The 108,028-nt window shown below is 31.7% G+C and overlaps 15 protein-coding genes and 1 non-coding gene across 22 annotated transcripts in view; 10 read left to right on the forward strand and 6 right to left on the reverse strand.

The window, feature by feature from the left end:
• LOC137835867 (inorganic pyrophosphatase 2-like) overlaps positions 1–1,234 on the reverse strand; it is a 2,440-nt gene extending 1,206 nt beyond the window's left edge. The window contains exons 1-3 of the mRNA XM_068644604.1: positions 1,052–1,234; positions 841–962; positions 111–312 (exon numbers count right to left, since the gene is read on the reverse strand). Coding sequence (XP_068500705.1) covers positions 111–312; positions 841–962; positions 1,052–1,189 — 462 coding nt within the window. The 5' untranslated portion in view covers positions 1,190–1,234. The remainder of the gene's footprint in view (positions 1–110; positions 313–840; positions 963–1,051) is intronic.
• Positions 1,235–3,818: 2,584 nt separating this feature from the next.
• On the reverse strand, positions 3,819–6,335 carry LOC137835866 (inorganic pyrophosphatase 2-like). The gene is made up of 4 exons (XM_068644603.1): positions 6,088–6,335; positions 5,677–5,798; positions 4,746–4,944; positions 3,819–4,234 (listed from the first exon to the last, which is right to left on the reverse strand). Exons 1-4 carry the CDS (start codon positions 6,223–6,225, stop codon positions 3,914–3,916), a joined length of 780 nt encoding a protein of 259 aa, XP_068500704.1. The 5' UTR covers positions 6,226–6,335; the 3' UTR covers positions 3,819–3,913.
• A 6,911-nt stretch (positions 6,336–13,246) lies between these two features.
• LOC137835868 (serine/threonine protein phosphatase 2A 55 kDa regulatory subunit B beta isoform-like) lies at positions 13,247–21,793 on the forward strand. Of its 4 annotated transcripts, none has more exons than XM_068644605.1 (14): positions 13,247–13,762; positions 14,264–14,367; positions 14,506–14,604; positions 14,690–14,809; positions 16,190–16,399; positions 17,442–17,533; positions 17,821–17,939; positions 19,011–19,134; positions 19,408–19,531; positions 20,442–20,510; positions 20,606–20,697; positions 20,784–20,861; positions 20,950–21,020; positions 21,114–21,793. In XM_068644605.1, the coding sequence occupies exons 1-14, from the start codon at positions 13,651–13,653 to the stop codon at positions 21,248–21,250; spliced, it is 1,551 nt and encodes a 516-aa protein (XP_068500706.1). In that variant the 5' UTR covers positions 13,247–13,650; the 3' UTR covers positions 21,251–21,793. The 4 variants fall into 4 exon arrangements, with proteins under 4 accessions (XP_068500706.1, XP_068500708.1, XP_068500707.1 ...); XM_068644607.1 differs by having other exon boundaries at positions 21,120–21,793; XM_068644606.1 differs by having other exon boundaries at positions 13,319–13,762; positions 16,190–16,396.
• A 2,634-nt stretch (positions 21,794–24,427) lies between these two features.
• LOC137835870 (uncharacterized) lies at positions 24,428–26,610 on the forward strand. Of its 2 annotated transcripts, none has more exons than XM_068644609.1 (3): positions 24,428–24,514; positions 25,122–25,317; positions 26,285–26,610. In XM_068644609.1, the coding sequence occupies exons 2-3, from the start codon at positions 25,136–25,138 to the stop codon at positions 26,469–26,471; spliced, it is 369 nt and encodes a 122-aa protein (XP_068500710.1). In that variant the 5' UTR covers positions 24,428–24,514; positions 25,122–25,135; the 3' UTR covers positions 26,472–26,610. The 2 variants fall into 2 exon arrangements, with proteins under 2 accessions (XP_068500710.1, XP_068500711.1); XM_068644610.1 differs by lacking the exon at positions 24,428–24,514 and adding an exon at positions 24,628–24,756.
• A 3,703-nt stretch (positions 26,611–30,313) lies between these two features.
• On the forward strand, positions 30,314–32,170 carry LOC137835872 (dof zinc finger protein DOF1.7-like). The gene has a single exon (XM_068644613.1). It carries the CDS (start codon positions 31,160–31,162, stop codon positions 31,775–31,777), a length of 618 nt encoding a protein of 205 aa, XP_068500714.1. The 5' UTR covers positions 30,314–31,159; the 3' UTR covers positions 31,778–32,170.
• Positions 32,171–36,916: 4,746 nt separating this feature from the next.
• On the forward strand, positions 36,917–38,780 carry LOC137835874 (large ribosomal subunit protein eL28y-like). Its single transcript, XM_068644616.1, has 3 exons — positions 36,917–37,247; positions 37,407–37,570; positions 38,428–38,780. The coding sequence occupies exons 1-3, from the start codon at positions 37,100–37,102 to the stop codon at positions 38,566–38,568; spliced, it is 453 nt and encodes a 150-aa protein (XP_068500717.1). The 5' UTR covers positions 36,917–37,099; the 3' UTR covers positions 38,569–38,780.
• On the forward strand, positions 38,172–38,263 carry LOC137836289 (small nucleolar RNA R24). Its single transcript, XR_011085240.1, has one exon. It is a non-coding gene; the product is annotated as a small nucleolar RNA R24 (small nucleolar RNA).
• A 2,339-nt stretch (positions 38,781–41,119) lies between the features above and the next one.
• LOC137835875 (ESCRT-related protein CHMP1B) lies at positions 41,120–42,090 on the forward strand. The gene has a single exon (XM_068644617.1). The coding sequence runs from the start codon at positions 41,252–41,254 to the stop codon at positions 41,861–41,863; it is 612 nt and encodes a 203-aa protein (XP_068500718.1). The 5' UTR covers positions 41,120–41,251; the 3' UTR covers positions 41,864–42,090.
• Positions 42,091–45,886: 3,796 nt separating this feature from the next.
• On the reverse strand, positions 45,887–50,616 carry LOC137835879 (uncharacterized). Its single transcript, XM_068644621.1, has 9 exons — positions 50,281–50,616; positions 49,276–49,445; positions 48,919–48,980; positions 47,902–48,014; positions 47,719–47,821; positions 47,386–47,613; positions 47,077–47,295; positions 46,597–46,857; positions 45,887–46,444 (listed from the first exon to the last, which is right to left on the reverse strand). Exons 2-9 carry the CDS (start codon positions 49,379–49,381, stop codon positions 46,136–46,138), a joined length of 1,401 nt encoding a protein of 466 aa, XP_068500722.1. The 5' UTR covers positions 49,382–49,445; positions 50,281–50,616; the 3' UTR covers positions 45,887–46,135.
• A 1,486-nt stretch (positions 50,617–52,102) lies between these two features.
• Positions 52,103–56,099, forward strand: LOC137835878 (eukaryotic translation initiation factor 2 subunit gamma-like). Its single transcript, XM_068644620.1, has 9 exons — positions 52,103–52,328; positions 53,165–53,334; positions 53,572–53,633; positions 53,902–54,014; positions 54,095–54,197; positions 54,303–54,530; positions 54,621–54,839; positions 55,072–55,332; positions 55,489–56,099. Exons 2-9 carry the CDS (start codon positions 53,229–53,231, stop codon positions 55,795–55,797), a joined length of 1,401 nt encoding a protein of 466 aa, XP_068500721.1. The 5' UTR covers positions 52,103–52,328; positions 53,165–53,228; the 3' UTR covers positions 55,798–56,099.
• A 2,513-nt stretch (positions 56,100–58,612) lies between these two features.
• Positions 58,613–62,685, forward strand: LOC137835880 (IAA-amino acid hydrolase ILR1-like 4). Its single transcript, XM_068644622.1, has 5 exons — positions 58,613–59,223; positions 59,499–59,624; positions 60,446–60,760; positions 61,419–61,547; positions 61,983–62,685. Exons 1-5 carry the CDS (start codon positions 58,867–58,869, stop codon positions 62,388–62,390), a joined length of 1,335 nt encoding a protein of 444 aa, XP_068500723.1. The 5' UTR covers positions 58,613–58,866; the 3' UTR covers positions 62,391–62,685.
• A 1,130-nt stretch (positions 62,686–63,815) lies between these two features.
• Positions 63,816–70,450, forward strand: LOC137835876 (uncharacterized). 2 transcript variants are annotated; one of them, XM_068644619.1, is made up of 12 exons: positions 63,876–64,329; positions 64,395–64,637; positions 64,736–64,912; positions 65,546–65,655; positions 66,044–66,152; positions 67,224–67,379; positions 67,496–67,611; positions 67,700–67,866; positions 68,267–68,397; positions 68,470–68,607; positions 69,016–69,095; positions 70,221–70,450. In XM_068644619.1, exons 1-10 carry the CDS (start codon positions 64,012–64,014, stop codon positions 68,575–68,577), a joined length of 1,635 nt encoding a protein of 544 aa, XP_068500720.1. In that variant the 5' UTR covers positions 63,876–64,011; the 3' UTR covers positions 68,578–68,607; positions 69,016–69,095; positions 70,221–70,450. The 2 variants fall into 2 exon arrangements, with proteins under 2 accessions (XP_068500719.1, XP_068500720.1); XM_068644618.1 differs by lacking the exon at positions 70,221–70,450 and having other exon boundaries at positions 63,816–64,329; positions 69,016–69,693.
• Positions 70,451–77,802: 7,352 nt separating this feature from the next.
• LOC137835873 (transcription factor bHLH87-like) lies at positions 77,803–80,392 on the forward strand. Of its 2 annotated transcripts, XM_068644614.1 has the most exons (3): positions 77,803–78,391; positions 78,491–78,665; positions 78,850–80,392. In XM_068644614.1, exon 3 carries the CDS (start codon positions 78,943–78,945, stop codon positions 80,227–80,229), a length of 1,287 nt encoding a protein of 428 aa, XP_068500715.1. In that variant the 5' UTR covers positions 77,803–78,391; positions 78,491–78,665; positions 78,850–78,942; the 3' UTR covers positions 80,230–80,392. The 2 variants fall into 2 exon arrangements, with proteins under 2 accessions (XP_068500715.1, XP_068500716.1); XM_068644615.1 differs by lacking the exon at positions 78,491–78,665 and having other exon boundaries at positions 78,235–78,391; positions 78,850–80,353.
• A 3,727-nt stretch (positions 80,393–84,119) lies between these two features.
• On the reverse strand, positions 84,120–89,398 carry LOC137835881 (probable LRR receptor-like serine/threonine-protein kinase At1g05700). The gene is made up of 13 exons (XM_068644624.1): positions 89,200–89,398; positions 88,328–88,862; positions 87,600–88,078; positions 87,338–87,473; positions 87,166–87,237; positions 86,988–87,059; positions 86,643–86,723; positions 86,306–86,460; positions 85,764–85,987; positions 85,523–85,649; positions 85,122–85,184; positions 84,844–85,033; positions 84,120–84,748 (listed from the first exon to the last, which is right to left on the reverse strand). Exons 1-13 carry the CDS (start codon positions 89,396–89,398, stop codon positions 84,334–84,336), a joined length of 2,748 nt encoding a protein of 915 aa, XP_068500725.1. The 3' UTR covers positions 84,120–84,333.
• A 1,449-nt stretch (positions 89,399–90,847) lies between these two features.
• LOC137835882 (LRR receptor-like serine/threonine-protein kinase IOS1) lies at positions 90,848–95,964 on the reverse strand. The gene is made up of 13 exons (XM_068644625.1): positions 95,432–95,964; positions 94,794–95,325; positions 94,133–94,611; positions 93,873–94,011; positions 93,702–93,773; positions 93,389–93,460; positions 93,198–93,278; positions 92,803–92,987; positions 92,468–92,715; positions 92,255–92,381; positions 92,032–92,100; positions 91,751–91,940; positions 90,848–91,525 (listed from the first exon to the last, which is right to left on the reverse strand). The coding sequence occupies exons 1-13, from the start codon at positions 95,511–95,513 to the stop codon at positions 91,123–91,125; spliced, it is 2,679 nt and encodes an 892-aa protein (XP_068500726.1). The 5' UTR covers positions 95,514–95,964; the 3' UTR covers positions 90,848–91,122.
• A 2,005-nt stretch (positions 95,965–97,969) lies between these two features.
• On the reverse strand, positions 97,970–102,791 carry LOC137835883 (LRR receptor-like serine/threonine-protein kinase IOS1). Its single transcript, XM_068644626.1, has 13 exons — positions 102,712–102,791; positions 102,071–102,605; positions 101,510–101,988; positions 101,279–101,417; positions 100,508–100,579; positions 100,270–100,341; positions 100,122–100,190; positions 99,601–99,758; positions 99,247–99,494; positions 99,012–99,138; positions 98,769–98,837; positions 98,508–98,697; positions 97,970–98,384 (listed from the first exon to the last, which is right to left on the reverse strand). The coding sequence occupies exons 1-13, from the start codon at positions 102,779–102,781 to the stop codon at positions 97,970–97,972; spliced, it is 2,643 nt and encodes an 880-aa protein (XP_068500727.1). The 5' UTR covers positions 102,782–102,791.
• Between the last annotated feature and the right edge of the window lie 5,237 nt (positions 102,792–108,028).

Consider the following 108,028-nt stretch of genomic DNA (forward strand, 5'->3'; position numbering starts at 1 on the left):
GAAATTAGAAATTATTTTGCATATAGGAGTAGAAGTGATAGAATAAATGTGAGGAATAATGAGTGTGCCATAAATAAAGAAACAGAAAGAGATGGAGTTAGTGGAGTTGCCTTGCACATGTTTGGTGGACAGAGATTACAACCATGAGAAGATTTGACATAGTCATGGTAGGGGCAAATTCTGAGTCTCCCTTCTTCATTAACATAGCTGGGATTTGCAGTGATGTCAGAGAAACAATTCCAAACCCCATGATGCTTCAAAATTCTTTCAATAAAGAAACTGTTTGCATCGCTCACAATCTTCAGCTCACACCTCAACACAATAATGTCATCTTAGGGTTAGCATCACTACTATCAAGCAAGATAAAGTACAAAGAATCAAAGATGCCACATGTTGGTTAACCCTTTCATCACATGTGAAATTTCATGCAAAGCATTTCCACCATGATGGTTTTTTTTTTGAAATATTCAAAAGCATGTTCATGAAATATCAAACCTAAGAGTTATTTAATGTATTGGAGTTTTTTTTATCAACAATAAAAAATAGATAAATATGAAACAATAAAAAATAGATAAATATGAATTACTTCAGGAATGATCTAACTCTTATACATACTGGACAGAAAGCTCACAACAGTCGAAACAACTACAACAACCTCTCACAAATAGCAGAAGGAATCACTTATTCAACCTAACACAAATCATTTGTTTTTAATTGAAAACATACAAACTAAAAGATCAAGACATCAATCTGAAAAGGAACTTTGAAAGTAATCCAAGATCACACTTTCAATTTTCAATTGGTTATAAAGAAAATTTCAAAAAAAGTATATATATATACCCAAGGGAATATGCTGCTTGTATGGCTGGGACAATGGAGGGATGCATTGGAGTCCTGTTCAGAACTTGTACAATGTCTTCAATTGTTTTTCCTTGTGAGTGAAGTTCATCCATCATCTTATCCTGTGAAGTTTTAGGACGATTAGAAAAATGATTTGTTTATCTATGAGGAAAGAAATTACAGCAAGAAAATGAAGAAAAATAGAGAAAACCATGAGAGGGTTCCAAAGAGTGTTGGGAAGAAGCTCATAGAACTTTTGAGTGAGACCAAACTCATCAAGAACCCAATTGTCACTATCACACTCAATGATCGTTGAGTCGAAGTCAAAAACCACCACAATCCCAGCCATTATTAAGTGTGCAAAAGCTTATCTTTGTGAGTGTGAATGTGATCCTCTAGACTCAGAAATGAGTGTATTTATAGGCAAAGAAAAGGGTAGCTTGCACATAAGCATGCATGATAGATGGAATTTTTTTTTATTCCAAGGAATCTTATGGAGTTATACATTCAATAAAGATTATATTTTATATGATTCGAAGGCCTGTAGCATATATAACACAGTGCAGTTTACATAGAAAATTATTTGACGATTTACCATTTCACAATAATTACTTTTTCAATAGTTTTTTTATTAACAAGAAAGAATCAATAAATAGAACCATTTTAGGATGATTAAACCCTTATATAGAATATGAAAATAAAACACACATCCAATAAACTCACGCCCAAAAAGATGCCAACATCTAAATGAAGAAACTAAAAGAAGCTGACACATGTTAAAAACACATCTAAACTAATAAGTCAGACAAACAAATTAAAGAGTACCAACATAAAAAAATAAAATCAAGACTTAAATTCCTACATTGTCTCACAGATAATCCTCACACAATCCAAACAAAACACTCAAACTTAAATTTCTCTATTATATCAATCACATACACTGTTATTATTTTTTCTCATTTTAACATTTTTCTCTCTGTAATATATAATATTACTTTATATTGGATTGACAAGGCAGGATGAACCATGCAGAGTGGTCTCACTATTTTAGTTTTCTGATCCGTTTAGTTTCGTCCCGCATAACCTGCAACTTGCGCGGGTCAAGGACGGGACAGACGAACCAGTTCGCAAGTCCTCATAATAATAAAAAAGGTGTTTCTTCTTACACTTACTCAGAAAAAAATTGTTGTACCCCATCAATTCCAAATGTTAAAATAATTATTCTAGATTTCGAAAGGTAAAATAGTTGTTTTGGAAAGGTTGTTTTAGAATTTAGATTTTTCTTCTAAATTTTCATTTTCATAATTGACTTTTATGTTATGAGAAGTAAATTTCAAAATTGATGAGGTACATGAAGAAATTTAATGGGTGCATGAAGAAACATCTTAATAAAAAAATACAAAATTACTTCCTCCAATTTTTATTTTTTATATCTATTATAAGTGAATTGATATTTTTTTATTTTAAAACAAAATTAATTTTTTATGTGAATTTATATGAATCATTCTTTATACAAGATACATCAATAGATTGAGATCGCATTACTTAAACGAAAAGGATCAATACATGACGAACTAAATTGAAATGGACCAATACACGGATGACCTCATTGACACTCCTCCTTTATACTCTCTTTACATTCCTTTCTCTCTCTTTTTCACTCTCATTAATAATTAAAAAAACACATTTTTTCCATGTTTATAATATAAACACTTCATCTTTTAACTTAACTTTTTAGAATGCACCATAAATGTCTTTTCGTATTTGGGCATTCGTTTAGAAATTATAATTCTTAAAAATAGCTAAATTCAATTTGATTGATAAAAATATTGCTAAAAGTATTTGTACATAATTTTTTTAGAAATCGAGCAGTAATATATTTCTTATTTTATTAAAAAAATTAACTTATTATCATGTTGAGTAATTTAATTGCAGTAACTTACTATTTTTGTCTTGATAGAACTTTTCTTTTAACTTGAAAAGGCTAGATTTCCACTTCCATTTATTTTAAATATGACTAAAGACTATTCATGAGAAATATTGTTTCCTAAAAAATGTTATTTTTAAAACCAAAATAAACAATATATTTTCTTATTTTCATATTCGCAATAAACTATTTTTTTTCCTACAAAATGTCTTCGTAAGCTAACATTTTAGTTAATCGTATCAAATAGGCATTGTTCTCAAAATACTACACTCAAATTAAATGCTAAAGCTTGCGTTTAGCCAAACATATCTCGAAAGTTGTTTAAGTAATTTATTCAACCATAGATGCTTGATAAAATTATTTGTTAAGTATATGACAATGTTGAAAAATGTACATGTCTAAATATAATTTTATATTAAAAATAATTTTATTGATAAAAATACATTTTGAAATATGTAAAATTTAGTTTTTAAATTATTTTTAAACTATTGATGTTTTATTCAAAATCATTATTTTATTTTTATATTATATTATCACTACAAGAAAATTATTAAATAGAAATCAATTTTAGATAACAAAAATAATTAGTTGTTATAGTGATTAAATTAGAGACTATTTTAAAGACTAAAAAATTATTGGTTTCTAAATTAATTTATGTCATTGATAAATAGTTTCTAAATTGTTATCTAATTAGCTACCAAAGTTTTAACTACCAATTATCTAAATTATAAATTTGATGGCAAAAACCTTTGGAGTTAATTAGATAACAATTTAGAAACTATTTTTTTTAAATAAAAGCTTTTATGTTAGAAACTATGCTGACACCTCAAGTAACCATCATCATTTTCCATCACATGAAAAAATATTATTAAAAAAATACAAAAATATGGAAGGATTAGAACAAAACACATAGGTTAACAAAAACGATACATTAGACTATTTTATAAGCCGATTTAATAAGGTTGAATTAAGATTAAAATTTGTTTCTTAATATGATATTAAAATCATTTAGAGTCTATCACAATTACCATAAAATATATAATCTTACAGAGAGTCTCAACCATATTAGTTATACTCAAAGTCTACTTTTTAATAAAATTGACAAAAAAAAAATATCAATAACTTGTTTTTATAATAACTTGTTTTTTAATGCGAACCAAACACGCACATAATATGCAGCTTGCAATTGGATGAAATGAACTCATCACTTTCTCCAGAACAAATTTTGTTGATTAGCTGCAATGAAATTCTTTCAAGCTCTTCTCCATTGGTCCATTCATGAATTTGAGCTTTAACAAGTAAAGGGTCTTTGCATATCAATTCCCACACAGGAAAATTCTTTCTGGGCATCATAAAGTCTTGTTCTTTCAGCCTCAAGCTTGGGCAATAGTCTCCACTACCATCCCCAAGATAGATCAATCTCTTCTTTTCTCCTAATGACTCTTGGATTTTCTCTATGATTCCACCCTGCAAGGGAAACTCTTATATCATTTTCTCAATCTCTTTCAAAAACCCAATTTGAAGACAATGTTAACTTTCCATTATGGCAAAATACTAAAAATTAGTTTCATTACTTTTCAAAATTTGTTTCATTAGGAGAGAGTTGTTTCAAATATGATCAACCATTTAGTTCACAACTTACCAATAAATTAATTGGTTAAAGGGGAACCATGTTCTTAGTGTTATACGGTTGCCAAATCAATTAATTTTTTTTCTTTCAGATTATTGGTCAGTCTGTCCCGCTTCACTGTTGATCCGTACGGGTTAGGGGTTATGCAGGACGAATTACAACGGATCAACGGACTAAAGAAATGAGTCTGTCTCACGTTTTTTTACTACTGGGTTGTGAACCGGCCCACACGACCCACTTGCCTGCTTTACCATCTTAGTTGTCTAGATTGAAGTTTGGTACAATATTATGATGAAACTAAGTGGTACTTGTAATATATTATAAGTAAAGGGTTTATGAAATATAGACCTTGCACATGGGAGGGCACAAAGTGCATCCATGGGAAAAGTTGTTGAAGTCATGGTAAGGCAAAATTTGTAGCCTTCCATCTTCATTAATATAACTTGGATTAGTGTTGATATCTGAGAAGCATTCTCTTATTTTTAAGTGTTTTAAAATTGTCTCGATGAAGAAGGTGTTTGCATCACTTACAATCCTCAAATCACACCTGAAAATCACAAATGTTACCACACATCTTTCACTTTCAATGATATAATAATATTACTATTACAGGAAAATCGAAGAAAAATGTTAAGTGATTTTTTTTCAGTAAAAATAATAAATAAATGTAAATTATTTCAAGAATGATTCAACTTTTATATAAATCGAAGGTGAAATTTTTAGTCTTTTTCTAATAAAAACTTTAACTTCCTACCAACAACTAACAAAACTTTTGCAAATCCCCTAAAACAATACACTACAAGAAAATTATGAAATAAAAACCAATTTTTAGAAAAAAAAATAATTAGTTGCTATAGTGACTAAATTAAAGACTAAAAAAAATTTGGTTTCTAAATTAGTTTATATTATTGTTAAATAGTTTTTAAATTTGTATCTAATTAACTACTAAAGTTTTAACTACCAATTATTTAGATTCTAAACTTGGTAGCAAAAACATTGGTTGCTAATTAGATACCAAATTTTTTTAATATCTAAAATAATATCTAATTTAATCATTATAGCAACTAATTATTATTTTTTCTAAAAATTGATTTTTATTTTATAATTTTCTTATGGTGATAAAGGGATAAACCAACAACTCAAAACATTATTTAACCAACGTATTATAAATTAAAAGATCAAAACAACAATCAAAATAAGAAAAAAAAAAAAAAAGATGAAGATGGTTGAAAGTAATTAAAGACGAAACCAAAAAAAAGTTAAGTGGTACATAACATACCCTAAAGAATGAACTGCTTTAATGGCAGGGATTATTCTGGGGTGTATAGGAATCCTCTGAAGAACTTGCACAATGTCATCAATGGTTTTTCCATGGGAATGAAGCTCCATCATCATCCTATCCTGTTAAAGTCAAAACCAAACCACAATGCAAATAGTAAGAGACCAAAGAGGGTGAAATGTACTTTCAGCACGCTTTTTAACATATCATTTAATATATTTTCCATTACTATATAAATCACAGGTTTGTATAATTTTATAAGTTTAAAAAGAACTCAACTAGGAAGACAAAAACTTATCTACAAGAGTTTGACAAAGAATGTGTTTGAAGATGATTTGTTGAAAAGATATGAAATAATTGAATCCATTTTTAATGAAAAACAAAATTGCATATCAAATGAAAAGCTTATACCATGAGAGTGTTCCAAGGCATGGTAGGAAGAAGACGATTGAACAGAACATTGAAACCCAACTCATCAACAACCCAGTTATCACTGTCACAGTCGACAATGGTCTTGTCAAAGTCAAAAACCACTACAATTCCAGCCATTGTAAGTGTGCAAGACAAAAATGGCAATGTCCCAGAAGAACAAATCTCCTTTCTCTGGAATCAGATTCCTATTGGGTGTCTGCAACTGCTCTCAAAATCGTGTCTTGCTTGGATCCAAACTTGAAAATCAAAGGGTATTTATAGTGAACGTAAACCCTAAGGAACCCAAAAGTCATAGATTTTCATGGAACATTTGTTGTTATTCCTAATGGGAATAAAGTTCCATTGTTAGAGCCATTGGATGGGATGAACATTTGATTGGTCAAACAATCTAAGGGCTGAGAAAAGAAGGTGTGGTATATGGGTTAAAGTCATGTGACATGTGATGAAAAAAATATGAAATGAAAGGGAATATTAGTGGGGAATTAAATGGTGTTAGTTGGCCAGATATGAAATCCACTGTGTTGGCTAAAAGAATATGTCTTTTGCTATTTTGGTTTGGTTCATTATTTTGTTAAGTTGCTAAATTGTGAATTTGGCATGTCAGCATCTATACTCGGATCTCATCACGTTACAAAATCTCACCTGCAATTAGAGATTGTGCTTCTTTGTTGTTTTGAAGACACCAACTTCCCTTTTTTTTTTAACAATAAAAATTGAATAACAAGAACCACTTAAGACTTAAGACACTAATCTAAGAAGCTACATCGCATAGATAATGTTTTTATTCACTAACTATCTTTATATTATACACTTTATGTTTTTCACTCTTGTTCCTATACACTAACTCATATTTATTTATTATTTTTTTTATAAAAAATATTATAAATTTTGAGGATTTTACGAATTCTAATCACTTTGTTAGTAAGTAAAAGTTGTCTTCTATTAAGTATGAAGTATTTTATGATTGTGCTTACATATTTAAAATTAGTTCATACTAATTTGAGTTTTAGATTTTGAAAACGACACATTAATCAGAATAAACAAACCAGTCTTCTTGATCTAAAAAATATATTTATATATAACTATTTTAAAAGTTGTTTCTCTAGGTTCCTGTTGCCATCATGGCTTCTAGTAATATTATTTTTATCTCTTACATCATGTAAGAACAACAACACTGCTCTCACTTGACTTCAAATCAATATATATATATATATATATATAATATAGTTTAAATACTTATCTTATCATATAAAGTAAATTATAAGTCTGGATAACACTATAAATCTAATCATTTTTGTTAATATAAATTTTAACTAATTTTTATATTATTTTAAAAAATAAAATTCTTAAATAATATTATTCTGATATCAACAATATAATTTCACATCACACTTAAGAGTTGAAATCAAAAATAATTTATATACTTACTTTTTTTCAATTCATCTTCATCGAGATATCTTTTAAAGACAAACTGTAGCATAATATTAACGTTCAAAATGTACATTACTTTATATATGAAACAACACTTTGAAAATAATAAGAATAATGGACATTAAACACATGAGGCATTTACACATACATAAATTTTGGCGTTTTGTGTGTTGTAAGGAATGAGGTGTGTTTAGTAATAAAAATTGTAAGTTTGAGTGTTTATTTTTTGTCTAGAAGCCTTTGCATAGACACACGTAACATATTCCTTTAATATGAGATAAGGTTAAATATTAGAGAAGAGGAATATCACCATTTTCCCTTCACATACCTCAAAACCATCAATCAATTCAAACCATCTTCTTTATATTATCTCTCATGCTTATGCATTTTATTTATATTTTCTTATCACACTTTCTTAAACATACTTTATTATTACTTAATTTGTGTTCAAAACATAATAATAAGAATCAAACATATGAACACTACCACCAACAAATATGAATAGGGCAAAGATCTTAGGAAGAACTTATTTAATAGTAAGATTACCCTGAATTAAGTCCTGGATACATAAACTTGAAAAAATTGTGAAATCTAAATTTGTTTTTCTGAAAAAAAAAAGGTAATAGAAAGATCATAAACTAACTTATCTTTTAAAAAATAACAAAAATATTATTTTTATAAAATTATATATATATATATATATATATATATATATTAAATTGTATTATTTATAAAATTATTCAATTATATATATTTTAATTGAATAAAAAATTGGCGTAAGTGTATCATATTCATTAGTATATATAATAAATCCATTTTTATTTATATAAATTGAATTATTAAATATTTTTTGTTTTACCTAAATTTTTGAATAAATTATATATAAGAAAACAAACTTTCATGTGGATAAAAATAATTTTCACTACAAGACAATCATGAAATAAAAATTAATTTTAGAAAGAAAAAAAAAATAGTTGCTATAGTGACTAAATTATAGACCATTTTAGGGAGACTACAAAAAATTTTAGTTTCTAAATTATTATTATTAAATAGTTCTTAAATTGGTATCTAATTAGCTACCAAGGTTTTAACTACAAATTATTTATATTCTAAAATTGGTAGCAAAAACTTTGGTAGCTAATTATATACCACTTTAGAAATAATTTAACCATAATAAAAACTAATTTAGAAACCAACTTTTTTTTTTCTAAAATGATTTCTAATTTAGTTTTTATAGTAACTAATTATTTTTTTATCAATATTAATTTTTATTTTATGATTTTGTTGTAGTGTTTGAAAAAATATATAATAATAAAATACTTAGGTAACTTTTATATATATATATATATAATTAGTTTGATTAATTGTTGCTAGTGAAAGAATCTTGCTAAGGTTGTTGGACAGAAACAATTGATGGATTGTTTTGTAGTTATTTGAAGAAAGTAATTAAAACCAAATGATTGGTATTATGAGGCTAATTAATTGTTTGATGACCTTTCTAAACAGAGTTTTGATGATTCTAGAGAATTACATGATGATTGAATCAGGACCTTCCAATGTTGCAGTCTGAGTAGATGAAGATGGTGTCAGTGATGAAGCTTATTTACTTAGCATTATGACGATGAGGACAAAATAAAAATGAGATACATAAGTACTGCAATTTTCTCCTTCTAACTAAAGAACAAGTTGAAGAAGAAGTAGATAAACATGAACTACAAGGAGAAACAGACAATTTATTGCTTAACAAAACTCATATCACAATTAATAGGACAGCAGAAGAAAAAGTACAGGTACAATTGTTGGGACTGGATTAGGAAAAATGTCACCAATTTATATTAACTTTTATTCTTTTGGAAGAAATATTAAACAATTTATAAATTTACTTTTTCTTCTATGTTACTTGATTTTTTTATTTTTTTATTTACATAGTAGAATCAAAGAAAGTAATTAAATGCTTGATTATTATCAATTATTATCTTGAAATCTGAGATGAAAATAATTCAAAAACTTTTCTTGCATCATTTTCATCTCCACCATAAAGACTAGGTCACTGACCCAATGATTCAGGGTTAGGTTAATTAGTTTGTATTTTCTATAATCTCAATAATTAACTATTTTTTACTGTGAAAATTGCATCCACCAACAACTCCATTGTGGCATACCCTTTTTAAGATTTTTTATTTTATTTTAAATGAATCTCAAGTATTTTACTACTTTCTAAATAATACAAAAAAATCATAAAATAAAAATCAATTTTTAGCTATCAAAATAATTAGTTACAAAAATAATTAAATTAGAGACCATTTTAGAAACTAAAAAAGAATAGTTTCTAAATTAGTTTTTATTATTGTTAAACAGTTTCTAAATTGGTATATAATTAGTAACCAAAGTTTTTGTTACCAAATTTAGAAACTAAATAATTGGTAGTTAAAACTTGGTGGTTGCTAATTAGATACCAATTTATAAACTATTTAACAATAATATAAACTAATTTTTTCTTAGTTTCTAAAATGGTTTCTAATTTAGTTACTATTACAACTAATTATTTTTTTCTCTAAAAATTTGTTTCTATTTCATGATTTTCTTCTTGTAGTGAAAATATTATTATAAGTTTTAATTTTATATATTTAATCTAAATGATTTACAATATTTGTTATTAGATCTTTTATAATTTAATTATTGTATGAAGATTAAAATAAAATTTATCATTCTTAAAATCCATATCCTTAAATTTAAGATTTTTATTTTACATCACGTCTTCTTAACAATATTTCGTGTAAGATTTTACATCTTAAATTTAATACGTTAAATATATTTATAGAGAGGTTAAATAGTTTTAATAAATATATTCAAAAAAGGTAATATGAAGAAGGTTTAAATTTAAATAAACTATTGTGTTTTTTATAAAATTTTATTTTTCATTTTATAATTAAGTTAACAAATTTTAAGTGATAAAAAAGTCAAGGTATAAATAAAAAATTGGGAAAAGTGTAATAGTTAAATTCAGTCTATTACACATTTATTATTAATATTTTGTTAAAACAAAATTTTGTCATATAATTTTTAATCACTACACTAACAAGATTAGTGTATAATACACACATTATATTATAATTTTAACTTTCTTTTCATTATTCTATATTGCCCAATATCTTTTTTGAAAAATAATTTGCAAAATAATAGAAGAAGAGTCTTATCAAATTTAAAATTTTATAATAAATATAATGTTTTATCAAATTTTCTATTCATACGATTGTATAGACAAAATAATATTTCTACTTGTTAAGATACAAGAGTAGAAGTATGAAATTTAGTTTTTTATATTCATATCTTTCCTTCCACCAATTTTACATGTTATTTATCCTGATCATTGAAATGTGTTAACATTATAATTTAATATTGTTCAACACTTAATTTATGACTCTAATTCATCACTTTTTATTATTTATTGCTTGACATGTTTTATCAATAACATTATTTTTTTTTCTCTTAATTTTTTGTTATTTATTGCAATTTTTTGGTCAAAAATTTATGTAATAGTTATTAAATTAAATTCGTTAATCAATTGTTTATTTTAAATTTATTGATTAAATAATATAATGTACTTTAGAATAGTATTGTTTCAGATATACATGTCTATATGACTATACTGGTAATTACATTTCTACAACTATATATATTTTTCTATAACAATGAGTATTATTTTTACTTTACATTTATAATAATTTTTAAATTTTACGTGTTATCTTATTTAAAATATGTTGACTTTATCCTATAATGTGATTAACACTTTAAATTTGACAGGTATATTAAATTAGTATAATTTATAACTATGTTTTGAATTACTATTATAACGTATATTTTTATTTTTTATTTATTCTTACATCTAACTTTTAATTTTATTTTTGATTGATTAGACATGTACATATAACTTGCATTATCTATTTAATTTTTTAATATTATAATTTTTTAATATTGTAATTTGTTATTATTGTAATTTAACACATTTAGTTAACAAACACATTATATTATAATTTTAACTTTCTTTTTATTATCCCATATTGCACAGCAGGTTTATGGAAAATAATTTGCACAAAATTATTCATTATTACATTGGGATAAAACATTATTACATTTAAAGCTTTTTAATGTTTTGACATTTAAAACTTTTTACTTTTGTAGTCATTCATTCATATACATAAGATAAGAAGCTAGCTATGATGCAGGAATAGTTATCCAAAACAATTAATTACTTTTATGTTGTCGGTTTTAGTTTTCTATCCTTAATTTAAGATTTATTCTTAACCTGAATTTAAATGATAAGAGTGTCTAAAACAAATTTTTCCAATTAGTGACTCATTGTGCATATTATTTTCTAAAGCTTTTCTTAACATAACTTTCTAATTATTCATTAAAAATTATTTTTGACAAAAAATAGTTGCCTTAGAATTCAGATAACAAAAATTCACTTTTAATAAAATTTAGTCAATAATAATAAATATGTTTAAGAGAGTTTTATAAATTATGTTGTTAATATTTTTTATTGAAAGATTTAGATAAATGAATGAGATTATTTAGCAATTTAATATAACATTTATTTACTTATTGACTTTCACTGCACTTGTACCTAACCTACACACAATTTGTTCCAAGAAAAAAAAATGTCTTATTCCCCTTCATCATGGTGCCATGTCAATTTCAAGGCTTATAATAATTTTTTTTAATCTATTTTAAAATAATATCTAATTTAATTCATATAACAATTAATTATTTTTTTAAAAAAATTGATTTTTATTTAGTAATTTTTTTAATGATATATTAGAATAGGAGTTTTCAATACTGAAATTAAACATGAGCTTCTTGGCAAGATAAAATTGTTTAAAATAAATGTCTAATTAATATGTTAACTTATAAGATTGAATTAATTATCAATTAATAATATTGATTATTTAACTTTTGAAAAGATGGCATGGTGTCTTGATAATGAAGTTTGAGTTAATTATTAAGTTTGGAAGGTCTTGTTTGGTAGATAAAGTTTGAAAGATTGACAAAACATTTGAATTTTATATTAGAAAGAAAAGAAGAGAATGAGTGGTGAAATATACACAAATAGTATATTTTACAGAACACTAACATCATTTGAGAACAAAACTCCAAACAGTTAGTGAAACTGTGGTAATGTACTTGTGAGTAAGCTTCCATCTCCATGTCAAAATCAAGTTATTGCTCACACAATTTTGGAATGGAAACAAAGTTAAGGTATCATCACACACTTTTGCTTGCATTGCATGTGTGTTTTCTCTGTTCACCATTGTCACAACATGCAACACAATGTTATTTTCCATGACCCAATTTTTGTCTTTTTTTTTTTTCAACTCATTGATTTAAAATATTTCCTAAAAATTCTTCCTTTATATTAGGGTATTGCTCTAGTGATAAAAAAATGCAAGGACATTGAAGTCATTTCCTATGATGTGATTTGTTTAATTCAACTATCCAAACAAACCCTTAATTAATTAACTAAGTTGAATTGAATCATCTTGGAAAATATTCTTAACCTCACCTGACTGTACCACACAGTCCAGCCACACATGTGTACTCTCGGTAGTATCATAGTCCAATCAAACGAGGTTCTCCACTTCGATGTGGAACAACGAATGAGGATATCATATCACACAACAAAAGTTTTAAAATTATATATTTTTTTACAGTGTGTAAAAAACAAACAAAACCCTATTGTGGAGGGAGAACTAAACACAGTGAGTTAGTGTGTACGTGTGATTATGTCTTTGTTTTTTTTTTTTTTTTCATGTTGGAGGCCAAAGAACGGTTTGCTGAGTAATATTTTAATACAGAGAATTCCGAATTTGTCCTTGTAGAGAGAGAATAACTTAGATAGAGAAGGGGTGCAGGAGAGAGAGAAATTTTGGTCTTTTTTGTGTTCCAATGGTTCAACTGGGAACCCGAAGAGAAGAGAAAAGAAATTTTATTTCTTTTTTAGACGGGTCTTTGTGAACCTATGATCTTGTGAAAACCCAGAAAGCGATCTTTGATGCACTCATAGGATTGGCCGATTCAGTCGCGTGTTCGGTGACCGTTGATTTCGGGACAATGAACGCTGGCGATGAGGTCGTGGCAGCTCCGGCGGGTCCACCGCACCCTCTGGACTGGAAATTCTCGCAGGTCTTCGGGGAACGCACGGCAGGGGAAGAGGTTCAGGAAGGTAATTGTCGTACCTCCTATTTCTGCGTGGAAAAAGGGACATGCTTTTCGTCTCTTTGTCGGATCCAATTCCTGGTTTGGGATTAGGGTTTGATTCGATCCGTTTCGGATCGTGGTTCATTACTCCCTTGTTTGTTTTGTCGAGTAATGCTTGTTTTGGCTTTTGGGCCAGTGTTTTGATTCTTGTTTGATTGTGGGTCTTGTTTGGTTTTGGTGTTCTCTGTGCTGTAGCCACTTCTGTTGTGGAGGATTGACTGCTTTAGTTTGTCAATCAATGTGTGAGTTTGTTCAAGTACGATGGGTTAGATCTTGGTGTTGCTTAGTATGGGAGTGGTGTTGAAGATTGACTGCTGGGTCTGGTCTTAATACAGACCTTTGACAATGTAAAAGAAAACAATGTAAAAGAAAGAGGAATTTGGTTGATGTTTTTGTATACGAATTAACTTTTGTTGCATGGTAATGTGACCATTTCATGATTATTGCCCTTTGTGTCTTTCTACAGTGGACATAATTTCTGCAATTGAATTTGACAAGTCTGGTGATCACCTTGCTACTGGTGATCGGGGTGGTCGAGTGGTTCTCTTTGAGAGAACAGATACGAAAGATGTAAGACTCTTTTTTCTTGTGCAAGTGATTTTTCCTTTTACTTAAGGAAAATAGAAGCTAAACTTTGTTTTGACAGATTCCATGTTATGAACTTAGTATTTTGTAATTTGTAATATGTATGCATGCTGAAACATGCAGCATGGTGCCTCAAGAAGGGATTTGGAGAGGATGGACTATTCTATTAGTAGGCATCCCGAGTTTCGTTACAAAACAGAGTTTCAGAGTCACGAACCTGAGGTAATCATCATCTTCCTACTAATGTTACCCCAACATCATATGGCTTAGAAGTGTCGATATTTATCTTGTATGATGTTCCTTTCAGTTTGACTATCTTAAGAGCTTGGAGATTGAAGAAAAGATCAACAAAATCAGATGGTGCCTAACAGCTAATGGTGCCCTCTTCCTTCTCTCCACAAATGATAAAACGATCAAATTTTGGAAGGTATACTTAGTGCTTTCATTTACCAATTCATTGACAAATTGTGAACAAGGTTGTATGTCTGATGAACTAACTTTGGTCACTTGTTTCAAATGTTGACAGTTGTTTTTTGTTTCCAGAGATGTATTAATGCTTGAGCTCGTATATCTTTCTAATTGTATTCAATTGGCAAGGCTTAGCCTTCTGAAGTTACCAATTATATCTTGAGCTGTACTTATTAATAGCATGCAGTATCTCAAATCAGTCTGTCATGGTGCTTAGTCTTTTATGTCACTGCACTAATTTTGTTGTGTTATATTTTCTCTGCAGCTCTCTCGCCCACTAATGTCACAGAAACCTTGGTAATTCATGGCTGTAACTATAAAACCTGCCATTAACCCTTTTTTTGGGAGTTATTTCATGATTTCTCCTTTTTTAAGAGCAGAGGGTTTGAAATCCGTTTACTTTTCTGTGCAAACATCCTCTAGATCGCCCTACTGCTTGCTGGCATAGTTCCAGCCTAGCCTTGTAACTCATTGTCCTTTTTTGTATGTCAACCATAGGTCAGCTCTGTTGTCACCCAAGTCCTTTTCATCTCTCACAGGTCTTGCCTTTGGTCTACCTCTATCCTGTTTCAGTGTTGTTCACTCTTCTTTTTTCATACTGAGTTGACTTTTAGCCTTATGATTTCTTGAGTTCTTTTGTTATTGCTTTGTGTGTTTATCTTGTGACTACGTACGACTCTTGAAAATTAAGAACTTTGAAGTTGGAATATATCTTCAATTTTTCCCCTAAAATTTCTAGTCATTGCTAATGTGTAGTATAAATTACATAACTTATATTGACAATCTTCAGTATGGTGGCAACCCTGCTATAGTGGTGTTAGGACTGGCACTGTGTTTCTATCTAAGATCAATAACTGATTTTTGATTTGTTGATCATTAATTGAACTAATTCTAAATTAATAGTATACCTTTGCATGTAGAGGAATGACTTTTGTGGGTGCATGCATGTATAGGTTGTAGTTTTTCCCGTGCATGATATCATAATTGCCTTTCTGAACACTTCTGTCTTTCAGGAGGCCTAAGCTAACATCTTTTTCTTGTTAAGTTAACATCCAAACTTTTATTATGCTTTGTGGTGTCTTAATAGCTATTTTGATTCAATGCATTGAGATGATTGAACGTTGTGAGAGAAGTAGATATAAAAGAGGATCTTGCTATTAAAAAATCCTAAAGGAGAATTATTTTGAATAAACATTTAAACATTGGCTGTTTTGCTTGTGATGTTTACAAAATGAATGTTGTTGCAATCATATTTGCATATTCTTCATATGAATAATTTGATCAATCCATCATCCTGTACTCACTCATTCATATTTTTCCTCATCTGAGAATTGAACAGGTTCAAGAAAAGAGGGTCAAAAAAATTTCGGAGATGAATATTGACCTTTCAAAATCTATGGGGAATGGATGTATTGCTAGTTCAAGCAATTCAAGTAGCTCTAGGCCATATCTTGCAAATGGAGGATCTCCGGAAAGATCATACAATTATATAAGCAACGACTTTTCATTTCCACCAGGAGGCGTGCCTTCACTGAGATTACCCATGGTAGTTGTATCCAACCCTTCCACTTGCAATTCTGTTTTGTTTTTTTTAGTCGGATAAAATTTTCCATGATATGACTTTTACTATAAACAACCAAAAAATTATCAGATAAACATGAAAGGGTCAAAGTTCTGCAATGCTTGCTTTTCCTTCTTCAAAATTTAATGCAGTTAGTGTTTTGAAGGTAAAACAGCCTGGAAAAAATAGGTTGAACTTGCAACACTTGGTACCTCAAACATATATATAATCATGATGCTGATTAAGTTTGCATAATCCATTTTAGGATATAATATAGCAACTTGAAAATTTTCTATTTAAATACATAAAACCATACTGGTGCCTATATTTGATTCAGATTTTTTCCTTTCTTTTTTTTGTTTCAAAATACTCTAAAGTTAAACTCGAAATAAGAGCTATGAAGTAAAGTAGAAGCTGTTTGGTTGTTTTCCCTTTTTTTAGCTTAAAGGAGACAGCCTGTGAGAAAGACAAGAGAGTTGGTAGTGAGAGGACAAGCAGGGACAGGGAGAATGTGATGAGAGGCTAGTTTTCTTTTTTTTCTCTCTCTAAAAGCTCCTTCACCTAACTCTTTTGAAAGCTATCTGCTCTTCCTTTTCTTTTTATAAAAAATTAAGATGATTAATTTTTAATAGCTTTTCAGAAAATGTTTTTGGTCATTTTCCCCTTAAAGGAGAAGAGAACTTTAAAAGAGTTGTTCCAAAGAATCACACGGACCCATAACTATTAAAACTTAGTGTTGACTCTGACTGTGCATTAAGAAGTTTTAGCTGTCCTGCGTAGTCCCCTTTCTGAAGAAAAGAAATCAGTGGAAGAAGTTAAAAGAGAAATAGTAGAGTTTAATATTGTTTTTGATTATTTCCATTGTTTTATTTTTGCAGTTTTTACTAGTTTTTATTTTATTAAGTACCGTGACCTTGGTACTTTGAAAGAGAAGAAAGATTTGGAAATGGTTGAATTTCATTATTTTTCAAACTTCAACAATTGCTCGTTTGAGAATTTGTAGTACTAACTTGTGTTGTAAAATATGTAGGTAAGTAGCCATGAAAGCAGCCTAGTTGCTCGATGTCGTAGAGTGTATGCACACGCTCATGATTATCATATCAACTCTATTTCAAATAACAGGTAATTTTAGTTTTCTTAATATGTACCGTATTTTGTGGTACTCTAGCAAATTTTGGTTGAAATTGAAAACTCAGGATCCACATTATAATTAAATGCTATGCAGTGTCAATCATGCTTTCATTAGTTTTGTTTCTATACTGTGGCGATGTTTCTGGAAAGGATGACAAGTTGTTTTCTTTCATTGCTTTATGTCTGCATGATTTTGTGCACTTTATTTTTATTTTTAATGCTATAGTTTCTAGATACTGATCAAATTTTGATGGTCTTATGTTGCTCATATCTTCTAGTGATGGCGAAACTTTCATATCTGCCGATGATTTGCGAATAAACCTTTGGAACCTGGAAATTAGCTCTCAAAGTTTTAATATTGTTGATGTAAAGCCTGCAAATATGGAGGATCTGACAGGTAAGATTGACAATAAAATATCCTTTAGTGTAAACATTATAGCTAACTTGGTAATACACTAAAATTACTCAATTTATATACTTAAAGAAATAACTACAATGTATAAGTTGTAGTTGACTGGCAGTGGGTTGTCATGGGCCATGGCCTACCCTGTTCATTAATCAAACCTAGCTTGGTGACTTATTAAAAATTGGGACAGGTATGGGCTCAAATTTCTTAACCAGGCTTTAAGCAATCAAGTTGGGTTGGACCTGGGTTCATACTAAAAATTGGGTGTGGCCCAAAGAAAATATTTTCCCAGACTGTGTTGCCATTTAGTATAATCACACTTGCCTGATTTTATATATTTAAAACAATTGTTACTTTATGGTGGTTGAAAGAATCACGCTGTCTTTTAATTATTTGGCCTATAACATTTGACAAGATAGATAAATATTATGTGTGTGTTCAACTCTGTTTGTATTGTGTAATTTTATAATTGATACTATATTTTTCCTTTGATAAAATTGGTTGTTATTGAACGTGTGCAACTTACATTAGATGCAATTTTGTGCAACCAGTCCATTCTCCCTTTTCTCTTTATATTTGCAGTTCGGATTAGGTCTTGTCTAAACTTTGGGCTGGTGTGGCTGGCACATCCCCACCTAGACTCAATCTTGATCTGCTCAACTAGGGTCTAAAGTTGGGAAACATAGTCAAAAAAATTGCCCAGGTCAAACTCAACCATCCATCCCTTGAGAACCTTTTGCTTGTGTAAATCTTTCTAGTCTCACTTTGTTTGATGTAGTACACTGTAAGGACTAGAATTTAGCATATCAGAGTCCTGGTTCTGTAATCAAGTGTAAAAGTAAGTGGTTGAAGGTTGGTTGGGTGTTTCAGAGTGAGAGGGGATTTGCTAATGATTGATGAGGTTTTAAGGTTGTATTGATGTCTGTTTTAGTGCTGTCAACGTAGTAATTGGTCATTCATGGGTTTTAGGGCAAACATGAAGGAAGAATAGCATGCTTCTATTTTTTATCCGACTCAAGTATTGGTTTGGTTGAGCCTTGAACCTAGATGTTATTTTTGCAGAGGTTATAACATCAGCAGAATTTCACCCTACACATTGTAATATGTTGGCCTATAGCAGTTCAAAGGGTTCAATCCGACTTGTTGACTTGAGACAATCAGCATTATGCGATTCTCATTCCAAACTGTAAGTACATATTGTTTAAATTCTTTGTGGTAATCTTGCTGGTTGCTGATAAACAAGTATCCCATTCCTCCCATTAGGCTCAGTTTTTAGCAAATGTCAATACAGTTGGTAAAATTTCTGGGAAGGTCATTTATTTCTTCTTCTTCTTCTTCTTCTTCATCTTGACTTTGATACAGGATATTTTTGAAGCTATATGCATGAATTTATGTATTTTTTAAATACCTGGTAGACTCTCTAATAAACAATACCAATACCCTTGGCCATTCGGTGCAGATTTGAGGAACAGGAGGCCCCAGGGTCCAGATCATTTTTCACCGAGATTATTGCTTCTATATCAGACATAAAATTTGGGAAGGATGGAAGATACATACTTAGTCGTGATTACATGACTTTAAAGGTTTGAAATTTTCTAGTTTCAAAATATTCTGTTAAATCTTTCATAAACTCTTGAACTATACCCTTTGACTTTAGTTTTGGTAGTCAAACTCCTTTAACTTTAAAACATCTCAATAACTAATTTATGCTAAAAAAAGAATATTTTGGAAACTTATTTTCTAACTAATGATAAATGCAGAAAAATGTATTGCTATTGAAATAGTTTTCAAAATTTGAGGGGGGAAATTGCCAAATTGAAAGTTCATGAACTTATTTGCCAAAGATGCAACATCTATTTTTGAGCCAGCATCTTTTTGTTTAAACTATTACTCATTTAATTTCCCACTATATGCACTATTTAACAATTTATTAAATATTTGTAGAAATAAATATTGAAAAAAACACTGTCGGGAAATTTCTTTTAGCACGATTTTGACAGGAGTTTAACCTCGTAACTTACTCTGTATGTTAAAATTTACACCAAATTCATGTGCACATATTAATCAATCATACAAATAAAATAAACTAGGAAAAAAACATATTCACACAAAATTCTTCATAAATAACATTTACTTGTACCTCATGCAATCCCAATTCAACTATCTACGCATATGCATACATAATCATCACCAAAACGGAAACACTAAAAATCCATGTAAAGAGGCATGAAAAAATCATTCAAATGGGTGGGGAAAAAGGGCAGAGAAAGAAACCACTCAAATGTATTTGAAATTGATTGAGATGGAGATGAACCTTCACTTCTAGTAAATGCAGAATATAGATTATTCATTTAGATCTCAGTTCCTTTTGAATTCAATTGTGTAGATTAAGAGACAATTATTTTCATTTCTGACTATGGAGGATTTCTGCCTGTGTTTTATAAATTCTTAAAGATGCATGATCCCATTTGACCAATTGATTTGTTTTGTCAGTTATGGGACATTAATATGGATTCAGGCCCCGTTGCAACTTTCCAAGTTCACGAGTATTTAAGACCCAAGGTTAGATTAATCTGTTTGAATAATGATGAACCTGGAATTTCTTTGTGCAACTCTGCTGCGTTATAACTAGCTAAACTTTTGTTTGAACATGCCAGCTTTGTGATTTATATGAAAATGATTCAATTTTTGACAAGTTCGAGTGTTGTCTGAGTGGTGATGGATTGCGTGTAGCAACTGGTTCTTACAGGTCTCTTATACAAACTTAATCCATGCTTCGATCACCACTGGAATTCTTTATCTTGCATCTTACAATTTTGTTTCACTTGATGCCAGCAATCTCTTCCGTGTGTTTGGTTGTGCCCCTGGAAGTGCTGAGGCGACAACTCTAGAAGCCAGTAAAAACCCAATGAGGTAATTTTATGGAGCTATGACAACATCAAGTATAATTTTTAGCTAGGGATTGCTGTAGCATTACATATTAACTTTTGCATTCCTTCAGACGACAAGTTCCAACCCCTTCAAGGCCTTCTAGATCACTGGGAAATAGTTTAACACGTGTAGTAAGACGGGGTCAGTATTCTATTTCATTTGCCCTAGTCAGATTTTTGAGCAAAGATTCCATAAATATTTGTACAAGTTCCAATATCTGATATTGTTGGACAGGAGCAGAAGCCCCTGGGGTGGATGCTAATGGGAATTCGTTTGACTTCACAACAAAGTTGCTGCACTTAGCATGGCATCCGACTGAGAATTCAATTGCTTGTGCTGCTGCAAATAGCTTGTACATGTACTATGCGTAAAGAGAGATGATTGAAGACAAGAACATGTATCTGCATGGTCATATTGCTGTGGAGAAGGCTGCTTCTTTTCCATCTTACCAACCAACCACACTGGTTTGGAGGCTACATATACATTATTAACTCACACTACAAGTGCCCTTCAGAGAGCTTTTAGAAAAAGATCCAGAAGTGGCTGTTTCCAAATTCCTGGCTAGGAAGGAGACCATATTTTGTTACTGGATGGGCAGCATCTTTCTCTCTCTTCTTTTTTTCCCCTTCTCTTCTCCTTTCAATCCTACTATTCTTTCCCTCTATTTCTGTATCTTCTTCTGAAAGAGAAGGTGCAACCAATGTTTCAAATTGTGTTTGGCTTGCAAGTGAAGAAGAAAATGTGATTGTAGCTCTCCTACAACAGATTCTAAACGATGTTCAATATCTGCCACTAGGATTCAGATTAAAAATGTAGTTTTTCTTTTTTGCCCAGATATATATCTCTGTGGGATGGAGCAGTTGAAACCTGCAGTGCATCATTTTTTTATTGATTAATTTTGTGTTGGAATTTAATTTGACATGTTTCAAAGTCTATTATTTCTGTAGTAGTAGTAGTACCTGTTAATTTCAAAGTCTAATAACTTTAGGCTGCAACTTAGGATAAACAGAACTATCTTTGCAACGTTTAATCCTGATGGATAAGCCCCTAATTTTGTATGAATTTCATGTTAAAATCATAAGTTTACGTGCATTGATTCTGCTAGTATGTATGTAATATTCTTTGGATACATGATATGTAAAATGCATGTGCGTTGCGTGTGTCCAAGGTAGATATAGCTCTACTAATGCAAGACGTCTGAGACGTAAAAATGAAAAGGTAAGCATATGTACTGTGAAGTTGATTTAAAATATTAAATAAGCTTAACTTTGTGGAGTAACTGATAGACAAAATGGTAGTGATTCTTTAAATGTACATGCTTTAAGGAAATTTTCCCACCTTCTTCATTCAGTTGAATTAAATGCACTTGAATATAGTTTCTCTCTTTCAAGCAATGGTTGAATTACTCTGCATTTCTATATAAATTGCAGGCCTCCAAATCATGTATCTTGCGAAAGGTAATGAATGATGAATGCAAATTATTTCTTAGTATTTTTTTTCAAAACTTAACTATAACTTATCCTTTTAAGGATATATAAGAATATTTGAGGAATGTTTCAACCTCTAAATAAAATAAAATAGAGTTTGAGACAAATATGCTTGAATAGACTCACTTACAAAAAATACACGCACTTATAAAGTTCATTATGTTACAATCACTCCCCAACCAACAAAATAACCAAACATTGTACATAATCTACCAATACATGGCTCTAACACGATTCCTCTAAATTGTTGTGCATATATGTATTGATCTTATTGATCTGATCCTGAAGTTGAAGAAAGTTGCAGATTTATTGTTGTGAGTGATGCTCATTTACTGCTTGTAGATTCATGATTTTGTACAATGTCACGGTATGAGCCTGTAACCGCAGCTACCAGCAGTGTGCAGGCTGCTTCTTCCTGCACCTCCATACCTTCTTCTCTCACCTCCATAGATTTTTGTATTTCCAAAAATGCCCCTTTGTAATATTCTGGATTACATAATCCGGAAGTCATTTTTCAAATTTGTAATTAGCTTCCGGATTATATAATCCGGAAGTCTTTTTTCAGATGCATGATTACTTTATGAATTACATAATCCGGAAGTCTTTTTTAACTTCCGGATTATGTAATCCGGAAGTCTTTTTTCAAATGCGTTTCCGGATTACATAATCTGGAAGTTATTCTATGGGGGTGGCACAAGAGGATAAAAATGTATTTTCATGTTGTGTATGGAGGTGCCAGAAGAAGATATGGAGGTGCAGGAAGAAACAGTCCAGTGTGCATCTGCATGTGGACTTTTGCAAAAAAAACAGTGAATATATTGGCCCCTACTTTGTCACCCCTATTTGCTCCTTTACACTTTTCTTCCCCTTGATTACTTCTATACCCTCCCTAACTTATATTTCTCTCGACACTACTACTCCTCCTGATTCTATCACAACAACTTTAGATACAACACAGGATTGAAATCCCAATAAGAAAAATTGACTTTGGGTGCAAATTCCTTGTCCATGCTCAAGTCTTAAGTTGGACAACACAAAAGATTTGTTCTGCATCAGGTTTACCACTTTGAATACTACCCTGTCCCTATAATTCCATAAAGTTCAAATTACCACTACCAACACCCCTTTCCAAATCAAGTTTTCTTTTGGAGTTGAGTACTGGTTTGTGGAATTGTTTAAGGTATTCTTTAGGCTTATTAGGTAAAACACCTTGCCCAGCTAATACATGAATTTTATACTTTTGTGACCACTCTTTCTTTGAGGACTCTCCATGCAAAAAATATTGCACTAGGTAGTGCTTTGGTTTTCCACAACATTTCATATGATTCCTCAGTGTCCACCTGACCAAGCTCCCTCAACACTTCATATGGTAACTTGACTTAAGGTTTATGATTGTCAGTTAATTTTCCGGACCACCTGTCCACATAATCCTTATTCAACTGCACCAGTTTCAATTCTTCCATCAGCATATCAACCATGGTCTTCTCCCACTCAAACCATCCTCTTCTCTATGGTATTTTCCACTACCATATTCTATCATCCCAAAAACTTAATTTCACTTACCTTTCTGGATTTCACTATTCTATTTTTTTTATAAAAGTTTTCATATTAGGGATTATGTGTTTCTGTACATTCATTCTAAGCATATCTTCTTTGATTGATTTTTCCCCAAACCACCTATCTTCCCAAAATAATATATTCTTCCCATTTTCTAGTGTCCACCTAATATTCTCATGAACCAATTTCTACTTATATTATGACATATCTTTTTTATATATTTCTACCATCTAGACTCATTGCCTCATTTGGATTGGCTATATCTCAGTGTCCACTTCTTACCTTATATAATTAGTTTGATATGAGAATCTTATTACCTTCTTATTACACTTAAGTGATTAGTGCAAATATTATTTTATAGTTTATTTTTTAGAATATGTATGCACGTATTATTGTTTATTATAAGCACAGTTCTTTTTATTAATTGTATAATAACACGTAAGGAAATATATATATATATATATATATATATATAAACGAAGTGAGCAGTTAAAGTACAGAAGTAGAAGGCGACATAGCGGGTGGAAACGGTAATAGCTGAGTGGAGGCTGCATTCTCTATTTTCCTCGTATCAACAAACTACCCTTTCTGGTACTAACCAAAACCAGTGTTCCAATGATAATGTTCTTCTCTCTCTCTGTTCTGCCATCACAATTTTTATTCAAAGTTCTTTACTTTTTGTCTTTTAATGAAGATCCATATATTTCGTAGTTACTCACCAAACAAAGGACACTCTGTCTTTAACCACTGAAATTATGAGCCCTTCATGATTCCCAATTTCACAATCTAGGATTTCTCTAACACAAACCTACACTTTTCACAATACAACTTAGGTAGGTGCAATATGGCTGCTTTTTCCTATGATGTTTGAATGATACAGAATAACTGCTTGTCTATATAATGTAACTGTAGACATTCTTGTTTAATTTTGTTTCTTGAAAACTCATCTGTCTGTTCGTCTGACTATGAAGATCTAAGTTAGAATCTCAGATTTTTATTTTTTGAATTTGCACAAGTTAAATTGTATGATAAAATTTCATATATCCTTCTAATTACTTCAAGAACTTATTGAATTTGATTTTTTTTTATGTTCTCCATAAATGGATTTGTTTTGGGAGTTTTAGGATGATCTAGTTATGAGATTTCAATATATATGTTCCACCTTTCCCAACAACATGGATATTGATACATTGTGTAGAAAATCAGAGATCCATGGCATCAAAGATTCCCCAGTTACAATCAAAGGTGAACCAGGCCTCACAAATAGTGGCAAAAAATGGAGCTTCATACTACAAGTTATTGTTGGAGCAGAACAAACACTACATCCAGGATCCACCCACCATTGAAAAATGCCAATCATTGGCCAACCAGTTGTTTTATACTCGCCTTGCCAGGTCTCTACCTTAATCCTTGCTTCTTCACTTTCTGTGTTCTGTTAACTACTCTGTATTCACATAACAATTAGTCTCATGTCTTCTGCTTCATTTTGTTGTGAACATCGCAGTTTTCTCTGGTAAGATTTGGTCCCTGATCAACTAATGTTATGTCCTATTTGCTCATTTTGTTATAGTGTTTTTTCTAAAATCAACTGTTCTCAAATTTCAAAACTATGAAAATAAAATAAAAACTAGGAAATAACCTTCTATTTGGCAATTTCATTTCCCTTAAACATATTAATCCATTAACAGGTTCTCTAAAAATGTAAAGCCAACAGGACCTACCTTTCAGGATGTTAGATTAAAGGCATGTAGTTGATTTCAGAGGCATAAGAGGTGAAATGTTTGCATTGCATTGCAGCTATTCTAATTGGAATTTAGAAGTACTTTCTAAATATAAGTAGAGTGCGACAGAATAAGCAAAAAACATTATTCATGAACTGAAAAACTTGGGCATTATAAAAACATTAGATGCCAGGATAGCATGATATGAAAATATGGACTGAAAAATAAGCCATGAATCATCCTACCAACTTTCATATAATAAATAGTTATGAAGGGTATATATAAGCTACTTCACAATACAGAATCGGTGAACTTGTGGTAGAGGCTGCTGCTGAATACGATAGTATGGTATAGTTTGATCAGAATTAAGTTACTCTTGCTATATCCTTAAGTTGCCAAAGTGAAACATCAGTTGTAATGTCTTTGTGCTGTTTCACTGTTATGTCTAAATTTATACTTCTTCTTTCTTAGATTTATATGAAATGTTCTTATTTTTAGTCAATCTTTATCTCTAATCATGTGGTATGAGAAATCACTATTGAGACATAAGGGGAAAGTAAATTGGGATGAGGGGCTACTATCACAAATGGTATGTACTTTGGTTTTTTCAGGTATTGAACTTTTTGCCTATTTTCTGCAGCATTCCTCTTCGTTACAATTCATTCTGGAAGGAATTGGATCATGCAAAGAACATGGTGAAGAACTGGCAGGACCTAAACAGGGAGAATGTTGGTTTTGCTGCTTTGTTTGGACTAGAATGTTTTGCATGGTTTTGGGGAGGTGAGATTGTGGGCAGAGGATTTACATTCACGGGCTACCATGTTTAAATAGAACTGCACGGTTTAAGTACCATACAACCATTAGTTTTACTGTTGAAAACAGCATAGCATAAGGCTTTGATCCATTTTACACATTATGTTTTAATTCAGATAATTTGATCTATGAAATTAACAGGTCCAGTCAAAATAGCAAGCATAATAATTTGTGAAATCCTTAGTAGAGATTTATTTATGTTGCTTCTAAGCTGATTTAAATTATGAGTAATTTTTTTTACTTGTTGGTACTTGTGTACACATTGAATTGTGGATAGTTATTATTTTGATAGGATAGAGGAATGAAAGAATATCTGAAAGCTTCAAAAGACAAATCATGTTTCCATTTTAAGTATCATCAATTATCACATTCGAGTTATTATTTGTTTTAGAGTTTGATGTTTCGTTACGATTTGTCATTAAAATACGTATTAGATGCGATGATTAACTTAATGATAATATCTCTCGAAGTTGATGTCGAAACAAATATTTTTTTAAATTCAATTGGAAGTATACACAGGCTTAGTGGATTAAGGAATGTGTTTGCTGTAATATATAACTGAGAATCTTAGGAAGAACCATATTCTTAGGAAGCACAATATCCATGTTGTGGTTATCATAATTGTTCCTCTTTCCAATTAAAAGGAATATATTGAACATGGCCCCAACACATGTGCTATAAGAATTTGTTCACGGGTTCTTATCTCCAACACATGCTTTTATAAGTTGTAACTCATTCAAATGGAAAAAAACCAATTTGCATGACAAAATACTATCCATTCGAAAATAAAAGCGCACACTCAACTTATTTATTTCAAATGATTTAAAAAAAAGTGCCCATAAAAATGAAATTATCCTTGCATAATTAAAAGGAGTCAACGTGAAAAATGATCAATTATATATTTACTTATAATGTAATTGATTATGTTAAATAATAAAATTATAAAAAAATTTAAAATAAATAATAATAAATTTATAAAACAATAACAATAATAAATTATAAAACAATAATAGTAGTAAAACATAAAATTTAAAACAATCTCAAAATTTCACTTTCTTCCTCTTCATTTTCTTCCTTTTCCATTATGTGAAATCCACCTCATAATCTAAACAGACCATCGTTTTGAATAACGTAAAAAATCTAACTGGTTTTCTTTTTTCTGATTCAACAGGGATTTTAGTCATGTTGACGAACACAGCCAACATAAACAGTGTATATATAAACTCATTAGTTTATCCAAATATTGCAAGTTTTATGGAGTCACGTCACTTCCAAATTTGCAATCATCTCTTACTTATCTGTGAAAAAGAGAAGATTGAATACGTCTGAGTTGAAGCAGGAGGAAATTTACGAAGAAACTTGTAGATGGAAACAGAGGTGATGAGAGTGAGGAGTGGATGGGGACCAGTCAACTAGCGTTGACTTGATGCATGATGATGTAATTCATTTTGATGCATGCATAACATGAAAATGTCATTAGATATTTGTGGAGTTTTATTATATGAATAGGAAATGAGTGTGTTTGAGGCGTAGGTGTAGGTATAGGTAAATAGGATCAGAAAAGGGGGCTTTGGTTTGGTTTGGACGATGATGTTTTGGTGGCGTGTTGCACGGGAAAAAGACACCGACATGACACCACCATGCTCCTCTTTAAACACCATTAGTAAATTTATAATTAATGCTAATTAAGTTAATTTATTTGTAAATTGTTATTAAGGTAGGATTGAGTTCTCTTTTAAATTTTCGATACACTCATGATAATTGAGACTCATTTAAAAGATAGGCGTATGAAGTTATTTTTTTCTTTCAACTTACATGTATATTATACTTTGAATAACTTAATCGTCGGAATGTCTTTGCAAGTATTAAAGAAATAATGAATTATCAAATTATACGTAATTATTGTATGCAATATTGTATGATATTGTATCCAATTATATGCAATTATATATTATGGGTGGTCCAATAACGGTTCGATAGCAGTGACTTGATAAGTCGAACAAACATTCGCTAAGATAGACTTTAAGTGATATTAAAAAATTGTATGTAAGAAGAAAAAATAGGCTTTTATTCTCTTATGTGTGTATATATATCATTTTATGTATAGGAAATATATATTAATGTAAGGATTCACTCGAAAAAAAAAAAAACTAATTAAAAATCAATGCATTTGGAAAGAATAAAAACCGAAAATAAAAGACAAAACGAGTTAGAACCGACGACCTTGTAGAAGAATATGGATTTAAATATCATTAATGAAAGTTTAATGTAAAATTGAATATCTTTAAAATCTGAAAATGTTTAATAATTAGAAACTATGTGAAAAAAGCTACCTGATCCTAACAGTGTTGGAGTCTGTTTGAGTATAGCATAGCTTAATGGGTTACATACAAACATGTTTCATTATCTCTTGGTATTGGGGTAAGGTGAGGGGGTCCCACTGCCCACCACACACCATTTTGTTTTTATAAAGTAACACACTATTTTTATTTATTTATTAAATAGCACATATTATTTATATATTATTATATAAATGTTAGAATTCGATTTCCCCTTGATCACAATAATGAAGCTGTCTTAGCTGACAAAAAAATAATAGAATCTTTTTAAGTTTGTTTTATTGGATCTTTTTGTTAAGAATAAAAAATAAAATAAATATGTCTACTTCTAATTAAAAGTAAAAGTGGCAATTTTTAATAAAAAATAAAAAAGTAATTTTCAATAGTTGATTTCTCCAAATTTATTTATTCTGACAAAAGTTAACTAATATTTGACAAAATAAAAAAGTAATTTCTCTAATGTAAAATTATATATAATCTAGAGAAAATAGTTGTAAATGGGACCCACTTAATCATGCAACTATGCGGTGTGCGCACGAGGACGGTGCCTCTCTTCAATTCTAATCCATCCACCGTATCAAATCATGGCCGTCCAAATAATTCGTTACACCGCGGGACCCACATGTTTCCTTAGCCTCACCCTCCGTGCCACAATTTTCACATCACAGTCAAAACACCCAATGGGAATACAAACCCTGAAACCCACCTTCTCCCACATCTCACAGGCGTGTTGCTTTAGCATTTCCCCACACTCAATTTACCACTATAGCCCCATCACTCCAGCACTTCCACTCACTACTAGTGCGTGTGCCACTTATGGGGTTCCGCCACGTGTCGTGGGTGACACTGGTGGTGGCTATGTTGGGTGGCGATAACTCAACGCAAACCCGTTCCCACTCTTATCTCTGGGATCAACGGTCCTGATTCGCTGGTGAAAGCCGCATCATGATGGTGCAGCACTTGCTTTGTTCACGCGCAAGCCTGTGGTGGACTCAGTGGGCCACACTCATCAAGCTTTGTGATTATGTTCTATGTTTCATAGACATATACACCGATAGATACGTATAATTTTTTAAAGATAGAATATGGAGCCACAGATCTATATATTATATAAATTAACAATAAAGATTTATGTTTATAAGTATGTTTCAGATTATTTTTTAAGCAAAAATATGTTTTTTATTATAATTGTAATAAAAATTTATACAATAAGTTTGAGTTTCTAGAAAATTAATGTATTTTTTCTTTTTAAAATTGTGTTAGAAACGCACTAGAATTGTAAGAAATCAACAAATACTTTTTGAATTAGACACTTCACGAATACATGTCTTACGAGTGTCGGTGTCCGATACGAGTATTCAACACCGACATGTCATTTAAGAGGAGTATACGAGTTTCATATATTATGCTCCTTTCTTAAAATATATATTTATATTATTATTTTTAAGAAAATAAAATAGTGATGAAGTCATTAATTTTCTCTCTTTGTGTTTATTAGTTTATGACCATGGGAATATGTGTTGTAAGGTTAATTCTCTCTTTCGATATTCTTATTTGTCTCTTTACCAATTTTTTTATTACATCATTGTTGTACTTGTGTTTAATTATCTGTACAGTTTCGGCACAGGATGTTGAATCAAATGAACTGATAATTTATTGTTTGTCGTTCGTTGGTTTTGAACTTTGACCAACCACACTTGTGTGGTTATTTACTTTTACAATAAGTCATTTTGTATGTTGTTCTAGGATGTTTTTTGCCTAGATTAATGAAAGTGTGAAGTATGAAAAAAGAGCAGTTATTTAACTTGGAAGATAGCAGAAGATTGAAGAGAAGAGAGGATGCACTTTCCCTTTCTATCTGAAGGCTGCGAAGTGAGGTAGTTATCATTCACGCGTCACATTCACGTTAGGTCATCTCATTGCAACATTTTCAAAATCACTCTTCAAATACCACTTAATCAAGTAAAATCAAAATCCTCACTTTCCCTAATTTCTCGAATCTTGTTTGCAATCTATCAGTGCCCATTTTCTCAGCCAACTTCCAAGCTCAATCATCAATCAATCTCTCTGCCTTTCCACTCATCCATCACACCCTGTAACTTTCTTCCCCTTTGAGCTTTTCTTTTCTTTATCTTCAAACACACAACAACTTTCTGGATTTCGTTCGCTTCTGCACACAAAACTTTGTTTCTTCTGCTTCATTTATTACCATTTTGGTCGCTTCTGTGCTTCCACACAAACCAACCCCTCTCGCCCTCTCTACAAAAACTCCACCTTTTTGTCTTCTTTCTACTTTCCCCTCACTTCTCGTGAGATCTTTCCAAAGGGTGCTTCCAAAGTGAAATCTTTTTAGGAATAGGAGAATGCAGGATCCAGCGTTGTTCCAACCCTTGAAACCCCACTTTCCCGAACAAGAGCAGCTCAAGTGCCCGCGCTGCGATTCCATCAACACCAAGTTCTGTTACTACAACAACTACAACCTCTCGCAGCCTCGCCATTTCTGCAAAAATTGCAGAAGGTATTGGACCAAAGGAGGCGCATTGAGAAACATCCCCGTTGGGGGTGGAAGCAGAAAGAACGCTAAACGGTCTTCCTCATCCACCGCCAACACCAAACGCGCCTCCCCGTCACCTGCTCTAGAACCCGGCCCGACCCGTATTTGCCCTGACCCGGTTGCTGGGGGTGGGAGTTTGGGTTCTCTTCTGGCATCAGGTGGTCATTTGGGGAACCTCTTGGAGGGTCTGAAATCAAGTGGGGCGAGTCTAAAAGCTGTGCAGATGGAGGAATTTGGGGAGAATGTTAGATCGGGTCAAATGGCGGATCCGGGTTCTGGTCGGAACCCTGTGGTGGAGATTGAAAGAAATGGGAATGCAGAGAGTTTTCTGAGTATGCAAAACGGTGATTCAAGCTGTTGGAATGGTACTAATGGGTGGTCTAACCTTGCAATTTTCACTCCTGGGTCTAGCTATGAAAATTTATGAATATGAATATTCTGATCTGTATATTTAGACATGTTGTGAAAAGAGTTATATATATATTACTAGCTTAAGTTCAATCCTTTAGGATATTGATATTGATATTGATATATCATATATATGGTTCTATGATGGGTCAGAAACGAGTTAGCCACTGCAATAGGATCGGTTTTAAGGTTTCACTGTGTTGCATTTTTATGTTTGTGGATGGTGGTGGTGTTCTTCACTTTTACCAATGATGGAAGAGAGAAGGAAAACAGGTGATTTTTCAGAGAGATATGAATGTTGTTGTTGTTGTAGTGTTGCCATGGCTTGGAGATTCTAATTTATTTACTCTATCTGTGTATTTTACATGCGCAATTTATTGTTTGCTGTTTTTAATAATAGCTTTTTGGAGAACCTATGGCTGTTTGTATGGTCGTGTCCTACTTGGCAAGCTACTTACTCATTAAATTAATGAAGGTTTATTTCGTTGAATCTGGTTGGAAAACCAGAACTGCACAATATATAATTATATACCTTTTCAATGGAGGTTCAAAGGAAATAATCTTTAATGCATTTTGTTATTGTTTTATTTGAGAGTTTCTGACTTGGCAATTGGTTTTCCACTTTGCATCCACATTCTAGCAAATTTAGTTTCTGTAGGTGGATTTCTACCACAAAAATGTTGGATATGTTTGTGTTGGTTCTATATATGCATTATCGCTAGAAGGAAAGCATCACATAGCTAATTTCAATTTCAACTTTGATTTCTGATTCCTCGATAAAGTTGTTGTTCTTGGAGAGGTCCAATAATTCTACATCGTTTAATCTACTGAGGTGTCTTTCATCGAGAATTAGGGTACGAGAATTCGTGTTTGTAACCATCGTTTTTCAAGTCTGTTCAGATTGTATTGTTAAGATCAATTATTATATTATATTTGAGACATTATCTGTTTTGAATTTCGGATTTCGATGACTATTTTTTTTTAAAGGATAAAAAAAAAGGTATATATAGATTTACCTTAAATAATTGTGTTGTTCTACTTGTGTGGTCATCTTAAGTTGACTTCCAAGTTAACTATTGTGGACCACTCTGTTATCAAATTTCAATATAAGTTTGCTGAATACACAAGTTGTTCTGCTGGTTCGTTGACTGAAATTTCAATAGAGAATACTATTGGAAGTACTTACAAAACTGCATATAAATTTGATATATTTTTGTTGAACTTAACCATTGTTCCGAATGAGATATGGTGGAAGTGACTTAGATAAAAGTATTTAAGATTATGACTCTCTTTTTGTTGTTGATAGTGAGATGTGTGTACTTGTTCCAATGGATATATAGTTACCTCTTTCAAGGGTTGGTTGTGGTCTCAATTTTGAGATTAGAGTGGGTAGGTGTACAAGTAGGAAATTTGGAAGGATATCATAATAGATTTCCAACCATATCACTATTTGGATAGGGTTGATTAGTATGAGATATTTATGGAAAGGTATATAATTCTATAAGGTAGTGTTTGGATTTTAGGGAAGATGTACAATGGTACCTCCTTCTTTATTCATCTTCTTTTCTTTTTCTTATTTTTACTTTTCTTTTAATCCAAACAATAATGCATAAGTTTCGATAATTGAAAAAAAAAGAAAAGTGTTTCAATTAGTAGTATATTGATTCTTATGAGAGATCTTAATCAATAAGCAAAAGTATTTTCAAATTAAGGTTGGATTAAAATTTAACAAATGTGATTTTGTTGGATTGTAAATTATATATAAAAATGTCATATTTGTTTTCATTATGTATGTTTAATATTATTGTAATAACTCGAATCCTATATTTAAATATGCATTTTCTCTTAAATTTGGAAGTACACGTCACTTTTAGATATCATATTTATCTATCACATATATTTAATATTATGATTTGTTATTTTCGGTTTGATCACACGATTAATTATGTGATTTTGTTTAAATCATCAAGTACACGTATATATTGATGTGTTTTATTTGTCTATCATGTATACTTAATACTGTGATGATTGTTTTACACATTTAAATATGTGATTTTTCTTAATAATAAAATGCATGTATAATTTCATTAATCATGTTTGTTTATCACAAATATTTAATATCATGATAACTTATTTTTTGTCGGAATGTATATCTAAAGATGTAGTTTTCGTTGAAGTTACGAAGTACATGTACAATTTGATATGTCATATTTGTCTATAATATATAGATAATATAATGATAACTCATTTTGGTCACATTACACATTTGAAGATGAGGTTATATTTAATTTTAATTGAATAAGTGATTATACATTCATGTGCTTTGTCATTTCTATTAAAAATAACGTGTTGTAAGACTTTTTTGGTTTATTCATGTTGTAAGATTTTTTTTCAAAATGGTGTAATTCGCTTTGGTATTTTTTGGAATGGGTAAAAAAAACTTTATTTATGAAATGGATAAGTTGTGTTCCACTTGCACGAATTAATACAACATAAGTTATTAATCAAAATAGTAATAGTTAGTTAGGCACTCTTATCGTCTAATGTGTTTTATGACTGTACAAATTTCTATTAAGAAAATATGTGCATTTTATTTGATTTTGTCATAAAGTTATACAATTCTAAAATACAAGGAACCATTTAATGAATCTCAATCATAAAATAAAAGAATAAATATCAACCCCTAGAGTTGACTATTAACTCTGATTATATGATCAAACTTTGATTAAACGGTCAAACTTAGATTGGAATGTCACATTGGATGATCAATCTTAGACTAGACGGTCAACAATCATAGAAATAAAGGATTAGATGATCAATGAGACACTAGACGGTCCGGTTGAAAGAGATTAGATTATATATTCATTAGATATAAGTGAAAACATTAGAAACGTGAAGGGGTAACAATAACTTATCCTTTTTTTTGAAGGGGAGATAAGCTCTCGAAAGGAATTATCTTCCTCCATCTAATCCTTTAGATAACGTAATATTAAAGTGAGCCCCATTTTACCATGGCACCTAATCCTCCATACTTGAAACTAATCATATTAAATAAAATGATTTATACTTATTTATTTTAAACCAAACTTCTTACACTAAATTGTGTAATTTTATTCATAATCATGATGTACCTAGTTGGAATTTTGTCTGTAGGATTGAGTCATTGGAAATTATGAATATAAATTATTATATTATTGATCGAATGTAATTATGTTTTAATTACTTATTTGACTAGTCACTCCATTTACGATCTTACGATCTTATTTATTATCTTCAATTGATTGTTACAAGTCTTCTAACAAAATATGATTTTTTTCATTTACTATTTTTATACAAATCTTATTTATTGTTGCGTAAGTTATATTGCTACAATTACTTATTGCATCAGATTAAATTTAAATATGAAGCTTAATCCGATTTTTATATAAAATGATAAAAATGATTTTAAATAAAAGAGAGTATTTTGTGAATTTCTTATTGGGATAAGTTTTTTAGTTTGAAATTTTGGAATAGTTTTTTAATTCTTAGAATTCTTTTGTTGGAATACATTTTTGGGTTTTGTTTTCTACCAATTTATTTTTCAAGATATATATTTTTATTCTAGATTTACTTTTTAGATTTTGATTTTTCAATTCTATTTCAGAATACAAAAGTTTATTCTGAATTTATTTTTTCAGAATATATTTTTTTATTCTTAATTTTCAGTTACAGAATGAAAGACAATTTTGGAAGTTTAATTTAAAAGGTGGAGTAAGAATTTGCCTTTATATGGTTTAAGAAGGTTTTGATTAACTTATGGTCCTAAATTGTCACACAATGAAATGGACGAATATTAATTGCGGCTTAGAAAAGTTAAAATGGTTTTAAAAAAAGCAAAATCTTGTTGAATTTCAATTATGTATTCAAACATAAGTGCTTTTGAGTTAAGTCTTTTGTGTGGACCACTCACTATTTATTTTCCATCCAAAATGATAAAGAAAGGAATCACTCTATACATCTTTTATACCAAAAGAAGAAAAAACACAATATTCATATTTATTTCATCAATTTTCAATTTTCAAACCAATATTAAATAACACTTGAACAATGCTGTTATCATCAATTTTCAATTGAATTAAATGATACATTTTTATTTTCAATATCAAATTATATATAATTTATAAATCATTCAGATATTGTATTGATTCTAATTTTTTAATCTAAACTATCTTTTTCAAAAAAAATACCGACTCTTACAATTTTGAGTAGTTTATAACAAAATTATGAAAAACTTTTAAATCCTTTAAATCTATAAAGTTCTCCAAATCTTTTTTTTTACGATATAGTTTTATTAAAATCTAAATTACAGAATTTTATAACTCTTTTGCATAATTTCTTCTTAAGCGCTTCTATACAAGAAAATAAAAAATAATATTTTTTTGTATAAAACTAAAATTAACGTGTATATGAATTAAATGTTTAATTTTAAAGAACCTATTTATTTTTTTTCAAATTAATTCATGCCTAAGTTGATTTTAACTTCAAATGTATAAGTATTAAAATTAAAATAATATTAAAATTAAAATAATATTAAAATTAAAATAATATAATTTGCATAAAGTTATTTATTTTTATCAGATTTGTTGATTTATTCAATTAATTTCCCCCTTTGTTTTTTTCTTTCTAAATAGAATCTTTTGTGCGTGGGTATCTTACAGTTTTGGGCTTTGGCCTTCTTATTCCTTTAACGTTAGGCAATTGCTTTTTGCAACCTACAAATGGAACATGCACCCTATTTTTGATGTAAAATAACCAAAATGTTTTCTATAGTTTTTAAATAAATAGGGTGCTTATCAAATTGTATTTTGATATATATTTTGGATTCTAGAATTTTTTTTCTTCAGTTTGCTTTCAATAATGTATCTTTTGTAGTTTAGAATTATTTTCTCGGAATCAGATTTTGATTTTCCAATTTTATTCTTAAATTTAATTTATAGAAGAGAATAAAATTAAATTTTCAATTTTCTTTTTCAAAAATTATTTTTAATTCAAATAATGAAAGACAATTTAGAATTTTTAAAAGTTGATTGGGTGCAGATTTAAATTTATTAGGTGGAGGAAGCAATGGCGTAACGTTATATAGATGGGTTGTAGCCCAGTAATAATAAGGAATTGGGCCGGGTCCATTCGAAGGCGTTCAATTAGGGTTTTCCATTTTATTCGCTATAAATTGTGACAGAAAGAAAACCCTGGTCTTCTTCTTCACCCTCTCCTGCACAACGAGCGAAGGTTCTTGTTGTGATTCTGAATTTAGATCTCGTGTTGTGCGTATAAGGTGTGAAGGTAGCAGAAGAAAAAGAAAATGACGACAGTGCCAGGGCAATTGATTTGGGAGATCGTAAAGAAGAACAACTCTTTTTTGGTGAAAGAGTTCGGAAATGGCACTCAGAGCGTGCAGTTCAGCAGAGAACCCAACAATCTCTACAATCTCAACACTTACAAGTACTCTGGTAACCATATTCTTAATGTAGTGAAAATTATTTAAAATGTGTTGTTGATTTTTAGATTTTAGTTGCTATAGAGTTTTTAAGCTTTTGATTAGGTGTTGACGCTTTTTTTTAGGCCAGGTGATTTTAGGTAATCAATGTTTGTTTGTGAATATATGGTAGGTTTGGCGAACAAGAAAACTGTCACTATTCAGGCTGCTGGTAAAGACCAATCTGTGGTATTGGCCACAACTAAGACTAAGAAACAGAATAAGCCTGCTTCCTTGCTTCACAAATCTGTTATGAAAAAAGAGTTCCGAAGAATGGCGAAGGCAGTGCAAAATCAGGTAATTTTGGAGAGAACTGAATCGGTCAATCTGTGTTTTGTGGGGTGTTTTCCCTGTTTCATTTTAATGACATGGAGTAAATGGTTTATAGTTCTAGACAGCTGATTATATTCCTATTTGAAAATATTTGTTTTATGTGATTAATTGCCTGCATTTATATTTGACATCGATCAAGAGAAAATGTTGATGGTTGTTAATTGCCTTTCTCTACACATGTACTGGGTTAGCTATTTTTTCTACATATGTTTTCTTCAGTTGAATTGCGAAATAGTTCAATGTATCGGTCTTTACAATGTTAGTTAATGTTATTTAAAGATATATTGTTTACCCAAAATATTGGTGCTTGTTGTAGATCACTTGTTAGACTTAAAGGCATTTTGGCACACTTAAGTGGGGTCTTTGTCTTGTGTTTTGGTACTAGCTTAACATTTTGAACGCATTTCGTTGCAACTTAAGTTGAATTTTTGCGACATAAAGTTGTAAATTCCTCGTATATCTGCTTTTGTTGGATTGTTGAGAAATTTTCCGGTTGTAAAAATGGTTTTGGTGCGTCAAGTTTTACAATAGAGGCCTTTTAAATCTGTAAGGAGTGATTTTTTACCCAGCGGTGATGAGCCTCTAACATGTAAGAAGAAATCCGTAGTTGGGTTTCCTTCAATGAAATTTACTTGTTACGCTTGGCTTCTGAGCTTTTTATCATCCGGAAGTTCTTTCATGGATGCAGTAATGCCATTGTTAATGGTCTCTTTCCTTTGTCAATTATTTCTCGTTGACTGTTAGCTGCTTTGTGCCATACTTCCTGTTAATTCATTGGAACCACGCAACTAATTTTATCTGCTTTGTGATTGGCGTTGTAGGTAGCTGATAACTACTACAGGCCTGATCTGAAAAAGGCAGCTCTGGCTAGGTTGAGCGCTGTCAATAGGAGCCTGAAAGTTGCAAAGTCTGGTGTGAAGAAGAGGAACAGACAGGCTGTGAAGGTTGTTGGCAGGAAGTGAATTGAGAAGCGTTAAATTTGCATTCTACATTTTCTACCATCCTTTTGTAGTTTTTGTTTTGTAGAACTCAATTCTAGATTTGTGTTTTGTCTGGAGAGCCAGTTATTGCGTTTTCAATATACAACCGACACTACTATGCCATAGCTTTTCTACCTGAGCTGGATTTTTTGTTCAAGAAGTTGTTTAATTATGAAGGTTTGATGTTCATATTATATTATCTGTAATGGGTCGGTAATATGTATAACTGCACAGAAGCATTGTTCTTTGAGCATAAAACTGGGAAACTGTGAAATTTTTCAGATGTAAAACTAGGTCAAACAAGCCAATGCTGAGTAACATCGGTGCTTGATAGAAAAGATAAAATCAAGGAAAAATATTATCTGAAAGATAATTATAATATTTTTTTAAGTAGTTAGTGTGTGTATCTATATATATATATATATATATATATATATATATCATATTTGATTAAAGGTTGGAGATAACATTGAGGTGTGAGATAATTGACTACGCGAATTGTTCATCAATTACTCCCTATAATATAAGAATTAAGAATTGTGTATTGTTAGTAAACTAAAATAACAGAAGATACATCAAAACATGACTTGTTATAGAATAATTTTATAAGTTGAATTAGAGTCTCTATATTCCATCAACATGATTGTGAATTGGTTATGCTACACCAGAAACTCCTGCAAGATAAACAATCATAAATGTGAATCATCTATCAGTGATCAAATTAACAACCAATGTCATTTGGTCTAGTAAACAATTATCTTTAAATGATACATGAACCTTATTCTTGTTAATATTTATTACACCGGTAACAAAAGTTTTACCCACCCTTTAAAAAAAAAAATCCAACAAAATGTTGTTGAAGAAGTTTGGGGCTTTAGACACCCCTCACGTTGAGATTGACGGCTCATGCGTGGAAAAAAATATTATGGGTGGTTCGATAACGGTTGACTTGATAAGTCCATATTGGAAAGTGAACTTTAAGCCTAACTCAATCTCATAAAATCGACTCATGAGGTGAGGTTTGCACTCACTTATATACAATGAAATATCCTAATCTCTAGTCAATGTGGGATCTTGAATGACTGAAAAGAGGAGTGACTCTTGCTTGCTTACTCTTTTAAGTGGAGAGAGGTGATAAAAATATGACTCTTTCAAAAATGCTCCGTGAATCAAGAATCAAATTCAAAGTCGTTCCTGATCGGTTCAGGATTCCTCAAATCAGTGCGGGCTTCCTCACATCGATGCTTTTATGCTCTTGGCAGAACTCCTCGACTTGCTTTTGTGCCTCTTCATAGTCCTGCTGAAGAGCTTTCATTGTCTTCCATGATATGTTGTAGGGTGGGTGTGTCGTCTTTGTCTTGCATTTTTTGTTTCGTCTTCCTCATGTCGTCAGACTCTTAGGATTTGTGTTTTGAGCAACCCGTCCTATAGTGGGCGCCAAATGTTCTCGCCAAACTGGAGGTTGAGAGTTCAGAGGCAGTATCCAAGGTGATCCCTTCATAGTATGTATTGCATAAAATAATACTTTTTTTAGGGTCATCTTCTATTTATAGAGTTTTTTCTCATAATAATATTACAACAGATTTAAATAATAACAATCATATATTTTATCTTCATAATAATATCACAACATATTTATTCATGCTTCAATTTATGAGTTTATAAGAAATAAAAACCATCTAAAAAAAAATCTATATCAATTAATAATTCATTAGTTTTTCTCTATCTCCATGTAACTAAAAGATGAAGAATATATGATATCTTGCTAAAATGTAACATCCATTCTCCCAATTATTTCACATCATGTTTTTATCCGATTAAGATTATATCGATCATTTTAACAATATAACGCGGTCGATATTGTTGTCAATATAGTTAATACACTATGTAAGTATACATATGGTAAAGATATTAAAATAAACTATAAATTTATGCTAACCATATAAATATACTAATAACATCGTTTATTATTTTTTTAACATAAAACATATTTATATATAAATAATAAAAATAAAAGATGCAGATAAAAAACAACAATTCTGCCGCTAGTTGATATAAAATGTGTATCATTTTCATGGTTGACAAATTACACAAACTGAAACATCAATATCACAAATATTCAGTGTACCATCTTTACTTTTCGAAAAATTATTTAAGTTATTCATATTTTTAAGCTATTATATTTTAAATTTATTTTTAATATATTTACAGTTACTTTTCAATGTTTAGAGCAATACCATAATTTGAAAAATAAATATTTTATTTAATTTTTTCACACCCCTTAACATAATTAACTATAATTTTTTTTTCCTAAATATTAATAATATAATTTGTTTCATTTATTTTTTTTACATGTGACCAATAATACTTACAAATTGTTTATATAAATAATTTTGATGCAAGTTAGTTGAAATATCTTTTAATAGTAGTTACAGAGTTTGGGCCGTGTGAAAAGGGTAACGCGGAGAGAGAGAACTTTCGTGGAAGAAGCCCAACCCAATAAATTCCTTTACAAATAAAAAAAAAAACGTAAGCCGAAAAGAGGAACGTAAGAAAGGTCTCATTTCAATTCAACTCAAAATTCGAAATTCCGTTCCTCTTTTCTTTCTCGTTCTGAATTTTGGGAATCGAAAAACCCTAAGCTAAGCGAAGCGAAGCGGTGACGATGGGGAACACGGAGAAGCTGATGAACCAGATCATGGAGTTGAAATTCACGTCGAAGTCGCTGCAGCGTCAATCGCGCAAGTGCGAGAAGGAGGAGAAGGCGGAGAAGCTCAAGGTGAAGAAGGCGATCGAGAAAGGCAACATGGATGGCGCGCGGATCTACGCGGAGAACGCGATCCGTAAGCGTACGGAGCAGATGAACTACCTTCGCTTGGCCTCACGCCTCGACGCCGTGGTGGCGCGGCTTGATACGCAGGCGAAGATGGCGACGATCAGCAAGTCGATGGGAAACATCGTGAAATCGCTGGAGTCGTCGCTGGCGACGGGGAACTTGCAGAAGATGTCGGAGACGATGGACCAGTTCGAGAAGCAGTTCGTGAACATGGAGGTCCAGGCGGAGTTCATGGAGAGCGCCATGGCCGGATCGACCTCTCTCTCCACTCCCGAAGGAGAGGTCAACAGCCTCATGCAGCAGGTCGCCGACGACTACGGTCTCGAGGTTTCCGTCGGCCTCCCTCAGCCCGCCGCTCACGCCGTTCCGACCAAGGAAGCCGACAAGGTCGACGAGGACGACTTGTCTCGCCGCCTCGCCGAACTCAAGGCTAGAGGTTAACTTAATTAATTAATCAATTAATACTATCACATCATCATCACCATCATCATCACTATCACTATCCTTTTCCATCGCATATGCAGCAGTGTTATGTTTTCTGTATATTAATCCGAATTCAGTTGTTATATGGGTTTTGCTTGAGAGGTTTTATGACCTTCTCTTTATGTTAGTGTCATCGTGTGAATAATTTATACGTTAATACAGTGCTTATATTTGTCTTTTCACTACGTTTTGGAGTGATGCTTTGGGTTTGGTCTGCATTCGGCTTGTGTTGGAGGTAGTTGTGTATTCTTGTGCTGAAAATGTATTAAACCTAACTCGCCCATTATCTGCATGGGGCAAATACATCTGCTCATGCTTAATCTCTATATGAGTGCTTAAAACTGCCTTTTGTGAGGTTAGGCTTCTCGTCATAAGAAGAATCATTGGAGATGTCACGCGGGCTTCTTGGCATTAGAGGTGGGGTACAACCAGAACATTTATAAGCTATGTTCAATGTCTGTTTAAGAATATAAAGGATTTTTTTTTACTGATCAGACCTTGCTAAGTTGTGACTTAAGTAGTTTTGTTGCCCTTCTTCCGGCTATGTTACCTTCCAACCTTTTGTTTCTTTCCATAAAACTGTTCTATAGACCGGATCTCCCTTGTCAAAAAAGAGTCTGGCGTGGCTTTATTTCCCAATTTGGAGGCAACTTAGACGGAACAAAAACTGTGCATATAGCAGTAGAACTAAGGATGGTGGAGAGAATTATGAATACAAGTGATACTCTGCAATTTTGCATAAAATTTGAATATTCAAACTGTCGAAATAAGTTCTAGTGATACTATGCTTGTTTATATAAAATGTAGCCCAGATTACCTCAAATTTTGGTTTGGAATCCAAAAGTTATAAATAGGAAATACCTTATTTATGATCCTTTGCATGATTCAATATGGATATTAGATAGCATGTCATGTTCTTCAAATTGGAGGCGCACATAGAAATAGATTTGTTATAAATCCTAGAAATATGGTGGCATATGTGGACTATAAATACCGGAGCAGAAACCATAAACCATAGGGTACACACACAATTTATGTTACCTCATTTACATGCACAATTTAACATCTTGATGGTGGAGTGGAAGCTAGTTCTTCGAAGAAAGGATTCATAGCTATTAGTATAGAAGGCATGCACCAGTAAGTAGAGAAACAATCCAGAACCAGCAACAGGAGCATGTACATCCTTAATGCCAATAGAAGCTGCTTAAGTTTATGTCTGGTACCGCGTTTAAGACTCTTCAACGTGTGTCAAATGGAACTATTAGGTTGTAGGTTTTGCATCTTTTTTTACCTATATTAAACTTGATTTCGTAAGTATCGTGCGTTCCTTAAGGAAATCTATTTACACGGTAAGTTGAAGCTTTGTTCTAAAACTTGTTTTCTTTACTTTGACGTGCGTATGCATCGTCTTTGTGAATCATATATTTGTTATATTAGCGCAGACGTTTGAATATTTAATTTGTTTTACTTTTCGATAAATATCATATCAACATAAGGTGTTGCATTTACAAAACCATCATACATTTAATTTTTATCTTATTTTTACAAATTAACCCACGCTCTATTTTATTTATCTTTAATTGTAGGTTCTTTCTAAATTTTTTCTAGTAAAGTCGCTTATAACTTTTCATTTTTTTAAACTTAATTTATTGCAAGAAATTGAATGTCAATTTGTTACAATATTTTTCATTCTTAATTTTTTGGGAAAAGTAAAAAGACGAGATGATGTCGGGTAGACGTGAAAAAAATTAAATAACCATAGCCAAAAAAAGAAAAAAAAAGTGAAATTAGTAAGAAAAAAATAAAGATTAAGAAAAAATGTGAAAAATAAAATTACTTAAATGAAATGAATGAAAATTAGGTGAAAGTTAAATATAATTATAGTAAAAAGTGTAAATATTAGTATAATATTAACGATAAAAACGTAACGAAGTAGATTATAGTAAATATTCATACATAAAAGTACTTGTTTTATTTTCTTTATCTTTTGGGTCTCAGTTTTTCCTTAGTTGGAAGTAAAGATAATCTAAGAGTTTGAACATAAATTAGACGATTGAGTAAAATTTTAACTTCTTTTAACTTGACTCATTATAGCTCGTGATGTGGATTGAGCTCACCCGCAATGGGTAGAAGAGTTTCTTTTTCACCTTGTTTGGGTGAACTCTTTAATTTTATAAAACAAAAACAAAATTAAAACATATAATAAATTGAAATTTAGAGATTTAAATTATCCGATTTAAAGTAAAGATGACAAGATGATTTTAAATTACATAAAGTTTAAAATTAGTGCTAAATTTATTGAATATTGTTGGATGTTACTCTAGATTGTCTAGAATCTCAGCCAAACAAGAAAAATACTTTATAAGAATAAGTTGAATTCAATTATTTGCTAAATATAAATTGGTACACGAGATCCTTTCTTTATTAGAAAATTAATTATTATTTCACCAAACCAAGACAGGCTTCTTATTCTAAACACAGTGTATGATTTATTAAGTATAGTCAAAATGAATTCAATCAAATTAAGTGTGTTTAGAATTGCATTTGTAGAAATGATTTTGAATGGTAACTTCAGAATTTCCTTACAGAATTAACATAAAGACATTTCCCGCTATGACACTCTTCTTCCTACTAGATGTATTACACTACGGCTTTGTTTGGATTAGGAAGTTGGATTAGGAAGTGGAAATGAGGGAGTGAATTTGTGATGATTTGAAGGGAAAATGTAAAGAAAGTTAGGGTGTTTGGATTAAGGTAAATAGAGTGGAAAGTGTGAGAAAAGTTTATGAAAGTTTCTAAGTGATATGATAGGTGTGATTGAAATTGTATTTTTTTTAATTGATAAAATTGTAACTTTACATATTTGTCCTTACATTTAAAAATTGTTGAAAAATTAATTTTATTTATAATATTATTTAAATATTTATAATTATAAATATTTGATAAAAAATATTTTTATGTTAAATAACATTATTATTATTATTTTTATTTTTAATTTTTTTTTAATTAATATAATTATTATATAAATTTATTTTTTTATTATTAAAAAGTATTAATTATGTTATTTTAGAATATATATTTTTTTATAATCTTAATTATATTTTTTATATTTAAATTATAATTCTATTTTAAATAAAATAATAATATTTTATTTAAAATAAAAAAGGGTAAAATAGTAAATTGTAATTAATTAATTAAAAATATATATGTATATTCAACTTTCTTTGCAACTCAGCGAAGAAAGTTTAGAGCCTGAATTTTTTTTGAATTCCGTGCCATTTTACATTGGTTTTTGAGCTTTCCATTGGCACAGTGAAACTTTGCTTTTCTTTGTCCAAAAACAAAGTAGTGAGTGTATAAATAAAATTAATTTTTCAACAATTTTTAAATGTAAGGACAAATATGTAAAGTTACAATTTTATCAAGTAAAAAAAATACAATTTCAATCACACCTATCATATCACTTACAAACTTTCATAAACTTTCCTCACACTTTCCACTCTATTTACCTTAATCCAAACACCATAACTTTCTTTACACTTTCCCTTCAAATCATCACAAATCCACTCCCTCATTTCCACTTCCTAATCCAAACAAAGCTTAACAAAGCCTACAAGCCTCGTACTTCACATACCAAAAAGGGTCTCTCATCAATTTAAAGTTCATTTTGTTTCACTAACAAGAAACATGAATAGGCAATTGTTTGAGATTAATCCGACAGCCATTAACAAGTCCTTACTCAAAAACACATTGAAGCAAAAATACAAGAGAAATAATTCCATGCAGGGCTAGACATACAAAAATTCCATTAAAATATCTTATTAGATTTATCTAATATATTCATGGCATTGAGTATATTAGAGGTCATTCTTCTTACTACGCATATACCCTTATTCGTTCAAACTAAACTCCTTTAACTCCAAAACATGAGTTTGAAGTTAATTCTTCAATCTAAATTATAACATTTACTAAGAACATACATTTAAAGATGAATTTTGTGCTCCTGATAAGCACATCCCAGGACCAACAACTCATATTGAACTTTAATAAGTTACATGGGCAAAATAAAACAATAACGATGTGAAAACAAAAATAGACAACAATCAAAACGTTTTCTTCGCCACCTCACAAAAATGGTTCCCAACAACTGTCTCCCTTCCCACATATCTAAATTGTTCTAGGGTTTTTATAGCCGCAGCAGGTATTTTCTGTGGTTTGCCTTGTCTGCGTTCAACTGAACTGGGGAGCAGGAGGGACGTCAAGGGTGATTCCTGCTTGGATTTGGCCCCACCCAATAAGACGCCAATGCTTCTCAACACGTCGACTAAGTGCTATCTTCTCACCCTTGCTAGTGCACACAGGGGATGTAAGTTGCAACTTTGCCAAGTCATTCCTCACAGCAATTACTCTAGCCCCCGTTGACATTGATCCTATGTTCAACATTAGCATCTCTGCTTTCGTCAGCTTCGATACCTTCCCCTGTCTCTCAGACCCTTTTGTTCGGACGCCAAGAAGCCGTCTAAGTAGGAAAAAGTTTACCTGCAAGACCAATACAGAATAAGGTTGAGAAGAAATGAATGTGTTACAAAGATCTGTCTCTGATTAACTCATCTTATGAATTACAAAACTCAAACATGATTGATAACTCATTACTGGTAGCAAGCACAAATGGATAATTAAGAATAACTTACCTCGAGTTCAACAAAAACCTCAGGTAGGGATCCAACCTCTCCTAGAACTTGACCTACCAACCTATCAGCACGTGTCAGCGTGGGATCCATTGTTGTCCCAACACCAATTAGGCCTCCAGGTACAGCAAATTGAAGCTCATTTTGTTCAGCATACAATGAAACTATTCTTGAGTATATTGGTGTGCATCGGATATTTCCACTCTCATCTTTAACAACAATCCCTGGTCGAACTTCAATGAATTGATTCACCTTCAAAACACCCTGTAAAGAAATATTGGTCAAGCTTCTTTTAAGCCACCCCACACTAATACCAGACAAGGTTTATTTCATTCCTTTATTTCGGTTTAGAAACAAAAATAGCAGGTATTAAACATTATATAAATTATGCATTCCAGACATCATCAGTGATTTTAATATCTTTAACTCATGACAACAGTGCAAATCAAGCTTGACTTACAGGAAATTGACCAAAAGACTTACCCTCAGAATGCTTCCACCAGCTACACCTCCTTTAATTTCATCAACCTCAAAACCAGGTTTATTGACATCAAATGACCGGATCACAATCATATTAGGTGGAGAAATAAAATTCCTCTCAGGGATTGGGATCTTCTTCACAATATACTCACACACAACATCAATATTATACTTTAACTGTGCTGAAATGGGTACTACTGGTGCACCATCAGCAACAGTTCCCTGGTAAGTCACAAAAAAAGGGGATAATTGCTATGTAGGTTATTGAAAGGAATCCACTTGTGTTAAAGAAATCTCTTAAAAGAAAATTACCTGTATAAACTTTGAAATTGCTTCATGCTGATTGATAGCAACATTTTCCTGAATCAAATCAACCTTGTTCTGAAGGATTATTATATGCTGTAGACGCATGATTTCCACAGCAGCCAAGTGCTCAGAGGTTTGTGGTTGTGGGCAGCTTTCATTAGCAGCTATTAGTAGTAAAGCTCCATCCATGATTGCTGCTCCATTAAGCATAGTAGCCATGAGAATATCATGTCCCTACAGAAATTGGTAATGTAAAAAGAATTATCACACTTGTGAAAACAAACTATGCATTATACATAAAAAGCAGCCCTAAATAATAATGCAAGTCCAGGACTTTACCGGACAATCCACAAATGAAACATGCCTCAGCAATTTCATCTTGCTGTTTTCAAACCCTGGCACATCACACATAGGGCTATCTTCTTTCCCACTTCCATAAGCCCTGAAAGAAAAAATTGATCAGCTCACCAAAAGTTAAAATAACCTGATATCATAATGGCAAATGTAAAAATATACACCCACTTGTAGCACATAGGCCTTGAACACCGTTCGTCTTCACACTTGTATATTTTTGCATTTGCATAGCCAAGCTTGATTGTAATGTTACGCTCCAACTCATTTTTGAAACGCACAGTCTGCACAACATTCGTGGAAACAATAGGTCAACCGTTTAAATATCCAAAGATAAAGGAAATGTGTGTTAAGAATAAAATATGGTATGTTTATGTGTAATCCTGCTTTTTCAAACTGAAGATGAACAAAAAGGTAACAAATAAAATTGATCCAAATGCTGCCAAACAACCCCATAGCCTCTACATAGAGATAACCACTTCCTATAGGAAGGCTTCCATCAAACAGAATAAATCAAGATAACCCAAGTCAGGCTTCCATATACAAATAAAATTTATCCTTGACAAACTAAAATATAGATATTGAAACAAACCCACTAACCAGGTTTTACAAGCTGCAAGTACCCACGTACAAGTTAACTCAAATATAGAAATCATCAGCAATAAGGTGATGAGGAAATCACACTTGTGTTCATACTGAAAAAATTACATAAATAATCTATGCTTAAATGGATTCCTGATAAAAAAAATCATTCCTCCTGAACATCATGTTGCATGGATTGTATAAATCTATTATCCATATATAGTTACACACTAAGCTTCAACCCTACTACCCAACAAAAGCAGAGTATTAGGAAAAACCTAGGTCCCACATCAATTACAGATAGTGTCAAAATGCATTATATAAGTGGAGACAATCTTCACTTTATAAGCTGTTTTTATAGGATTGATTTAGAATTAAATCACTTTGTTAGATGACATCAGAGTCTATCGTAAATCCATTAAAAGGTCAATCACCAAGTTACACACGTACCAAGCCCAATAATGCTAGACATGAAGGAGTGTATTGAGAAAAACACAAGCCTCACATTGATTAAGGATATGAGGCAATCCTCACCATATAAACAACCGTTCAGTTAAGCCTAAATCACTTTGTAAGAAAGAGAAACATTCCAAGACAAAGGAATACCTGGACACCTGATATTGCTTTCACAACTGTTGACTTGCCATGTGCCACATGACCGATAGTGCCTATCAGGGTGCAATTAATTCAATACATCAATATCAACCATCAAGATGGAAAATAAGCTTACACAATTTAAGTTGTACTCTTTACTTTTTCATGTGGCATCATTGTAAAGATTTCTACACTGCCAACAAATTAGAAATCACCGTGTATGACTTTTAAAATATTCTTTTACAAAAGTCAACAGTTTTAACATACATGGCATGCTATGATTGGAGAATAATATTAAAAACTTTTACATCATCAGTGCATTTTAATTACATTCTACGTGCTAAATCACAAAATGTGAGAAAATATTACCAATATTAATAGTAGCTTGCCGAGATATGACTTCTGGAGAAAGTGGATGCAACTTTGTCACATCCAACTTACTCAAGTCTTGTTCCATCAAACCCTTCCGCGACATTTTGACAAGCTTCCAATGGGATCTTAAGTGGTGAAATCAATTTATGACTTGAGAACTAAACTATCTGCATGCATATATAATACGAGACAACAAAAACCAGTATCAGAATCTACAATTTATTTTCTTTTTATCAAAGTATGTATATAATATGTTGGACAGAATCTCTATAATGTCATATCCTACCACAACCCCTCATCAGGTAAAAATATGTATGCTACACGCAGATTCATTATTTTCTCAACAAATAAAATTATATATTTAAAGTGTGTCAAAAAATAATATTGTTCTACAATTGTTGGCATAATTTTCTAATATAACAAAATGGTGCAGAGAAACCCCTTCAGATTTGTGGCATTCATGAATAGGTTATTCAACTTTAAGATCAGGAGCAAAGCCGCACAAGTATAGCTTTCAACATAAAAAAATCTTTTCTGCAAGAAACATGAGTAGATTGCCGATTGAAAAACTTAAGCTTGATAAATGAGTGTAAAGGTTAATTTACTAAAACAAAAATTTATAAACACTATATGTTATAAAGACCAATTGCATCGTTAATAATATTCATACCATCATTTCCTCACAGAGTATCAAAATCCCAAAAAATTAGAGGCATAATTAGCCCTAACAATAGAACAATAAGCATAGAGCACTCCTCTTGACACATACACCGATAAACATGAAAAAAAAAAGCAAAATATAGTATTTGACATGGATATCAAACTCCCGTGTAAACTCGTAAACTTTACGTTCCCACACCCATTGCCCGAGTTGACTCGGAAGCAAACTCATTTATGGGGCAGGCGAGTTTGCAAGCGAGTTGGCGAGTCCAGAGGGGCTTTCTTTTTAACCCAAAACGACGCCATTGATTGTCGTTTCTTGTGCGGAAATAAAAAACTCACCGCGATTAGTGTCGTTCTTCACTTCCACCTCGCCAATTAGGGTTCGCTGCTCTGGTCTCTATTCACCGCGCCGTGTCGTTCTTTTCTCCGGCCACGCCAAACTTATCGACGTTTGGCTGCGTGGTGGTGCGTCGTGCTCTGTTCTGTCGTCGTGCTCTCCAGTCGCGGTTCTCTCTGCTCGCCGCCGTTCTCTACGCTGGCGGTTGCAGTGCTCTCCACTCGCAGTTCTTCTCTGCTCGCGTAATAAACTTGTGTCAATTTTAATTTCTCTAGCATTGGTGTTTTGCAATTTCAGAAAATTTAATAATTAAATAATATGTTTTTTATTTTGTAATTGAAATTTGAAATCAGGGAGCAATTAAATATATAAAAGAGCAAAATAAATTTGTATTTCAAATTTTAAAAATCAAATTAATAATTGATTCAATCTTTGTTTGATGATTATATAGCGATTAAATTGAATGATATTTTAATTTGAATCGTATAACTATTTTAATTGTTTAATTAAATCAGTTAATTATTCAAACTTTAACCTACATCTAAGATTTTTTTTGTTAATTAATAAAAAATTAATAATTGAATTGTGTAATTAAAAAATCATGTAGAATAGTACATAATTGAATTGTGTAATTAAAAATTTCTCCTAATAATTTTTTATTTTTTCACGGAAATTAAACATATCTGATTTTGAAAAAAATTAATGTAATAATATTCATTGAATTAACTCACTTTCTAGTAATAACTTTTAAAAAAATAAAATAAAAAGTGGAACTGATTTTTTATTTGTTCGTCCAGTTAAATATCTACAAATTTTGTGTCTGCAGTGTGACATTTTGCTAATGAAATCCCTAAAACGAATCAACGTTCACGTTACATCGTATTAACATAATAATTTACGTAACATTAATAATCTGAAATCTAAAAATATAAAATTAATTTAAAAAAATTAAAATTGACTTTAACATAAATTAAAACTGTCTATTCTATAAGGTATATTTTTTTTTACAAATTAGATTAATTTTAGTTTATAAAAGAATTTTTTTTTCTATTCAAAATGTTTTAAATAAGAGGCACCTACTTAAGCTGTATGTAGAGTCTATCTAGGAAATTAATTAAAAACAAAGTGATGAATTCAATTCCAACACTTGGTGCGAAAAAAAAAAACATTTTCAAATAATAATTATAATATTAAAAACTATATTTTATATTTTTAAATTAACAAAAGTGACATTGTAATTATTATGTAAAATATAAATATTAAGTATTATATTTTAATAGGAATTTAATATTATATTTCTTATAAAGTGATATAATATATGATTATATTTATACTATCATTTAAATAAAAGTAATTGAAAATGTAAATTTTAATATAATATTTTAAAAGCATTGAGTTTCCGAATTTCAACATATACAATAAAGGTGTTTCTAACTGCATCCTAACAAATGCATTTCATTATTTTTTTAAAAGACTATTTTACACCTTTTAAAAACTATTTTCAAATTATTTTTTGGAATATTTTTGAAAGATACTTTTTAGAACAAATTCTATGAAAATTCTCAATTTATTATTTTGGAAATTAAAAAATATATATTTTAGAATGATTTTTTGATTTTCTATTCTCGAAACACACTTTGGTTACGCAAGACATCTTTAGTTTATGAAATTTCTATTATGGAATCACTCAAATTTATTAAAGATAATTCTGGTATTTCAAACAATTTGAGGGTGCAGGAAGAGAATTTAGGGTTGTAGGAAGAAATATCCTACAATAAAAAGTTGCAGCCCACATTGAAAGTCCAAAACAATTTCTAAGCCCAAGACCCAATGGCTCACGTGTTTCTGAACGTCAAGGAAAACCTAGCCACCCTCGTCAAGCTCGAATCAGAGAGAACCGCGAACAGAAAGCACCACGACAGAACAGAGCACGACGCACCACCACGCAGCGACGCGTGACCGGAGAAGAGAACAATAGGGTGCGGCGAATAGATATCAGACCAGTGAACCCTAATCCGCGAGGTGGAGGAGAAAAACGAACCTAATCGCGGTGAGTTTTTATATTTACGCACAAGAAACGATGATCAAGGGCGTCGTTTTGGGTTTACAAGAAAGACCCTCTGGACTCGCCAACTCGATTGCAAGCTCGCGAGTTTGGTCCAGCTCACCTAGTTCATAGCGAGCCTACCGATCCTGCTCCAAAAACGAGTTTGCTTCCGAGTCGACTCGGGCAATGGGTGTGGGAACGTAAACTCGAACTCGTTTACGAGTTAACTGGCGAGTTTGATAACCATTCCAAATACTATTTTTTGCTGTGCTTTTCATGGTTATAGGTGTATGTGTCATGAGAGGAGTGCTCTATGCTTATTTCTATTGTTAGGGTTAATTATGCCTCTGATTGAATACTATTACTTATGCAATTGGTCTTTATAACATACATTGTGTATAAATTTTTTGTTTTAGTAAATTAACCTTTACATTCGCTATCAAGCTTTAAGTTATTTCAATCAGCAATCTACTCATGTTTCTTGCAAAAAAGATTTTTTTTATGTAGAAAAGCTGTAATTGCGGGGCTTTGCTCCTGAACTTAAAGTTGGAAAATCTATTCATAAATGCCGCAAATCTGAAGGGGTTTCTGTGCACCATTTTGGTATATTAGAAAATTATGCGAACAATCGTAGAACAGTATTATTTTGGATTTCAGTTTATTTGCTGAGAAAATAATGAATCTGCGTGTAGCATACATATTTTGCCTGATGAGGGGTTATTGTAGGATGTGACATTAGAGAATTAGATTCTGTCCTATATACATACTTTGAGAAAAAGAAAAGAAATTATAGATTCTTATACTGGTTTTTTGTTGCCCCGTGTTATATATGCATGCAGATAGTTTACTTGTCAAGTCATAAATTAGTTTCAACACTTAAGATCCCATTGGAAGCTTGCCAAAATGTCGCGGAAGGGTTTGATGGAACAAGACCTGAGTAAGTTGGATGTGGCAAAGCTGCATCCACTTTCTCCAGAAGTCATATCTCGGCAAGCTACTATTAATATTGGTAATATTTCCTCACATTTTGTGGTTTAGCACTTATAATGTAATTAAAATGCACTGATGGTGTAAAAGTTTTTAATATTATTGTCCATTCATAGCATGCCGCTGTGTATGTTAAAAACTGTTGACTTTTGTAAAAAATTATTTTAAAGTCATACACGGTAATTTGTAATTTGTTGGAAGTGTACAAATCTCTACACTGATGCCACATGGACTGATGTATTGAATTGCATCCTGATAGGCACTATTGGTCATGTGGCACATGGCAAGTCAACAGTTGTGAAAGCAATTTCAGGTGTCCAGGTATTTTTTTGTCTGAATGTATCTCTTACTTACAAAGTGATTTAGGCCTAACTGAACAGTATAAATCTAATTTATAGGGTGAGGATTGCCGCCACATCTTTCTTCAATATGAGAATTGAGTTTTTCTCAATACACTCTTTCATGTCTAGCATTGTTTGGCTTGGTATGCGTATAACATGGAGAGTGACCCTTTTAATGGATTTAGGATAGACTCTGATGTCATCTAACAAAGTGATTTAAATCTATTGTTTCAACGAATGCTGTGCAGACTGTGCGTTTCAAAAATGAGTTGGAGCGTAACATTACAATCAAGCTTGGCTATGCAAATGCAAAAATATATAAGTGCGAAGATGAACGGTGTTCAAGGCCTATGTGCTACAAGTGGGTGTATATTTTTACATTTGCCATTATGATATCAGGTTATTTTAACTTTTGGTGAGCTGATCAATTTTTTCTTTCAGGGCTTATGGAAGTGGGAAAGAAGATAGCCCTATGTGTGATGTGCCAGGGTTTGAAAACAGCAAGATGAAATTGCTGAGGCATGTTTCATTTGTGGATTGTCCGGTAAAGTCCTGGACTTGCATTATTATTTAGGGCTGCTTTTTATGCATAATGCATAGTTTGTTTTCACAAGTGTGATAATTCTTTTTACATTACCAATTTCTGTAGGGACATGATATTCTCATGGCTACTATGCTTAATGGAGCAGCAATCATGGATGGAGCTTTACTACTCATAGCTGCTAATGAAAGCTGCCCACAACCACAAACCTCTGAGCACTTGGCTGCTGTGGAAATCATGCGTCTACAGCATATAATAATCCTTCAGAACAAGGTTGATTTGATTCAGGAAAATGTTGCTATCAATCAGCATGAAGCAATTTCAAAGTTTATACAGGTAATTTTCTTTTAAGAGATTTCTTTAACACAAGTGGATTCCTTTCAATAACCTACATGGCAATTATCCCCTTTTTTTGTGACTTACCAGGGAACTGTTGCTGATGGTGCACCAGTAGTACCCATTTCAGCACAGTTAAAGTATAATATTGATGTTGTGTGTGAGTATATTGTGAAGAAGATCCCAATCCCTGAGAGGAATTTTATTTCTCCACCTAATATGATTGTGATCCGGTCATTTGATGTCAATAAACCTGGTTTTGAGGTTGATGAAATTAAAGGAGGTGTAGCTGGTGGAAGCATTCTGAGGGTAAGTCTTTTGGTCAATTTCCTGCAAGTCAAGCTTGATTTGCACTGTTGTCATGAGTTAAAGATATTAAAATCACTGATGATGTCTGGAATGCATAATTTATATAATGTTTAATACATGCTATTTTTGTTTCTAAACCGAAATCAAGGAATGAAATAAACCTTGTCTGGTATTTGTGGGGCGTGGCTTAAACGACCAAGGTCAGATTCGCTTGACCAATATTTCTTTACAGGGTGTTTTGAAGGTGAATCAATTCATTGAAGTTCGACCTGGGATTGTTGTTAAAGATGAGAGTGGAAATATCCGGTGCACACCAATATACTCAAGAATAGTTTCATTGTATGCTGAACAGAATGAGCTTCAATTTGCTGTACCTGGAGGCCTAATTGGTGTTGGGACAACAATGGATCCCACGCTGACACGTGCTGATAGGTTGGTAGGTCAAGTTCTAGGAGAGGTTGGATCCCTACCTGAGGTTTTTGTTGAACTCGAGGTAAGTTATTCTCAATTATCCATTTGTGCTTGCTGCCAGTAATGAGTTATCAATCATGTTTGAGTTTTGTAATTCATAAGATGAGTTAATCAGAGACAGATCTTTGTAACACCCACCTTCATTTCTTCTCAACCTTATTTTGTATTGGTCTTGCAGGTAAACTTTTTCCTGCTTAGACGACTTCTTGGCGTCCGAACAAAAGGGTCTGAGAGACAGGGGAAGGTATCGAAGCTGGCTAAAGGAGAGATGCTAATGTTGAACATAGGATCAATGTCAACGGGGGCTAGAGTAATTGCTGTGAGGAATGACTTGGCAAAGTTGCAACTTACATCCCCTGTTTGCACTAGCAAGGGTGAGAAGATAGCACTTAGTCGACGTGTTGAGAAGCATTGGCGTCTTATTGGGTGGGGCCAAATCCAAGCAGGAATCACCCTTGACGTCCCTCCTGCTCCCCAGTTCAGTTGAACGCAGACAAGACAAACCACAGGAAACACCCGCTGCGTCTATAAAAACCCTAGAACAATTTAGATATGTGGGAAGGGAGACAGTTGTTGGGAACCATTTTTGTGAGGTGGCGAAGAAAACGTTTTGATTGTTGTCTATTTTTGTTTTCACATCGTTATTGTTTTATTTTGTCCATGTAACTTATTAAAGTTCAATATGAGTTGTTGGTCCTGGGATGTGCTTATTAGGAGCACAAAATTCATCTTTAAATGTATGTTCTTAGTAAATGTTATTATTTAAAGGAGTTTAGTTTGAACGAATAAGGGTATATGCGTAGTAATTTTTAATTACGAGATATTAGATAAATCTGATAAGATATTTTAATTGGAATTTTTTATGTCTACCCCTGAATGGAATTATTTCTTGTGTTTTTCTCCGTTGTGTCTTGAGTAAGGACCTTTTAATGATTGTCGAATTAATCTCAAACAATTGCGTATTCATGTTTCTTGTTAGTGAACAAAATGAACTTTAAACTGATGAGACCCTTTTTGGTATGTGTATTATGAAACTTGTGGTGAGTTTGTTTCTTTTCCTAATTATGATTGTCAGGTATATAAAAAATCTGCTCTGTTAAGTTGTCTCTAGTGGAGGGCATCTGCATGAGTTGGGGATTAAAAGGAAATGCAGTGAAGAGGATAATCTCGACTGTGTTTTAGAAGATGCTAGAATGAAAGAAACTCAAGTCCGAAAAGATTGAAACCTGAAGGACACAGAGTGTTGATGCAATGGATCATAACTCTTAGTTAGCTGATCATATAATGCATCACGCCTGCGTGAAAGATGCAATTCGAACCAGTATTTTGTCCAAGAAATGGAGAGTATTCTGTTATTCTTTTTCCGTTTTGATATTTGATGAACCAAAATTTGCTGCAGAAATTGGAAATGTGTATGCAGTATTATGGAGTTGATGTTTAGACATTATGTATCCCATCTCTACTTAATCACCAAGCAAAAATACAGACATGGAAATTGGTGGTGTGCACTTGACCCACTTCGACTTATTACAAGATACCAATCATCAACATCAAAGAACTAGATCTCCATGTTGGCTTCGATAATAAAGAAGGGCTATTGATAATGTGACACTTCCTTATCTGCAATTGCGCAAAATTCCCTTGGTTCAGCACTTCATTCAAAATATAAAGTGCTCAGGTTTTCAGCATTTGCAAGTTTCAAATCTATCTAAACTCAAAAGGGCTGAAATCCACCATCAACTGAAGAATGTTGAGATCAATGCATGGAATTTTGAAAGCAAAGAAACACAGGGTGTCATAAAATTGAAGAGGTTTTTGAAGATTAAAACACTTGAATTAGTTTGTTTGAGGGTAACGATGAAGCGTTGAACACGATGATGATGCATAAATTACACAAATTGATTGCTGGGTTTACGATTTGGAAGAGACAGCCAGAAAGAAAAAAAATGAGAATCTAAGGAAATGAACAAACATATTTTGGATGAACAAACAATACTTTTAAAAATCTTTGATACATTTAAAAGATTTTATTTTAAAAAAAGTTATAGACTATAAAATTATACATACAAATGTATATATAACGATATAAATAATGTTAAGTCAAAACCATCCCAAACATATTTTGGAATATCTTTTGAAATATGATTACATGAAATGATAATTTCGAAATACTACTAAAAATGATTATAAATTATGAAAAGAGAATTATTTAAATAATTTGGGTTAAGTTTTTCAGAAAAACACGAAATATATAATTCAAAACAATATTTTTACTGTTTTAAGTATGCTAAAATAAAGAAAAGCGCCGGAAATTCCTAAAGAAGGATGGAAGCAAAATATTTCAAATTATTATCTTTTCATGATTTGGTTAGTTACTCAAGTATTTTTTAATTTAAAATATTTTTATTATATTGATTAACATATTTATTTTATTAATTACGTCAACACTGAACTAATTAATGATAAAAAATATAAAAATAACTATAAAGACATAAAAGCAAAATAGATTATAAAAATTAAACATATTCTCTTTTCTTTAACTACAACACTATTTACTTCATCAAAATAAAGTGCTTAACCTAATTATTTGATAAAGCAAACTCATATTTTTCTGCATCTTAAAAATGACAGCCATGGTAACAGTTTGATACTTTCAGATTTTATACTGTGATATTACATATTTTCATATTCTATTTTGCTTTCAAATTAATTAATATTTGTTTGTATTTGGAGTATATAAAATTAATATATATCATGAAAAAAAGGGAAAGTGTGATGTGAATAAATGCAAATTGTCACGTGCTATTGATGTGATACACACACCATTGATTGGACATTACAGGGCGCATGTTCAAATATTACACACGTTTTTTATTTTTTATATTATTTTTTGTTTCACTATCATACAATACCACCGTCCATATCATATATTTTAATATTTTTTTATCTTAAGTTTTTTTAAATATTTTCTTTAAATAATTATAGAAAAATTAATAATACTGGGGCTAGACATGAAATTTCAAATTCAATATTTTTATAAGTCACTTTTTTTTAATTGACAATCATTTCAGAGAACCACTAAATTAATCTCAAACATAAATACTTTTAAATTTAATGCACACCTTTTTTTTCTTTTAGAACAAGTTTATATATTTTATTAATTTCTTTATCAAAAATGTCACAAAGAAGATAAATGGTAAACGACATTTGTCAAACGTAGATGAGTGAGATTGTCAAAATAAATATAAAAACAAGAGAAGGTTAAAATTATAAATTTAATTTTTCTTAAACAATAGTGGATTGAGAATGAAAAAACACATTAATTGTAATTCCATGATTTTTTTAATTCTGCTATAAATGTTGCAATAAAATGAAGTAATTAAAAAAAAGAGGAAAAACCAAAATTCTATAAAAATGGCAAAACTAAAAATGTTGTCAGTCATGTGTAAAACAATAAGAACAACAACTGCATAGTTTGGTGAGTTGAGTGTTTTTTTTTGTTGGTTGTTCTTCTTCACTGCTCTTTCACAGACCCACCTCTAAGTTCAAAGTAGCCATGGTTTTTTTCTTCAATAGGGTCAACTTTTTCATCTTTTTTCATCTCCTTGTTGCAACATCCATCTTCCCAGAATCCTCCTTCAGCTCAAATGCAATCTCCACCACCAAGTTCCTAGATTTAGCCAAGGATCCTCGGCTTTTTGATTGGATGGTGGGTATCAGAAGGAAGATTCACGAGAACCCAGAGCTGGGTTATGAGGAATTTGAGACCAGTGAGCTCATAAGAGTTGAATTGGACAAATTGGGCATCTCATATAAATACCCAGTTGCAGTCACTGGTGTTATTGGCTTCATAGGGACTGGATTCTTTCCTTTTGTTGCATTAAGAGCTGATATGGATGCTCTTCCTATGCAGGTCTACATGATTTCTATATATATATATATATATTATTTTTTTTTTCCCTTCTTGTCATTTATTCTTACCATGTTCTTCTAATTGTATAAAGTTTCTAGCTTTTCAATTACTACTACTTCTGTTATGAAATCCATCCATTTGAGTTTGATTTATTAATCAATTTTTTTCATTATTAATACTCCAACATTTTTCCAATTTATGGGCTGTATTTCGAATTGCTACACTTTTGGTGTATATTTCGTTGATTTATTTATTTTTACTTTCTTCAACCTTAGGAAATGGTGGAGTGGGAGCACAAGAGTAAAGTACCTGGAAAGATGCATGCTTGTGGTCATGATGCTCATGTCGCCATGCTTCTTGGTGCGGCAAAGATCCTCAAAGAGCATGAAAATGAGATTCAAGTATGGTTTTTCACTCTTTTTTTTTGTGTGTGGGGGGATACTTATAGTTTATACACAGACAAGGCGTTGATCTACTAATATTTTAAATGTTTTGAGTGGGGAGACTTACTCTGCTTCCAGTTTTACCATCTTGTCAAGAATATGAGACGTGGATCCTCTAAATGATTGGTTATCCTTAAAGAGAAAAGCAAAACATTTCAAGCCTTAATGAAAAATTGATAGAAATTTTTTTCAAAATATGAATAAGTAAACAATTAAATTGGATTGGTTGGATAGTACCACAAAAATACAGTACTAACTCCCATTTCTTTTTTATTGAATAGTTATGATTTGTTATGCACGTATTCCAAGTAACTTCCTGTTTGAAATACCGACAGTTGTTTGAGATTCCTTACTTTTTCATCCAAGATTGTGACTCTTCTGATTGTTATGTGCTTTTGCTGTTTACAATTTTTCTGCCTTTCTTTTATTGTAATCCTGTCAAAGTCAAACATGACATCTGTTTCTGACATTGCCAAATTGTTGGCAATTATGATTTCTCATTATGCCAACTAACTATGTAACGAACTTTCGATACTCTTTATCACCTGGTATGCAACTTCAGTATTAAAAACATTATACATCTGTGCAATTCAATCGAAAACATGTCTAGAAGAATGCTGGAAAAGAAATGGAAAAGGAAAAAGGCTGGTCTTTGTACCATCTACCATTCCAAGAAAGACAAAAACTTGAACTTACTACTTTCTTTTCTCAGTCCTTTTGTTTTATTGTTTTAGTTCTTTTATGAATAATTGACAGCATTCCTTACTTTGTCTCCACAGGGAACTGTTGTTCTTGTTTTTCAACCTGCCGAAGAAGGAGGTGCAGGGGCTAAGAAAATTTTAGATGCTGGAGTCTTGGAAAATATCTCTGCCATATTTGGTTTGCATATTACACCTACCTTTCCTATTGGTGAAGTTGGCTATAGGGCAGGTCCTATATTTGCGGGAAGTGGCTTCTTTGAAGCAACAATAAATGGCAGGGGAGGTCATGCAGCTATCCCTCAGCACTCTATAGACCCAATATTGGCAGCTTCCAATGTGATTGTTAGCTTACAGCATATTGTATCTCGTGAGGCCAATCCTCTGGACTCTCAGGTAAACTTATTTCATTTCAATTTGGCCCTTCCTACCATTCATACTCATTTATTATTAGTTTATCCTTACCTTGTTATCCAAGAGTTTTCAGTCTGTACCATATTGACTAATACTTCCAAAAATGTCTTGTATATTCTCACATACACTATGTGTGGGCATGGGAAAGAACTAAGGAAGCTGGAGAGTATAAGCTGAGCCTTAGCTTCAAACCAATATCATTAGCAATTCTTAGTTTCCCTTGTTTTCTTTCACTCACTCTTTTTTTGTTATCTACACATTATTTGGAAGTTTGGAAGTATTAGTCTCTCCTTTTTGTCTCTTAATATCAGAATTCAGACCTTATGCTTTTTATCTTTATATGAAGCATTAAAAGCTTTGTGTATTTGTGGGTTTTTGACAAAGATATGCTATCAGAAAACAGCGGTTCTGACAACTTATACAATATTTAGTTGGAGGCTCTCTGCTTTGCCTACTCTAGTTGCTACATATATATATATATATATATATATATATATATATATATATATATATTGAAAAAGTACTACAGTATTATTTGCTTAAATGTTTATTGAATATAATGAAAGCCTTGTTTCCAGAAATAATTCATTGGCCATGGAGACAATACTGTGTCGTCCTAACATAAAGAATATCCCCACAGGTTGTGACTGTAGGAAAATTTCAAGGAGGTGGTGCTTTCAATGTTATTCCAGACTCTGTCACAATTGGTGGCACTTTCCGAGCTTTTTCAAGAGAAAGCTTCATGCAGCTGAGACGTCGGATTGAGCAGGTTTGTAGTGAAGAATAAATTCATTTGTACATTTCAAGTGAAACTGGTGACATTTTTTTTATTTGATGCAATTAACTTGCATGAAATTCGGATTTGGTTCCCTGAGTTTTTTCATATTATGGGTCATGGTGGGGACACAGATGCTGTGTTTGACAAAATTTGATGGGCCTTTTGCGAGGTCTCTGCGTTTGTCTGTCCTCATGTGAACTTGTTTGGTGAAAAAGTTGCATTCAGGAAACTAAATTCTTGTTTTTTTAATCGCCACTGTGCAAGCAGATTCATAAAATTAATGCAAGGTAAAGAGAGTCAAAATTTGTAGGCCTTTTCTCTTCTATTGTCAAACTCATTTAGCCTTTGTTGCAACCAAGAAATGATTTTACCCTTGTAGTTTTCACTGCAATTCTACTAGGAGCTAAGGCTGATTCATCTATGTAGGTTATCATTGGGCAAGCTGCTGTGCAGAGATGCAATGCAACGGTCAACTTTCTTGACGAAGAGAAACCTTTCTTCCCCCCTACAGTGAACAATGGTGACTTGCATGAGTTCTTTAAAAGTGTTGCTGGGAGTTTAATTGGCGCTGACAAAGTTAAGGACTTGCAACCATTGATGGGATCTGAGGACTTTGCATTCTATCAAGAGGTTTTCCCAGGATACTTCTTCCTCCTTGGAATGGAGGATGCCTCTGTTGAGCGTCTTGAGTTACCACACTCTCCATATTACAAAATCAATGAAGATGCACTTCCTTATGGAGCTGCACTTCATGCATCATTAGCAACAAGGTATCTTCTCAAATTAAATCAAGACTTACCAGTAGTGGAGGAGAAGCATCATGATGAATTATAGCACAGTTCCTTGCAAACCATGTTGGGTTGTTTACTGGTGCAATCATGAGGTACTACTGGGGCATTGGTTTCACAATCCATTGCTGTAAATGTATGCTATTCAAATCAAAATAATTCCATAGTGCTTCCACATTGTAATCTTTGAGCTTGCTGATCTAGGGGGTAAATCAAATTTGATAGAACAGGCAACTTTTGATTTTGATATTTTCTACAATTTCAGGGTCATTAAACTATGATCAAGCTCTACTAAGTTGAAATAGAATGGAAAGACACAATGAACTGTATTTCCTATTCAAGACTTTCTTTTCATGTAGTTCCTATTTGCTAAAAGATGAGAAGTATTTATGGTGAACAACATAGTTTGTAAATAATCTCAGGTCAAGATTTAGCTCAGCGAATGAAAGCATAAGGTTAGCATGACCATGGCTTCAAATTCAATGCATTACCCATTTTAAAACTTTCAACACATGTATAAAGTAATAATAGCAAATTTAAAATTAGATTTTTACTTTTCAGTTGAATTAACATTTCAGTCAATGTATGGCTGGAAAAATATTTGTAACTACCCTTGTGTTGAAGTAAACTTTATATCCAATGAGGACGTGCACAAGTTCCAAGAACAGACAAGCATGTAGGCGTTGTATAAAGGACAAGAGGTAAAATTGGTAAAAAAAAATGAGAGTGGATTACCCTTCGGTGAGAGGAGAGGCCAAGATATGAAGACCAAAATGGCCCTTAAAGTGATTTTGATATAAAAGTGTACATGATGATAAGAACATCGTCTTCCAATACTGATATTTAAGGACATTAATCCCGTATCATCTAAATAGAGAAATACTGAATAATTAATTTTTATTATTGAAGTAAGTTAATATCAAAACTCTACATAGAAAGAATAGGAGATGTTTTATCGGTATATATTAGAGAACACATAAGTATAAGATAGATAGCACATTTAACTAAAAATACACTTATTTTTTACTAAACTGAATTCCCTGAATCTGAGGTCGTGCATATTTTTTTATGGAACAAAAAGTTATAATTAGTTTTAGAGATTTTAATTGAAAGAGAAAATTAATTTATGTTATTAATAAATATAGGCTTATAAGATAAAGTTTGTATTTAGTTATATAATATGAAATGTGTTTATCATAATTAATTGACATGAGATGTCCATCATATTTTTATCACATTGGCAACTCAAACTAAATAAATTATTACTAAAATAGATTATAAATGAGTTTGATAATATACTTAAAAATTAAACTTTAAACTTAAATAGATTGATTTATAACATAAATCTTAATCTATATATTAATAATAATAAAAAAAGCAAATTTTACAAGATCCGGTTGAAAACTTTCGTATTTTTTTTATTATTTTAAAATCTAAAACAAATATATAGAAATTTTCAGGAGTTTACTTTCTCACAAAAGTGATTTTTTGTGGGAAAAAAAGGACACTGTTAAGAAGTGCAGGTCTATCTACAACAGCGTTATGTTGCCAATCCCTCTAACTCCAACCCTGTTGATGATATAGTTATAACGTCTCCGCCGCGAAACTCAACATTCCGTTACACACTCTTTGCTCGGTGCAGCGTTAAGGGTGGAATCAGCAGCAAAATGGCGAGCATTTCAAACTTCACCAACACTCTGCCACTGCACATTCGAAGGTTTCGACCTTCTGGCTATTCTTCTTCTCTCTGTACTCTCTCTTCTTCTCTCGCAGAGGACGTTGACCCCAAACCCCCCATTCCCAAACCTAATTCCTACTTCCCGAAGCGTGGCCAAACCCTTGAACTCGTTTGCGAGTCCCTCGCCTTCAAAGGCAAGGGCCTCTGCAAGATCCCCGAAACCGGTTTCGTTGTTCTATGCGACCGCGCCCTTCCCGGCGAACACTTCATTGGCCGCGTCACTCGGAAAAAGGGAAATTACGCCGAGGTAGGTGCCTCTTCTCTCTTCTGTTTTATTTTTATTCATTTTCCGATTTAATTAACAGAACACAGGTAACTAAGGTGAAGACCATAACTCCTCCACGTGACATTGTTGATGCTCCTTGTGTCTACTCTCCTTATTGTGGAGGCTGCAAGACGCAAAACTTGTCCTACGAGGCTCAGCTCCGAGCCAAGGAGGAACAGGTCCGTGACTTGTTGATTCACGTGGGAAGGTTTTCGCGCGAACTGGTTCAATTGCACGGCATTATGAAGTCAATTGTACCTTGTGATATTCAGTTTCATTATAGGAATAAGGTTGGTGCTGTTGTTTGTGCTTGTTCTTTTTTAACCAGATATCGGCTCCGGGTGAGTAAATGATATGTGTAGTGTGTTTTACATGGTTGTGTATGCAGATGGAATTCTCCTTTGGTCCCCAAAGATGGTTGCCTAGGGAATCACTGCATGAACGACGTGTTGATGATGCTGGTAATGAAAATGAGAATTTTGCGCTGGGATTGCATGCTCCGGGTTTTTTTGATAAAATTCTAAATGTTGACAAGTGCTTATTGCAATCTCATCCTGCTAATAAGGTATGCAGTGTTATGCTTTTTTACAATTGCAAGCTTGTATAGTGTGTATGCAGTTCTGTGTTTTTAGTATATTTTGAACCGGAAAGGTTGTCACGGAGCCAGTCTAATGCTGTTCTTTTATCTAGATTTGACGTCTCTAAAAGTTAAAATCTTATAATCAAAATAGGTAACAAAAATCCGAGTTCAGGGAACCCCATTTATAGTAGAAATAGAAATTTGCTTTGCTTACAAAAGCCTGAGCCACTAAGACAAAACTATTCTTGATCATTATGATAATTATAACCCATGAGAAAGATAGATGTGTATATGTGTGTTGGATGGGGTGCTTTATAGTTATCAGCCATTTGAAGCTTTTGATTATCATGAGCTCTTTGACGGAGATGTACACCTAACTGAAGGGACCTTGCCTGAAAATAGATACCAAGAAGCACTGACATTATGATAATTTCCATTGTCTTGTTTCACTGCCTTGTGGTTCCTTTCTTGTCTTTACTTTTGCAGCTTTATCCATTGCAGTGGTTACGCAAGATATAAATTGTTGTCTGTTTTATCTACCTTATTTACTTGATTGGCTAAATCTTGGAATCTTATTTGATTAGGGAAAGTACACCTTTTTTCGGTTTTTCTGAGTAGGTGCTTGCAGCTATCCAAGAATGTTGGAGAGATCCACAACTTGGTTTTTCTCCATATAATGTTCATTCACACATGGGATTTCTTAAGCACTTGATGCTGAGAACGGGAAGGTATATAAGTTACATCTTGTGACCCCTCACTTAAATGTTTTAGGTACATATGGATACTGTAGTTGTGACTATACACTAGTGTGACAGGTCAAACATTGCATTGGACCTGGGTACAAACTATTAACAAATTTTCTAAAAACTAGTCCATGGGTATGTATGAACAGATTTGTTGGAAATAGCAATTTATTTCTGTTTGCAGCAAACTGAACAACTTGGTAGCAGAATTTGGTGTTCTGCATTGCCAGGCGTATACTTAAGAGTTAAAGATTGTTTTTAGTTATTATTGCACATAAATTACACTTGTCCTTTTACCTTCCATAGATTCTTATATCTTTGAATGTGAAGGATACCTTTTTTTATCATTATTATTATATGATTTTTGTTCCAGCGATGTAACGACTGGTCAGCCTGAAGTTATGGTCAACTTTGTGACCTCTTCCTACAAGCCAGAGCTGTTGAAATACCTTGTTGATAAAGTTTCTGCATTTCCTGAAGTGGTTGGTACTCAAGTTTTATAATTTTTTTCTTATGAATGTGCTTCTTCCTTAACTATCCAAACTCTTGAAATATGTAATGTAAATAATTTTTGTTTATATTGAAGATAGTACTTCTACTTATCAACTTAAGCTTTTTGCCATAGTTGGTCTTGACATGGTAAGCCTGGTCTAGAGTTTGATCTGTGCTACTGCTTGCATTTTTTATGATGGAGTTTATGAGTACAAGGTAAAATGGGCTTTGTGCTTCTCCATGCTTCAAGCCTATATAACATGAGGGGTTGTCTAAATTACATAAACCCATATAGTGGTTCAACCTAACAACTTAAGCTTTCAGGGAAGGTGGTGGTCCTTACCAATTATTGTTATTTTGATATTATCCCTACTTGCTAGCTTAATTTTTAGTGGCATATCCAGGGAGTAGACCCTGTAACTATATAGTACTATATTGGGGAGGGGGTGACACTTAAACCTGCTTTGAAAGAAGCAACAAAAGGGGGATGCGGAAGAAATCTCTTTAACTTAATTTTTAAAATTGTTGTTTACAACTATAAAGCTGTTTTTGCTGTATCTAGAAGGGTCATAGGCTGTACTCCTTTTCACTGATTAGTACCTTTCTCAGCCTCAGACAGATATATATTGCATCAATTGGGCACCTCACTCTCACTGTTTTTCTCCAGAAGTATCAACTATATTCATTAACATTTAAGTTGCATAGGTAAACTTCTGGATATTTTTGACAAGCTTAATTTTATAACACATCCTTCATTCAAGAGTCTTTTGAGCTTAAAGCATGAAAAAAAATTAATCCACTTGGTCAAATGTCATAAAGGTTTTGTTACAGTTTCATGAACCAACTAACCCAAAAAGGTTAAGCTGTTTTGGTGAAGGCATATGAATGGTTTTTAAATTACATCTCTAGCAGTTTACAATGCAATTTTAGTCAATATTTTAAAGCCACTAGTCATACAGATTTTTTTTGGGAAATTGTCACACGAAGACCTTGTTTACTTGATTCCAAATTTATTTATTGCTTTTAATACCATTAAAGCTTCTTCTCTACATGAATGCTAGGTAAGTGTCATGAATAATGTAAATACTTCTGTTGGTAACACATCCGTTGGAGAGGAAGAATACACTTTGTATGGGAAATCTAACATCAGAGAGACCTTAAGAGGGCTTACATTCCAAATATCAGCAAACTCTTTCTTTCAAACAAACACTTATCAGGTTTGCAATAAGCTCAAAAAAATTTGGCATTCTCTTTATCTGGTCCCATATTTTATTTCTTAAATTTAGCCATGGTCATCTGTCAAGAAAATAATCTTTTTTGTTTTCCTTTCTAGGCAGAGGTTTTATACAAGCTTATAGAAGATTGCGCAGGTGTCAAGGGTGATGGCTCAGAAATTGTTCTTGACTTGTTTTGTGGAACAGGCACCATAGGTCTAACGCTTGCAAGAAGGTAACCTTTTGTCTTCATTTGGTGTTTATTATTTTAGGATAAAATGGGAAACAATGAGATTAATTTTTTGTCTTCCAATCTTTAACAGAGTAAGACATGTTTATGGCTATGAAGTAGTTCCTCAAGCCATCACAGATGCTTGTCTTAATGCCAAGATAAATGGCATACAAAATGCAACATTTATCCAGGGAGATCTCAATAAAATTGATGAAAATTTTGGGAAGAATTTTCCTAAACCTGATATCGTCATTTCAGGTTTCGATGCTCTTTCCAAGTTTCTTTATTCCTACTCTTTCTTTCGCTTGTGCTGCTGAAAGCTAATTACTTGAATATAGTCCTAATCAGAAGTACATATGGAGATATCCTTCTACTTATTGGATTTGCCAGTTATTCACCGTGTTTTTCCAATTAATTTAATTTCATTAAATCATTGTACTGATTTGTTTACGATTGAGGGGAACTTGCTTCAATTGACATTTTGTATGGAGGGAGATGTGCTGATTTATACTGGTATTTTTAAATGCCTGTGTCAAGACTTCAATACACAGGCTGAAAATTTTCTTCTGACAGACTTGAAATTACAATTGACAAGATTGACTGTGTTTTTGTGTGATACCAATGCATTGCACTTCTCACATTTGTAAACAAAATGCAGATCCCAATCGTCCAGGCATGCACATGAAGTTGATCAAATTCCTGCTAAATCTTAAGGCACCTCGCATAGTGTATGTGTCATGTAATCCTGCCACATGTGCACGTGATCTTGATTTTCTTTGTCATGATGTGGTATGTGTCATTTTATTTTATGTTCTTGTGCTTTGAGATTCAATTATTTGAGCTGTTGAAGGTTTTGTGTAGGCAGAACAGAATATAAAAGGATGTTACAAACTGATAAGCTTACAGCCAGTTGACATGTTCCCACACACACCTCATATTGAGTGTGTTTGCCTTCTGGAGCTTCAGTAATCTGTGATATATTAAAACTTCCATTTCAAGGTTGGGCACTATTTTATTTTCTCTGCTACATTTGGGAGTTTGTATATTGGACTCTGAAGAACTTTTAGTGATTTTTTTGAAATATCTAAATCATTAATTCTTATGGTCTAGATTTGGTAAAAGGCTTACTAATGAGATTGCTAATTTATATAGCAGTTTCTTATAGCCATGAGACTTTATTAAATGGCTGCAGCTAACTATCAATGCAGTCAAGTTATAGGTTATCTCAGTAACATTGCCTGTTACTGAATTTTCACAATGCGTTATGGGCCACAGATAGTATAGTATGACTTGAAGTTTTGAGTTACGGACAATCCGTACTAATTAAAATTCTTTTTCTCTATAGTTCTACTGTTGTTTGTCTGCTTATTTGCTCCTTTATTTATCTGTTTCTTGCATGACTTTCAGGGAATTACAAGCTTAATACAACATACAAATCAAGGTTTGATCTTCAAGACAATGGAAAACTCGTACATTTACGGTGCAAGGTGTGACACTAATGCTTTGCCGACCGAAAATTCATTTTGAATGGTTGTAGCATTGGAAAACATGCATGGACTAGACTGTTGCAACCCTACAAAAGTTTCTCATACATTAGTATTTATGCGGAGGTTCCAAAAGATTGGATTCATGCTTAGCAGCATCCAAATGTGGATTACCGTTGAGTGTTGATCCCACTTCATATGATGCGACAAGTCCATCATGAGATTGATAATGTCAGATCCTTGCATAGTTGAGGTGGAAGTACAAGTCCATCTTGAAACATTAGATGTTTAACAGGATGCGTAAACAGTATTCACTGGGTGTATAAATAGATCAAATTGTTTTTTTAACTTCATATCTAGGAAGAAGACTATGTGCTATTGTTGTGGCTGTATAAGGAAAGAAGGTGGTATTGATTGGGATTTGCTTTCAAGTAATTTTGAATGGTGTATTTGTTGTACTTTACTAGTCCTGTGAAATCGGGGGCGGGGAGAGTGGTATTGGAAGAAGTTATCAAGAGAGAGATCTTGGTGAATAATGTCTTTGAGGATTTAGCCTTAAACCAAAATCAATGGCATTGTGTAATTCATGAAGCTTAACTTACCTTGTGGGATAAAACTTTCGTATTTGTACCCTAGGTCTGTTTTTCTGTGGGATGATAGGGTATCTGTTCAGACTGAAAGCAGGCAATAAATCTTGCTGCAATGAACATAATTTTGTACGCTAAACAAGACTTGTATCTTTCGCAATACTCCCCCTATTATAGAATGTAGCTTTAATGAAGATAAATGACTCAAATATTTAAAGACAGGCCAAGACTGTGGTCTCTATATTCTTAAAAAAACAAATATAAATTTATCAGAGAAAATGGTTATAGATATTACTGAAATGTTTCCATTTTTGTATTCACCCATGAATTTGAATTCTTGATTTAGAACTGAGGCAGAGATTTGATTGCCTGTGGCTTATGGTCATCATTTGTGGTCTGGACTGCTGATGATGGCCAAAATGTTGCCACAGCAAACAAAGGAATTCTTGTTGTACTCGTCTGTAATTTATTGTGTTTTAACAATTGGCGATAAATTGCAATCTATCTTGACATTACTTGATTTGTCTGGCCGGTATTTCAGATGAAACTTCGGTACAACATGGTGGTGAAACTGAAGGCCCCACTGACAGGAACAGAAACACGAACAATGGTAATTTATTCAAACAACCATGGCTTTAAATGCTGTGAGACACGATATTGTTTTCTCCCGTGACATACTCATGACAATAATTTTAAAGTACGGACAATTGTCCAGCTTGGTTTAAAAGTTACAGATATTATATGACTACAACAAAAGGATATTGGCATTAATGGTATGCATGACCATTGACCCAAAGAGAATACCTGAAGATAATTTATTATTTTTAACTGCAGTAGAAGTCTTTAAGAGCTATATTACTATTTTTGCACAAAACCCCAAAAGACTGATCCCTTGAAAATAAGTGAGAGCGACGAGACTTAGGTCATTTGAGCCTAATTTGTGTGATTTTCCTTAATGTTGTCTCCACAATGACAGATTTGGATTTGTTTTCCCTTCTTTAAGCACGTCAAGCGTGGCATGCAACCGTGATTAAAAACATATAGTATGTATATCTTTTTATAAAATAGCAAAAACATATTTGATCTCATCTTTCTCTCTCTTTGAATAAGATGCTGTAAAATAAAGAAAAAATAGAGTTGAAGTAACCTTTATCTTGTAAAAAATAAGATGATTGGTAGGTTGTTTAAGGTGGAGATAAAAGTTGGTGTGATATTGAAAAGGGTTGGTGGAGATGTGAGGAGGAGTATATTCGAGGAAAGATGATGATGATGAGGTTTTGTATGTATTTATTGGAATGTAGTGGTGTAGGGGAGTGTATGCAGTAAAAGTTAGGTATTGTAGAATGATGGTAACAGTAATGAAGAATGAAGAATGATATTGTTTGAAGTTGAAGGAGGAAAGAAGAGAAAAGGAGAGGGATGATTGTGTGGGCCTGGAGTGGTGTGCACGTGGGGCTCAACATCATCATCTTCCCCCATTGTAGGGTCATTCCTTTTATTTGGTTGTTCAGCTAAGGCCATTGAATGTGACAAACTCCTTCTATGTGCATGCATGCCATTTCACTCACTACCATCAAAACAATGAGAGAGAAGCTTTTTTACGACCACGACAAGTCATGGTTGGTGTTAATCCTTTCTTTCAACCATCAACCATCCTCATCACATGCCCTTCCCTTTTCCTATCTCATCTTTGGCCGACATCTTTCTTTCATTTTTGCACTATGACCTAATCAATCATATATATATATATATATATATATATATATATATATATATATATATATATATAATGCATTCAAGTATAGTTTCTGTCATTTTGAGTAAAGATGAGTGAAGTGAGCTGAATGACTCAATTTCTCAACTATCTTTACTATCTAAGACCGAAAAGTATTTTCAGACATTTTAACATTTTAACAACTCTAAACCTAAATTCTAAAGAATGAGAGAAAGATAGTTGATGATTGAAGTCAACAAAATAAAATCAAAATCAAGTTCTATAATAAATATTAATCAATTATTATTAACAAGTGAACCCTAATGATAAGAAGATTGGGTTTCGGCTAAAAAAAATACTCTAGGTTGCAGGTTCATTATTTAATAATATAAATAAAATTAATGGATTCATAGATATAGAATGGTAGAAAATTTATGACTAATTAAGGTTCTAACTAACTTGATCGTCAGAGTATATTGCAGGTACATACTTCTCTCGTTTGACAAGTCATGAATCCACGAGTTCGTGCATTCGTGAATGTAAATAGTCGAAAGACCTAGAAGATAGATAATCAAAGAAAATTGAGAAAATTATTGACAATTGTTGATTAATTACATCTTGACTCAAGCTCACTAAGAACACGAACAATATATAAAAAGAAGGATTGACAAATCTAATGTCTTATGGTTTTAGATTGAAGATAATGTTAAAGTTATGACTCAATTTTTTCCAAATTAAGTACTAACTCTATCTATCTAGTACATCCACTTTAGGAACCCAATATATATATAATTTAAATTATTACATAATAAAAAAATTTATCATAATTTTTATTACTTTAACATAATATAATGAACGAGTTACATCAAAATTAATCAATCATAAATATACAAGCAATTGCTTGTTTTCATACAACATGTCTTAAGTGATGTTATTTTTATTTTCTATAAATATAACATCCCTTTAAATAAAATTTTACACTATAACATTTTTAAAAGGAAAAATAAAATAGTTCTTTAAAGTTAAAATTAATAAACTAATTTATAAAACCCTTTTTATATTAGTTTCTCATTGAAAACTCACACATAAACTAATTTTAATTTATAAAAAAATATTTTATACTTTTTCTCCTAATATTGTTTAGAGAAGTTATCTAAAGATACATTTACTGTATATAATAAGAGTGTGAAGTCAGTATTGTACAACACAAGTGTTCAAAAATTCTAATATTTTGTTAAAAGTAAAATAAACTAATTGAGGAGACTTTTGTATTAAATGACCAGTCTTTTGGATTAGGTCTTTTAAATTATAATAGCCTTTGTGTACTTTCTAGAACTCAAGATTTTGAGAGTTTATTATGATATAATATTAAAAGTGTGCATTGTATGACTCATGGTTTGGAGTGAAGGCTAGAAAAACTTGAAAAAGTCATGGTTGTGGGGTTCATCATCTTCTTTATTCAATGCTTTATTTAATTTCAGTTTGGCTCAACCATATAGAACCTGCAGTTTTCATAATACTCCTTCCTTCAATTCATTGCTCCATCCCTGCTTATCTCACTTTCTCTGAATCCATCCTCATATAGCTCTTGAGAAGACTGTTCATATGCAATAACTTGTTTTGAAACTATGGGAGAATGAGATAAAGTGACAAATTAAGGTTACTTACATGAAGAGAAAGATAAAAAAAAAAAAACTGAGTGAAAAAGAGATGGAAGATAAAATAAATGTTAGGATTAAGTAAAAAAAAAATCTAAACACAAAAACTACTCGATTAGGTATAATTAAATAACATTAAGACTAATTAATAATTTATTTTACTTGAAAAATTCTTCACATAATAATCCAAAATCATAGCAAGAGATTGGAAATTGCTTAATTTGGTATTTTAATTTAAGTCTCTTACTGTGATCAATAATCAATACATATGTATTTATCAATTTTGAAACTCAAAACTATTACTTTAAGCGTTTCAGAGAGTTAATGAGAAAAGATGTATTTAAATTACTCGATTTTGTCTTTAAACGTTTCAAAGAATTAATAAGTGAATGTGTATTTAAATAAATTTTGATTTTGATTCCTAAAGATTGTTTGAGTATTGGAAGTATTAAAGATTTGTCTTCCAAATCACATTTTCATTCTTTCTAATCGCAAAAGCGTAAAATCATCTTTAAAACCATTTTTTTTTCTCTTAACAAAATTAAGAATCTTCTTTGAAATCATTTTCTATTCCCAAACTTGCAAATTAAAACTTAATTTTTTTAATTGAATATGATATCTATATTTTAGGACACGATGATTACTTTCTTTTTCTTTTACCATAAGTTGGTCTCATTGTATTTTTAGCTATTGTTACAGAGAGAGAATGGCCACAAATGGATTTTTTTTTAATCTTTCTTACCCTTAATATTAATTTGGACATTAGTTTTTGTGAATACATATTAAATCCTTCTATATAATAGGGTTTGGTTGAAATGTTTTCTTTTCTGGTTTTTGATGTGATTTTTTAGATAGTTTTCTTCTGTATATAAATAATAGACAGATAAATTTCAAGTTTTCTTATTAAGTTTTTAGTATATGACTATTTTTTGTTTAGAGGATCTAATGATTTTTTAATTTAATATTTAATAAAAAAAACTTTGATTTAAATATGTGATGTTATGTCCAGTTTTCCTATTTACTGATTTTTTTTATTAAATTGAAGTACCTGTTTTACAATCTAAATTATTAAAAAGTGATATATATATATATATATATATATATATTTTATTTTATTTTACTCTCTTTTTGTTGCGTGTATTGATATACAATAAGAGATTTATTGATTTTTCATTAAATTGAAACAGCTGTTATACAATCTAAATTATTTAAGAATGATATATCTTTATTTTCTTTTCTTTTATCTACATTAAAATATGATAAAATATATATAAATTATTATGACAAAAATAAGTTAAGAAATTAATAGAGAAATGTTTTAAAAAATTAATATAATAATAAAAAATATAAATAAATATTTGTTGTAGAGTTTAAACTAATTTTTTTTACAATTTATTAAATACGAAAATAAAATAAAATCTTTTAGTTCATGATTCTCACTATTAACCTCCTATTTAATGAAAACATAAGAAATAAGAGGAAGAAGAAATATGCATATTGAAATTGTATAAAATATGATAATAATGTTAAGGATGGATGGTGGTTGGATCAAATGGCCACACCCATATCATAATACAACTCCTTTTTGCTTTTTTTTTTATTACTAAGTACTTTTGAAATGTTTATTTGACAAATGAAAATTAATGTTTTAAAATTTTTGATTAAAAAATTAAAATGATTAATTTTATTAGAATATCTATTTGACATTTTATCAATTAGTAATTTTTATTTTGTAAAATTTATGTTTTAAATTTTCTCACATTTTATTATTAATTTTTTTATATATCTTATCGAAGTATTAATCTTCTGATAACAAATGACGTGTGATGAAAAATACTAAATAACACAAGATCAAAATAATTTTCTTAAAAAATGAATAAAAAATAATATTTTTCCTTTTCAAAACGTAATTGCTTCATTATAAATTTAGTAATTTAGTAAAAAATGCATGAAAATATTTGTTTTTGGTAAATTAAGAAGACTAACTTAAATAATAAAATTTATAAAATAATAATATTTGAATTGTAAGATATATAACTAAGTAGAATTTTTTAATGCACTTTGGTACTATTTCTAATAAAAAATTATTCATTTAATTTACTAATTAATATTGTAATATACTATATATATTATTGAGTGTTGTTAATATTGTATGGTAAACTATAAAAGATTTAATGATTTGCTGTGTATGAGCCTATCTAAACAGAAGTTGAACCAATGAAAAATGGCCATGTCAGACAACACGTGGGCCCTACAATATAAAATAACATTTTAAATTGGGGACCATAAGCAGCTGGCTAATGAGCCGAGCCGATTCGAGCTGACAAGCCAACGGCTCACGTCCCATATTCTTGGGCTTGGCAGACACAGGCCCAAAGTGGGGCCCACCAAATTGAAAATGAACGGTCTCTAGAGATTTCTTTCTCCATTCACCAAATTGTTTAAGAAATTATTATTAATATAACTTCAAAGATAATTGGTATAAAAATTAACAAACTAATATATTTTAGTTACTTTTTTTTTATATAATTAATAAGATTTAAATTATGATGTTGATGTTTAAAATGTTACATATAAACATAAAAGATATTGAAGTGAAAGGTTATTATAAATGGGAGAAAAGAAGAAGAGTAGATGAAATAGATAAGAAGGTGAAAATGACATTTGAGTGTTATGAAAAAATTGAATGAGAATAAGGGAAAATATGAATGGTAGATACCAGGACAAATTCTTCTAGAAGCTAGGTTAAGTTACTGATTATTATTTTTGGAATTAAAATAAATTATACTGAATTTTATAAAAAAATAAATTATTAAAAAAATTGAACTAACTGATATTAATTTAATTTTTGAAAATTAATTTTTTCTTAAAATAAAACTATATTTAAACTGAACTGAATTATGAGATTAAACAATATAATAATAAATAAATAAGATATTTAATAGTAATAATTTAAAGTACACATAATTTCACATAATTCAATAAAGCAACTTAATTAGAATAATATGTTAAAGAATACAAATTTATCTCAATTTAAAAAAGAATTTTAAAATTATATTTATAAATACGATTCAATATAAACTAAAAAATCTCTAAAATTCTATTTATAAACACGACTTCATCCAAAACTTAAAATATAATAATCTAAAGTTAGGTTTTAAACAAGGACTTCTAAATAAAATACATTTAAACTGGCACTACTATAAGATAAAATTTTACATTATAAAGGCGTGTTTTAAAATAACTTTTTTTATGAAGATGTTATTCCAAACATAACATACTTATTTACGTAATTTTAGAAAACAAAAATACACTATAATGCCTCTTTTTGCCCTTAAAATTTTTATTTTTTATACATATTGATGTAAAAAAAAGGTTAAAAGCTATTGTTATTATTTAATTTTTTATATGTATAAATATATATGTCATGAAATGAGTTATTATTACTATGATTAGAGTTAAAATATTTACAAGTTATGAACATTATATTGGTCTTAAATAACCGATTAAAATTTTTTAAAGTTTTAATTTTTAGTTTTATGAATGGAAACAGGATAGTAAAAAAAGTAACATTTAAGTGAAGAGAATCAGGTTTCTCACATATATTAACTTTCACTAGTAAGAAAATTATTAAAATATATCTTTATCAAAAATTTTTTAAGTAACAATTTTTTTTTTAAATTAACATTTACGTTGTTAGTTAACATGAAATATTTTAATATTTTAAATTTTAAATCTTAAACCTTAAATTTAAACTAAAGAAAAAAAATAATTTCACATAAAAAAAAACAATTTAATTTCCCATCAAAATTTATCCTATTTTTTTAAAACTTAAACTTACAATATTGTGGTATGAAACCCTAAACCATAAATTCTTAATTTAGGTTAATTAACCTGAAATATTTTAATATTTTAAATTTTAAATCTTAAACCTTAAATTTAAACTAAAACTAAAGACGAAAAATAATTTCACATAGAAAAAAAAAAAACAATTTCCCATCAAAATTTATCCTATTTTTTTAAAGCTTAAACTTACAATATTGTGGTATGAAATGTGTGTTACCATAGGATTTGTGTTGTAGTGGATGGTGAAGAAGTGAGAAAGAAGAGAGAAAGAAGATGTTGAATGGTATGGGAAGCCATTGAATGAGGTGTAATGATGGGGTGCATGTGAGGAGCTTATGAGAAGTGAGACCCCTCCTTCCTTGTCTCCATGGCACCAATGCAATGAAATCAAACCAACTCAACTCCTTCAAACTTCACACAAACCTGACCAGACACACTATTCAACCAACTTTCTCTTCCTAATTTCACTCTTTCTTTAACAACAACACTATTCCCAAACCATCACTTTTCTACACTTTTCTCTCTTCTTGCCTTATTGCAAAAGTTACTGCAAGATAACTAGGTGGAAATAGTGTAACATTATTCTCAGTAAATAATCCTATTCAAACATATTCTTAAGCCAGTTGATGTACTGAAAATGTCTCATTAAATTATAAGATGTTATACACAATAAATTTTACAGTATTTTCAATGACATAAGGACATAGAATCCTCTGTATTATATATTTTTTTACTAGTGTTGCTAGTATATTAGAAGATGAAATTGGGTTCTTAATACAACTGATATACATAAAAAGAAGAGAGGCAGAGAAGTTTTATAGATAAAAATATTAATATACAAGTAAAACTCACTCATTTGATTGATACAGGTCACTAAGTTTTGAAGGTGGAGCATTTGAAACTGCAGAAAGTTGAATCTTACATCAGTACTGTGGTTCTGATATAATCAGTAGATTCCTCAAGAATTTACCACTTCGACTTAAACAATTACAATAGTAGAAAGTGAAGAACATCACAAGGCTATGATTAAAACTATGATTAACAAAAATCTTTGGAAAGAGAGTGATGCTGTAACAGATGCTCTCACTTTCACTGCAACTTTACAGTGCGCATGGAATATCCATAAGCAACCAAAAAGAGGTCAGAGCTTTCCCCACTTAAAAAGAATACAAACAGATAATAAAATATTCAATCAGCTGAGATTCAAAATTTCCATGTCCCCGTCTGCAAAAATATAGTCTTACACACCCATTAGCCTTATCTTTTCCAAAAACCATTGTACTGCTCAAAAACTGTTAAAGCATATTATATACCCTCTCCTTTTTCTCATAATACATGATCAATGCCTATTTATTGTACAATTTTCTGACATAATTGTTCAAGTTCCAATATTTTTTTTCTAAAAGCTCATATCTTTTGTTCTTCCAATCTATATAAGCTTCCATTCAACAAACACACTGCACCATCAGTACTTGTATTCCATGGCATCTGAAGGTACAATCTTTATTCTCTAGCTTTTTATTCTCTCGTCAGTTTTGTATCTGGTCAATGTTTTGAAGCACTGAACTAAACTTACTGTTCATAATGAAACAGTACATAAAATTCAGTTGCTCCATCTGACATAGCTAGCTTTGGTTGTTTTCTTTCCCTTCATCACAATCTTCATCCTACTCCGTTGAATAAGGCAGCTAATGCTACTACCAGATTGTTCTTATCCTTTTGGCTCTTAGTTAGTTTTCTTGTTTTGGAAACAGCTAGATCTACATTGGTAAGCTCTTGAAAATTATAATTATATTTGTACTTAAGTATATATTTTTTAGTTTTTCACACATATAGACGGTCCTGTTTGAGATATGGCATGTGTTTACTACACATAATAATACATTTGGAAATATATATGTTAATTTGGTACCTATGTGTCTTCTGATATATGTCTTCAACATGATATATAGGTAATTAAGGAGGAGCACTTTGTCTTTCAACAGTCAATTGGATCTCTTTTAGTTTCAGTTCATCAGTGATTGTTGTCAAGAAATCAATCACCTATGGACGGTCTAAGTTGGGATTCCTCATCACAACTTGTTGGTAACATACCGAGCTTGTGGAGTAGTCATCCTCAAGACCTTGAAGGAGAGTATCATCATTCCTTGCCACACCTTTTTTCAAGTGTTCTCAATCAAACAGGTTATCCATATCCCTGTTCTGAAAAAGAAAGGGAGATGGTTCACCCATCCACTTCTGAGATAATGAGTATTCTGTCACAAAGAACAGCAACCATGCCTGTGAAATCAGGAGCAGCTGGAGCCAGTTGGGGAGAAGCTTTAACATCCCAATCATGTCCCTCCCTTTCTGCCAATATGAACCAAACTAGCAATTATCAAACAGATTTCAACACGAGCCACCAGCAAGAACACCTTATCAATGGTATACAAAACGGCAAGGCTACCTGTTCTCTTGAGTCACTTGATTGCTTGCTTTCAGATACTAAAAATGGCAACACAGACACATCTATCGAAGATGATGGGATTTCCATGATGGTTTTATCTGACTGCACAAACTTATGTAACTTCAATTATGGCAGTGCAGTTTCCTCGGGTGAATCTGAGAGCAATGCTTCCAATGCAAGAAACAGTGACATGCAGTATCCATCAGTGAATGAGCTGGATGAAACAGTGTCTCAAAGCTTCTCAGATCAATATATCAGTCAAGCAAGAGTTATAGATTCTGAAGTTATTTGCACAAAAGGGAGCAATTCATGCTTCAGCATTGCTCATAATTCTTTCAGGCTTGTCTCAGAGACTTCACCAAAGTCCAAGAGACCCAGATGGGATAAGCATCCTGGTTCATCAAATATCAACTTCCAGCAGCCAAATTCATCTGTGTCACCTTCCTTTGAAGAACCTGATCCAGAGGCAGTAGCACAAATGAAGGAAATGATATATAGGGCTGCAGCTTTTAGGCCAGTGAACTTGGGATTGGAAGTGGTGGAAAAGCCTAAGAGGAAGAATGTTAAGATATCAACTGATCCACAGACTGTGGCTGCCAGGGAAAGAAGGGAGAGAATAAGTGAGAGGATTAGGGTTTTGCAGAAGATTGTGCCTGGTGGAAGCAAGATGGACACTGCATCAATGCTTGATGAAGCTGCAAACTACCTCAAGTTTCTCAGAGCACAAGTCAAAGCACTAGAAAATATAGGTAACAAGCTTCAGACAGTGAATTCTCCTCCTAACATAGCCTTCTCTTTCAACCCTTCTTTTCCCATACAAACACATTTCCCCCTCCAAAACCCTAGCGGCCACACCCATATCCAACATTCCAAGGGTTGGAAATGATTATTATCGTGGAAGAGAAGAAAAAATGTAAAAATAGTCTCAGAACTCATAACCTCTAATTGTATTTCATTCGGGTCTTTGATTAACATATGCTCATATATGTCCTACCCAAAACTTCAATTTTGTTCATAAGTAGTAAATTACGTCTTAATTTTCTTCAGAATATCTAGTTTTTTATCAGTAAAAAAACAAAAAAACAAAATAAAATGAGACGATTGAAGATATTCTAACTCTTATACAAATAATCTCAACACAAGTTTCTTATAAGTTGGGATCCTACATTACAACACATCAGTCACATTAACCTACCATAACAAAATTCTAGAGCACATCAATATACAATTACATCAATCCTCCAAAAGAACACATTTTCAAGACAAGACACAAAAGTCCAACAACTAAACTTGATCTTTGTCAGCAAACATAAGTAAACCAAGCAAACATAAGTAAACCAAACACCTAAGCGCCAAACTCATCAAACCGACCTTACAATAAGGATATAAAAATAAAAAAATCTGCACAAAACACACCACTGTCTTCAAAATCAGAATATTTACATCAATTCAGAATATTTACAGTGAGAGACTTGTTTAAAATTCTCATCAATCACGGCAATTTTGTAGCTGCTATCATAAATCATGGGCATGCACGAGTGAGTGAATCAAGGCAAGCTTTTAATGCTTCCACGGCATTGCATTTTACTTTTACGAACAAAAGATGGTTATGGTAAAAGTAGCGAAAGTAAAGAAGTGAATTACACAACCTTTTAGCTTACAGAAAGGTGTAGCAATTATACCACCCATGATTAAGATGAAAGGCTAGAAAGTGATTGGCACTTTAAGTTGGTTTTAAAATAGTTTGATGCAGTACTCAAAAGTGTTCTTCTTTTGTTTGAGATCTTGAAGGTTTTCTTGAAGAACAAGTGGTTTGTTAGATAAATAAAGAAATGCAAGAGACATTCCCTCAAGAGATGTGAGCTGAGTCAGTGGTCCTGTCTCCTTGATTCAACCCAAAGCGTGCTCTTGAAAATCAGTCTAAACTCATTGCTGGGCACGTGTATATTCTTCTTTTTTGGCAGGGGTGTTTGTCATAAAGCAAACCCGTGTGTCTTATTCAGAAGTTGAGAAGAAGGTGTTAAATATTAGTGTAAGTAATGATATTGTTAATGATGATGAGTATGATAACGATGGCTAATACTACAACGAAACATGATGTGGGTGGTAATGTGGAAGAACATGGATTATTTTAATTTGGCTCGAATATCTTGGCTAAGCACATGCCTCTTTGCAATGCTACTGTATCTGCATGTGGCGTTTTCCAGTACAAAATGAAACCCTTTCGGCCTTTCGTCTGTCATGCTTTAGAATTATTCTTACTTTTTGTTCACCATTCATCATCACCAAGTATATATAATCTCCCACTACTTCTTTCAATCTCAAGTTTATACCATTTTCTTTTTCTATTCTCCAAAATCTAATGTTTCTGGCTTTATATGACATATCGAAAAATGATACATTCTCAAACTTATAGATTGTTGTATACAATTTTGATGTGACGAGTTTAGAACTAAATATATATAATAAAGAGTAAGTTGAAATTAAATGATATTAAAAAAATATTAAAATAATAATACTGAGAGTTGTGTTTTTTTCATCAGCAATGAATAAATTAAATTAAAGGACTACTTCAGAGGTAACCCAACCCATATACATAATCTCGAGGTTACACCCCCTTGTAATATAGTGATATAGTAGGACTGAGAGTTGTAATGTGGTTGTATAAAAAATGTGGGTTGTCAATGTATCATTACCCTAACATATATAACTCTTATGTATTTCTATCAACCTTCAGAGATATCACTGTTATTACTACAACAAGAAAATCATTAAATAGAAATTAATTTTAAAGATTAAAATAATTAGTTACTATATCAAGTGAATTAAAGGTTATTTTATAAATTAAAAGTTTATTAATATCTAAAATGATTTCTATTATTAATAAAAATTTATAAAATAATTTTAAAATTGGTATCTAAATTAATTATCAAAATTTTAGCTACTAATATATAGATTAATTTAAAATATAAGTAATTAGGAGTTAAAATCTTGGTAGCTAATGATTAGATACCAATTTAAAAACTACATTATAAATATTTATTAATAATTAAAACTATTTTATATATACCAATAATTTTTTAATTTCTAAAATAAGTATATAATTTAGTTAATATAATAATTAATTATTTTTTTTATCTTAATTTTATTGTAATTTACTAAAAAACACTCCAGTACTAAAGTTAATAAAAGATCAAAGATATAAAAAAACAAACCTAATCCATTATATAATAATGAAACTTTATAGAGATTATCATTATTTATATAAAATTCGAAACCTAAAAAAATACCGACATGAAATAATATAAACATGGCTTGATGTCATGAGAGTTCTGGCTTTTTTCACTATTTTTTATTTAGTTTATTTACTTCCTAATATATTATGATACCATGGCTAAAAAATGGAAAAAAAGTTAAAAAAAAAATAAAGTAGCAAAAGTATCAATAAAAAATTACAAATTTACAGTTACAAAATTATACAAAGGAATTATTTTTCCTAGTTGAGGATTGTTTTGCATCTGTTGATGGAAAAAATAATGTATCTTTAAATATTTCCTGGATATTACTTTCTTTTATTTAGTTACATGATAAAAAAATATGATTAATTAAATTTTGAGTATTTCATAAATAATTTTGAATATTTTAAATTGAGTTTCTATTAATTTTTTTTATTACCGTAAATGTCTATTTTTTTTTATTAAAATGTCGATATTTTTTGGCAACAAGATGGTGTGTTTCAATATCTTAAAATTTGTCGGTCAACTCAGAAATTGAGAAAAAAAAATGAAAATGAAAAAAAATAAATAATAAGCACTTCATTCGACAAAATCCTATAATATACTATTCACACACAAAAATTAGACGCTCAATAATGCTCAAAATGTTAAATAAATTTAAAAATTTTAAAAGTAAAAAAAAATATAGAAAAATACAAATTCTGTTAGTTACAAAGTAAATAAATTATAATGTTCAAATATTTGAGTAAAATAGAAATTATTGAAAGTAAGAACATTATCAGAAAAAAATTCAGAGAGTTAAAGAATTATGAATAAATAAATTATACTTAATATTTTTAGATATGTACTTCAAATATTTCCTCGCTTTAGCCATTTTTTCTTGATTTAGCTCATTTGTTCTACAAAATGACACAAAGCAATGCTCAAAGTTTTAATGTGAGTTTCTTCAAAGAAAATTATCAAAAAAATAAAATAAAAATACGAGTTAAGAAATTATAAATAAATAAATTATTTTTAAAAAATTAAAAATAAAATGAAGCATATAATACAGTGTACAAATATTTTCTAGGTGTTGACAATTTTCTTGATTTGGTTGATTTACTCCTAAGTTGTTGCCCCTATTTTAGAATTAGTTTATTTGAAAAAGTTACTTAAATTATAATTTATTCAAAGTAAGAAAATTATTAGCAAAAAAATACAAAATTTGGCATGTTACATAATTACGAGAAAATATCTTATCAAATAATCCAAATAAAAAATTTGTTGATAAAATTAAGTAGAAAAATATTTTCCTTAAAAAATTTCCTAACTGTTGTCTCTTTCCTTAATTAAGTTCATTTGTTGCAAAAGACACCTTTAAAAAGTTGGACATAACCATTGACAAATTTTTATCCATATTTAAAAAATTCCTAAATATTATAAGTATTCTTAGTTTAGTTCATTTGCTTCATAATACAATACAAAATAATGTTAAAAGAGGTAAATAAATTAAGAATTCTTTAAAATAACAAAATTATAAAATAAATACAAATTATATTAGCTACAAAATTATGAGAAAATAAATTATAAATGATTTCAAAACTACAAAAAATTGATTACATAGGTATGAGAATGTAAACAGTGTTTATACTGTCATACAATAAAAACCAGTCATCTAAACTTGTTTATTTTTAGAATAATCATGTTAACAATCATAATAATGATTATTTCTAATTAGTTTAATACTAAACTTGTACATTTACACTCTGAATTTGCTATCTCTCTAGAGAGCTCTCTCCACTAATTCCATCAAAGGAGACAATGATTGAGCTGTTGGATGAACTCTCAAGATCATCAGAGTCAAAGGGAGGAGTCATCTTGTTTGAAAAACATTGTTTCAGTTCATTCACTACATGATTCATGGTTGGCCTATGAATTGAAGTGGCTGCTACACAAGCCATTGCAGTGTCTAAGACCTTCTTTACAGAATCAATGTCAAATTCTCCCTGCAATCTTGAATCTACAATATCATTGATCTCCTTTTCAAGTAGCACAGAATGAACCCATTGAACTATGTGAGTTTTCTCCTCAGATCTGGTTATAGCTGGTTGACCTGTAATTATCTCAAGCAGCACTACTCCAAAACTGAAAACATCACTTTTTCCATTCAACCTGTTTGATCTATTGTACCTGATGCATAGAAATTTACAACTCAATTTATATGAAATGTTGTCTCAAGACTCTTGAATTTTGCCACCAGGGTTTGAGTCAAAATCATAACTTACTCTGGATCAAGATATCCCAGGGTGCCAGCTACCACTGTGGTCATATGGGTGTCGCTTTCATCAGGATAGATCTTTGACAACCCAAAATCAGCTAGTTTACCCCGCAATTTTTCATTCACCAAGATGTTCTTAGACTTAACATCTCTGTGAACAATTGGTACATTGCAGCCATGATGCAAATACTCCAATCCTACAGTTAAAGTCTCAACTTAAATTTTTGTTGCATAAAACTCTTACTCTAAAGAAAGAGGGTGCAAAATGATTCTTTTCATACTTACCTTCGGCAGCATCCACTGCAATTTGAAGTCGTTGGTTCCAACTCAATATATTTTTGCTTTTGCCTACATTTTTTATGATTCCACAAAGGAATGCATGAGTTTGAAATCATAGAAAAAAAAAGAAATGGCATTGTGTTTTGGTGCAGAATGATATAAAAAAAAATTGTTTTCCAGTCCATACACCTATCTTTGACTCAATTTTTATGCTTCATTTAAATGTATCTGATTTGACTTGAATGGTTTGTGATATATTATTCGAATTCATTGACTGTTTAGAGTCTTTATGCAGATAATTAAGACAACTACAGAGTCAAAAGCTTTTACTTTACACCAGTACCTTTTTATCTAGCAAAGGTGGATACAATCATAAACACATTATGTAAATTGACCTTAAACAATACCTGATAAATGTTTTGCCAAGTCTCCATTAGCCATATACTCATAGATGAGAGCCATATTCTCGCCATCATCACAATATCCAATTAGAGAAGTTAAAAATTTATGATGAACAACAGCAACAAATTTGGCCTGTAAATAAAAAAAGCAATAATCCCTTCAGTTATCACAAACATTATATTATATATATATATATATATATATAATATAACTATGTATGATCATATTTGAAGTTAGTCATATTACCTCAGCCTTAAACTGCAGATACCCTTGGGCTGAGGGAGAGAGCATTTTGACAGCTACCTCAATATCATCTATGCAGCCATGGTAGACTGTAGCAAATCCTCCTTTCCCTACAACTCTTTCAAAATTTTTGGTCATGCTCAGGACTTCAGCATAGGTAAATTCTTGTTTATTTGTCTCTAGTTCCTCCTTTATTCTGGAATAGCCAATCCGTTTGCTAGCTGAAACTGTGGGAAGAAAGAAACAGTGTCAAAGTCCATGCAAATATCTGCTAATTGTTGTACACTATATTCATATGTTATGCCTAATATAGTGCAATCTTAGATAATCTTGCCTATATATCTTCAAAATAAAAATCCAATTGAAAATTTACAATGTAGAAATCAACTTCAAATTTGATACATTGTCCTTTTTATACTGTTAAACAATTGTATATCAACTTAAGAATGACAATGTAAAAACCGTTCCCACTTTTATTTTGAAGAACACTGATTTTGAAGAACACCTTTTACATTGTTCTTTTGTGTTAAAAAACAACATGGTACCTGGTTGTCTCCTTTTGTGTATGTAGAAAGAAATCAGTATTATTACTAGTATCACGAAAGCTCCACCGAGCGATGCCACTAGTGGGATTACAACTCTGTTCCCATTTTTATTGTTGCATGAACCTGGGGAGCAAAGATTTGGATTTCCACCAAAACTGCATTTACAATGTAAAAGATGAACATGTTATGGGAATTGTCTTACCAAATGGTAAACCAACATAATATGCCATTCCACATATTGTTGCAAAAAATGAGATAAATGAGTAACTCATTGGGAATGAAGTCAAAACAGAGAGGCAGAGTATTATCCAAAACTGAATTTTGAAACAGAACATACTTGGATTCAAGTAAACCGTTCTGGGAAAGTACAATGAGTTGCGTTGGAATTGTTCCTGATAGCTGATTGCCTTCTAGGTTTCTTGCATAAAGAAATAACAAATCATTATTCATCTTTCATAAAAAATACTCTATAAGGTCCACATTAAATAAAAAAGGGTGAAAATTTTATGGAGAGGTAGATCTAGTTGAGTACTTTTTTCACTGTAAGATGCACATGCAGATCCTTAACATGTTTCTAAATAATTAAAGCAACAAAGATAATTAAAAAATCAATTTCAAGAAACTTAGCCTTTTGAAAACACTACCTCTTTATAAAATTTCTTGATCTAAATAGTTAACTTACAGAACTCTTAAGAAGCTTAGTTGATGTAGGAATTCAGGCACGACCCCGGTCAAATTGTTGTTTGACAAATCCCTAAAATAGAAACAAATTTCTTATACTCAACTTTAGGAGGAATCATAAACTTTCTGTGATCAACTATATAAGTTGCTATTTGTATGAGGTAGATTCAGTGACTTACAAATATTCTATGTACTGCAGATTGGATATGCCAGATGCTATATTACCAATTAAACCACTGGAAGATAAGTTCCTAAAAGCATGTTATAAGATTTTGTTAATAATATTGAAGATATAAGCGTAAATTTGAAGCTAAAACTATAGCATCAGTCTATGTATCAGACCAAACTTACAAGTATATAATTCTTGCTGAACCAGATTCATAGCTGCAGTTAAGACCGTCCCACAAGTAAGCTACTGGTATACAAGGATCTCCTTGCCAGTTTCTCTTGATTCCATACATTGACTTGACATTTATTATACCATCAACTATTATCATGAATATATAGTAATGAGTAATAATAAGAGTAGTGCATGTGAATAATGATGTGCAGGGTTGTAATCAGTTATAATAAGGTGATACTAGAAAGCAAAATCAGGTGTCTAAGAACATACCATCTGTTTGATATGTTGCAGATTGTGAGAGGTTTCTTGTGGTATATATCTCAATGGCGTTGAGAAGAGGTGGAAGAGTTGATCTACTAGTTTTATTAATCCAAATGTCCAACGGTTTTTCAGTTAGAGCTATGTGATACACACTCTGCAGGTATAAAGGATTGATTGGATAATTATTTAAAATGTCCCCATTTACAAAAATGTTGAACTCTCTCGTTTGGTTTGCCTGAAGCTTCTGGATTTCAGCAAAAAACATGTACACATAAAGAGTGGAAGAATTATAATTGGGAAGGAAGTGGAACTCTATATTGTCCTTGACATTTGCTGGAATTGCTGCTGTTCCCATGACATTGGAGGGTGGCAATGGTAAAAAGTTATATGAAGTAGCACCTTGGTCTATGGTAAGGAGGGTATCAATCTGTTTCCAGTCATTTGAGTTGTAAGGTGTCCATATTCTATCATAGACATCATCTGGAAATCTTTGGGAAAGAAAAAAAGAGGGAAGAACATCAGGGCATTACTATATTGAAAGAAAGTAAAAAGAAAAAAAAGTCATTCCCTTTTAGTGTAGTCCTGATGACTTTCTACGACAAGTGCACCGCGTTGTCAGAAGTAATAATTTGTTTCTAAGAACGGATATCGATCCCACAAGAAACAGTGGATTGTTATGATGAGAAGAATTAATAAGAAAACAAGTATAACTTGGTTACACTGTAACATTGGCTCACCTCACTATTTCACCATCCTTTAAGCCTACATCAAACCGTGCCAAGAGTTCCACATAGTTGACTAGATAGGCATCACTGTTAAGAACTCTAAGCTCCAAAACTGAAATAAAGGGTGTACCCTTTCCAGTGTTGAATAAACAAACATGAACATAATCTGAGGAAGCAGCATAAATGATTTCTTTGGTGACTACACTGTCTGCATCCTCAAACACCACTGACCCCCACCATTTTTCTCCAAGATAGATGTCAAATTCGGGAAGAGAGTCTTTTCCATCATAACTTCCATATACAAACCTTGCCCTCACTAAATACTTCTTGCCACTTCCTTGAGAAACAAGGGTATAGCAGTGCCTGGTTCCAACTGGGAAGCTTCTAACATTCCAGAACTGCCTTTCAAGGGAAGCCTTATATTTAGGTGATATGCTGTGGCTTACACCACTGTCTGTGAAGTTGACATCCGAAGAGTAGTAGATGGAAGTAGTTTCATCTGTATAGCTTGGTTCATCCACAAGTCCGCAGTCAACACTGATGAATCCTGTAAAAGGTGCAAGTTTAAGTTTCAAGATTTTTTTTATCAGTGATAATGAATAAATAAATATGTACACAGGGTGAACCAATCCTTATACAACTTACCAAAAACAGCCAGCTAATAAAAAACCAACTAAAGAACTCTAAAGCCTAACAAACTACTCTACTAAGATTCTCCAAAACCATAAACCAACAAGTTAAAACCAAAACTAAATCGAGTGTAGACAAACTAAAAGTTCAAGACACCAAACTGAATATGAAAAACTAGCAGAAGAAATTTTAGAGGAGATTCAAGAAAAATAAGTGACTGTAGGATTCAGGATAATGAGATGAAACTATCGAACCTGATTGACTCCGGCCATGAACAATGATAGGAAGAATTAAAGAGAGTTGAAAAATGAGAAGTAGAAAGTATCCTTTCATTTCTAAACTGTGTGAAGTAAACTGAAAACTTGTTATAGACCAAGTTGAAGCCTTTTGGTTGTGTTGTTGGCTAGTAAAAGCACATCCACGAGATTGAAGAATGTTGAGATAAGAATTCATTAACAAGAGTGATTAAACTTGATCATTCGATGATAAGTTTCATTTGAGTATCTGTAAGGGTTATGTTGAAGACAAGTTTATCTGCTGATGGAATATTAGAAGCCACCGAGTTGAATAGTCCAAGTCTTTGCTTTATTATTATTGTAATGGAGGAAAGGACTTGCATTGATATATATATTTTGCAGGAAATTTTGATTGTTACACCAAGAATTGAGAGTAGGCATTTGACCTTACCATATTTTATTCTAGGCATCCTTATGATGAACGTTGTTTGCTTGTGGTTTTTCCGAGTTGAATCATGCTAGTATTATGGAAAACATAAAAAAATGGGTTTTGACGTTGATTGGTAGATGTGGCAAAGTTGTCAAGCTTGACCTGAGGGGTCACTTCAAAGAGTTTAGCTCTTTAGGAAAATGATGCTTCGACAATTCTTTAAAATTATATACAATTTTTTATTTATGTGATAAATTTAAAAATAAATATATATAATAAAAAGTAAATTATAATTAAATAATATAAAAATATTAAAATAATAATATTAAGAGTTGTAATGTGATGGTATAAAAAATGTGATTTGTTCTTAACTTTAATTTATATGTTCTAATTCAACTCCAGTTGTAAATGAGTTATGATCTTTAGATCTCCCTATTGAAGGTTTTTGACCATGATGGGATTATTTTATTTGGTTTTTACAAAAATAGGATCCGTTTAAAAAAATTACAAATTTAGGCAAGACGTGCCAATTTGGCACGACTTCATATGTACAAATCGTTCCAATTTGACAAGACTCTGCCATGTCATACTGAAGTCGTGCCAACTTGGCCCGACTTCTGCCATGTCATACGGAAGTCGTGCCAACTTGGCACAACTTCTGCCACGTCATAATTTATTTATTTTTAATTTTGTTATTTATATATTGGGTAGTAAGTTATGTAATGTTAAAAATTAATTTGATACATAATTTTCTAAGAGTGTTAGTTTTAAGGAACACAAAATTGGATAATCGTGTATGGATCATGTTTGACGTTAATGTAATACAATAACTTGATTATTTGATTAATTAAAAAATGAAGAAAATTGTTATTGAATTTGGAAATAAATAAATAAATAAAAATTTATTGTATTTAAAAAATAAATAGATAATTATTGTTGTGAATTAGCAAAATAAATAGCTTGAGAAGTAATGATTATTAGCTGACTTGACCCATGTCGCTACTTACTCAATGGACTTTATATTAAAAATTTCTTTCTATTGACTGTTCAATTTTTTTTATCTAAATATCCCTATTGTTTAATTTTTCCTTAATTGGACAACTTAAACGAGATTATGATTGTTATTTTTGTCTTATCTCTTTAATTTTGTCGATTAACTTCAAGTTAACAATATGAATTGAAAAAGAAAAGACAGAAGTAGTGATGATAAAGGAAACTATATGGAAAAGTCATGGATAATGAAACCTATGTGTTCCTTATTATTTATTTTGTTCAATCACCAATCCTGAATACAGTGACAAACAAGTATATCACTCGAAAAACAAACACACATGCAAATTAAAGAACTATTCACAAATTGTGCAACATCACTTTGAATTTGCGATATTCTGTAGATTATACTATTCACAAATTGTGCAACAGCACGTATTCAGAAGTTGTGTGATGTGATATGAGTTTCAGTTGTGTGGCTTGATCTCCTTCTGGCATTGAAAGAGGAATTTGGGAAGCGTTTATCTGGCATGAGGAATAAACTCGGTATTCAGATTCATGGAGACCCCTGAATGTGTTAAAGGGTTGCCTCTGTGTTTTTTTCGAGCTACTTCCATTGATAAAGACTCCTTCAGTTCAATCACTATCACGCTTGTGACAGGCCTTCTGTTCATATTTGGAGACACACATTCTGTTGCTATTTCTACTGCTTTCCAAACTGAATTGGTATCATAATCTCCTTCTAGCCTTGAGTCAACAATGGCTTTGATATCCCCTTTCAAAACCAAGGATTTAACCCAATCACTTATGTGAATACTTTCTTCACCTCTCATTATCACTGGTTGATTTGTGATTATCTCCAAAAGAACAACACCAAAACTGAAAACATCACTCTTCTCTGTCAATCTGTTTGTTATGAAGTACCTACATGAAAAAAATAAAATCTATTTGTCAGAATTTCTTGACACAAACATCCACATTTTTTTTTATCAGCAAGAAAAGATGTAATAAATGTAGCCTACTTTAGGGGTGATCCAACCCTCTTACAAAACAAAAGACATACATCTCAAGAAAATTTCAATAGTCTATTATGTCACAACTAGCTAAAAAATGACTTCCACATGGTCTAGATATAATTGAAGTACTCACTCAGGGTCCAGATAACCAGGAGTACCGGCAACAACAGTTGACACGTGAGTTCCACCTTCAGTTGGGATAATTTTGGATAGACCAAAATCAGCTAACTTTGCTTGGAATTGTTCATTCAACAAGATGTTTGTAGATTTTATGTCTCTGTGGATTATAGGTGGCTTGCAACCATTTTGCAGATACTCCAAACCTGAGATTAGATTTAAGGCAGACATATTGGAAGGGAAAAAGGGGAGTTAACAAAACTGTCAAAACACCTAATTTGAAGTTTACTTTCTCACCTAAGGCTGCATCCACTGCTATACGAAGTCTTTCTTCCCAGGTGAAGAATTTTGTTTTGCTGTGTTTACCTGCAAAAACAAGTTACATTACTTTTTCTCTGCCTTGTTTTCTGTTAACTTATGACTCAATACACTTGTCTCCCAAGGAAATACTCATATACATGGTTTCAGAAAACAAAACTGGTTTAGAAATTTATTTGCACAAATATATATGGGAACTAACCAGAGAGATGTTCTTGTAAGTCTCCATTAGCCATGTACTCATATATGAGACCCTTATTGGTTTCTTCATTACAATAACCAACGAGGGAGGTTAAATTTTTGTGATGAACTCTCATTAGAAGTTTAACCTGTATATCAAAATCTCAACCATGTTTAACCATATATTTTTATTTCTGAGACAAAAATCCAAGTGTAAAATGATAGAGAAACTTGCCTCTGCTTGAAATTGTTGAAAACCCTGGACAGATGATGAGGAAAGCATTTTCACTGCAACTGGAGTTTCATCGATATGGCCCAGATAAACAGTTCCAAATCCTCCTTTACCCAGAGTTGTATTGAAATTGTTGGTGATTTTAAGGACATCGGAGTAGGAATAAATTTGTTTTCTCAATGGTAGCACTAGATCATCTTGTTCTGTGTATTGTGGTGAGATCTGACTTTGATCCTTTTCAACTATCAAAGCTGTTAAATATCATACAGAAAACTAACAGGTTAGGATATGAATCTGTTTGACAAATTAGCAATAAAAAAATTTCGGTGTAGCATCACCTTTCAATTTTCTCCTTTTAACCATCCATACTACAGCTACCACGACAATGAGAAGGATCACAACCCCACTAACGGTTGCCACTATGGGTGCAACAATGTTGTTTTTCTCTTTCTTTTCCTTTTCCTTTCCCTCATCCTGCACGTTGCATTGACCAGATTCACAGAGATTTGGATTTTGGTCCACACTAACATGAAAAACACAGAAGGTTTATGTTTTAACTCAGTAAACCTTACAAGTCATCGATACTTTCAATTGATACTTCAATTCATTTTGCTTGTGCCAAGATATTGAAAAACAAAGAAGATTTATGTACAAAAGTAAAATAAAACCAATTGATAATCGTCACCATAAATAAAGATATTATGAATTTGAGAATTTTCCATAACATTCTTACCTTAGTGACAGAGAACCTTTCTTGGATTTTTCAACAAGTGCCGTGGGAATTAAACCAGAGAGGTTATTCTTCTCCAAGTTTCTGCCAAAGCGGAGAAACTATATTATCCTTTTCTATTTTCTGATACAGGGGAATCAAAAAGTTGTTCCAGTAACTGAGGAATTGAAAAAGTAACTGATGAAGCAACTTACAATATCTTTAAGTGTTGAAATTGAGACAGAAAATCAGGAATTTCACCGTTTAAGCTATTGTTTGATAAATCCCTGAAAACAAACATGCCTCCTTTTAAACAAGTCTAAGTTTAGTTTATACGATCAACCAGTCAAAAATCAATACTGAGATATAGCTCTCAAACAAGTTACCGTAAAAATTAATAAATTTAACTTAACTCATGATTTATGATTGTTTCTTACTCTGATCGTTTATATGGTATATACTTACAGAGGTTTCTTCTAGTGCCATCGTTTATTGGATCAGGTGAAACAAAAAAGAAAAAAAACTCACAACTTCTCCAACATGCTGAGGTTTGCAATTGAAGGGTCTATCTTTCCTGACAACCCACTTGAAGATAAATTCCTGTTTTGCAGATCCAACAGTTATATCTGATATCATCTCAGAAAAATCATCTCAGCTATATAAAATTACTATAGTATTAATTTGAGAAGAGTAACTTACAAAGTTGTGATTCTTGGAGACTCTTTTTTGTTATAACTACAATTCAAACCATCCCACAAGTAATCTACAGGGGCACATGGATCACCTTGCCAATCTCTTGTGACCCCATAAATTGATTTGATGGCTGTAATGGCATCATCTTTGTTTTTTAATGCAAAAAAGAGTGAAGGGTAGTTAAGATCATGTAGACAACAGGGTAATCCAAATAACTGGTAAAGGGTAGTTAAGAAGAATATTAAGATCATATTTTTGTGGCATACCATCTCCTTTGAATGTTTCTGATTGCGGGAAATCTATTGCTTTGTAAATTTCAAGGGCATTGATGATGGGAGGCAGGGTTGAGTTTTTGGTCTTTTGAAGAGAGTATATAATTTCTGACCCACTGGAGGCTGAGGAGCTATATAAAGTGGTGGCAATTAGATTCTTGGGTGAAAACTTTGAATACCTCTGTATACCATTTTCCACGATGTTGAATTCTCTTGTCTGATTCGTCCCTAACTCTTGAATCTCCATGAAGTACATGTAAAGATAGAATTTATCAGTTGGATCATCTGGCATCCAGTTTATTACCAATGGAGCACTATCATTTGATGGTGTAACTGCAGTGCTCATCACAATTGCTGGCGGTTGGTATACGTTCTGCTCTAAAGCATCAGCAGAAGAAATCGAAACACTTAATTGTGTCCAGTTATTGATGTTGCCATAGCTCCAGTAACGATCATAAATATCTTCCTTGTACCTGAGAGAAAACAAAATTAGTCCAATAATCAATCAATCAATCTTGTAATTGTTTTATTATGTTACTTTAGGTATCAGCTTAGTTGAGATGCTAGTTGCATAGTGATACCTAACACGAAATCTTTTATTAAAAAAAAAAATCAATCTTGTAATGAAAAAGTTTAATCCAAAAGTAGAGTTCACCTGTAGCCGATGTTTGAACCCATATCCCACCGGATGTAAGTTTCCAATGATCCAGATTCAGTGACATAAATATCATTTGTCAAAGTTCTCAATTCTATGGATGATATAAATGGTGTTCCACTTCCTGTGTCAACCAGACAGATCTGTACATAATCCAGTGAAGCCACATGTATGATCTCATTTACCTCGTTAATTGATCCATTGTTTATGTTCACTGTACTCCACCGATTAGCCCCGAGATGAACATCAAACTTTGGTAGCTTATTCAGCCCATCATAATTTCCGTACAAAAAACCAGTCTTGATCAGATACTTAGAGCCTCTTGTGATGTTTATTTTGTAACAGTTCCTTTTTCCTTCTGGGAAGCTTCTTAGAGTCCACATATATCGCTGATACTGTTTTTTGAGATCAGATTCTATTGACATACTCACACCAGTATTTATTAAATTTGCATCTGAAGTATAATTTATGCCCGTTTTCGACTCAGTAAAGCTAGCATCTGCAGTAGCTCCACAGTCTATGCTGATGAATCCTGAAACATAAAAAATTATATATATTTGCATGGAACATGAGACTTCAGCTATTTTTTTTATCAAATAATGGTGCAATGAAGTTCAAGCTTTAACTTGCTATCAAACCTGATTGGTCCTGAGCTTGAATCAGCGCAGCAAGAACTAGAGCTCCAACAAAACCAACAAGGAAACACCTCAACATTCCCATTTCTTATCACCTTCTGCTTTCTGCCTTTGAATCAGAATAGGGATTGCCCTTTTCTGACTTATACCACAAAAGGATTTGTGTTTTGGAGAGGTGGTCAATGTCAACATGAAGGTAATCTTACCAAGTTACCAGTTTTGAGTTTCTTTAAATTTTTATCACTTTCCATTCTTACTTTCATCTAGTGCTAGGATCATCCACTTGATTACTTTGAAATTCCTGTCATGTTCATCACCTGTCTCTCATGCATGCACTTGCGTGTGCATCAGTAGAATTGTACAACATTTACTGGTCAATCAATCAATATATATTGTAAATGGAAATAAACTAATTAAAAACTTACCAATCGATGGATCTCAACGAGTATTAAATCAAGAAGAAAATGTCCATGTTTTTTGTGGAACACTGTTAGAATAATTCCAAGATAGGGTTTTATGATCCTCATGCAATTTATATATGTCTCACTTGCCTTGCAAAATTCAAGCATAGAGACGTATACAACATATGAAAAGATTCGTAGCTGACATTTCTAAGCGTTGACACTCGCTGCCATAATGCTCAATGAACTGATAAAAAAAGTGCTAATCCAATTTAAGTATCTATGAGAAGATATCTTTGATGAAAAGAAAATGAGTTAGTCAATTAGAAGACATACTAAGTCAATATTGATTTATCTTTTAAGCAAAAGTCAATTCATTTAGGGTGAGACCAATTCATTATTTATTTTTATAACTATTAACTATTTGGCAAGTGAACCAAATCCTAGAAGTAATAAAATTGGAAAGTTTAAGTATAGTTTTCCAAGAGATTTGCATGTATTTAATTAAATGTGAGTTCCTATTAATTTGTAGTAAAGATTTAAAGGCATAAGCTCATAGGAATTTAAAGAGCAGAGATAATTTTAAACTCAGTATTCAAAGCTACCAAAATTAAAATTATATTTCTTAATTAGGATAAACATAGATATCATTATCAATTTCTCCAAGTATAATATTGAATTAATAAATATTATAAATAATAGTCAAATGATGCTAAACAGAAGAGATGGTCAATGAAAGTTATATAAATACCAATCAATCGAGGAAAAAGTTTCTGTTATTGAAAATATTTATTGGAAGGAACTTGGAATTCTTGTATCTGTGTGGATCTTGATACTTGCATAGCAGATAGGAAAGAACTAGACAACAAATTGCTCAGTGCTGTATTGGGTATTGAACCTGCTCCAGGTCCCTATCACTGTGGGAACAACTTTTTATGAGGCCATGCTGCTATACAAAGGAAAGAGAGTGATAGCATCAATGGGTGATGAGTACAGAGGTTTGTATGTACGGAAGTTCTTGGACTATCATTAGGAGGAGTAGGCATAGCAAACCTGATTGAAAGGATAACATTTGCTGCATAACGTTGGATTGCAGTTAAGTGGAGAGGGATCAATGAAAATGAAGCTGCAGAGGTAGATGCACTGTCATAAAGGGTTCTTTGTTCATGAAGATTGCAATGTTATGCAGCTCCTGATTCTGTTTTTGTGTGTGCCTGTTATGTGCTTCTCCGGCCAATTCTGATGAAGCATAGACCAAATTCATGCCAACTCTGTTTTTATTTGTGCTCTATGGTTATTTATATTAGGCTAGATGCTTGGTATGTTTTGCTGTTGCTGTCACCATATCTCTGTTCCTATGCAGTTTGGGTTGCTGTAAAGGGACTATGGTATTCTGTTTTGTTGATTGAAAGGAAGGTAAGATTAAGAAATCTAAGCCTATAGAAGGTGAGAGTCTATTTATAATTGTAAAAGGGTTGAGACACCCCTGAAGTACCCCTTTTAATTCATTTAATCCTTTGTTGATAAAAAAGAATGACAGTTAATATGGGAAGATACAAACTTATAAAAAAAGAAAGAAAGAAAATCAAATAGAAATATAAAATCTCCCTAATAAAAATCTTGCCAAATGTAACCTAAATAGAATTATCATTTTTCTTTAATTATATTTGAAAATTTATATTGGAAGTTGCTGTGGTAAAAAGGTTGAAAATGATTGAAGATCAACACATCTATATATATAACAATTCAGGGATACATATTTAATCATTTGTTTAAATAGCAGTAGAAAGTTCTTCTCAATTTCATATTTATCTGCACAAATATACCTGTGTATCCATATTTGATTCAGTAGGCTAATTCATATACAAAACAAAATATTGCCTTGAGTATTTTGTAATTACAATCGTTTCTTGCTTTCTTTTATAAGAAATAACTCTTACAAAGACCAATTTACAAACGATATATCTTTTTAGAAGATGAAACTGCATTCATTCAAATAAGAACACCAGTAAAAACAACAGCAATGGTAAATAATTATACATTGAAATTCACTCCTGATTATTTATTTATTTTTCTTCTATTTGCACACTCTATTTCACTCACCAATCAATCCTAACAATCTTCATCTTCAAACAACAGTTTATCTGGCCTGGGGAAGAGATTCTGTATTCACATTCATGGCGACCCGTTTTATTGAATTACTTGTACCATTACTTCTATCTTTAGTTCCAAAGAATTCCTTTGCTAAAGATAAAGACTCCTTCAGTTCACTCACTACCTCGCTTATGATTGGCCTTCTGTTGGGATTTGGAGATACACATGCCATTGCTATTTCTACTACTTTCCAAACTGAGTTACTATCAAACTCTCCTTCTAACCTTGAGTCAACAATAGCATTGATATCACCTTTGCCAATCAAGGACCTAACCCATTCACTTATGTGACTTTTTTCTTCATTCTTCGCTATCACTGGTTGCCCTGTGATTATCTCTAAAAGCACAACGCCAAAACTATAAACGTCGCTCTTCTCTGTTAATCTACTGGTTAGGTAGTATCTGTAACACAGAATGTAACTCAATTTATTTTCAGTCAATTTTTTTTGGACATAAACATTCTTATAGAATTGCTATATTTTCCAACAATGGCTAGGAATAGGACAGTATAGTTGATGGACTCACTCTGGGTCTAGATAACCAGGAGAACCAGCAATCACAGTTGACACATGAGTTCCCTCATCTGTTGGGACAACTTTGGATAGACCAAAATCAGATAATTTTGCATGAAGGAGTTCATTCAACAAGATGTTTGTAGATTTTACATCTCTGTGGAATATTGGTGGCTTACAACCATTTTGCAGATACTCCAACCCTGAGGCCAAAAGTATATTAAGAGAGGAAATGAAGAATTAAGAAAAGAATATTATTGGTGTACCTTCTTACCTGAGGCTGCATCCACTGCGATTCGAAGTCTCCTTTCCCAGCTGAAGAAACTTGTTTTGTTTCGTTTACCTGCATAATCAAGTTCTATAACTTTCTGTACATATTTTTGTTTCACTAAAGGTTAGTCATATGACTTGAACAATTGTCCAATATGGAAATATCCAAATCTTTGAGAAAACAAAACTAGTTTGGATATTTATTGCACAGATTTTAAACAAGAAATTAATTTTTTTTGGAGCTAACCAGAGAGATGTTCTTGTAAGTTTCCGTTGGCCATGTACTCGTATACGAGACCCTTATTGGTTCCTTCATTACAGTAACCAACCAGGGAGGTCAAATTTTTGTGATGAACTCTCATAAGAAGTTTAACCTGTAAATCAAAATCTCAACAATTTTTTAACCTTGTATATTTATTGCTGAGCTCAGGAACTTAGTGTTGATTATGCAGCTCAACCTTATATGTGATTAAAAATCCTACCTCTGCTTGAAATTGTTGATAACCATGAACAGAAGACGGGGAAATCATTTTCACTGCAACTGGAGTGTCTTCGATATAGCCCAGATAAACTGTTCCAAATCCTCCTTTACCAACAATTGTTGTGAAATTGTTGGTGATTTTAATGATATCAGAGTATGAATATATTTGTTTTTGGAATTGCAGTGATGAATCATTTGATTCAGTGTATTGCGGTGATATGGCACTTTGATTCTTTTTTAACATCAAAGCTGTTGAATGTCATACACAAGTTTTTTAAAAACTAACAGAATAAGTTTGAATTCGATTGGAAAATTGTGAACAAAAATTACAGAATCTTAATAACTGCAGCATCACCTTTCGCTTTTCTTCTTTTAGCGGTCCACAATAAAGCTGCCACTACTAACAGAAGGATCAAAACCCCGCCAACTGATGCTACTATGGGTGTAACAATGCTATTGTTTTTTTTCTTGTTGCATTGATTAGCTTCACATAGATATGGATTTTGGTCAACACTGCAATAAATTCACAGTAGGTCAATATTTCAACTCCCAGTAAGTCCTACAAGTCATACAAATTTTCTATAGATACTTCAATTCATGTTGCTTGTGCTGAGATATTCAGTGGATCAACTGCCTATCAAAAGGTATAGGTGGTACCACACCCTTATTTAACATTTATAATAAAAAGAGCTCCAGATTCAATTCTATAGGTCATGGGTGTGAAAGTCTGTACACAGAGCAAGGTGGGGTATAATTTGGTGTAATCCATTATCCGATGAAATGAATTGAAGTTGTGTTGTGATAGATGACTACAAATGTAAAGATGATCTATTTAAAAGACATTTTAAATTTGAGAATTCTCAATAAGATGTATACCGTAGTAAGAGGGAAGCTTTATTAAGTGCTGGTGGAATTAAACCAGAGAGGTTATTCTTCTCCAAGTTTCTGCAAAGAATAGGAAATATAATATAATTTCTATATTTTGATACAGATGATATCAGGAACAACCACTGAAGGAACTTACAAGATCTTTAAGTGTTGCAGTTGTGACAGAAAATCAGGAATTTCACCGTTCAAGCTATTATTTGATAAATCCCTGGAAACCAAATTACTTCCTCTTTTAAGTATGTTCAAATCTTGACACATATACTTCTTAGCATATAAGTACATGTATGAAAGAATAAAAGGATATAATTAATTATGTTTTTTTTTCTTCTGGTCTCATGATTCAATATTGGACCAGGTGAAACAGAGAAACTCACAACATCTCCAGCATAGTGAGATTTGAAATTGAAGGGTCAATCTTTCCATGCAATCCACTTGAAGATAAATTCCTGTTTTTCACAACCAAATAGTTACAAAGAGTTATGTGCAATAGCATTTCAAGGCTTAATTAAGTTTTAATTATCTTGTAGATATTGTAGGGATATCGTGTGCGGAAGCGTGATAATTTCAACCAAAGATTATGAGAAATTAAAGTAACAAGTAAAGTGCGAAAACCCCTTTAAATAGAGGTAAAAAACTACCGGCGAGAGAGCCAAAACTTTCACTATAATGATATTGGGAGTACAATGAATTCCTATCAGACTAATAGATAAATAGCCCTAAAACAAATCCTCTCTATATGGGTTAAACACTTACACCCAAGAACAGAAATAGAGAGTATATGAAAAGAGAGAGGAAACAAGTGTGTGTTGCTTGTTTGTAGTGTTGTGTTACATTGCTGGAAGGAAGTCACTATATATAGTGGTTCTAGGAGACAACAATAATAAATACAATTAATGGTAATTAACCTCCCATTGATTGCAATTGATTGCGACAATTAACCTCCTATTGATTGCAATTGATTGCGGCAATTAACCTCCTATTGATTGCAATTGATTGTGACAATTAACCTCCCATTTATGCCAAGATAAGGTGAGTCATAAACCCACAGATATCAATATTTTCAATTAAGTATGAAAAACTATAACTAAATAAAAAATGATTGAAGAATATAAGGTGTAGTGATAATTATGAGAATGAGGACTTACAAAGTTGTGATTCTTGGAGACTCAATTCCTTGATAAGAACAACTGAGACCATCCCACAAGTAGGCTGCAGGGGCGCATGGATCACCTTCCCAATCTCTTTTCACTCCATAAACTGACTTTATGCTTGTAATCGCATCAACTTTTTTTCAAATGCAAAAGAGGAGAAGAAGGTAGTTAAGTTCATGTACAATAGTGAAAACTAAATAAATGGATTTAAAAAATGAAAAATACCATCTTCTTGGAGTGTTTCAGGTTTCTGTAAGTCTATTACTTTATAAATTTCTAAGGCACTGATGATGGGAGGCAGGGTTGAATTTTCGGTCCTCTCGAGGGAAAATTTAATTTCTTTCCCGCTGGTGCCTGACTTGCTATATAAAGTGTTGACTTTCATGTACTGCGGAGAACAATTTGGAAACCATAATTCACCGCTGCTCATGATGTTGAATTGTCTTGTCTGATTGGTGGTTAACACTTGAATCTCCGTGAAGTGCATGTAAACATAGAATTCCTCAGTTTCATCTTTTGGCTCCCATCTTATTACCAACGGAGCACTACTATTTGCTGGTGTAACTGCTGTGCTCATGATGGTTGCTCCCGGTTGGTATTCATTCTGTTTAAAAGAATCATCCGAAATTGAAGCACTTAGTTGTGTCCAATCTTCTTCGAAGTCACAGGTAAACCAGAAACGATCATAATCATCAGACCAGTACCTGTGAGAAAATCAGAAAATTACAACACAATCAATCAATCTTTTAATGCAGGAAAAGATTTAATCCATAACTATAATTTCACCTGTAGCCTCTGTTAGAACCCAAATCGCACCGCTGGTAACGTTTCAGTGATCCCGATTCAGTGACGTATGTATCATTTTTCAAAGTCCTCAATTCTATGGCTGTTATAAATGGTGTACCGTTTCCTATATTAACCAGACAGATTTGTATGAAATCCATTGAAGGTACATGTATGATCTCGTTGGATTGGTCAACGGATGCATTGTGTATAGTGACTGTATCCCACAGGTTAGCTCCCAGAAGAAGATCAAACTGTGGTGACATATTTCGGCCATCATAATTTCCATACAGAAAAATAGTGCGGATGAGATACTTAGAGCCTCTTGTGATGCTTATTTTGTAGCAGTTCCTTTTTCCTTCTGGGAAGCTTCTCAGCCTCCACAGTTGTCGTTGACTCTGTCTGCTGATCTCTTCAGATGCTATTGTCCCTCTCACACCAGTATTTATGAAATTTGCATCAGAAACATAATTTATGTCTAATGATGGCTCAGTATAGTTGACACCTGCTTCGGCTCCGCAATCTATGCTGATGAATCCTAAAACATAAACATGCAAAATATGCATGGCACTTGAGACTTGAGCTAAACTTTTACAAAAGAATAATGATCTAATGAAAATTCATGTTTGAATTTGTTAACAAACCTGGTTGGCCCTTAGCTTGAATCAGAATGACAAGAATTAGAGCTCCTACGAAAGTCGATGACATTCCCATTTTCCAATACCTTCTGTTTTCTGGCTTTGAAGTAGACTGTGACGCATATATATGCGCTTGGCTCGTTGCTGTTGCTGTTGTGAGTTGTACTAGAAAAGGAACTATGTTTGTGTTCGGGCGACGTGGTCAATGTCAAGGTCGACGTAAGTCTAAACAGTTTTAATTGTTTATCCCTTTCCATTTCAGTCTCTGACTATTCATTCATTCTTCCCTTGTAGCTACCGCAGTGACAACCACTTGTTTACTAAGATTTGGTTTAGATAAAATCTAAGTTTAAGTTTCTTAAATCGTCCAGAGATGTTAGATCGTCTATCAATTTGTTATCATCTACTGGTCTCAGACTGTTAAGTAGTTCTCAGACTGTCAAGTAGTTCGTCATAGTCTGATGTGTATCAGAATCATCTCATAAGTTAGCCTTGACTACGAAGAACCTGAATAATAAATCTTGGATAATTAATATTACATTGAAAAATTAAATCCACAGTTATATTAAAAAAGGGGTGCAAGAAATATTTCCATTTATGTGTTCTGAACCTTTTTATATATGGTAGGAAGATGGAAGCCTTTTATAAATTTTATGTCGGTCAATAGCTTTATAGTATAAACTTTGCTTTGGTGAAGCTAAATTCAGCCTAAACTCAGATTATAAGAAAATTGAAACTTGTCTTTTCATTTTCGTATCAACTTATACTCTAAAAGTGTGCACTGATATGAATAAAAAAAAACCTGATCGCTATGTTCTTAAGAACGTTGTCTACTTTTATAATATTTCTAACTACAATATAATTTTGCAGGGTATTATTTTTATTTCACTGTATTATTTTTAGATAAAAAGGTAAAAATTATCATGTTAGGTAATTATAATTTACACACATCTTATTTATAATTATCTCTTTCGAAGTTCCTTTACTTCTCCTTTGACATTTTACTGAACAAATTTGCTTTAATGGTAAATTTTAAACCCTAAATTTGTGTTTTTGTTATGTTCGTGGTTTGTTAAGGTTTTGTGTTTTTTTTTAAAAAGACTTTTTCTTTCAAAGGTTAATTTCTTGGTGAACTGATTAAGTTTGTTTGTATTTTGGAGTTTGATGTACTTTTATATCCGGGTCGTTGCTAAGGACGAATCTTCTTGGTTTTGTTTATGAGGGTATGAATTTGTAGGTAGCTTCTGTCGGAAGTTTGGAATAAAATGAGGAGAGATGTTCTATTTTATTTTTTCCGTATAAGGGTTGAGTCAACCTTTAAGTGATTCATATTTATTTATTTATCTATTACTTTTTGTATAAATTTTTTTTATAAAAACTTACCCATCGATGGATCTCAAAATCAAGAAGAAAATGTCCATGTTTTTGGTGGAACACTGCTTAGAATAATTCCAAGACAGGGATTTATGATACTCATTCAATTTATATATGTCTCACTTGGCTTGCAAAATTCAAGCATAGAGACGTATAACATATGAAAAATATTCGTAGCTTACGTTTCTAAGTGTTGACACTCCCTGCCATAATGCTCAATCACTGATAAAAAAAAAAGTGCAAATGCAATTTAGGTTTCTATTAGAAGACGTCTTTCATGAAAAAAAAAATGAGTTTAGTCAATTAGAAGACAGACTAAAAATTTTATTTTTTAGGCCTAAGTCAATTCTTTTAAGGTGAGACCAATTCATTATCTTTATTTTTATAACTCTTAACTCTTTGTCAAGTGAACCAAATTCTAGAACTAATAAAATTGAAAAGTTTAAGTATAGTTTTCCAATTTTCATGTATTTAGTCAATGTGAGTTGTTATTAATTTGTACTCTAGATTTAAAGGCATAAGCTCATAGGAATTTAAAGAGGAGATATAATTCTAAACTCAAAGTATTCAAACCTATCAAACTTAAAATTATATTACTTAATAAAGATAAAATTAGATATCATTATCAATTCCTTCAAGTATAATATTGAATTAATAAATATTAACAGAAATACTAGTACTCGATCCGTGTATCTGTATTTTTTATTTTTATCATTTACATATAGTTATGATTAATATTAAAAATTGAATAAAAAATGTTAGTATTCACACACTTATATTGTTAGTATAAATTTATTTTAATAAATATAAATATACATTAAAAAAGAGTATATTGTGATTGAAACATAACCAATATAATAGTTATATACAGTAATAACTTAATCATGATTAGATATATTTAAAATCTTAATTTATAATATTGATTGATATACCAATATCTATTAGAATCATTTGTTGTATGGACTTTCAAAATCCACAATTTATGATTTTTAGTTGGAGAAAATAAACTCATTTGTTATAATTTTTTAATAGAATAATTTATTTTTAATAAATAATTACTTTGAAAAGTTAAAATTTTAAAATAATCATTAAATTAACTAATTTTAAGATCTATTATGTTTTTCTTTTCTTATATAATTTTTTTATCTCTCATCTATTGTTAAAATTTGATGTTTATACCACATTAATTTTATAAAAATTAAACAAAAATTGAATGTGAAATAAATTAATTAGGATTAGTTATACATTTCTTCTTTAAATTATCAAGATGTCAAGATTTTTACCATTCAAATTTTTTCAAGCATTTTGCAATCATAACTTTCATTTTTCACACATTTTTACTAATTTACTAAATATTTAACTAAGTGGGATATATAATAAAAATAACAAAATGGGGACAAAATGACAATGTTTTGTAAGAAAAAGACTTTGTTTAAAAAAATCATTGTTATTACAAAATAATAATATGATTGCCCGAATATTTTCTTATGCACATTATTTGAACTTTATTCTATTTAATTAATATAAGTAAACAAAATTTATTCTATTAAAACTAAATTCATCCATATTAAATATGCAAATGAGAAGGAATTTGTTAATAATGTGATAAATTTCAAATAATTTATATAGCAAAAGAACCCATGCAACCAGAAAAGTTTAAATAATTTTAATCTATATTAATTTAAATTTTATTCCTCTAAAATATGTTTTATGAAATATAATAATTACAATAGAATATTTTTCTAACAAATTAGTTTTGAATTAAATAATTATATTTTATTTAAAATCACTTTTAAACAGAAGTTCAGTTAACATGTATTTTTTTTATCATCTAAAAATAATTAGATTAAAAGGGACATTTTTGGTGTCCCATCCCATTTAGAGAAAAATTAATATGTAGCATCTTTTTAAAATAATATAAACTATTTTTTCAAAATAAAATTAAAAATGGCAAATTTTTAGTATATACTTCTACATGTCACTTTTATCTTATATTTTTATTTTTCCAAAGATAAAATAACAGTAAATGAATAATTTAATAAAATTAATTAAATAAATATTTATCTATTATAATTAATTAATATGTATGAGGGGTTTTAGAGGATCAAAGCTTAATCATCAGTTCATCTCACAACATGAAGAGTCTTGGAGGATGAAATAGCGTCTAAAGGAAATATGATAAAAATGGGGATAAGCGTGGAGAGTAGAGTTTATAATATATGTGGGGAGGGTGAAGAAATCACGTCTCATCTCTTCTGTACATGTAGAGTGACCTGACTTGTCTGATCTAAATGTTACGAGTCGGTGGGTTTGACATCGATTGTACATCAGTACCCGAGAATGCATTTTTCACAGTTTAGGATGTTCGAGGAAAGTGAAGCTGTTAATCGGATCTGGTTGTGCGTGTGGATAGTAGTTATAGGAGAGTTGTGGAAACATAAGAATAAGAAGATTTTCAGAAACGGGCACATAGACCACACAAAAATTTTCTTGATGGCTTTGGTCATGGGTAACATCGAAAGTACGGTTAACATGTTTTTCTTATTCAAATTGGTGCTTAGAAGTTAGAACCTTTGATATGTATGAGGTTCATCATGGTAATTGTTTCTGGCTTTTTGTATATGCGTTGGAATACTCCTAAGTGTCCCATTTTAATTTATTAATTCTTTGCTAATAAAAAAAATGTATGAGGTCCATCAAAAAATTTAAAGGTTAGAGGTGGGGATGAGATTAGTAGGTTTGCTTAAGGGTAGAAGTTGTTATAAGTCTTGTGTATGTTTACACCTTTTGTAGTATAAGGGTTGAGTTATTCCTGAAATATCTCTATTATTTATTTATTTTTACTGATAAAAAAAATCTTTAACTGTTTTACATTTTATTTATTTTAATATATTTAATAAAATTTAATTGGAATCTGTGGTTGAAGAAAGAAGATTTAATTAAAAAGAAGTTAAATGGTTTGAATAAAATTGACAAATAGTCTATATATACATTTTGATTCAATTGATCTGCACTTGTGAGTTCCACTCTGGCAGCACTCCTATCTCACTTCTGCAAAACAGATTCCATATTTCTTTATCCTACACTCCATCCTCCAACTTCTTGCTCCTTCAATCCCTCCATTCTAGCAACCACACCACACCATCATCTCAGGCTATGCTGATTACCTTCTGCAGACCTACTTTAAGCATCTACCACATCAAATATACAACCTCCAAAACTGAAAAAACTCCTCCTGCTACAATAGAACTAATCAAACTACAACCTTCCTCTGTTTCCTAAACTTGCTACCTGCTACTACCTCCTGTTGCACTTCCCGCAATCCATCCCCACTAACATGGTTTTAACCAGCTTCTACCACTGCTCTCCGCCTTCACATTCCCAAACTGCCTCCCAAAACACCCTCAGTATCAACCTCTAAGGTCCCCATGCTTTTTAAACATAACTTTTAATGCATTGGACGGCATTCAAAATCCAGTCCGAGAAAGAATAACAAAAGGCTCATGCCCTATATTTCACTCATAACCATTACATTGTTTGGAAAATTTCTTCCCGAAACCCCTTGCTTAAAAATCACCGCACAAAACCTTTCCACACCTGATTTTGTTTGACAGTCAGAAAGGATAGGTGAAAGTGCTCAAAGTGAAAATCTAAGGCCTTATGTTCAACGAAAAGGATGCCAATCCATCTAAAGCAAAAGCACCACACACGTTGTGCAAAGGCACATTCAATGAACAGGTGTTGAGTAGACTCTTCCGTTTCTTGGTATAGCACACAAATATTTGTACTAACTACTACTCCTCTCCTCATCAGATTAACTCTGGTTGGTAGTCTATCCAACAACACCCTCCACGCAGTAGTTAACACATTGGGTAAGGCTTTGCTCCGCCATAACTGATCAAGGACCATCAGACTAGTCTGTACCAAGAACATCCAAACATTCGTACGC

This window comes from Phaseolus vulgaris, chromosome 5 (genome assembly GCF_000499845.2).
Source record: "Phaseolus vulgaris cultivar G19833 chromosome 5, P. vulgaris v2.0, whole genome shotgun sequence".
NCBI classification, from domain to species: domain Eukaryota; kingdom Viridiplantae; phylum Streptophyta; class Magnoliopsida; order Fabales; family Fabaceae; genus Phaseolus; species Phaseolus vulgaris.

Bases quoted from the DNA above. Each gene is read 5' to 3' on its own strand.
- LOC137835866 (XM_068644603.1), bottom strand. From the start codon at position 6,225: ATGGCTGGAATTGTAGTGGTTTTTGACTTTGACAAGACCATTGTCGAC. The intron at 5,799-6,087 runs GTATAAGCTTTT...TGACTTTAACAG, and splicing joins TGCCTTGGAACACTCTCATG to GATAGGATGATGATGGAGCT. The intron at 4,945-5,676 runs GTATGTTATGTA...TGTGATTTTCAG, and splicing joins AAAGCAGTTCATTCTTTAGG to GTGTGATTTGAGGATTGTAA.
- LOC137835868 (XM_068644605.1), top strand. From the start codon at position 13,651: ATGAACGCTGGCGATGAGGTCGTGGCAGCTCCGGCGGGTCCACCGCAC. The intron at 14,605-14,689 runs GTAATCATCATC...TGTTCCTTTCAG, and splicing joins TTCAGAGTCACGAACCTGAG to TTTGACTATCTTAAGAGCTT. The intron at 20,862-20,949 runs GTAATTTTATGG...GCATTCCTTCAG, and splicing joins GCCAGTAAAAACCCAATGAG to ACGACAAGTTCCAACCCCTT.
- LOC137835870 (XM_068644609.1), top strand. From the start codon at position 25,136: ATGGCATCAAAGATTCCCCAGTTACAATCAAAGGTGAACCAGGCCTCA. The intron at 25,318-26,284 runs GTCTCTACCTTA...TATTTTCTGCAG, and splicing joins TTTTATACTCGCCTTGCCAG to CATTCCTCTTCGTTACAATT.
- LOC137835872 (XM_068644613.1), top strand. From the start codon at position 31,160: ATGCAGGATCCAGCGTTGTTCCAACCCTTGAAACCCCACTTTCCCGAA.
- LOC137835874 (XM_068644616.1), top strand. From the start codon at position 37,100: ATGACGACAGTGCCAGGGCAATTGATTTGGGAGATCGTAAAGAAGAAC. The intron at 37,248-37,406 runs GTAACCATATTC...AATATATGGTAG, and splicing joins CAACACTTACAAGTACTCTG to GTTTGGCGAACAAGAAAACT. The intron at 37,571-38,427 runs GTAATTTTGGAG...TTGGCGTTGTAG, and splicing joins CGAAGGCAGTGCAAAATCAG to GTAGCTGATAACTACTACAG.
- LOC137835875 (XM_068644617.1), top strand. From the start codon at position 41,252: ATGGGGAACACGGAGAAGCTGATGAACCAGATCATGGAGTTGAAATTC.
- LOC137835879 (XM_068644621.1), bottom strand. From the start codon at position 49,381: ATGTCGCGGAAGGGTTTGATGGAACAAGACTTGAGTAAGTTGGATGTG. The intron at 48,015-48,918 runs GTATTCCTTTGT...AATGTTGTGCAG, and splicing joins AAGCAATATCAGGTGTCCAG to ACTGTGCGTTTCAAAAATGA. The intron at 46,858-47,076 runs GTAAGTCTTTTG...ATTTCTTTACAG, and splicing joins CTGGTGGAAGCATTCTGAGG to GGTGTTTTGAAGGTGAATCA.
- LOC137835878 (XM_068644620.1), top strand. From the start codon at position 53,229: ATGTCGCGGAAGGGTTTGATGGAACAAGACCTGAGTAAGTTGGATGTG. The intron at 53,335-53,571 runs GTAATATTTCCT...GCATCCTGATAG, and splicing joins GCAAGCTACTATTAATATTG to GCACTATTGGTCATGTGGCA. The intron at 54,840-55,071 runs GTAAGTCTTTTG...ATTTCTTTACAG, and splicing joins CTGGTGGAAGCATTCTGAGG to GGTGTTTTGAAGGTGAATCA.
- LOC137835880 (XM_068644622.1), top strand. From the start codon at position 58,867: ATGGTTTTTTTCTTCAATAGGGTCAACTTTTTCATCTTTTTTCATCTC. The intron at 59,224-59,498 runs GTCTACATGATT...CTTCAACCTTAG, and splicing joins TGGATGCTCTTCCTATGCAG to GAAATGGTGGAGTGGGAGCA. The intron at 59,625-60,445 runs GTATGGTTTTTC...TTGTCTCCACAG, and splicing joins AGCATGAAAATGAGATTCAA to GGAACTGTTGTTCTTGTTTT.
- LOC137835876 (XM_068644618.1), top strand. From the start codon at position 64,012: ATGGCGAGCATTTCAAACTTCACCAACACTCTGCCACTGCACATTCGA. The intron at 66,153-67,223 runs GTTGGTACTCAA...CATGAATGCTAG, and splicing joins TTTCTGCATTTCCTGAAGTG to GTAAGTGTCATGAATAATGT. The intron at 67,380-67,495 runs GTTTGCAATAAG...TTTCCTTTCTAG, and splicing joins TTCAAACAAACACTTATCAG to GCAGAGGTTTTATACAAGCT.
- LOC137835873 (XM_068644614.1), top strand. From the start codon at position 78,943: ATGGACGGTCTAAGTTGGGATTCCTCATCACAACTTGTTGGTAACATA.
- LOC137835881 (XM_068644624.1), bottom strand. From the start codon at position 89,398: ATGAATTCTTATCTCAACATTCTTCAATCTCGTGGATGTGCTTTTACT. The intron at 86,724-86,987 runs GTAAGTTAACTA...TCTTTATGCAAG, and splicing joins CTAAGCTTCTTAAGAGTTCT to AAACCTAGAAGGCAATCAGC. The intron at 85,034-85,121 runs GTAAGTATGAAA...CTTTAACTGTAG, and splicing joins TGCAGTGGATGCTGCCGAAG to GATTGGAGTATTTGCATCAT.
- LOC137835882 (XM_068644625.1), bottom strand. From the start codon at position 95,513: ATGGGAATGTTGAGGTGTTTCCTTGTTGGTTTTGTTGGAGCTCTAGTT. The intron at 94,012-94,132 runs GTATGCCACAAA...TAAAAAACAAAG, and splicing joins AGAAACATTCAAAGGAGATG to ATGATGCCATTACAGCCATC. The intron at 93,461-93,701 runs GTGAGTTTTTTT...GTTTGTTTTCAG, and splicing joins CTCAGCATGTTGGAGAAGTT to GGATTTATCAAACAATAGCT.
- LOC137835883 (XM_068644626.1), bottom strand. From the start codon at position 102,781: ATGGGAATGTCATCGACTTTCGTAGGAGCTCTAATTCTTGTCATTCTG. The intron at 100,191-100,269 runs GTAAGTTCCTTC...TATTCTTTGCAG, and splicing joins CTGCAACACTTAAAGATCTT to AAACTTGGAGAAGAATAACC. The intron at 99,139-99,246 runs GTAGGATTTTTA...TTTGATTTACAG, and splicing joins ATCAACAATTTCAAGCAGAG to GTTAAACTTCTTATGAGAGT.